The 107,632-nt window shown below is 38.7% G+C and overlaps 3 protein-coding genes across 7 annotated transcripts in view; 2 read left to right on the top strand and 1 right to left on the bottom strand.

Moving 5' to 3' along the window:
- Positions 1 to 7,570, bottom strand: part of LOC143878600 (Phototropic-responsive NPH3 family protein) — a 34,686-nt gene extending 27,116 nt beyond the window's left edge. For both annotated transcript variants that reach the window (XM_077380872.1, XM_077380873.1), the window contains exon 1: positions 7,462 to 7,570. In XM_077380872.1, coding sequence (XP_077236987.1) covers positions 7,462 to 7,538 — 77 coding nt within the window. In that variant the 5' untranslated portion in view covers positions 7,539 to 7,570. The remainder of the gene's footprint in view (positions 1 to 7,461) is intronic.
- A 19,233-nt stretch (positions 7,571 to 26,803) lies between these two features.
- Positions 26,804 to 92,687, top strand: NSI (nuclear shuttle interacting). 2 transcript variants are annotated; one of them, XM_077383166.1, is made up of 8 exons: positions 26,804 to 26,967; positions 28,007 to 28,083; positions 46,494 to 46,554; positions 77,960 to 78,146; positions 89,282 to 89,381; positions 89,542 to 89,639; positions 90,310 to 90,403; positions 92,435 to 92,687. In XM_077383166.1, exons 1-8 carry the CDS (start codon positions 26,927 to 26,929, stop codon positions 92,512 to 92,514), a joined length of 738 nt encoding a protein of 245 aa, XP_077239281.1. In that variant the 5' UTR covers positions 26,804 to 26,926; the 3' UTR covers positions 92,515 to 92,687. The 2 variants fall into 2 exon arrangements, with proteins under 2 accessions (XP_077239281.1, XP_077239280.1); XM_077383165.1 differs by having other exon boundaries at positions 89,539 to 89,639.
- LOC143880296 (uncharacterized) lies at positions 55,440 to 61,897 on the top strand. Of its 3 annotated transcripts, none has more exons than XM_077383164.1 (3): positions 55,440 to 61,203; positions 61,289 to 61,430; positions 61,595 to 61,897. In XM_077383164.1, the coding sequence occupies exons 2-3, from the start codon at positions 61,377 to 61,379 to the stop codon at positions 61,871 to 61,873; spliced, it is 333 nt and encodes a 110-aa protein (XP_077239279.1). In that variant the 5' UTR covers positions 55,440 to 61,203; positions 61,289 to 61,376; the 3' UTR covers positions 61,874 to 61,897. The 3 variants fall into 2 exon arrangements, 1 of the variants encoding a protein (XP_077239279.1); XR_013251622.1 differs by having other exon boundaries at positions 61,289 to 61,493.
- Positions 92,688 to 107,632: the final 14,945 nt, after the last annotated feature.

The following is a 107,632-nucleotide window of genomic DNA, read 5'->3' as shown; positions in this document are numbered from 1 at the left end:
TAGACGGGAACATAATTACTTATCCCTTCTAAAACTACCCCTCAAGTTGGAGTATATATGTCATACAACCCTAGCTTGTTACAAGTATCGCTCAACTTTGACTTTTCTTGTGGTTTGGTAAACATATCAACCAATTGATCTCCAGATTGAGTAAATACAGTGCATATTTCTCCCTTTTGGAGCTTCTCCCGAATGAAATGACAATCCATTTCAATATGCCTAGTCCTCTAATGAAAGACTGGATTTGAAGTGATATGAATAATTATTCTACTATCACAGTACAAGGATGCTGGAAAATACTAATCTCAAATAAAAGGGACCTCAACCAAGTCAACTCCCCACAAGTGTGAGCCATAGCTCGATACTCTGACTCCACACTAGATCTAGCAACCACATCTTGTTTCTTACTCTGCCACAGTACCAAATTTCCTCCAAAAAAGGTATAGTATCATGTAGTTGACCTCTTGTCTGCTAGAGATCCTGCCCAGCCTGCATCAGCGAATCCTTCCAACTTCACACGATTATGTTTTCTAAAGAACAAACCTTTCCCAGGAGCACTCTTCAAATACTTAATTATTTGAAGAACTGCTCCCTAATAGGAGGTACACGAAGAACTCATGAACTGATTAACCACTCCCACGGCAAAGGAGATATCATGACGAGTCACGGTCAAGTAGATAAATTTGCCAACCAATCTTCTATGCATGTCTGGATCTTCCAACAACACTTCTTGATCTGGATAGAGCATCACATTATGGGTCAATGGGTACCTCATCAAGTTTTGTCCCCAAGGGTCACGTCTCTTTTAATATAAGCAGATACTTCCTCTGAGGAGAGGAAAGACCATCATGAGAATATGCTACCTCAACTCCCAGAAAAAACCTGAGACGACCTAGATCCTTGATGTATAACTCTGTTTGAAGAAATTCTTTCAACTTTTGTATACTTGTCTTATCGTTTCTAGTAATAACAATATCGTCCACATAGGCTATCAAGAAAATATATCCAACATCGGAATGAGAACTAAACATTGAGTGATCAACCTCACTAAATCTCCTAAACCATGCTCAGGGACACTGCTTCGGTCCATAAAGAGCCTTACAAAGACGATATAACGATCCCATCTCCCTAGAAAGTTGCTCCGTATAGACTTATTCGGTCAGGAAACCATACAAAAAGGCATTCTCCACATCCAATCCACATCCAACTGATGCACTGTCCCCAGTTGTCCCCAGTTTACAGCTGATGAGATAAGAGCCCGGACAAATGGAATTTTTGCATTAGGAGAAAACTTCTCAGTATAATCCACCCCAAATGCCTGAGTGTAGCCCTTCGCAGCCAAGCGTGCTTTGAAACGCTCAACTATACCATCCGACAAATACTTATCTGAGAAGACCCATCGACAACCAACAGTCTGAGCAGCGGGCAGATGCGGAACCAACTGCCAAGTACCACTGGAATGAAGAGCATCCATCTCAGAATCTATGGCAGCACACCAACCACGGTGAGCTAATGCTTCTGCAATTACCGGACGAGGTAACCTAACGAGCTTCCCTTCTACTACCTGAAAGAGGAGTTTACCGCCGCGTTCCGAGGCGTGAAGTGGGAGAGAAGGGATGTCATAATTGGGGTTTTGAATAATACGACCTTTCTATTTTTTTCTTTTTTTCTTTTTTTAATAAGTAATAAGAATAAGAGGTGTTAAGCATGTTTCAAATCTGTCTTTCAGCTCATCTGGTACGGCAGATTTGGGCACAACAACGGAATCCAATGCAGAAAGAAAGGTCTTATAGGAAGGAGAAACACGATCATAGGAACCAAAGTGAGAAATAGGATGTGGGACAGTGTGTAAACGAGTCCGAGAAGCAATTGGAGAATTAGCAACAATAGAATCAAAATGAATGGCAGATAACTGACTACCCTAAGACAGATATGTCATAATGGGAAGGCAGTTGGATAGGTGGAAGTGAATCTGACGTAGGTGCATCTTGATGAGTACGAAATCCTGCGAGGGCGACGAGTATAAATCTGCAGTTGAGAAGGTGAGACATCCAAAGTGGAGGAAGTGATGGGAAGAGTGGACTGGTTTCACGAACAATATTAGTCTTTGAGTCAAAGAAGTAATAGGCAGTCTCAAATAACATAACATCAGCAGAAACAAAGACCTTGCGTAAGATGGGACTGTAGCACTTATACCTCTTTTGAGTAGTTAGTAACCAGTGAAAACAATTTTTTTTTGCACGAGGATCTAACTTGTTTAGATCAGGGGATGACTTGTGAACAAAACACAACCAAATACTCGTGGGATCAAAAGAAAGGGGCTACCAGAAGGATGAAGCACCGGGAATAGAGTTTGATTATCCAACACAGAAGATGGTAGGCAATTATTAAGGAAGCAAGTAGTAAGTACAACATCACTCCAATAAGTTTTAGGGACCTTCATCTGAAACATGAGAAAACGAGCTATATGAAGAAGGTATCGAAGTTTTCTCTCCGCAACTCCATTTCGCTAGGAGGTTTATGCACAGGGGAACTAGTGAAGCATACCACGAGATTTCAAGAAGGATTGAAATCCATAACAAGTAGAATATTATTCTCACGCATTATCAGTATATAAACATCCAATTGAATAGTGATAATGATTGCAAATCTCATAATAAAAGGCACAAAATGCAGAGAAAACTTCTGAACTATCCTTCATTAAAATTAGCCATGTCATTCTTGAATAATCATCAGCAAAGATAATAAAGTACTTGAAACCAAACAAAGATGGAGTTCGACAACGACCTCATACATCAGAATGGACTAGCTGAAAAGAACGAGACACTCGACTAACTACTATGGAGGGATAGGACACTGAGACCAATTTTTGAAGCTTCTCAACTTAAGTGTGGCCCAAACAGTAACGCCGCCGAAAGGAATCAAAAGAGCTTCGTAGGGCTGCAATTTCCCTCGTCTGATCGAGGTAATAAAGACCATCCACCTCACAACCCGAAACAATCTTTCTCCCTATCTCTAGATCTCGGAAAACGCAATAAGAAGAAAAGAAAGAAACAAAAGAATTCAGATGATTAGTTGACTGACTAATAGAAACTAAACTAAAAGAAAATTTGGGTACACAAAGCACCCAGTAACGAAAGGCCTAAATGAGGGGAAACTAAATCTACTCCTGAGACAAGAGATGTAGTCCCATCAGCCAAGGTAGCATTATGACTCGGTGAAGAATATAACTGAAAGGAAGAAAGTATATCGGATTAATCGGTCATAAGGTTGGATTCTCCTGAATCAATAAGCCATGACCCAGAAGTAGTAACGAACCAAAAGGAAGCGCTATCGTATTGTGCTAAAGTGGCAGTTGGTTGGTTGCCTTTGTCCTTAGACCTCAAAAACTCATCATACTCGGCAGGAGAGACCACTAAAGAATCACCTTACTCATCTTGTCCAAATAACAGTGGTACTAAGCTCTCAGAGACAGCAATTGAAGCATGATTGGCATATCGAGAAGGCCGTAACTCCGGATGCGGATTATAGCAATAGTCGACAGGGTGACCCTTCATACAGTGATGAGTGCAAAAGCGGATTCCACGACCACCAATACCATGGCCTACCCCTAAATCACAGCCAACTCCACGACCACAACGACCTCTACCACGGTTAGATCGACCACCACGATCACTACCCAATTGAGCAGCTAGGGTCGAGTGCTCAACAGAAGGCTCACGCGACCCTCAACTCTCATTGACCTCTATACTCGAGAAAACACCTCATTAAGGGAGGAACTCTGACCCCAAAACATCCAGAAATTAAACATCACGCAAATGATGCTGACGCTTGGCCAAGAGAGTGGCATCAGTAGTGAATGGCAAAATAAATATCAAGTTGCTTGCATAGTCGCATACTGAGAGTAGAATTCAGAAACCAACTTCTCTCCACACTTCAAATACATAAGTTATGAGCACACATCACAGATCCTAGTCGAGTTATTTACTCAGGAATATAAGGTTTCTGCTCACTTCCAAATGTATTTGGACAATCAGAGATGCGGTTTCCAAAGAAGAGTCTTGATCACAGTATCTTCCTGCCTCCACTTCACATACAACTTATCCTCACTATCAGGGGGTCCTTTTCGATATATTCAACCTTTCCTCGGGCAAGGAGAAAGGTTTCAATGGCCATTCACCACAGAGGATAATTCAATCCATCCAATTTAATGGATGTCATCTGAATATTCTGAATCTTTGTAGTTGAAGAACCAGCGAGGCAGCCATAAACTCACTCCTCAAATAATCACAAGTTACCAATCATGACCATGGGCAACTAGCACAAGAAAAGAATTACTATAATCACTTTATAGAATTATTCCAAAGAAAAAGAGATGATGGGGATGCCGAGCCTCCGAATCATATAAACTCCAACAAAACACCATTCGAAAGTGATCAACGAAACAAATCAGCTCTATATCCAGACTTCTAAAGCTAAACGAAGAACATAATATATAGACAAATCAGAGACTCGTAGCATCAAAATTGATGGGGCTTACGGCATCAAGACTGCGAAGACAACGACGACTAGCGACAATAGACCATTATTTAGTGCCCTCCGACAACCCTAGAAAACTAGGGTTACTATTCACGTGAACAGTGCCGTGGTATTGTTCACGCAGTAGTGTTCATGTGGTACCATTCATGCAGTACTGTAGCGGTCCTGTTCACGCAGTGCTATTCACGTGAGCAGTAACATTTTTTAAGTTTCGAAAAAAAAGAAAGAGAAAGTGGGAGAAAAGAAAAAATGATGAGAATGTAAGAACCCTATGACTCTGATACCATGTTAATGATGAAGAACGTGAAAAGTGCAAGGGTCAAAATCAGATATCTCACATAATATGACATATATATATATATATATATATATATATATATATATATATATATATATATATATATATATATATATATGAGGAAATGGTTCGTGAGCAGCTGCTCAGATAAGCTTATCTGAGCAGAGCTCACAAACATAGGGGGGCCACATTGTTTAGATGATCCGCAGCATTCATTTGATAGGCCCTTATATAGATAGGGTGTGCCCAAAAAATCAGCTCCATAGGATCATCCCAACCCTACAATTTGTGGAGTTAAAAATGGAAGTGCATAAACCTTCACAAATTTGTCCATATTTTGCCTCCACAGAAAGACTAAAATACCCTTAGATGGGCATACAATTACTTAACCCTTCTAACATAAAAGAAAATAACAAAAAAATAAAAAGAAGAAAGATAGAGCTGCATTTGTTACAAGTAAAACCCCCTAAAGAAACAAGATGATTTTTCTAGATTAAAAGTCCAACAAAAAACTTTGATACAACAATAAAGGGAAGTGATATTTACACCCCTTTTGATCACCAGGCACACCCAGCGCCAGTGTACGTGGCAATCAAACCCACTATATTTTTCTGACGTCTAGTACATTAGCCCCCCTTTAGTCATTGATACACTGGCGATGGGTGTCCCTAGAAAGCAAAAGGGGTGTAAATATCACTTCCCACAATAAAATAGGAAAATGTAAACATTGAACTTCTTTACTAATTACCTCACTATTAATAAAAGGATATTAAATGATTTTACAACCATGAGGAAATTAAGCTAAAAGAATAAGGCGAAAAATGAAACAAATATGCAAAAGAAAGGCTTTCAAATTCCATTTCTTTTAATCAAAAACTTAGAAAAGATCTACAAGATTTAGGACACCGCGAGGAAATTGAACGAAAAAATGTCCATCCGCCAAAAACCAAAATACAGAAATTACATAACACGTGACAATCGCGAATAAGCATTGCATTTCTGGTACAAGATTCTAGGGGGAAACTAAACAATGCAACTGTCATTAGGAAAAGCAAGATAGAAGAATTTTGTGTGGCCAAAATCTTTTCTTTTAAAAAAAAAAGAAGAAAAAAAAAGAGCAGCACGTTTTCCCCTGCGTAAGATACAGTATCTGGATAAAGATATGAAAAAAAATATATATAAAACTGCAAGTACCGCATTGCTAACTATATGAGAATATGCATTTGTAATGTGTTTGTAAAAATGTCAAGGGTCCTAATATTGCAATAACTTCATAATCAATATGCAAATAAGAAAAAGGAAAACAGGCAGTTTAAAATCGCAGTTATTCCCTCTAAAAACCTAAAAGAGTCTAAAAGATGTGACTAAAATGAGTATGTTTGAAATATAATGCTTTCATATGCAAACCATTGAAGAAAAAAGCTTTCATATGCAAGAAACTGATTTTAAAAACTACAAAATCTTTTCTTTTATCAAAATCTGAAATAGAGTTCAACTGATTTAACTAAAGAGGACTTGCAAAGCAAAACAAAAATAATTTCTTGTGCAAAAGTTATGAAACAATTTTTAAAGAGTTTTATTTCTTCCTAGGGACCCCAGAAAAATCAAAAAGCCTTGACCAAAATCAGGAACTTCAAACTTCACAGTAAAATAACCTCAAAAGTGATGTAGGACGTTTTACTATTTTTTTTATCTTTTAGTTAGTTTATTTTTTGGGTCTCTTTAATTAGTTAGTTTAAGATAGAGTTGGAATGTGGATAGAATTTATCCTAATCCTATATAAATATAGAGTTTAGCTTAGTTTGGGAAAGAGTTGGAAAATCTATAAATAAATATTGATGCCCTGTGTATGTAAAAATCAGATTTTAAAAGAATAAAATTTCAGTTTTCTCTCTTATTTCCTTGTGGATTCAAGGGTTTCTTCGAGGGAGAGACGGTGATCTCTCTTCTTTTTCTTAGGGGAGACGGTGATCCGCCTTTTCCCACGCTTCCCGAGTCAAAAAGCAAGAAATTCAAGGAAAAATTTAACATATCTATTCCCAACAAATTCATAGTAACTATCCAGTATTCAACTAGACATCAAAAAATTCAACACAATACAATTTCTCCACCTCAAGAAAAAATGTAAAAGACCGGGAAAATGCTTTTTTTCAATTCAAAATGCAAAACCCATGAAATCAGAAATGCTAAAACCTCAAGAAACTCCCAATATATGAAAAATAAGTAGGATTCAAACCAAAAAAAAACATAAAAAGAAGAATCAAACAACTAATACGATCACTAAAAGGTACAATATTCAACTAAAAAGTTAACCCATCTATTCCAAACAAATTCATAGTAACTATACAATATTCAACTAGAAAACAAGAAATCCAACATAATACAATTTCTTTTCCCTCAAAAAGACAGAGGAAATGCTTTTTTCACTTAAAAATACAAAACCCATGAAATCAGAAATGTTAGAACCTTAAGAAACTCATAATAAATGAAAAAATGAGTAGGATTCAAACAAGAAAAATACTTAAATAGAGGGATCAAACAGCTAATAAGCAGGTTGTTCAATTATTTAATTATTTGATGGAATTGGAAGAGAATCAAAGAAATGGCATGAAAAGTTTGGCTACCTTTTGCTAGAGGAGGTGCAGTAATTGGGGGTGGCGGAGCGCTTGAAAGAAGAGAAAGGAGGGTTTTCAGACACCATGTTTGATGTTTCTCTTTCACCACTGTCTCGAAATGGGAAGAAAGCTTTCACAACACAACACATGGAGGGAATATGAAGTGGTTCGAATTACACCCATGCCCCTCACAGCCTTGATTATTAACAAATGTGCCCTTCCTCTTTTTCTTTTCTTTATTTTTCTTAGGGGATTGATATTGGCACTATCATGTTTTGATAATTGCACGAACTTGGCTTGTCTTTTCTTTTTTAATTGGCTTGTGAGGTTTTTGGCTTTTTTTATGTGATTTGTGAGGGTTTTTTGCCAAATGAAATAACCTTTGACATGCCATTAAATTCTAAAAGACAGCATAGGTTAGCGCAAATATCAAAAGAGGTCGTGCTGATAACACTTCCCTTTTTGGGAATTGTAATAACATTTGACAGGTGTTTAAATAATAAAAGACAAGATGAGTTTGTGCAGTTATCAAAACAAGTGCCAATATCAGTGGCCTTTTGTACTGTGCATGATGTACGGACAACATGTATGTGAATCTATACTGTTGATCTAGTAGAACATGAAGACTGAAGAGGCAACCAGCATGATCTTGGTCCCATCCTGAGCGTACATCCCCTGCATTAGATAAAGAACTACAAAGAATCAACGGTTGATCTTTTTTTGTCGAAACTCGAAACCCTAAATGAGGTTTGATAAATCAAGGGCTCAGATCACTCGATTAGGATGTACTCAACAGAATTTGGCCCATTATGGAGGTCATTCCCATCAATGTACTTTATTGTGTGCACAAGGAATATAACGGCTTCTTGTTTGTATTTTCCTCCATGAATTTATTCTATTTGGCTGCATGCCTGCATCCAGATTGCCGGAATCAAAATTGCCAGAAACAAGAATGGGAATCGACATCCTATTCTAGTTCTTATTATGATTCCCGTGGAAACGAAATGATAAAAAATAAAAATAAAAAATCAAAGGCTACTATTCGAACCATAGTTAGCAAAACTCCGTTTTAAACGCCGTTTTTTTTTTTAAAAAAAAAACTCATTTTATTGGCGTGCCGTTTAATACTCGTTTAAGACTTTCACAATGCAATAAAAACGGAACACATCTTTTTGGCCAGCTTTCCAATTTTACCCCCATCATATTTTGTAAATGACAAAATTTTAAACTCATTTTCTTGTGTTACCATTTTTCTGAACCGATACTGTTTTAAACTCAAATTTTTGCCGTCCCGTTTTTTTGGCCGAATGACGTTTTGCTAACTATTTTGTCATTTCTTTTTTAGTTGGGTGGCAGAAGCTTTTTGGGAATTGCAATGGTTTATTTCTTAATGTGCTCCTAAGAGTGATATGGACACTGAGAACAAGACCTAATAGGGGACCTGCAATGAGGACATGCTGTGTTAAAAAAAATTACCTTGTGATGATTTCCCTAAAATTAAGGGCTTGCTCACGTCACTTGTTATGTTGTGGCGTAAATCAATTTGCTCGGTCCTCTTTTAGTCCTATTCTCGGTTTCCCTAGCATTACTCTTTGGAAATTTTGATAACATCTGACAATTGTTTAAACAATAAAAAGACAAGGTTAGTGCAATTATACATGATAGTGCCAATACCAGCAGCCTTATCATAGATTGTGATGGCTTACAAGGTAAGAAATGATCTTAACCATCAAATTCAAAAAAGAAGTTCGTATATGGAGGAAATGAATTTTTATTTTTATTTTTGGTTGAGTAAGCAGGGGTTAGGCAGGACCCCAACCCGATTTCATTAAAGAAAAAAGATTACAAGCGTTTACCAATAACTGATTAGCTTTGCTTTTTCTTTTTCTTTTTCTTTTTCTTTTCTTTTTGTAGTTTTTTTTATCTTGGCATTTAGGCAATTATGGTCATTAAAACTCAAATTGGACATCAAGATCTTTAAATTGACGTGAATTATGGACTACAACCCATCCAGAATAGGTCCCACCAAATGAATGATAAGGGTTTCATGATCTTAAAAATTAAAAGTAATTGTTTTATATAGTGTACAGATATACATGTAAAGTACAACAAAAAATTGCAACAAGGCCTGTATTGTTTGATGATCCAAACCGTTCATCACTTGGGGCCCGAATTTAACATGTCGCGCCCCATCATCTCAATAGATGATCATAACCGTTCGATCTTAGAGGTATAGTATTAGAAGTCTCTACATGCACGAGGATTAAGGTCATCCAATGGAGATGATTTTCAATGCACTATTTATGTAAAGGGCACAGCAAATGAACGGTTTCGATCATCCAATAATGTTGGCCTCACTGGGCGTCACTGCGTGCTTTTCACTATAGGTGTGTGTACCTGCATCATGCACCATGCACCCATGTAAAAGCACATGTATTACTGTTCTATAGAGATAATCAGGGGAAAAAAGAAGAAGCCAATGGGCCTATTATCCTTGGATATGCTTGATATTCTATGTTCATGTTTGGAACAGCCACAGTTTGGCAGTTTGTAGGCGCGTGGATTTCATCTTAAACCTAGCTTTTGTAAGCTGAAACATGGATTTTACAAGCTAAAACCTGGATTTTATAATACCATATTGGATTATAAAATCCGGGTTTTAGCTTGTAAAATCCATGCATCCCAATGCTCTCGTTGTGCGTATTATATTAAAGGATAACCAGTCCCAAGGGTTTATTCCAGACAGATTGCGAGGACTCGTTCAGCTCACTAAACCCAGCAGAAAAGTGTCCAAGAAGGATAGCCAATCCTTGGAACAACGCATCCAAGGATTTCTATCTTAATAGGTTATGGGTTCGAATGACCTAAGTGGGCCGTGTATGTAAGATTAGGGTGAGATATCTTATCCTACTCTTGATTGTGTGGGGACAAGCTAAAAGGACTCATTTTTAATTGAGACGTTACTATTGACCACTCAATGTGAACCAAAACAATCCTATATGGCCTCGTGCTGGCCTGCAAGATCAACGGCCCTGATCACACCACTCGACACCACGTATATGGTGGGCCCAAAACTAGGACTGCTCCAGCCGCGACATACCTTAGCAACCTTATGAAAAAGAAAATAAACTAAGAGGGTTGCTAGCAAACCCGTTTGTAGATAAGTAAAATGCTAAAATCAGGGGCAGTTTCGTGATTTTCTTTGAACACAATGGCCTTTACAGTTTCCATAATATAGATTAGTGTCGTTGCGGACTTGCGGGAAATGATGTGACAGTTGTTACACGGAACTCAAGAAAGGAGTAATCATAAAAAGCAGTCAATGAGTTTTATCTGCTTTTAAATATTAAAAGTGAAAGGGATGTTTCTGAAGCAAAGTACGTTTTGATTTTACGGGGAGTGAAGTGGCCTCATCCACATCCGAATTTACAAAATAGCCCAAATGGCTGCTACAAAGAAACCAAAACAGAATGTTGGAATAGAATTCTGTTCAGAGAATGCTCGTGAGTTATTATAAACATGGTTTAAAATTTCGACCCGGTGGGGACCGAAACCGAAAATTTCCGAAATTCAATTTTTCGCCTTTTACCAAATTTCGGTAATTTCGGTCCGAAATTTCGGTTTAAAGACATTATTTATTAAAAAAAAAGTGTTACAAAATTTCGGAATTTCGGTCCAAAATTTTGAAATTTGGGTCCGGAATTTGGAACCAAATTACCAAATTTTGGTTTTTGGTGGGGTCCGAAACCGTTACCGAAACCGAAATTTTAAACCTTGGTTATAAAAGTGTTGTTTGAATCTTTGACTGCCCTGAAGGATGAAAAGAGAATAGTGTTTCTGAGCTCGAGCTCAAATAAGTTATCCGAGCTCAAGCATCAAAAACTCATGTGGGCACATGTTTTTGGGGGATCCAAAGCATTCATTTAAAATGACGTATCATGGATAAGGTATGTACCAAAAATCAGGTCCATAGGATCATCCTAACCCTTCCATTTGTGGAGGGAAAATGGGCAGATTTCATATGGGCCCATATGAAATTTGCCCATTTTTCCCCCATATGAAATCTGCCCATTTTCCCTCCACAAATGGAAGGGTTAGGATGATTATTTGAGCTCGAGCGTCAAAAACTCATGTGGGCACATGTTTTTGGGGATCCAAAGCATTCATTTAAAATGTCGTATCATGGATAGGGTGTGCACAAAAAATCAGGTCCATAGGATCATCCTAACCCTTCCATTTGTGGAGGGAAAAATGGGCAGATTTCACAAGGGCTTCCTATGGAACTGATTTTGCGTAGACACCCTATCCATGATAGGGGCTTCCAAATGAATGCTTTGGATCCCCCAACAATGTGGGCCCACACCTGTTTCTAAGCTCGAGCTCAGATAGGCTTATTTGAGCTCTAGCTCATAAACACTATCATTGAAAAAGTAGAAAAATGTTGCATTTGGTTGCATGTAAATGGTCCAAAGAATACTGAAAGGAAAAAGATATTGCATTTGATTGTATGAAAATAGTCTGAAAAATGTTGGAAAGTAGAAAATCTTGTATTTCGCTGCAAGGATAATACTCAAGAAGATGCTGAAAAAGTATAGAATTGTACTTATGAGAAGATTAAATTAAAGATAAATTATTATAGGGATTTTTGCAAAACAATTCTTCTACTTTGCTTTATTTGCAAAAATAGTCTTCTAGTTTGACAATAATATACAGATAGAGTCATGTTTTGGGTGAAAATTTTACAAATCAGGTCATGCCATCATTTTGTGATCAGAATACCATGGTAGGTTTTATTGAGAGAAAAGTACGGAATGTGGGCATATTGCAACATAGTATGGAACGGGGGGCAACTTTCATCTTATCGACGAACCACGCACTATTCTTCAAAAACGGATGAAAAAAAAGACCCCAATGCCATTCCTGACATAATCAGAGCCAAGATAACCTCCTCGTATTTGGTGCAAGGCAGTATACCTCAATCATTCTATTTGCAGCCCCATTTTCATTCTTTTAGTATATCTTAATGAGAAAATGGGGCTGCATTTAATGCATTTCTCGTTCCCCATTAATGCATGGGACGCTAACGAAATTGCACAAGCAATCCTCGCTTCCTCTCCACGCTTATCTCTATACACATCAAATAAAGGGGATAGCGCTGGCGTTTTCAAATAGATGTTGTCGTTATCACATATAAACATTGTTTCCCTTATGTAAAGCGAGCGTGAAATTTAAAGATTGTTTGGAACGTTGCCGGTATTCGGTTTGTGTATATCCTTCGAGTCAAGCCATCAGGCACGCCGCCGGAATATCAAATACGCTGCCATGATTTCTATGTTCAAACATATCAAGTACGCCGCCGGAGTCTTGAGTACGTTGCATAGAATATCAGGTGCGCTTCTGAAATTTCTGGGTTCAAGCACTTGTTCAAACATATCAAGTACGCCGTCGGAATATAGAGTACGATGCCGGAATCTCGAGTATGTCGCGCAGAATATCAAGTGCACTGCCAGAATTTTTGGGTCTAAACACTTGTTCAAACATCAAGTACGCCGCTGGAGTATAGAGTACACTGCCAAAATCTCTAGTACTCCGTCGGAATATCAAGTACGCTGCCAGAATTTCTAGGTTCAAACATATCGAGTACGCCACCGGAATATCTCGAGTACATTAAAAAATGTCCACTTGTCAAATATCCAACGGTCTCTACTTATGGGTGATAGCTAAGATTTAAATGAACCCGAGGTTTTTTGGGTTCAAACACATGTTCAAACCAAATCCAAGCCAGCAGTAAAGAAAGAGGTCACCATTCCATCAAAATCTGTCCACGTGTCAAGGATCCACCCGTCTCCGCCTATTGTTGCCAGCCAAGATTAAAACGAACCCAAGGTTTTTGGATTCAAATACATGTTCAAACGAACCAAAGAATGACAAGGTTTTTAGCAAAAAAGGTGCATGCAAAGATAATCATGGCAAGTACCGCCTTCCACCAAAAACGAGGAAGCTATCTGGGCTCTGATTATGTCAGGAAGGGCATTGGGGTCTTTTTTCCACCTGGTTTTGAAGAATCGTGCATGTTTCGTCGATAAGATAAAAGGTGTTCGCATTTCGTACTATGCTGCAATAAATGGCCGTATTCTGTACTTTTCTCTTTTATTGACTTATAAAAAAAACAAGGAAAAAATACTGTAGACACCTCATTTTGACCGAATCCTAAATTAGTTGATAGACACCCCATATGTAAAAAAACAAGCGAAAAATACTGTAGACACCCCATATGTGAATAAAAATTCTTCAAATTAGCTAGTGTCCCGAAACTAGTCATAAAGTAGCTTAGGATCCCACGTAGGTCTCTGCAAAGTTTTATGATAATCCGATGAAAATTCTAATAAGACGAGCCTAGTTCGTAGTGTAGTGTAGTGTAGTGCAACAGGGGGTGATTTAAACAAGGAGAGAGTGCCAATACCAATCTCCTGTGTGACAAAAGAGTATCTAAATACCAACCCCTTTCCCTTACTCGGACCACCCCCTTTGCAATGAGAAAATAAGGTCAAATTCCATCAAGTAGGGTTGTCTAGTAGGGAAGAAGGGGGACGAAAATATCATTTTCCTTTATAAAAGGGATTGAATAGAGCTGAAAAGAGGGGGAAGAGTTTCATTCGACTAGGGTTTTCTCCCCCATTAAATTAGAGAGGGTTTGAGAGAGAGAGAGAGAGAGAGAGAGAGAGAGAGAGAGAGAGGAAGAAGTTATTGGCTCTGTTTGGTTAGATGAGATTTTAGTGGAAGTAGTAGTCAACAAGGAGGTGACAAGGGTGGGATAGGTGTAGACTTGTCTGAGAAGATTAGAGGGAATTTTGGTAGTGTGTTTGGTTAGATGTCAAAGCATGTGGGAGAATGGAGGGGTGTCATTAACAAAATAAATAGTGGAAGAGAGAAAGAGAGAAAAAAGTAATGATTACACATGGCATTTCATATTCTACTCTTCTCCCCTCTAAATTTTACCAAAAACAAGGTTTGGCATTGGAAAAGTAGGGGAGGGGACAATCCCGCCATATAGGCGCCACCTAAGCCAAAAGCTAATAATTATGTCTCTTCCATGTCTAGAAGTCCAATGGGATTTTAGCTAAAAAATGACAACCAAACAACATTTGGTATTTCATATTCCTAGAAATGCTCAGCCGTCTTCCCTAACTTTTTGCAACCAAACAGAGCCTTAGGGTTTTCTTCCTCATTCATCTTCTCCGATAGGATCGCCGGAACTCCGGCCGGAATCCTTGCCGGATTTCTGTCTTTAGAGCCTTGATCCATCTTTTAATACATTTTTTCCTTAGATCTTCTTCTTGAAACCCTAACCTTAACTCCTTGATTTTAGATCTACACTATTTTCTTTGTTCGAATCTCATTTTCTTTCCTTCGAGTTCTCATAAACCTCAGATCTGATCAAATTCCTTGCTTGATTTGCTCCGAAGTCATCTACGCAAAGACATCAGAGGAGGTAATTGGAACTCATAGTGCTTCATTTGTCCGTTCCAGCAAAATCAGCTCGTAATTGATTTTCCTTCTTGAATTGGAGGTGAGAATAAGGAGCGGTTACAGGTAATAATTTTCCTTTTCCAGCTTTCTTTGATTTTTTTTATTCATGAGATTTGCATTATTAACTGATTTCTTCAAAGACAGAGAGTGAGCTGAAATCTCTTAAGTTCTGTATAGAATTTCTTGATTTTCCTGAAAGATTCTTCAATTTATGGAGTGATCTTATGTTTTGTTACAATTTCCTGGATATCTCGTTGTTAATGTTTGCATTGATCTTATGCTCTAACTATATTTTTTCCAAGGATTGGCTTATTTTGTTGTTTACTAATATCGAGATTAATCTTATGCTTTGGTTTTAATTTTCTTGATGTGTAGTTAATTGTCTTGTTGGCTTATATAATTCTACCTCAGTTTCACTGGTTATGGAATATGATGGAAAATCAATATAGGAATTCTTGTTTGAGAATTCTATTATTCAGAGGCATAGCAATGAAAGTGTTTTGTTTTGTAATGTTGTGTGCTGTTGATAGACTCTTCTACGGTGTAAATGGAAGAATATTTAAGGAACAAAATATTCTGATTGCAATTATTTGGCTAAAAATGATTTTTTAAACTATAGAACAGCATGGTGTAATTTTATAAATGTAAAATTATTATGGACTTCTTGAGGAATTTGATTTGTTTCCTTTGCATCAAAATTTTAAATATAATGGTAGAAGAGCAATTTTTGAGACAAATAGCACTTTATTTTTTGAAATTTCTCTTGAATTCACTTGATTTGGTTGGATAGGCTTGTATGTCCCTTCTGATGCATATGGAACTAGCTTGAGTGATCGTCTTTTGGGCATAACAGTAAGAAATAATTCATTGACTGAAATTAAGAGTCGTATTAATAAAAGTTTGTTTGCTTTTTTTGGTGTATGAGGGTTTAGTTTGTTGAAAAGAGGAGGTGAAATAAAGAAGAATTCTTTTATGGTGTGTGAATTGAATTCGTAGTTTAATTCTTAGACTTTGAGTGCAAGTATAATATGTTGTTACAGGTGTAGTTTCTCTGGAGATTTGTAATTTTCTCTAAATATGTCAGATGTTCAGTCGAAGATGATTTGGAGTATATTTGTTTTCAAAGGTTATTTTCAATTGGTTTTTACTAATACTTTGTCATACTTGAAATACGATTTTCTTTTATGTTTTGTAATTAACTTGTAGTGATTTCAATGGTTATCTGGTAGTTGGTATTGAAATAGTTGTATTGTTATTGTAAAAAAAAAAAGAGCAAATGTTTTTTTTTAGACTGCATTAAAGCCCTTGCTCATTGCTCACTGTATCTTCATTCCCCAAAAAGATCATAAGGAGGGTTTGGTGTCTAAAATTTTAGAGCATGGGTCAAAGACTCTGTCATTCAAATTGATTTTGATCTATGAATATTTTCAAAGGTCAAAAGAAGCATGGCTGTAATGATGCTATTGTCCTAAGCTTCTATTAACTTATTCCTTTTGCTTGAAATGTTCAGATCTTACTTACAAGTTTATCTGTAATATTTTTATGCGAGCTTAGGATCTTTAGAAGTTATTTGTTGTTTTTATTCCCTTAGTTATCTAATCTTTGATTCAGATATTTCCCCATGATAGCTAGGGTGATGTTTGAAAGTTACCATAGGATGATTGCCTTGTGTTCAGCTTTTGTGGAATAATTTCAAATCTTTTGGTTGTAGTGCATGATGTATGAATCAACTTCCAATCTGACAACATTATCCGGAATTTGGAATCATGGCATTTTTTAGGGCTGACAACTTCACTCCATTATTTAGTTTAGTCAAATTCTGAAATTTGAATGATTCTAATTTAGCTTTAATAGGTTCAGATGAATGTTTTCAAGATTATAACAACATTTTTGTAAATTTCCATTATAAGTCTGTCTTTAGGATAGAATACTGCATGAGGAATCTCACAGATGAACTGTTAAAAATAGGAACAACCATATGAACAATAGTGCTTTTATTCATGATGTGGTTATTCTTGTTGGCAGTAGTTCATTTATTAAAAAAAAGAGTTTCTGACAGTAGATGGTCATAACATTAAAGATTAGACATGTTGAGAAGCATCAAGGCATACTTGTGACTAATATGGGTTTTATAAATGACTCTTGTGTTCCTTTTAATAATTGTACTGTTTAAACAATTGTGCCTGCTTTGGTGTTTTCTCAATTTATTCATATGGAAATTTGAGGATGGTAGCTTTATTGAGCGTTTTTTATCATGATTGCAAGGCATGTATTGTGAGGTAGACAGGTTTTACATCATAATTAGAAAATTGAATGTGTTTGAGCATATGTTGAGAATTGTATTATGTTGTGAGGTTTGAGAAATCTTGGTTAATTAGTATTTTAAGTGATAATATTATATATATATATATATATATATATATATATATTAGTTATTTCTGGTTATAAGATTGCAATAAGAAAAGTTGTCCTCACGGGGTGCTTGAATGGCATGATCTCTTAGTCTTATTCATTTTATGGTGAGGTGATATTGTAGACACCCCATTTTGACCAAACCCAAATATACTTGATTTGATTAAAAACCCTATGAAACCAGTGATCTAGAGTCCCAAATTGTGCTTTAGGGTAGGTTAGGATCCCAAGTAGGCCTCCCTAAAATTTTGTCAAAATCTGTCGTGATTTGCTTAACAAACGAGAGTAGTAGATAGTATAGTGTATCATAGTGTAGGAATAAGAGGAGTGGTTTATCCATGCCAGGGGGTTACCTGGGAGAATTGAGACGTGTGTAATTTACAGCGAGGGGCTGTCCTTGGGCAATGGAAGGGGCCGAAATTTATATGCCTAATTTTTCACTAAAGTTTTTCCTGTGGACCACCTTTTCTATTTGAAACCAAGTCCAAATATTCTGAAGGGGGGTTGTCCAACAAGATTTAGAGGGGCAAAAATTAAGATGAATTCCTATAAATAAGGAGTTTGGGCCTCATTTTCTTTCTAATTTGGGGTTCTCTAAACAAATCCTAGCAGGGAAGTTGAGAGAAAGAGGAGAAAAATCCGATCCAAACCCTAACCCTAAGCCTTCTTTCTCTGATCTTCTCCGGCAGATCTGGCAGGAATCTGGTTAGTCTCCGGTTGTTTTGTGTGGATCTCGTAATCTAGCTCATCTATACTAGTTAGAACCTTTGAGAAAACCTCTTTAAACCCTAACTCAATCATTCTGAAAACTTAGATCTCTTGCTTTATTGTTCGATTCAAATTTTTCCTTTTGAGAAATTAGATTGTTTCGAATCATCCTTGAACATTTAGATCTGATAGATATGAGTTTTTTAGAAAATCTCTTCGATCTTCTCTAGAGATCATAGTTCTCAGCTCCATAGATCTCGCATGTGAGCTTGATGGTTTAGAAAGTGACGGCCTCTGGAAGAATCGAGAAAAGAAATAGAAGAAGCATTATCATCGATTGGATCTGTGTGTTTTGTGCCTGAATTGGAGTTAAAGGAAGAAGGAAGGTTACATCTGCAGATTAATAGGTGTAAGAGATGTGAAGATTGTAAACATTCTTTGACGAGATCCTTCAATCTCTGTTTTGTCAGCAAGTCAGGGGATAAGATTAGTTGATGAATAGCGAGTTGGAATAATGTCTTGATTAATAAGGAAGACCAAATGATTTGTGTTATATCTTTTTTTTTTTTTTAATTTTATTTTGCAAGGGCGATGAAGGCGTTAGCCCAAGCTCATCTCCAAGGGACTTGCCAAGTCCATAGGGTCCCCTCTTTATTTTAGTAGACTTTTTTAGTCTTTTAGAAACCTTCAAACCATCAGTTCCCCTCTCATTGCAAGGGCGATGAAAGAGTTATCTAGAGCCCCTGTAGGAGACAGGCTTTGTCTCATTTAGAGTGTTTATCCCTTTTAGGAAACATACTCTGTCTCATTGAGGTAGTTCTCCTTAGGAGGCAAGCCTCATTTAAAGCCTACCCCTTTGGGAGTCTGCTTTAGTTTAGTAGAGGATTTACCAATAGGAGGCATGTCTTGCCTCACTTATAGAACACCACCCCTTTGGTAGCGTTATTAGCGAGTCTCTGACATATTTGCTCCTAATTTTTTGTAGCGTTATTAGAGAGTCTGTGACCTATTTGTACCCCTTCTTTAGTGTTGTTAGTTATGCATTTTTCCTTTAGAGTTGTTATTACTTCATCTTGGTTAAAGACTATCTTAGTCAAATAAGAGCTTTGCTTGTTTGGGATCTTAGATTATTGCATTGTCTTTGACACTAGCTTACCTAGGGGTGCAACTCGGGTTGGGTCGGGTCAGGTTGAGGCCAATCCAACCCAACCCAAAAACTTCAACCCCCAACCCTAACCCAACCCAACCTGAGTTTCAACCCGGCTTGGCTAACCCAACCCAACCCAAATTGATTTTTCCCTAATCCGAACCCAACCCAGCCCAACCCGATTTCCCAAGTTAGGTTGGGTTTCTGCTGAAATCTTAATGAAAAAAATGCTTCTTTAAATCAGTTACCCCATCAAATGCCTCTTTAAATCTTAATTAAAAAATGCCTCTTTAAATCTTAATGAAAAAAATTGGAGAGATAGAGAGAGAGAGAGAGAACCTTGTAGCTCTTGTGGCGGAAGAACCGAAGAAGAATGAGAGATGGTCTGATGGAGGATTGGGGCTGTTGGCTTCTCTCAAAGAGAAATAGAGAATAAGAATTTCTACTTTATAGGTTAGGGTTTGCCTTTACTTTTTGTTTTTGACTTTTTGATAAGTATATAAAGTATATACTATTATATTTTCAAGGATAGAAAATTAGAAGCTAGAGAAAACAACACGTGAAAAACTAAAAATGTCAAAAAGTAACGTGTTAATCTTATTCTTTGCCGGGTTACGGGTTGGGTCGGGTTGCCTGATGCCCAACCCAACCCAACCCGAATTTTGGTCGGGTTGCCAAACCCCAACCCGGACCCGAAGGCAATCCGAATTTTGTCAACCCAACCCGCCCAAAATTCGGGTTCGGGTTCAACCCAACCCAAGTTGCACCCCTAAGCTTACCCGATTTAGGAATTTCCCCTGTTAGCCCTAGGGTTTGGCCCTAGGATGTTGCTTTGTGTGTTCCCTTTGGGTCTTTGACTAAAAGGGTAAAATCATGTAAAAATCCAAAAATATTGGAAAGCTTTAAAATCTCAAAAAATTAGAAATTTGAAACTTAAAAATATTTGAAAGCTTTAAAAACATCAAAAGCATTGGAATATCTAAAATGTCAAAAAGATTTTAGGAGCGTAGTAGGAGAGTTTGTTTCCGAACTACGTTGGCTTGATCCTCTTTCACGAGGTACGTAGGCAGATTGGGATTCTCGTCCCAAGTTCAGTCAAACTATTCAAAATAAACATTTCAAACTTTGTAAATAAACCGTTTAAACCTTTCAAAAGCACACAAATATTTCAAAGCCTTCTCAATAAACATTATTTTCAAAAAGCTCATCCTCTAGAGTTAGGAGTTTGTCTTCGATAGAGTGTTTTGGTTGTTGTGTGTTTGTGTTAGAGTTAGGAGTTTGTCCACGCCTTCGTTCGGTCAGTTGGCGATCTACATCGCCGACTGATGACTAGAATATGATGCGTTAGTCTGTCCATTGTTTTCCTTTGGACGTACAGCCTAGTTACACATAAGATATAGGAACCACCTGCATTAGTTTAAGGCTAACTTACATTTAGTTAGGGCATATAGGAAGTCATAAAATTCACAATTCACCTTAACCTAAATAACGTTCCAAATTTTTTTTAAATCAGTTCAGTCTTTTAGGATTGAGTCTACTTTAGTAGTCTAGATGTCTTAGGCATCATAGTTTATAATAGGCACGAAGAACTACGTTGCTTTGTTTCTCGTGGAGGCGGGGATACGTAGGCGGCTTTGGATGAATACCAGATCATCCAAAGAATCAGGCGAAGACGTTTAAAGTCCAGGGTTTGTTTTGTTGTGTCATGTGTGGTATCGAGCTGTATTGTATGTTTTATTGTGTTTTCTTACTTTCTTGTACAGACCTTATACCTTTAACTGTAGCATGCATGTGTTTGCCCACCAGAATTTAGACACCTATTAGGCATGGCACTCATAACTTAGCTATGCTTAGGTGACTTTTCTTTTTATTTATTGGGTCATGCATGTTTAGGTATTTTTCTAGGGGATATTTGTCCCCATTACACCTGATTTTCACCAAAAACTCTTCAAAGTTAATAATAAATGGCATAAGAGATCAAGTGCTTGCACTTAGACGGATTAAGATGCTCTTCGGACCTTCCTCATCCGTAATCAGGCACGGACCCATATATATTTCTAGTTATCCATTGCACAGAGGATTTTATTTTTGGGTTCCATGACCTATTCATGAATGGCGACTCTGAGTTATTTCAGGTATGTCTTGGTTTCGAGCTCTGGCTCCGGATTAAGAGGTATCTCATTCATTTTATGTGGCCACTCGTGCTATGCTATGAGGGTGACACCTATTTCGAGAGTTCCTTGGTAGAGCTCTCTTTCACATGTGGAGATCCAAAGGACTGATGGGGGACTCGTTTTTCTCGCTGCACATCCTCCTCCGGATCGGGGTCCATATATATCAGTGCAATTATGGTTCGAAGACAAGCAAATTCAGTATTTTTCGCTTATCTGTCACATTTTGGAAGTTGTAAACTTGCTATTCTTTATATTTTTATGCTTCCGTTATCATTTTTTTAATTTGAGACTGTCTCCATCTCAGCTTTTTATAGGTTTCAATAGTTTTCAAGTACTTGATTTTTTTTTGGTTTATAGTGTCATTGGATACACATGCTCGTGATTGACTCAGTATGCATTATCGCAATTACATACATATTTTTACATGTATTCCCTTTACTTTGTTTCACCCTTTATTGCTTTTTTTCAGACAATATCCTTCTCGCAATTTCTGATCTTATTGATAGAAGATGGTTGATAAGATAACTTATTTTACAGAAGACATGACCAGTTCACAGAAGTGCTAGTGATTTGGCGGATTTCATAAAAAAAATCCATCTCACGGTTGAATTTGTCTTATTCATTTAATTCAACTGAGAGGAAACATTCTTTTGCAAAATTTCCTATTATTATGAATGATTGCGTCATTGATTCAAAGCTGTCTTTTATCATTACTTGGCATGTATAAAATCTTATTAGGATGAATGTGCTTTGATAAGGTTGTAGTCCATTTATTTTTTTAAGATGCATGTAAATAGTACCAGGTGGAATGTGTTCTGATGTGTGCACAATGAATTTAGCTTATTTGTTGAATGGCTCATATATAATAAAAATTAATGGACTGTGTATACCATAGTTGGCTGTTTGTTGAGTGAATATGCCATGATAGGATATGCTAGATGTCAAGTTCTTTTATCATTATTTGGAGTATTATAGAGATTTTTTTAAGGGGATAAAATGTTGATAGTAATTGAAATCTACATGCTTTAACAGTAGGCAAATTCAACCAGGCTATCATACTAGCTTTTTTTTTTCAACTTAGCTTAATGATGGACAAATTTGTGAATGATTCTCATTCTGGTTGATAACATTTAATTTAATTATAGACTTATTTCATTTGCTTCCTTTATATCAATACGACACAAACATTGTAATAGTATGATAAATATTCCATTTTAACTTCAATTCTAATCATCTTATTGATTTGAAACATACACTTTCTACGTCTGGAAATACAATCATAAAAATAAATCCAAAAATAGAAACTGAAATCTTAAGACAGTGGTATTATTACAACACATCTTTCTAAATATTACGTAATTTAAATTTATAATTAATGTTTATTATTGTATCTAACTTTTAATTTCTTTTTCAGGTCAGAAGCTAATCAAATATCGATGGAGAAACACAAGAATGAACCAAAAAAATTAACTTCATCAATATTTCCCTCCACTGAAGTCAACAATGACGCACTTATTAATAATGAGCAAATACTTGATAAACAAGTAATACAATACAACTTATAACATTAACATATTATATTTATAAATAATAAAAATTATTTAATATCTATATCACAACCTATATTGCTTCTTCGGCTGCAGACTCATCTTTACAAAATCCAAGGATGGATTATTGAAACCAACAATAAACAGGACCCTGGTATCAGGCGTGTACAATTTGCAAAAGAAAAGTACAAAATTGTATCGGTGCAGAAAAATGTAGCAACTGCTTTTCAAAAAGGTTGCAAGTAGCTGATAGGTAAACATTGTTCGCAACCTACAAAAAATATATTTATTACACTCACATAATTTTGTTTTATAGGTATTTGTTAAAAATCAAGGTTGTAGATAAGACGGGTACAGTGTGGCTAACAATATTTGATAAACAAGTTGAAACAATATTTGGTTGTGACTTGTAAAGCATCTGAATTGAAAAAAAATAAAGGTATGAAAATTAATATAACTTTTGTAGAATTATTTCGTATAATATCATATATATATTTCCAATTCTTATTTTAATATCACAATTTGGTGTTTCTTTATTAATACAGGAAGAAGACAAAATGGAGTTTATTACTCACGTAGGAAAGTGTTTATGGACTCCATATGTTTTTATCATAAAAATTTCAGATAGACAAATCTATGGTCAGTCCTCATGACAATATACCGCTATTGGTATAGAAGAAATTGATAATGAAGACTGGAGAAAAAAGATGTCATCGGCAGAAATAACGTCCTTACAGAAAAGCTGCTCATATCTCATACAAAATTTGACAATTCCATTTTATTATTTGATTTAATATTTCCGTTATAATGATATGAATATCCTTATGAAACTAATTAATTTTAATGTAATGCTACTGAAAGGAATATTCTCTCACTACTCGGAAGCTACTCAAAAGCTACCTTAAGAACAATCTTAAAGTTTGTTGAAAAACAAATTACATATGTACTTATTTAGTTGGTCTTTTTTTTTCCAATCATATGTTGTAGTTTTCTTCTGTGAATTAGTTTCTATGTATAATAGGTTTTAAACAATATGGATAAATGTATAAATAAATCTTCTGTAAAGAATTATGTTTTATTTTCCCCTCTATGTTCTTATTTTTATTTCTCTATTTCTTCTTCCTCTTTTGCTGTCTATTATACTTCTCTAAAGTTGAAGAATATATCTAGAATGAAAAAACAAAATCCTATTAATATGCAGGTGATGTCATAGATTTTCTTCAAACACATTCAAAGCAAAAAAATATTATAATTCTTTCTTATTTCATTTATTAACTTGTTTACCAATAGAAATTCATCTTAAACGGAGAAAATTTTATAAATTTATAAAAAATATATTTTATTTATATATTTCCAAACCAAATTCCAAATTTAATAAACATACTCTCTTTTGCTGTTGCAGTTGAATTGTCTTAACATCGAATTTACAAAGATCTGTTCATATATAAATGGGGTAAAAATTTTCTTGTTTTCCCTTCTTATTTCTATATGAACTTTATTTCTGATTTCTAACTTCTATATGAGGAATTTGCTGCAGGTACACGGATGAAAATACCACTTTTAAGAAAACTGTGTAGCTTCGGATTTTTTTTGGTTAGGAAGACCGCTTCTTTGTAAAAAATCATATATTATTTACTTTTAGGCTACTGGTTTTCATTTACACAGTCTTTCTCTTCGTTTTCTATTGTCCTTCTGTTTCAGAGGGAAGGAGATGAAGAGATATCGAAAATAATAGGAAAAAATGAAGTGAGGATATTTGTGTTTCGTTTTGGGAGGAGCAAGGGCGAGCTCTCAAGCCCCAACGAACAACTTCTTCTTCTTCTTCCTCTTCTAAGGGTTTTTTTTTTTGAATAACTATAATTATATAATTACGACAGAAGTGTGTCTTCTTATTGTTTAAGCACTTTCCATTATTATTTTGAAGATTAATATCTATTTTTGGTTTTATTCCTTGGAGAGCTTCGAACACAAGGCTTTGAATCCTCATTCCAAATCTGATTGGATGATTTAAGTAATTTGGATGATGTCTTAACGTATTTTATTGCAGTTAATTGGAATCAGCCAAACGTACGTAGAAAATTGAAAATTGAAATGTTGGAAAGCAAATGAAAACCCTTTGCAACTCTCTTCAATATGACTATCATGTCATAATCTAACAAAAATAGTCAATGATCATCTTTGAAACAAAATGAAATAATTTATGGTACTTGCACAAACACTCGAGATATAAGCATTGATCCTTTATGTTGATATAAAAAACAAACAACATACATACATACATATATATATATATATATATAAACAACACATGATTATTTTTTCTATGTAGATGAACCGCACGTGCATTTTTACTAGTTCATTAAAAGGTGATGACTCTATTTGTACATTGTCAAACTAGAAGACTGTTTTTGCAAATAATGCAAATTTGAAGACTTGTTTTACAAAAATCCCATTGCATAAATTTGTCCAAGCAATTATCATCCTAATCACATCTTAATTAACAAACCACGTCAATACAACTACTATCACACAAGATACACCACATCAAACAACACATGAATGTACAGCCGTAGTCTGTGAGTGCGAAATTTCTCATATTTCGGCTCTCCTTCATTAATTGTTGATAATCTTCTTTGTATGGGCCCCACCCCGATGATTGGGTTTGAGTAGAGTTGGTGAGATCCACCAATTAAAACATTAGTGCTCTGTTTGATTACATTTTTTTGAGTAAAATAGCAGGGAATGTATTCTCCTAATTACCTGAGGGGTGTTTGGTAGGGATTTAGCAAAAATTGGAATTTTGACCGCCGGTTATGTCGGGCGCTTGTCGGGTGACGTGGAACCCTAGCAACCTTTGCTCATCTTTGCACCAAGGATGGCCACATGCCTAGAAGTGGCATAAAAGAAGTTTACTAGCAAATTCCTATAAAAAAAGAAGAAGGAAATGTTATCAACACTACTGTTTTTTATGAGGGCACTCTCACTTTATTAAAAGTACGGTATGGCCCACACCATAGGATGATCCAAACCGTCCATTAGATGGGCCATAGCCTAAATAGGTTATGCTCCAAAAATCATTTCCATAGGATGATTTAACCCTCCAATCTGAATGTTAGAGGGTTGATCCTAACCCTCTATAGATCGGAGGGTTAGAATCAACCAATGGAAATAATTTTGGGGCATAACCTATTTAGGATATGGCCCATCTAATGGACGGTTTGGATAATCCTATGGTGCGGGCCATACCGTACTTTTTATAAAGTGAGGAGTGCCCTCATCAAAAAACAGTAGTGCTGATAACATTCTCCAACAAAATCTTAAAAAATACGGTAAAAAAACTCCTGGACATCTCCTACCCCCAACCAAACAACGTCGGGGAGATTTGCACACAATCTCCCTGTTGACTGATTTCCTTTTGATTTCCCTTTTGCTCTGTTTGGATGCTGGTAGATGTTGGGGGGATTTAGAGAAGAAGAAGTCAGTTCTTTTTTTTCCATTGTTTTGTTTTTTTAAAACATAAAACCTAAAGTGGAAAGATATTGCAATAAACGGGTCAACCCTACCCGAATTAGGAAATCGGGTTGGGTTCGGGTTTGGGTTGAGATATTAATTTTTTGGGTTAGGACAGGTAAGCCGTCATTGGGTTGAGAGTCGGGTTCGGGTTCGGGTTCACCGTTTAGAGTTTTGGGTTGGCTCCAACCCAACCCTTGCACCCCTAAATTCCAAACGAGCGATTTTCATGGGCACTAAGATGGAGGGTCTAGATCAGGTTTACACACTCCATCCGAGTGGGTCCATCTCAAGCTTCTAATCTATCTCAGCCGCACGCTTTCTTCGATAGCCCCATTCCATCTGAGCAAGGGTTGTCTCATCTCTTTCATCGCGTATCCCTCTCTCTTAAAAAAAAAATTAAAATCACAGAAGGGGCAAGATCAGGTAAATCTAGGGCAAGAGAGATGATGACCTCCGCTTCAGCGCCTTCTTCTTCTTATTCGATGTAAGCATTATATGACCCGAAATTTCCTTTTATTTTTCATTATTTGAATTGGAAATGGCTATTAAGTTTCAATCTAAATACCGTGGATTCCTTGGTATTTAATCTCGCTATACATTTTTCTAAAATTCAGCTGGGTTTGGTTTTACAACCAAATAGGAAGTTGGGTTCTTTCTCTAGATTGCAGTTTAAACATAATGGAAGGCCCAAATTGCATAAATTCAACCAAACAAATCTGAAGAACCCAGTTGCAGCCTATTGCGAAATGGTATTTGGTACAAAGTTTGGATTCAGGAATTCATTCACTCAACTGGTCTTGATTCAAGAAAGTATCAATTTTAGGTAAAAATATAATAAAAATGCAAGAACTGTAAAAGATCAGGAATGTATCTAGTGCACGGCATTCTTTTTCTTTCAACATTGGTGTCTATAATTTGGTAAACTTAGCACACTTGTATATGATCTGGACCATTTGTCTGGTCTTTCCAAAAGCCACACTGGTTGGAGTACTATCCAGGGCTGGTAACAAACAGTTAGAAAACAGCTGGAGCTATGGTTCATGTTCATTGCATAAAAGTCCTATAATCAGATGTTTATTATTGTCCAACTAATGTAATTTCTCGTTTTATGAACCGTCCATGAACATTTCAGATCATGTACTTGTGCCATGGATTAGAGACAGAAAACCAAAAAAGTGTCCCTAACACTTTCCCTATGAAGTATATCTAACATCATTTCTAAGCAATAGTTCATGATTCTTTTAATAATTTTTGTCAATAATTTTGAAAGAGAAACTACTGAGAAAAAAATTTGCGAATTATTTGAGTTTTGGCATTTCTTTGCGAATTTTGTCACTCGTTGATTAGTGACTCAGAATGAGAAGTGGCTACCAAAAAAAAAAAAGGAAAAAGAAAAAGAAAAAGAAAAGAAAAAAATAACCTATTTGATGAATCACCAATTCGTGAAACTGTCCTATTTCATTGGTATTGAATCACAAGTTTAATTTTTATATAACATTATGAGTACATATTTTCTGGTGCAGATGCCGTATTGCTTGCCATATTCATGTATCAAATAAGTTATTGTTTCCTTCTAATCCGTACTCTGGGTTCGTGCCAGGTTAGTGTGCTTCTCTGCCATTGGATCAATATATTGTGTCAGTCGTTCTTTTATGACTTTCTTCCATACGAATTATAGTCGTCGTACTTAATATTCATGCGACATTGCTTCTTGATGAATGGAAGTTTTCATCCTATGTTGTTACATATCATTTTCAACTTTTAACTAACTTGTATGTTGCACTATTTCACGAGTAAAGATTTCTTGTTCTGATTTCTAAAAGAAAGTAAGTAATTTTCAACAGGCTACACGCACATAGTAGGTCAGGTTAGATAGATATACAACAGGTTATATACTGGATACATTTGTGGAGCGTTTGTGATTAATGGGCCCAATATTTATTAACACAATTGTTTTGTAATTGAGGGCTGAAAGTTTCCATACGCTGTTGAATAAATCTTTTATTATGTTGCTTGGGATTTTTGAATTTCTTGCAATTTCCCCTTTTGATGTGACGAGGGAGAAAACCCCCCAATATGATTCTATTAGATGGCCTTAGAAGTTACATTGAAGGTACAAGGCTCATAAATCATATCCTCACAAGAATGGTTTATTGAATATGGGGTTGCTCTCCGCGAGATCTTGTGAGTATTTTAGACTTTTCCATAAGTTATAGAAGACATTTCACCTTATGCATCTCATTAATAATGGATCATCTCTGTAAATGTGGTGGTCTAGAGGAGTAGTACTAGTCCATAGCAAAACATGCATCTGCTGAAAGTGGCAGAGGTATAGTAATCCGCCATGCCAACTACCTGTAATCTCATCTATGATCTCATCTGCATCAGGTGTAGTGGTTATAGGTAGCACTATCTCAGCATAAACAACATCTTCCAAGACTTCCTCTGCAACTATGGTAAAAGTGATGTATCTGTGATATATGCAAATGTATGCCCATCACCTAAATCTGTGCTTACTATAATCACTGGCTCTGTGATAGCATGCTCTACAATAGGATCATCATCACTGTCGGCCTCAACTAGGGTTATTTTAGTCATCCAGCTCGTCAACATCACTACTGTCAAGCTCGACAACATCACTAGTGTCAAGCTCGACAACATCATTGTCTAGCTCTAAAATGATGGTCTCAATGTCATCCACAACCCCTTCCTCCCTTTCTTGATTGCTACCCTCATCATCGGTCTCTAGGGTGGAGAAGATGCATGTGCCTGTGCCGGAAGTCTGTGTCTGCACTTTAAGGGAATCAAGATCAACCTTCCATTTATGCCGCGTCTCCCTTTATCGGCGATACTGGGCCAAGAACTTTTCTCATTGGTCCTCATGTTCTCTCCTCACAGACTTGCTCCTTACAAATTCGCTGATCCTCTTTTTTTTTTGAAAATTAACAAAAATTTATTAATTGAAAATTGGGACAAGATGTCCCATTACAGGAGCACAGAGATTAAATGTGCTTACAAAGGACCCATTGGGTCAGTACAAATTACATTCGTTTCCATTAATGCTACACCCTCTTTTGGCAGAGTATCCGCCGAATCATTGGTGGTTCTTCTCCGGTGCACAAGCTGGGGTTGAACTCTACGTACCAGATCCCTAATCTCGTCTATGATATGATATACCCTCCATGGGCCACCACTTCGAATTCTCGCCCAAGAGATGACATTGGCAGAGTCGCCTTGCACTGCAGTGGTCCTAAATTATGAACCGCATACCACCTGAGACCGAATAAAAGTCCCCTCGCCTTAGCTTCATTAGCGTCGCAAGTGCCCACTGGCCCAGAGTAGGACATTATTGTTCACCCAGTAGAATCCCGTATTAGTCCCCCAAAACCAGCCGGGCCCGGGTTACCCAGTGAGCTTCCATCAAAATTTAGTTTCAGCCACCCCTCCCCAGGGGCTATCCATTGCGGAATGATTGCATTACGAGGCCTTTTTTCGAGTATCACCGCTCTCCAATTTTTCAAGGCAAGTCCCATTTGATATGGCATATTTCCTTTCGCTTTTGACCATGAAATTAGCAATAATTTTATTTGCAGAACAATGTGCCTCCAATGTTTGATCTTGTCAGAGAAGATTCTGTTATTTCGTTCCACCCAAATGTGCCATATAATAGCAAAAGGTAAGGTTTTCCACATCTGTTCTCCCAGGCATTCATGAAAAACAGACCTCCAGTTTAGAATTACCTCTTTTATTTCCTTCTGGGATACCCATATCATGCCGAATAGTCGAAACCATAGAAGCAAGAAATGCCTAGGGTAGGTGGGAAACGCGTTTCTGAAACGGGTACGAAACGCTTTTTGGAAATGGTGACACGCCTGTGAACAGCCCTATCTAGTTTAAAGATAAATACACTAAAGAGGGCTGTCCTTATCAATATATGTGTTACCATCACATTTATGTGTTTCACTAGCGTTTCCTTCAGGTTTCACGTACGTTTCCCAAACGTTTCCCTTGCGTTTCCCAAACGTTTCCCTTGCGTTTCCCAAGACGTTTCCCAATGCGTTTCACATGCGTTTCTCTATCATTTCCCGTTTCTCGTTTCCCCTTTGGTTTTTTTCACGCGTTTCACGTTTCCGTTTTACGTACCGTTTCCGTTTCCCGAACTGGCAACTATGGTCGAAACATTGCATTCCATATTTGGTGCAAGTAAGAACAATGTTGAAATAGATGGTCAATAGTCTCCTCCGCTTCCTGGCATAACTCACATCTGCTCGCAAGGCTAATACAACGATGTTTCAACCGATCCTGGGTGTTGATACATTCATGCGAGACTGTCCAAGCAAAACCGATGATACGCGGCGGGATCGGTAGGCGCCAAATATGTTGACAACGTGAAGATACACCTTCCTCCTTCCTTAGTTCCTGAAAGAAGGATCGCACCGTGAATCCTCCCTCCGGTTCAGGTTCCCACAAAAATCTTTCCTCTTCATGTTCCGATAGATAACAGTCCTCCAATAAATGAAGGAGCGTTGTGAGGTTATTAATTTCTTCTTCTTTGAGATTTCTCCGCATTTGAATATCCCATACCATGCATCCATCCTCTCCCCTGTGAGCAATATTTTTCGCCACCGTAGCATTCGACTGAAGAGCCAGGCGGAAAAATCTGGGAATCTCTACTTGAGTGGTTGGTTGCCCAGCCACACGTTCAGCCAGAAAAGCATTTTGACCCCCTGCCCAACACGAAATCTTAACATGGGTAAAAACAAATCCAGGACAGAACTTATTGATTTCCAAGCTCCCGATCCCTTGCCACTCGGTGGATTCCGACACATCCAGTCCCCTCCATCACTATCGTATTTACCTCCGATTATGGTTCTCTACATAGCATTATTTTTAGAGCTGAAACGCCACAACCACTTGCCCAAGAGAGACTTATTTCTTAGTCTCAGCTTTCCAATCCCAGGCCCACCATTTTTCTTTAGTTTGCATACCTTATCCCATTTAAGCAATTGTGTTAGTCGTTCTCCTTCTTCCAATCCTTCCCATGGAAAGTCTCTTTGTAGTTTCTCGCTCCTCTTCGCCACCTCTCCAGGAATTTTATATAGTGTCATGAAGTATACGGGCATGTTAGCCAATGCCGCCTCAATAAGAGTAATTTTCCCCCCAAAGGATAGATATTTCTTTTTCCATGAGACCAACTTCCTTTCAATTCTTTCAACTACGGGATCCCACCGTGCCTTTGATGGTATCCCAAATCCAACGGGAGACCAAAATGCGATATTGGGAGTTTTGTTGCTTGGCATCCCATAGCCTCAGCATGCAACATGAGTGTATTTTCATCAATGTTTATTCCCGCAATCACGCTCTTGTACATATTTATCTTAAGGCCCATCGTAATCTCAAACCATTTAAATAGTAATTTTAGATTTGTTACCTGCTCCGCACTGTTTTTTAGGAATACCAGGGTGTCATCGGCAAACTGTAAGTGAGTCACCGAGTCTGAATTTTCTGCAACTTTGAGTCCTTCAATGTATCCCAGTTCCTCCGCTTTTGAGAATAAGCAGCTTAACACTTCAGCAACCAATATAAAGAGATATGGCGAGAACGGATCCCCTTGCCTGAGTCCCCGGGTCGAACCAAAAAAGCCTTAGGGAGTACTGTTTATCAAGATAGAGAAGGAGGCCGTAGATATGCAAGCTTTCATCCACCCCCTCCAATTTTTGCCGAATCCCATTCGCCTCGTGATGTATTCTAGTACCGCCCAATATATGTGGTCTATGCCTTCTCAATGTCCACCTTTACAATTATGTCACTCCCTCCATCCCTTTTAGTAGAGTCCAGGATCTCATTCGCAATGAGAACACCATCCAGAATTTTTCTATTATTCTATTATTTACAAATGCCCCCTGGAATTTAGAGATCACCTCTCCCATTACGCCTTGAGTCTTCCAGCTAGCACTTTGGCCAAGATCTTGTATATCCCATGCACCAGACTAATTGGCCTATAGTCTTTGATTTCAATTGCTCCCTCTTTTTTTGGTATCAAGGTTACAAACGTGGTATTGACAGCTCTGTTGATAATTTCTCTATCATGAAACTCCTGGAAGAAAGCAAAATTTCACCTTTGAAAGTCTCCCAATGTTGGTGATAAAATGCCATTGGGAAACCATCAGGACCTAGAGCTTTATCTTTCTCTAGAGACTTTACGGCTTCTTCAATCTCCTCAATGGAGAACGGTCTCTCCAACCATTTTTCCCGATCCACAGATATTTTTTTAAACCTCATACCATCGAGCTTGGGGCGCCACTCATACTGTGCAGTGTATAGCTGTTGATCGAAGTTCAATATATGGTCTCTGATAGCCACTCTATCCTCAACAAGATTCCCATCCACAGTTAAGCAATTGATTGCGTTAATCCGTCGTCTCATGTTGGCCATTCAGTGAAAATATCTTGTGTTCCTATCCCCTTCTTTGAGCCATATTGCTCGAGATTTTTGCCTTCAACTGATCTCCTCTTTTCTGACCATGTCCTCATACTCCGCAAGCAGCTCCACCCTCAGCTGCCTGTCTTCCTCCCCCAGAATGGTCTCAGCCTCCTTTTGTTCCAACTACCCCAACTTCATTAAAATTTCTTCCTTCCTGAATTCTTTTGAAGCTCTTTCTTGTTTCGTCCATTCTTTGACCTTGTGTTTTATGGTTTTCAATTTTTTGCAGACAATGAAGCCTTTCCATCCCTCAGCCATCTCAGAATTCCACCACTCAGGTATTTTAGAGTTTAATTATTCCTCATCACACATACTCATATCAAATCTGAATGGAAGTGGGCCTCCTTTGTAGTGAGACATCATAATCATCACAGGATTGTGATCTGAAATGGGTCTGGGTAATGCACGCTGGCAAATTAGTTCAGAGATCTCTTCCCATTCTTTTGAGATGAGAATCTGATCCAGTCTACTTAGCACCAATTGGTCTTGATTATTCGTCCGTGTAAATCTCGCCCCCTCAAGAGGAAGATCCACCAACTCACTGAAATTGGACAAATTTCTCATACTTGTGGTACTGGGTCCCCCTCTATTTTTCTCGTGTGGAAACCGTATGGTATTGAAGTCTCCTCCTATAATCCATGACCCCCACCATTGATCTCTAATGCTTTTGAGTTCAGGCCAGAAGAATCTTCTTTCACGAGCTCTTGACGGATCATATATTGCCTTCATCACCCACTGACAATTTGTGGCGCGAGACTTGTATTGTAACGACCTGATTCCGTCAAGTCGCTACGAGTAAAAGAACAACGCAAAAATCATGGATTAAAAAAAAAAAAAAAAGATAACCAACAACCACGACAAAAATCTTATTCCAAATTAAATAAGTCTACCATAACAAGAGGTCCCTTCAATACTCATACTCCAAATGAAAAGTAAAGTTTTAATAACTAAAGTTCAAACTAATGAAAGTCCCGACAAAAAAATAAAAACAGAAAATGACGCAAGACGTCATAGCGCAATAATCCATGAAGCGAACTCGCCGATCACACAATCCCTTATCCCATGGTTTCTTCATTTGCAAACGCTCCGCCATCTAACACCTCAACTCCTGTGGTGGAGAAGACAACGTTAGAGCAGCGTCCTCCAGAGACCGAACGGAGTAAAAGAAATAATATAAAAGGGCACGCAATAATAATTCAGATCCTTAGCAATCATCTAGAAGCAATAATAAATAACTGGAATTAAAACTACACCATCTATAGCAGTATAAACAGAAATGAATGATATGCTATGTGTGCATCAAATATGTAAAATGAGATAGTATATTCCCCAGGTACATCCGGCTTTTTCCCCATTTTCTTTTCTGTCAGTTTTCTTCTGACCTTTTCTTTTTACCGGTGTCCTTGCTGCACGACTACCCACTACCCCTGTCCAAAGGTAGTGGCGTTATGGACTCGGATTTCGGTCTCGCATTTAATGCCGAGCCATTTCGGGGGATACTATCCCTTTGGATGGTTTGCCAACGGAAAGGTTGTACACGCTTCTCGCATTGGCCTTTGGATCTTAGGTCCCAGGATGATACCACCACACCCTTAATTTTCCCTTCTCTCTCCCCCATGTAGGATATGCAATTAGGGATTTTAAGGTACGTCACCTTTACCTTCTTTTAGGGCTGGCAATTTCCCCCGTTAAAACGGGGATCCGCCCCGGCCCGGCCCGAACGGGACGGGGATTCCCCGACTTGGAGCAGGGACGGGGCGGGGATGGAGATGGACCCGCCCCGACCCGTTTTAATATGCAAGCAATTATTAATATCCTCTTATTTTAGTATTTTTTTAGTGTTTTTTAAGTTAACAGTAATTATTTTTTTATGCTAGTGATATTGGCACTACCAGATTTTATAAGTGCACAAACATGGCTTGTCTTTTTCTTTTTTTGGGTGTTAAAAAGCTTTTTTGAAGTGAGAATTGTTGTGTGAGGCGGGGATGGGGATTCCCCGCCATCCCCGAAGCGGGGACGGGGAATGGTCCTTCCGGAAGGGGCGGGGACGGGGAATGCAACATCCGGCCCCGCCCCGCCCCGTTGCCAGCCCTACCTTCTTTTCCTGCATCCTTTCACATAAAGGTTAGAAACATTTTATTTTTTATTTCATTTCAAGTAAACAAGTATAATGAGCTATACAGTTATCACAAAGAAAATAGTATACGTAAGATTACTTTGCATGGAACAAGTTATATTGAAACCATTACAACACAAGGTCTAGCTGTCACCTGCCTTTAACTTACGAACGAAGCGAATAAATCAATCCCTACTAGAAAGAGAGGGGAAGCGGTCCTGAAGTCAAATCAATAAGTGCAATAGAGTCAATTTATTTCGATCTAGATTCTTTTAATCATTTTTTAATATTTTCTTTATCAGGAGAAGCCCTTGACTTTGGGGTCAACAGGGTACCTGTAACGATACAACTGCTGCCCTGTTTTCGGGGACATAAGATACTCTCATTTTCAAACACAACCTGGCCCATTTTTTATCCTAAAATCTTAGACATATATATATATATATATATATATATATATATATATATATATATATATATATATATATATATATATATATATAGGACATAAATCTGGATAGATTTGGTGTTGTGCCCATTTTGGGAGCATGAAACAGTCCAAATATTTATCTTATTGTGTGCCCCACCTTGGAACACAATTTGTCCAGATTTTTGGGCCAATAGTATGTGGTTTTTAGAGTACACAGGCCCAAATTTTGGTACTGTTTTTGTACCTTAATCGAGAACACCAAATCTGTCCAGATTTATGTCCTATATATATATATGTCTAAGATTTTAGGATAAAAAATGGGCCAGGTTGTGTTTGAAAATGAGAGTATCTTATGTCCCCGAAAACAGGGCAGCAGTTGTATCGTTACAGGTACCCTGTTGACCCCAAAGTCAGGGGCTTCTCCTGATAAAGAAAATATAAAAAAATGATTAAAAGAATCTAGATCGAAATAAATTGACTCTATTGCACTTATTGATTTGACTTCAGGACCGCTTCCCCTCTCTTTCTAGTAGGGACTGATTTATTCGCTTCGTTCGTAAGTTAAAGGCAGGTGACAGCTAGACCTTGTGTTGTAATGGTTTCAATATAACTTGTTCATGCAAAGTAATCTTACGTATACTATTTTCTTTGTGATAACTGTATAGCTCATTATACTTGTTTACTTGAAATGAATTAAAAAATAAACTGTTTCTAACCTTTATGTGAAAGGATGCAGGAAAAGAACGTAGGGCTGGCAACGGGGCGGGGCGGGGCCGGGTGTTGCATTCCCCGTCCCCGCTTCGGGGATGGCGGGGAATCCCCGTCCCCGTCCCCGCCCCCCGAGGAATACATAATCCCCATCCCCGCCTCACACAACAAATCTCACTTCAAAAAAGCTTTTTAACACTCAAAAAAAGAAAAAGACAAGCCGTGTTTGTGCACTTATAAAATCTGGTAGTGCCAATATCACTAGCATAAAAAAATAATTACTGTTAACTTAAAAAACACTAAAAAAATACTAAAATAAGAGGATATTAATATTGGCTTGCATATTAAAACGGGTCCATCCTCGCCCCGTCCCCGCTCCAAGTCGGGGAATCCCCGTCCCTTTCGGGCCGTGCTGGGGCGGATCCCCGTTTTAATGGGGGAAATTGCCAGCCCTAAAAGAAGGTAAAGGTGACGTACCTTAAAATCCCTAATTGCATATCCTACATGGGGAGAGAGGAGGGGAAATTAAGGGTGTGGTGGTATCATCCTGGGACCTAAGGTCCAAAGGCTAACGCGAGAAGCGTGTACAACCTTTCCGTTGGCAAACCATCCAAAGGGATAGTATCCCCGAAATGGCTCGGCATTAAATGCGAGACCGAAATCCGAGTCCATAACACCACTACCTTTGGACAGGGGTAGTGGGTAGTCGTGCAGCAAGGACACCGGTAAAAAGAAAAGGTCAGAAGAAAACTGACAGAAAAGAAAATGGGGAAAAAGTCGGATGTACCTGGGGAATATACTGTTTCATTTTACATATTTGATGCACACATAGCATATCATTCATTATTGTCATTCATTCCTGTTTATACTGATATAGATGGCGTAGATTTATTCTCCAGTTATTTATTATTGCTTCTAGATGATTGCTAAAGATCTGAATTATTATTGAATGCCCTTTTATATTGTTCCTTTTACTCCGCTCGGTCTCTGGAGGACCCTGCTCTAACGTTGTTTCCTCCACCACAGGGGTTGAGGCGTCAGATGGCGGAGCATTTGCAAACGAAGAAACCATGGGATAAGGGATCGTGTGATCAGAGAGTTCGCTTCATGGATTATTGCGCTATGACGTCTTGCGTCATTTTCTATTTTCATTTTGTCGGGACTTTCTTTAGTTTGAACTTTAGTGATTAAAACTTTACCTTTCATTTGGAGTATGAGTATTGAAAAGACCTCTTGTTATGGTAGACTTATTTAATTTGGAATAAGATTTTTGTCGTGGTTGTTGATTATTAAAAATAAAATAAAAAAAAAAAAATTCCATAATTTTTGCGTTGTTCTTTTACTCGTAGCTACTTGACGGAATCGGGTCGTTACACGAACACATCCCTAACCAAAAGGGAATAAGAGAACAATTAACAAATAAAGCACACACCACCGTGTGTGGGGAAATACGGAGAGACAGGGCGGGCCAACCGACGCTGCTGGCGCGCTCCCTCTGCTATCCGGGATCCACAAAGGGGCATGTCTTCCTCAATGCAAGGGCTGGGGAAACACTGTTTCCTATTCCATTGCTTAGTGAGCACTTCAATACGTCAAATTAGTGGCCTTTTTCATTGGGGTTCAGGTTCTGGGTATATGACCCACAAGTCATCAAGCACAAAGTCATTCAACCACCTGACTTCTTTCCTTGTGAGATATCCAACAAGTAGTTTTTAGGCCTAATTCATACTAGCTTCAATTGAAAGGCACAATTCAATTCCATTGGAAATGTCATAGCTAAGGCAATTAATGACTGAGAACCACACCCAAATCAAATAATCTACAGCTAGACATCTCATCTAAAGCAGAACTAATAAAGAGGTCAAATGCCATGCATGATTTCACATTTCTATTTCGCATCCATAAGTGGGTGCTACAACCGGAAATTGAGTTTGGTTGGAGGTATAATTGTAATTTTACGCTCCAATAACTCAGCTGAGGGCTTCTTTGTAAGGATCTCCTTTGATTCATCCCAACCAAACGTCATTAGTAATCAACTTCAGACTCAAAAGGAAAAAGAGACTTCTTGGCTTCCATGACAAGTCTTTGCTAAGGATAAAGATTGGCACAGAATCTACCCAGAGATTCATAGTTCTCAAGTAGTTGATGATGAATCCAAACGCTATCTCAGATGTCTAACAGAAAATGGGGTTGCCAAGGTCGCACTAACACCTTCCCCCAAATTTCTTTTCTTTCTTTCTGCATAATAGCCGACAGTATGCCAGAATTTTCCTATGCAGGGTAAAAATTTGTTAAACTTTGGACGTTCCCTTCAATAGCTTTTCACGTTGCCTTGTGGTTCTTGAAGCTCTGAAGTTCCAGCTGGGAAATACTCTCCAGCAAGCCAATGTCCACGGAAACAGAGTTATTTATACCAATCCGGGTTTAGGATGAAGAAATGTAGCTTCTAGGACAGGACAGAATCGTTAACTTTTCAATTATTTGCCTTAAGCCTTTAAGAGCATCTTTCCAAATCTAAACCATATGCATGCAAATCCATTTCAGACGAGCAATTATCGAGCTGTGATAGCTAGGTTTAGAGGTACCAGAATTCCAGATCTGGTTATCCAAACTCGACAAGCCTTTCTGCTGGTCGTTGTAGAGATGACAACTCCTAGCAAGGGTTTTTAACAGAAAATTCAGATTCAAAATTCAGATTCAAAACTTCTCTGAGACAGATATGCTAATCGATTCTCATAATAAAAGAAATTGAAAATTCCAGCATCACGACAAACATTCATGATCTGCAAAAACTAGGGAGTTTTGCAAAAACCTGCTCTGATACTAACTAAATTGACATAGAGTGCTATCGGCGGGAGTGAATTTGTCCCTTGAATCAGATTTCAGAGGCACAAGAATTACTTATCTTGATCTTCCTTCAAGCGTGGGGATGCATGAACTCGGAATCGTCGATGATGGTGCCTTGCATGCAACAAGGAGTGAAAGGTGGGAGAAATGGTAGAAAAGTTAGATTACTAACTTGCTATTCGAATTTCACGAGAAGAAGATGGAGATACTCAACTCAACTCAACAACGCCTTTGTCCCAAACTAGTTGGGGTCGGCTAAATGAATCCTTTAGAAAAATTTCATGAAGATGGTGAAAGGAATCTACCCGGCTCTAATCCTGGCTCTAGTTGGGTTCTTCTACGTGGATCATTTTCTTCCATTCTATCCTATCCAAGGTCATACTCTCTGTTATGTTCCTAGCTATCAAGTCTATCCTCACTGTTTCTACCCAAGTTGTTTTCAGTCTGCCCCTACCTCTTTTTACTCCATCAACTTGGCACGAGTCACCTCTTCTCAGTGGAGCATCCAAAGGCCTATGTTGGATATGTCCAAACCATCTTAAGCGGTGCTCTCTCATCTTCTCCTCAATTGGTGCCACCCTCAAGAATGTCTTCATTTTTAATTCTATCTAACCTTGTGTGGCCGCACATCCATCTAAGCTTTTGCATCTCCTCTACACTCATCTTATGCACATGCTGCTTCTTGGTGGCCCAACATTCTGAGCCGTACAACATATCTGGCCTCACAGCTGTTTTATAAAACTTTCCCTTAAACTTGGTAGGGATTTTACGGTCGCACAGAAAAACAAGAAAAAGATGAAGATACAAGAGAAAAACAAGCTCTCTCAAAAGAGAAAAAATTGTCCAAATTCAAATCACAACAACTAAAGAAAATGAAAGACCATGGGGCTTTATATAGACTAGCCCATTACAGTATGAAATGGCTAAACTATCCCTAGCAAGCAAAATGACTATTAAGGACATATGAAACAACAAAATGACTAAAATAGGCATGCAACTAATGAGAAAAGACAATTATAGTAAGGAGCCATGTAGGGGCTGATGTAAATTAAGAGGATGCTTTTGCATGAGAATCCAAAGGTCCCAAGAGCGAGGAGGGTCGCCTCCTTTGGTGTTCCCCTCTCACATCTGCCGTTAAGGTCCTTTACCTTCTCTGATGCGGTTAAGGGAACTGTTATTTCTTAGTGACCTATGGAGTACCTCCCAAACAAGGTTTTAAATTTCGGTTTTGGTGTCGGTTTCAGTGGAAATTTCGGCCGAATCATGTAAGACAATTTCGGTGGAAATCTATAATTTTCAGTGGAAATTTTGTAAGGGTGAAAAATGAAGTTTCCGTTAGAGGTTGGAATTTCAGCGATATCCTGTAAAAATCTGGTTCTTGGTGTATTTCGTCTTGGCATTGGCGATTTCGGCCAAAATTTAAATCTATGCTCCCAATATTCATTACAAGAGATGAACATGGGAGGTATTTTAGGAGATGAACATGGGGCAGTAAAATGGGCTTTCTCAGGCCCTATTCCGTGGTAGATGCAAATGAAGCGGAAGTTCGACCCATACACCAAGGAGTTAAGTTGCTTGAGAATGAAGATTTGAACAAGGTGGTGATTGAAGGTGACTCACTAAATGTTATCATGTGGCTCAAAGGAACACATCTTATTCCTTGTAGATTTGCCCCATTTTTTTGATGAAATCCAATTCAGGTTTGGGATGGTGTCTATATCCTTTTCACACATTAGATGTTCAACTAATGGCGAGACGGACATATTAGCTAGAGAGGGTGTCCCTAAGGAGATTTTGAAACTCAATGATTCTCTCCCTCCCTGAGTGATCCTCAGTTTTGTATCTTGTTTGCTCCATGTTTTTTATGTTTATTGTGATATTGTAATTTCGGGACTCCTTCGGTCTCGCTCTTCTATTAATAGAATCATCTTTACCATTCAAAAAATATATCCATTACAAGAGAAGATGGGGTCAAACTTGGTCATTCCAAATGAATTCATGTTTTCAATTGTTCAACACCTTAAGAGATGCTTGGCCAATATATACTTGGTATGGTAGCTATAAATGAATTCAAGATGTACTTGGTATGGTGCGTATAAATGAATTCACTTCCAAAGGAATTCATGTTTACATGCAATTCATATAGGGAAATGATATCACCACTACCATATTTTGATGATCGCACTCCTCACATATTAAAAGGTATGGTATGGGCCGCACCATAGGATGATCCAAACCGTCCATTAAATGGGCCACTGCCTAAATAGATTGTGCCCCAAAAATAATTTCCATAGGTTGATCCCAACCATCTGATCTATAGAGGGTTAGGATCAACCCTCTAATATTCAGCCCCTCTATGGATCGGAGGGTTAGGATCAACCTAATGAAATGATTTTTGGCGCACAACCTATTTAGGCCGTGGCCCATCTAATGGACGGTTTGGATCATCCTATGGTGTAGGCCATACCGTACTTCTTAATAAAGTGAGGAATGCGATCATCAAAATACGGTAGTGGCGATATCGTTTCCCTTCATATAAATATAATCATGTTTGCACCACTAATATACTTAATGGTTTTCTATTCAATATGCATTTTGGTGGGAATGGAAACATATACATTTTGGTTGTTTCGTATTGGTTTCGGTAGAAATTTAAAACCATGGTTCGGATGCCAAGAATTAGATTTCGAGTTACGACTAAGGGATATGATAGGAATCAAAAGACAGTAAAAACTTAGCGCATGAGGTCTAAAGATGCCAGAGGATCATATTCCAAGAAAGTCATAATGAAGATGAAGGTGGAGAGTTTTGTTGAGAATGGGTATCTTTGTCAATGTCTAGGGATGTTAAAAGATAAATTGGGTGTTTTTATCAATGAGAGTGCCTATTAATTAGAGCCCTAGGACAGATTGAAGATGTAAGGTGATATCATGCCAGTTAAAGGCATGCGCCCCCTGCCCCCTCCCCCGAAAAACAATATTATTGGGAATAGTATATGCCCATCAGGAGTCCCACCTCCTTGAGGAATCCTAGTTATGGTGCATATGAAATCATAGTTGGTTGTCCTTTAAGAAGTCCTAGTCCTAGTTGCTAGTTAGTTTTCAAGTCTTGGTTGGATTAGCTTCATTTTTGTCATGCTGCCACCTAGGAATAGTTTCCTTTTCTGGAGTAATGTCTTAAGTAGTAGTAGGTAGGTACTGTCAAAGCTTGCAGAACCTGCAACCTACAGAACTTGCAAAGGTGCAAACTGGCCACCTCACCCTGCCCTTACCTTATGCCTGTCCCCACTTAAAAATTTCCCACACTCCATCAGACCTTGTCCCTTAAACCCCACCCATACACCTACCAAACTGTCTTTTAAACCTTCAACCCTACCTGTTAGCTGTTACAATCTGGCCACAGATCTTGAACGGATTTTTCAAATTTACTACAGATTTTTATTCCAGATCTATAACATATTTGTTATAGGCTTCTGTTACGGATCTTTGACTGTCTTGTTAATTTTTTGTTTGTTTCAGATCTGCTATAATTGTTAGAAGCCTGTAAAATTTCCTGCATCATATTTGATATTCCTATTCAGATCTGAGTCAAACCTATTACGGACATGTTATAGAACTGTTACAGACCGAAACCATTACCTGAAACATCTCCTCTATTAACTACCCCACCTCTACAACCTATTGTTCCATCTATCAGCCCAATTGTGCAATAACTTTTAGAAACCTGTAAAATTTCCTTAATCATATTCCTATTCTGATGACCGTCAAACCTATCACGAACATGTTATAGACCTGTTGCAGACCGAAACCGTTACCTGAAACATCTCCTCTATTAACTATTAAGTACCCCACCCTCTACAGCCTATCGTTCCATCTATCAGCCCAACTGTGCAAGAACAATCTACTTTCTTCAACTATTTAACCTTTAACCCTTCAGACCAGTCGTATACTACCTTCCTAAACTCTTTAGAACCTTCTGTCTTTACCTGGAACAGACCCATATACCCTCTTGTTTCAATTGTTAATCATCCCTACTATTCATTTTTATGAACTGTCCAACCCCTTTAAATCTGTACCTAATATTTTATCCTGAAATCCAGATAATATATTAGGGTTTTGGGGATTGGGTTTCAAGTGGTGAGAAATAGGGTTAGGGTGCTCAAAGGGTGGGAATTTGATTTTAAAGTGATCAGAATTAGGGTTTTGAGTTTTCAAATAGAGAAGATTTAGATAGAGTGGTGATAGAAGGGGACTCCCTGAAAGGAAACTGTTGGTTAAGCGGATCACATATATTCCCGTGGAGATTTGCAGAGCTATTCGAGGAGATCAAAGATAGTTTGCAAAGCTCAACTATATCCTTTCGTCTTATAAGGAGATCTACCAATGGGGTGGCGGATCGGCTAGCCAGGGATAGGGTTCGGCTGGGTCCCTTGAGCAGTTTGATTTTTTACCACCTAGAGTTTTCTTCGGTCCTTCTTATCCTGTTTTTTCATGTATCTTGCTTGTTTTCTTGTGTAGGGTTTGTATTTGACCACCTCGGTCTCTCTTTTTGAATGACATTTTGGCCATTAAAAAAATGGTGATGAAAATAGAGACTAGGGTTTCTAATGGGAAACTATGGAAATTAGGGTTTTGAATGGTTTAGAAGATGGGATTTAGGGTTTCAAAAGGGGATTTAGGGTCTTGAGTTGCAGGGAAGGATTTAAGGTTTTAGGCTTTGAATTGCGAAATTAGGATTTTGGGACAGTAATTCGATGGATAAGCAAGATAATTATGTTTAAGGTCTCAAAGACTCCCTTAGTGGAGAAGGTATGATCCTCGGTGAAATGATTTTGATAGCAATGAAGGCTGTTAGAATGAGTAATCACACTAAGGATATAATCGTTGTTGTACATATTTTGACTTTTATATAAATACATAAGTGAGGGGGAGCCCTCTCAACTCACATTTTCTCTTCTCTCATTTCCCTTTGCAACATGGTATTAGAGCCCTAGGGTTTCTGATCCCTAGGGACCACCATTGACCACCTTCCTCTCTCTCTCTCTCTCTCTCTCTCTCTCTCTCTCTCTCCCCACGCCTCCCTCCCTCTCTCTCTTTCTCTCGCAACCCCCCCGCCCTCATCCCGCAAACCCTACCCCACGCCTCCTCCCACGACTCCCCTGCCCCCCCTCTCCCTACCTTCGCCCCCCCCTCCTCCTGCCACCACCTCCTCCCACTAGAAGGGGTCTATTATTCAAAAGACATGGTCATATGAAAATTGAAGGGCTTTTTTATGCTGATTGGGCTAGATCTCCAGCAGATAGAAGTTCGACTACTGGGTATTGTACCTTCGTAGGAGGTAACCTAGTGTCATGGAGAAGTAAGAAGCGGGATGTCATCTCTAAATCGAGTGCTGAAGCCGAATATAGAGCGATGGCACATACGAGTACAGAGCTAATTTGGCTACGATCCCTTTTGTCCGAGATTGTTATCGTCTCATCTTCACCTTCACAGTTGTATTGTGATAACAAAGCCGCAATACATATTGCAACCAACCCAGTTTTCCATGAGCCCACAAAACACATCGAGGTTGATTGTCATTTCATTCGTCAGAGGATCCAGAAGGGTGAAATATGCATTGTATTCACTCGTTTTGCAGATCAATTAGCCGATATGTTCACAAAGTCATTAGGAAAGGCTAGATTGAGTGATATTTGTAACAAGCTAGGAATGTATGATATATACATTCAAGCTTGAGGGGGAGTGTTAGAATGAGTAATTACACTAAGGATATAATCGTCCTTGTAGATATTTTCCCTTTTATATAAATACATAAGTGAGGGGAGCTCTCTCAGCTCTCATCTTCTTTTCTCTCATTTCCCTTTGCAACGAAGGCGATTATGTCTAAGGTCTTAGATCCGATAGCAGACATGAGAACCAAAAGACGGGAGAATAGAATAGAGGATTAAGGTTCCAAGAAGATGAACATACCTCTTGAACCTTCCTCTGATACCATTTTAAAGTTTAGAAGCTAACCATGATCAATTTGTGTAGAAGAAGAACAAGAAGAAAGAGAGGAACAATATGGAGAAGAGGAATTTTGTTGAGGTTGAGGATCAACCACATGACTTCTGGCATTAGTATAGATATGAGGTTTATTACATAAAGGGCCATTAGTGCCATCCAGTGTTCGGAGGAAGAAATAACTAAAAGAGTTACTCCAAAACATAAATGTAAACCAACCTATATACTAATTTAACTCTTAACACATACATCACTGTTCAGAGGAAAAAATAATGGTAGGAGAGCAAGGGAGCGAACCAAAGGGTGGCATGTTCCATTACCTTTCTTATTTGAAAAATCATAAACCTTCTTGATGCATGCAAAGTTCATGAACAACGCCATAGTTCATCAAAGGTGATTCGAGAGAAGAAGATGGGCAACCGCATTGCCATTCAAAAAAAGAAAAAAAGAAAAAAGATGGGCGATCGCAACGTAAGCACGAAGGTAATCAAAACGTCATGCTAACGTCAATAGTAGGCTCTACAACGCTTCGTTCATGGCAAAAATTGGCAGGTTGGTTCTTTATAGTTTATGGAGATTTAAGTGATTTTTTTTTAAAAAAATTAAAATATTTTTGTTAAAGTTTAGTAGGTTTTGGCTCTGCTTTAAGTGACTTTTGTTTTGTAAACGTTCCAACCGGTTTTGGGAGGACTTGTGAAATGAAAACATGAATAGTTTTTTTCAATTCAGTAGAGAGTCTAATTTTAGAAGCCCTATTGTCTTAGAAGTTGCGTTTTTGCATTTTTTGGACCACAACATATAATGCACTATCTATACATAGGAATTATAATGGTGAAATCGATCCTATACCAATCAATGGGTAGGTTTAAACTAGGGTTAAGGTGTATTGGGGTTTCGGGCCTATGCATACATACATTTATATTTATATTTATGAAATAAATATTTATATAATCTATACATAGTTATGAAGTTTTGATGTACAAGGGTTTTAATGGAAAACTACAAAGTTTCCATTTTGGATCTTGGGTTATTCCCTAGTTTTTTTCCATGTTTTGATCAAATTTATTGTCATTTCATCTAACTCTGACACTGTTTGTCTACTTGTTTATTTTTTTTTATTTTCCCTTATTTACCAAATTTTCGACTTGTGATTTCCTAGTAGTTAACTTGCATCAGTTCTGCCACGAGAATTTTGGCCTAGATTAGCCATCATAATCACAACCATCTTCTTTTCTTAGGATATTTCATTTACTTTTCTTCGTTTTACTTTTTTCTCAAATCTTTAATGTTTAGATGTAATTCTTTCCGGATGGTTTGTGTATATGTTCTTTTCTTTTCAGGGTCTTTCCTGTGTTTTTGAAGTGATTGTCTCAAATACATAAAGGTAAACCATGAACCGTGTTATTTGTTATTTTATTTTGCAGCCAGGAAAAGGTCAAGGATTTCTCCATTGAAGTCTAGCTTTTGGGATTCCATCAGATCTGGGTAATTACAAATGTGTATTTATATTTGAAAAAAGCATCTCATATTTTCTTTAACACATCATTTGAGATGTGTTGACTTGTGGATAAGAAAGGAAGGAGAAGAAGAGTGAGGGAGAAGGTGAGGAGTCTCCACTAGGGAGCTCCCATGTAATGTGATGTATATATAGGCCCAAGTCAGGGCAACAAGGTACGAAGACTGCAATACCCCTCACAATACAAGTAATGACTAAACTATCCTTACACACTCTTCAACCCCCCCTCAAGTTGGAGTGTATACACTATGGAACTCCAGCTTGGTACAAAGGAAACTACAACAAACAACTAAGAATACCCATACAAAAAAAAAACAATAATCTCATACACAACCAGCTTGGGACAACACTCCCCCTCAAGCTGGTGTGGTGAATACATGGTGAAAAACATAACAAAAAAGGCAACGACCACAATGAATAGAACGGCATGATCAAAGGCCACCAAAGACAACAACTCTCTCTGAATCAGCATTACGGTGAGGGCGATCACCACAGGGCCTCCTCTAGAGTTAGAGCAACGGTGAACAACGAGATCAACGATTAAACAAAAGCGCTTCCACAGGAAAAACAACAACGATCCTCGAACAAAATAAGTACGCCCGAGACGCACACAACGAACAACACAACGGCGAAGCAGCACGAGCAAAGACATCAGTTGAGTAGCCAAACGCCAATAGAAGAACAACCACCAGAAAGGTGATCAGAACCAACCAACGAGGGGGGACATCACGTCACCTGGAGAGACAACAAACCAACGACGGGGGACACCACATCGCTTGGAGAGAACACCAACCAATGACGACGGATAACATGTCGCCTGGGAAGATAATCAACCAACAACGTTGCTGGAGAAACAACCAACCAACGACAGCGAACACATCACCTGGAGAAACAACCAACCAACGATGGCGGACAACACATCGCCTGGAGAAACAAGGCCGAAAGCAATGCTAACAACAGGGCATATAGCCTTAGACAATGACAAGACTGAAAGCAACGCTAACGTCCATGCATATAGCCATAGACAACAACAAGGTGGATTGCAACACAAACCAAAATGAATGCATAAAACTATGCAAGGCAACTACACACACGTGTAGAAGCACCAACAAACAGGACTCGCAAAGCGAGTCCACCAACAACACCAAGCGTGGAAGGAACTACCCACCAACCCGAAGAACCATCCAACCAACCAACGAACCACCGACAAAAAGGGGTGCACCTACAGCAACCTGCAGCCACCAACGACACAACACTCCATCCATGGAACTACATTAGGCCGAATGCCTTCAACTTGCACCGTAAATAATAACTTCAAGGACCACAGCTCTCTTAGACATTTCATCAAACACTTGACGAGCAGCGTTCATATCGACACAAATGCCATAAAACACAACAAGCACGAAGAAAGAAATGACAAGATTAGGATGGAGTGGAGGAGAAGGGGGTTTCAAAACATAAGGAAATGGAGGATTTAACTCGTAAAGAAGGGGGTTTAGCGAACTAGAAAGAACCCATCAAGGGTCTAAGGTTTAAAAAAGAAAGGAACTTATGGATTTAGAACAAAAAAAGAACAAGAAAGGATGTTATGGATGGAGAAAAGAAGGAAAATAATATGCTAAAGGGGATCTTTTTTTTTTCTTCTTTTTTCGATGGACAGATTTACAAATGGTATTTACAAAAGGAAATGGAAATTTGGGATTTATAATGGGAATGGATTCTTGTTAGAAATGGAAGAGTAGGTTAGGATATTGGGATTAGGGATTTGGGGTTTCGGATGGAGATTTAGGATTTGGAGTTAGGGATTTGGGGTTTTGGAGGGAGAGGATATGGGAATGGAAATGGATTTTTGCTAGATATGGAAGGGTAGGTTAGGGTTTGTAGGTATATGGAATGTTGGATTGAGGAGTGGAGGGAGGGAGTAGTAGGGGATAAGGCAATGGGAGGTTTACGATAGAGAGATGGGGGTGGATTACGGGATTTTGGTTTTTTTTTAGTTTTTTAGTTTTGGATTTACGATATGGGTCTTACAACAAGGCTAGAGCAAGAGAGTGGAGGCAATATCATTACTCGGTACCTGATACCTGCATACCTGTATCGAACAAGATTGATGAAAAAAATTACCGGTCTTACGACAATGGTAGAGCAAGAGAGTGGAGGCAATATCATTACTCGGTACCTGATACATGCACACCTTTATGAAACAAGATTGATGAAAAAAATTACTCGGTACCTGATATCTGCATGCAACATCATTATGATAATCAGGTGCTCCATGCCAAGAGAATACATGTGATTAATTGGTCTTCTGTATTATTTATCTATATTTGTTGCTTTGATCTATTGAAGAAAACTCCTATCTTACTCTCAGCTGGAATTATATTTGGGAAGAAAGAATTTTGGGTTTTTGTTAGTCTTCTACATCTAGTTAGAGCTTTAAAATGTCCATTGTGAAAGAAGAATCATGAAAGTTACTTTTATTTTCATGATGAGTCATGGTTGTGATTATTATTTTTCTTTTGCCATCATTTACCAAAGATAGTTAAAACTTTTTCCTTTTGTTTAGTGGAAATGATATTTCCACCCCTAGTCATTCCACCCCCTTCCACGCCTTCACATTTGTTATTTTTGCCTATTACTGATTTGGGTGCTACATCCAGTAAACACGATTTCTCAATGGAAAGAAGTCATGCAAAGGAAAAGGAAGAAACTACTTTCCTATGTAAGTAGTTAGATCTTCTTCCTCACACACGGTTCACTAGAATCTCTTTCTAAATCTCCTTTTTTTGTCTAGAGCAACCATAAATCTCTATGTTTGACTGCAGAAGAAGCCAACTCTCCCTTTCTTTCATCGTGTGATCATGGAGCCTAACTCCTTTCTATTAGGGGTGTAAATGGATATTTGAAAATTCGATTACCGTCCGCATCCGAATCCGTTTAAAGCGAATATTATCCGAATCCGCTTCAAGCGGATATTATCCGAATCCGTTTAGGAGATATCCGGTTCTTAACGATCCGAATCTGCTAAATGGTACATCCGATCCGTTTAACATCCGAATCCGACAAGTACATCCATTTATTCTGAATATCCGCATCCATATCCATATATCCGAATTCGTATTCGAATTCAGATATCCGGATTCGCATTCAAACTCGGATATCCGGATACGGATGCGGATATTCGGTTTCGCATTCGAATTCATATATTCGGATTCATTTTATTATTTTGAAAATAATTTTTAAAGGGTATTTCATTTTCCAAATACTCTAAAAAACTAAGTAAAGAAGAAAATGGTGGCCACCACTTTATACGAAATTATACGATGAATGGTTGTATGAACCATTATTTTTCAAAAAGTACTGTACGGCCCACTTCATTGGATGATCCAAACCGTTCATTTATGGGGTCACAACATAAATAGGTTGTGCCCCAAAAATCATTTCCATAGGGTATGCCTAGAAAATCTTATCCATCGGATTATCCTAACCCTCCATTATTAAAAGAGCTTGCATTATGGGGTGTATTTGGGCCATCAAGACAAAGCCTTCAAAATGGGCGGTTGAGATCAGTTTCTTAGAGCATAGCTGCATAGGGTTGTGTAAAGCAAGTGAGTTATAAATACAAGTTATAATGGGGCGACGTTGGGCAAAAAAGGTGGGGGCACATATACATGAGAAGAGGGTTTCCTTTGCTTTTACTTTTTAGTACAAGAAGAAAAAGGAGCAAATGAAAGGACTCATCTGAGCCGTCCTAATAAAAAAATGGATGGCTCAGATCACATAAGACTTAGGGTTGCATAAAGGCCCAAGAGGAAATCAAAACCCACATTTGCATCTCGTCTTCGCCGAAAGGAGAGCACTCAGCCACTCAAGGAAGGAAGTAAGGAACACTGGAATAAACCCCAGATTCCTAATCGAAACCCTAGCAATGACACAGCTTTCTGATTCTTAGGGCGTTAGTAAGCGGAGCTTCATCTTCAGAGACAAAAAAAGCTCGATATTATAAGCCTATAGTTTCATCAAAGGAGTTGATTTCTCCATTCAGATTCGAATCTTCTCTTTTTCTTGTTTTTCCTACATCAAAGCGATTTTTTTCTCTCTTGGTTGTTTATTCAGATTTGAGCACTGGAATAAACCCTAATCGAAATCCTAGCAATGACACAGCTTTCTGATTCTTAGGGCGTTTGGATTTGAATTCGGACATTCGGTTATTAAACGGATACGAATAATATCCGCCGGATTCGAATAAACGGATACCCTCGAATACGGATAATATTCGAATTCGAATAATATCCGCCGGATTCGAATTCGGTAGTAGATATTAAGTGTCCGCCGAATTCGAATTCGAATTCGAATTCGGATAGTACAAATTATAATCAAATTCGGATTCGGATATAGCCATATCCGATCCGAATTCGATCCGTTTACACCCCTACTCTCTATGATGTTGGATTCTTCCATCTTCTCCATGATTGACCTCCGAAGCGGTTACCACTAAATTCATGTTAGACCGGGCGACGAATAGAAAATGGAGTTCAAAACCAAGGATGGACTCTATGAAAGGTTGGTCATGTCATTTAGTTTCTCCAATGCTCAAAGTTCCTAGTTTACTTCGATGTCAACGGACGACCTTTTTTACTGCAAATGTAAGGAGCACATCTCCCGCCTTCAACTAGTAGTGAGAATTCTTCAACAAGAAAAACTCTATGTTAACATGAAGAATTGCACTTTCACGTCTTTTAGTATCATTTTTCTTGGCTTTGTGATATCATCTGATGGTGTTAAAGCTAACCCCGAAAAGGTGAAAGCTATCTTAGAGTGGTCTATTCCTACTAACCTCGATGAAGTATGTAGTTTCCATGGGTTTGCCACTTTCTATAGAAGGTTTATCAGACACTTCAATGCGACGAAGATGAAAGAGACCCTGTTCTTCAGACACCTGACTTTTCTAGTCTTTGAAGTCAATTGCGATGCTTTTCAAGTGGGTATTGGTGGAGTTCTTATGCTAGATTGCCATCCCATTATTTATCATAGCAAAAGTCATTGAAGCCCAGAAGTTCTCTACATACAAAAAAGAGCTATGTGTGGTGGTAGTGGTACAAACACTTCACCATTGAAGACACTACCTTATTTCTAAGGTATTTGTCTTATATTCTGATCATCAATCACATCACTACTATTCAAATAAAAAAATCATCAAGCACTTCGCTGCCTTTATTCTCAAATGGAGCTTAGTCTTCATCATGGAAAGTGGGTGGAGTTCCTACAGGAGTATACGTTCATTATCAAACATCAAATGGGCATGGAGAATAAAGCAGAAAATGCTCTAAGTCATATGGTGCATATATTGCACTCTATGTTTGCCCATATGATTAGCTTTGATCACCGGAGGGGCCACAGGACACTATGATCGTGATAAGACCATATCCATGGTTGAAGACAAGTTTTATAGGCCTAGCTTAAAGAAAGATGTAGCTAGAATCATCCAACAATGTTGCCCATGCCAGCTGGCGAAAGGAAGCACAAAACATGCCTATATGATCCATATGTTTCCTATGGGCATTGGCAAGATCTTAGCATGGATTTTGTGCTTGGTTTTTCGAAGATTAATAGAGGGCATGATTCTGTGTTCGTGGTGGTGGATCGATTCTCAAAGATGACGTACTTTATATCACGTAGTAAAACGTCAAATTCAATACATATTGCTGACGTCTTCTTCAAAGAAGTGATGCAGCTTCATGACCTTCCCAAGACCATTATTTCCTATTAAGACAGTTCACAAGCTATTTTTAGAGAGCCTTGTGGAAGCTGCTCAACACAGTTCTTTTCATCCGCAAACTCACGGCCAGATAGTCGTTGTTAACAGAAGCTTGGGAGACTCGTTAAGATGCCTAGTTGGTGATCACATGACTAGGTGGGATCATCCGATCATGTGACTAGGTGGGATCAGACTTTGCCAATAGCTAAATTTGCTTACAATAGTTCGGTCAATAGATCCACAGGAAGGAGTCCTTTTGAATTGGTCACTGGTATTCAGCTAGGAAGCCTGTCGATCTCATTTCTTTATTGCCAGAATCAAGGACCAGCATAAGCCGAAAGGTTTTCCAAACACACGTGCACATTGCATGATGATGTTCATAGGAGAATTACCCTTAGAAATGAATCCTACAAATCAAGGGTTGATTTTCTTTCTTTCTTTTTTTTAATGGAAATCAAGGGTTGATTTACACATTGTCATCTTAAGTGGTTTTCAATAATGTGGCATGGTGATGGTGCATATTTGACATGAGAGGTTTCCTAAAGGAGCATTAAGAAGATAAACTCATGCAGTTCTGGCCCCTATAAGATCGTAAAGAAAATCAATTCTAATGCCTATGTTTTAGATCTTACCGACTATATGGGAATTAGTCCGATCTCCAATGAGGAAGATCTCACTATTTATCAAGGACACCATGTTGATTCGTAAGTCTCTCAACCGACTCTAAGATTGCCTTCTATTCCTACAATTAAGGAGGCCGTTGAAGATTTTGTAGACGTTCAACTTATTTCTACTTGAAAAAAAAAAACTTATTTCTACTTGAGATGATGCTTATCAAAACTTCCGCGTGAAATGGAAAGGTCGTCCCTTATCAGATTGCACCCGGATTACAATGGAGGAGTTTCAACATCTCAACCCCAAAATCTATGAACATTGCCATACTTTTAACTGGCCATGGTTAAGTTCTTTTCAGTCGGGAAACAACATCAATATGAAGTGTTAGAATACATGTATAATGCCAAAGGGCATAGTTGTCTTTGTACTTTCTCTCCTCTAACAAAAATACTGATGTGAGGGAGAGGACTCTCCCATCTCACTGTTCTCCTCTCATTCTCTTTCGTAACATGGTATCAGAGCCCTAGGGTTTTGATCCCCTAGGGACCACCATTGACCACCTCTCTTCTTCTTCCTTGGCCTCACCCTCACCCTCACCTTAACCCTAACCTTTCCCCATCCCCCATCCCTCTCCAACCACTGCGGCCCACCGCAAGCCCCTGCGACAACCTCCATCTCCTGCGGCAACCCCCCACGCCCACCCCACCTCGCGGTAACCCCAACCCCCTCCCCACCCCCCGCGGCCCCCCACCCCCATCCCTCCCGTGACCCTCTCTTCTCTCTCCTCCCCACCCGCGACCCTCTCCTCTCCCATCCCCTCTTGCGACCAGCCCCACATTCCCTCCGCCCACCCTCTCTCTTTTTCTCCTCTCCTGCCTCCACAGTTTCAAAACCCTAAACAAAAAAATAAAAAAAAAGAAACCCTAACTCATGGCCTAAATCCCTTTTCTTTGATTGCAGTTCTTCTCCTACGACTCTTCTTTTTCGCTCCCCTTGAGTTGCACTACGTTTTTTGGACCCATCTAGTTGTCCCTTTTCCCTCTATTCTTCCTCGTTGATTGTTGTGGTTGTGTTCTTTTTATTTCTCTTGCCTTCATGGATCCTCCCGTTATTGAGGATCCCTCGATTGGCACGACCACTGAGGTTCACGAACCACAACCTTCGTCGACTCATACTTCTTCTAGTTATCCATCTCCTGTGGAGGGATCATTCCCAGAGATGACCATTGTCAAGCTAGATGGGACCAATTACTTGTCTTGGAAGGTCGTTGTAGAGACATATCTGCTTGCTCGAGGCAAGGCCAGCCTTATTCGTCTGGATCCCCCTGCTTCGACAGACCCATCCTACGATCGTTTGGAACAGGAGGATGCGCTTATTCGTACGCTTCTGCGACAGAGTATGACTCCTACTATTACTGGCATTATGATGTTTTGCCCACTTCGAAGCAAATCTGGGACCATACCACGCTACTCTATTATGGGGTAGACAACCTTACAGGCATATGTGCCACATATTCCGAGTGGATGTGCTTTCGTCGTGGTGATGTCTTTACCTACGCATACACTTAGTTCATCTCCCTCTACCATGACATCACGGTTCTCACCGGACAACGCGACCGGCTTCGATTCGTTCACTACCTTAATAGTTTTGGCCTTGAGTTTGTTCATCTTCGTCAGCAGATCATTGGTTCTTTCACTATTCCCTCTCTCACAGAGGTCTACTCTCGTGCCCATTAGTGTCTTCTGAGTGACTCTTCCCTTGTGCTCCTCGGTCTGGTTGTGATGGTAATTCATTTGGTCGTGGTAGGGGCCGTGCAAGGTTTTAAATTTCGGTTTCGGTGTCGGTTTCGGCCACCACCGAAACTGAAATGTTTCGGTTTCGGGCCAAAATCATGTAAAAATATGATTATGATATCGTTTAATTTTTTGTAATTTCGACTGAAATGTCTAAAATTTCGGTTTCAATTTCGGCGATTTCGGTTGAAATTTCAACGATTTCGGTGGAATTCGGCATACATTTTTAGAACTTTGGTGGAAATTTTGTAAGAAAGTCCAAAAATGAAATTTCAACCGAAATTTAAAACCATGGGGCTATGGTGGTGGCCGTGTTGGTGGTGGCTGTGGCAGACCATATTGCACTCATTGTCAGAGAGAGGGACATCATGTTGATACATGATATACGCTTCTTCCCGAGGTTCGTCAGGCACGATCGACACACCTTACTACTCTATTCTGATGTTTTGCCTTCTCCTCCACAGATACTATGCCGCTTGCTGATACCTACACTTTATCACGGGCGGATTATGAGGAGTTCCAGCACCTTCGCGTCAGTGCTTGTCCTTCTACTGCAGGTTTTGCACAGCTAGGCAGTTCACCCACTACTCTTCCCTCTAGTTCCGACTCCTGGATTATTGATTCCGGGGCCTCGAACCACATGACTAGTAATTTCTTCTCAACTTCGTTCTTTTAGACCTTTTCATTCTATAACCCTTGTCGATGGGTCCACCACTCCCATTTCTGGAGTTGGTAGTGTGTCTACTCATCCCATTCTTCCCTTATTCTCAGTATTGTGTCCCCAAATCCCCTTTCAGTTTACTTTCAGTTAGTCAGCTTACTAAAAGTATCAACTGCTCTGTCTCATTTTATCCTTCATACTGTTCGTTTCAGGATCTCTCGACTGGGAGGATGATTGGCTCGGGACGTGAGGTGGATAGGCTCTATCGTCTGGACTGTCACCCGCCTGCTGCCCCATTGCAGAGTTCTGTCAGTCCATATCAGTGGCATTGTCGTCTTGTCCACCCTTCACTTCAGCGCCTTCGGCAGATGCCCTTTGTTTCCGGTTCTGTTTCACCTTTTCAGTGTGAGTCTTGTGAACTCGGAAAACACCGTCCCGTGTCTTTTCCATCTCGAGTCGTTAGTAGAGTGTCGAGTCCTTTTGAGTTTGTTCATTCATATGTATGGGGGCCATCTAGGGTCGCATCTTCAACTGGCTCTAAGTATTTTATTGTCTTTATCGATGATTATTCACGAATGTCATGGTTATTTTTACTTAAAGATCGATTTGAAGTCTTTCATTCATTTCGTACTTTTTCGTGCTGAAATCAAAACTCAATATAATTATCCTCTTAAATGCCTGCGCACCGATAATGCTAGGGAGTATCTTTCTCGCTCGAATGATTTTCAGGATTACCTGTCCTCTCAAGGGATTCTTCGTCAGTCATCTTGTGCCTATTCCTCTCAGCAAAATGGTGTTGCTGAGAGGAAACTACGCCCTTTACTTGTTGGGGCCCGTACCCTACTTTTTCAAATTCGGGTTCCTAAGACCTACTGAAGTGATGCCATTCTCACTGCCTCCTTTTTGGCTAATTGTCTCCCTTCCTCGGTTCTTCAGGGCGAGTCCCCATTCAATGTTCTTCATCCTCAGCGTGATCCTTTTCCTATCCTGCCCCCCGTCTTTGGTTGTGTTTGCTTCGTTCACAACCAAAGACCTGGTTTTGATAAGTTGGACCCTCGATCCGAGCGATGCGTCTTCTTGGGATACTCTCGTACTCATAAGGGATATCGTTGTTACAGTCCTCGTCTTAGTTGTTGGTTTGTGTCTGCCGATGTCACATTTTTTGAGACTGAGCCATTCTTTACTCCGTCACCTGTGCCTAGTCCCATTGTTTTCTGATTCAGCGATTCCTCTTCCTGTCCTTCCAGATCCGGTTGTCCTCTCACATTCGTCGCCCTCTATGCCAGTGGTTTCCCTATCACCGCCTGCCACATTCGTACCAGTTGCTACTGATCAACCTGCTCCTACTAAGACATATCAGCAGTGTCGGCAAGTAGATCCCCACCGCCTCCTCTCGAGGACCCGTCTTCACAGCTGGAGATTCAGGTCTTTTCAGGGTACCCTCTCTTTGATTCTCCTATTGCTTCGCGTACCCGCTCTGGTTCCACTGGTCATCATATCTCTAACTTTGTTTCATATGATAATCTCACATTTAGTTTCGAGGATTTGTCTTCTTTCTCTTCTATCTCTTTACCAAAGTAGTGGCCGAGCTCTTGCTCATTTTTTATGGTGTGCTGCCATGGATTTAAAGATGGGTGCCCTTCACACCAATCATAGTTGGGATTTAGTTCCTCTGCCCTCTGGTGCTCTCCTTGTGGGATGTCGATGGGTGTTCTCTATTAAATATTTGCTAGATGGGGCTGTTGAGCGCTTGAAGGCGCGCTTAGTCGCAAAGGGATATACTCAGACCTTTGGTGTGTACTACACTGAGACTTTCTCTCATTTTGCGAAGATTCCCTTTGTTCGTGTGTTACTTTCTCTTGCTGTTAATCAAGGCTGGCCACTTTATCAGCTTGATGTGAAAAATGCATTCCTTCATGGTGAACTTACAAAGGAGGTTTATAGGGAGCAACCTCCAGGGTATGTTGCTCAGGGGGAGATGTCCTCCTCTGTATGTTGATTGCGCAAATCTCTCTACGGACTAAAGCAATTTTCGTGGGTATGGTTTGGGAGATTTAGTGAGGCTGTCATGCGATTTGGTACGAACAATGTGTTGTGGATCATTCATTTTTCAGTTATCAGTCCGTGACCGGTTGTATATTTTTGATAGTATATGCGGACGACATTATCATCACTGGTAGTAATTTAGAGGGTATATAGAAGTTGAAAATGTTCTTGCAGAAAGAGTTCTCCACCAAGGATTTGGGTCGCCTCATGTACTTTCTTGGGATAGAGGTAGCATATTCATCTAGAGGTGTCTCTCTATCACAGAGGAAGTATGTGTTGGATCCATTAGAGGAGACGGGAAATCTTGGAGCGAAACTTGCTTTTGTACCCATGGGACCCGAATGTGAAACTCAGACCAGAAGAGGGTGACTTGTTAGATTATTCTGGCAGATATAGGAGGCAGACTGGTAGGCAAGCTCATATATCTATAGAGAAAGGCAGGCATGGCTTCCGCAAGAGCCTCCCGGTCAAGATAGATGGGAAGGAGACGGACATAACCATCTTTATTTATGTACGTACACCTTTGTTTCAGGGTGACCCGGCCAAACATTTGATATGCTGTAGGAGTGGTTAGTCAGTATATGAGCTCACCTCGCATTTCTCACTGGGTTGCAGTAATCCAGAAACTTAAGTATTTAAAGGGTGCTCCAGGGAGAGGTCTGTTGTTTAAAAGGCATGGGCATAGAGATTAAAGGTTTCTCTAATGCAGGTTGGGCTGGATCTCCAGCAGATAGGAGATCCACTACCGGCTATTGTACCTTTGTAGGAGGTAACCCGGTGTTATGGTGTAGCAAGAAACAAGACGTCATAGCAAAGTCCAGTGCTGAAGCTAAGTACAAGGCCATGGCTCGCACAAGTATAGAACTCATTTGACTGCGCTCTTTTTGTTTGAGATTAGTATAGCCCCTTCCTCTCCCTCTCGGTTGTACTGTGATAATAAGGTTGCAATTCATATTGCTACAAATCCTGTCTTTCATGAACGAACGAAGCACATTGAGGTCGACTGCCATTTTATCCGTCAGAGAATCCAGAAGGGGGAGTGTTAGAATCTTAGTTATAAATTCCGTTCCGGCCGGAACGGACCGGATTTCGGAACGGAATAGGCATATTTTCCGTTCTGGCCGGAATTCCGGTTTCCGGCGGATTTCCTGCCAGAAAGGTCTGGAAAGGCGGAAAAAATTCAAAAAATTTACTAAAATGCCATTAAGGCCGTTGGGGAGTGTATTTTACAGATTTGCCCTCGTTTTATGACCGTTTTATAGTTGTTGGGAGGGCATTTTCGTCTTTTTCCAAAAAAAATAAAAAAAAATAAAAAAGAATCCAAAAAATTACATAAATTCATTTATGGCTGTTGGGGAGTGTATTTTACGCATTTGCCCTCATTTTGTGACCGTTTTATAGTTGTTAGGAGGGCATTTTTCGTCTTTTTGCAAAAAAAATAAAAATAATAAAAATAAAATCTCAAAAATTACAGAAATGCCATTATAGCTGTTGGGGACTTTTTTATACTTCTACCCTCATTTTATGACCGTTTTATAGCTGTTGGGAGGGCATTTTGCGTCATTTTTCACCTCAAAAGCTATAAATAGCTCTCTAACCATTGTTTTTTCACAACTCATTTCCTCTTCAAATCTTCTCCTACAACTACAACTTTTTTATCTCCTACACTACACTACATACAACTACATCTACTTCTCCTACAATAACAAAGATCATCTCAAAGGCTTTTATTATTCCAATTCCAACCAATTCCCACTATAGGCTCAAGAAGATCAAAGGCTTTTTTTTATCTCCTATAACAACATGCTCTACTCTACTAAAGACAAGGGCTTCTCTTCTACAACCTAAGGCTTTTTCAACTTATTCTCTCATCCAAAAGGCGTAAGGAAAGTTAAAGCTTTATTTGATTTAATTTTCTTTCATTCCTTATTCTCTTTCTCTCCATTTCAAGTTAAAAAATGAGTTCTTCTGGAGGAGCCTCATCTATTGGTTCCGCACCTGCTAGATCTGATGACCCGGCATGGGCTTATGGCCTAGTAATTCCGGGTTAAAAAAACTGTGTTAAATGCACCTTTTGTGAAAAACTCATAAAGGGTGGAGGTATAAGCGGGTGTTCCTGGCGATATAACGACTTGTAAAAAAGTCAATGCCGATGTAAAATGGAGAATGGCACAAATGTTAGGTGAAATGAGAAAAGAAAGGGCTAGGAAAAGTGTATCAAGGGCAGAGGTGGGTAGTTTTTATGCCGCACCAGAAGAAGAAAAAGCGGAGGAGGGGGAGGGGGATGAGGACGACGAACCGATGGGACCACCTCAGCCTAGGAATAAGGGGAAAGCAGTTGTTGTAGAATCGAGTGGGGCAAAGAGGAAAAAGAAGTGTCTTGTAGGGGGGTTAAGAGATTTCTTTGCACCACGAACAACCCCTGGATCCCAGCCAAACATTAAGAGTGCTTTTGCAACAAAAGAAACACTTGATCGGGCAAATATGGCAGTTGGCATGCTTTGCTATGATGCCAACCTGCCTTTCAATGTTGCTAATTCACCATATTGGCAGCCAATGTTTGATGCCATAAATGCAGTAGGCTCAGGTTATAAAGTGCATTCTTTTCACGATTTACGGGGGGGGGGGGGATATTGAAGAAAACTGTAGAAGATGTAAACAACTACTTGGGGGAAGTTAAGAAATCATGGAAAACTAGTGGCTGTAGCATTATGGCCGATGGATGGACAGACACCAAACAACGTGCCTTAATTAACTTTTTGGTGTACTGTCCTAAAGGAGTAGTTTTCCTTAAATCTGTTAATGCATCTGGCGCAGTGAAGAATGCTGAGGCTTTGTTTGCAATTTTTGATGAGATTGTTTTGGATGTAGGTCCGGAAAATGTGGTGCAGTTTATACTGATAGTGAGCCAAGTTATAAAGCTGCTGGGAAGAAGTTAGAAATCAAATATGCCACATTCTTCTGGACTCCGTGTGCAGCCCATTGTTTAGACTTGATTTTAGGGCACTTGGGCAAACCAGATGTGTTTCCTCTCATAGGAAGCACAATTGACAGGGCTCGGAAGATTACGAGGTTTATCTACAACCACGCAACTCTATTGAACTTGATGAGACAGAAATTTACGGGTGGGAGGGACTTGTGTCGTCCTGCGTGGACTAAATTTGCTACCAATTTCATTAGTATACAAAGTCTGGTGCTTCATAGGAAAGCCCTACAACAGATGTTCGTGTCTGATGAGTATGCTGCTAGTAGGTACATTCGACATGGATTGAGTGAAGAGATCGTGAGTACAGTGTTGGATAAACAATTTTGGGACAACTGCAAGCATATTCTAAACATCAGCGAGCCATTGGTGAGGGTGCTGCGTTTGGTAGACCGGCAAGACAAACCAGCAATGGGTTACATATATGAGGCCATGGATAGGGCCAAAGAAAACATCAAGGCTAGGCTAAAGAACAAGAAGTCAGATTATGCTCCCATCTGGAGGATTATTGACCAAAGATGGGACAAACAGCTTCACAGTCCCCTCCATGCAGCGGGATACTTTCTTAACCCTGCTCTCCTTTTCAGTCCTACATTCTCCAGGCATCATGAAGTCACCCGAGGTTTGATTGAATGTATTAATTGACTAGTACCTGATGAAGTTACACAGGACACCATCACCAGTCAGATTGAGAACTATCGAGAGTCCACTGCATGTTTGCAATGAAGATGGCAATCCGCAACCGAGGCAGATTGGGACCAGGTATATTGGTTTGTACATTTAATTAAGTATATTTTATTTAAAATTTCCACAGGTAAATGCTTAACTATTATTGTTTACTTTACAGTTGCATGGTGGAACCAGTTTGGAAATGACGTCCCGGACTTACAGAGTTTCGCTGTCAGAATTCTCAGCCAAATCTGTAGTGCTACTGGATGTTAAAGGAACTGGAGCACTTTCGAGCACATCCACTCGGCAAAAAGAAACAGGTTGGAGCACCAGAGGTTGAATGACTTGGTAGTTGTCCATTACAACCTCAAGTTTCGAGAAATGTATGCTACTTAATTGAATTGGAATTAATTTTCTCATATTTCACCACGTGCCTTTAAATTTTAAGTATTACTTTCTAATTTATGTTGGACATTCTTTTCAGGGACTTAAACAGAAGACTTCTACCACTAGCGACCCACTGAGTATAGATCACCTAGATGTTATGATGGATTGGGTTGCGGAAGATGAAGATGTCATTATGACATCAGACGACATTGGATGGGAAAATATTGAAGCGCCTTCGAGAGTTGATGCGGCCGATGACGAGGACGAGGACGCAAACCTTGAGGACACTCTTCCAAGAAGTGGTGGTGACGGCGATGATGAGGGATACCAGTCGGTTGAGTATGATGATCATCAACCAGATTCACCACCATTTTGATTTAGATTTAGAGATGATATGAGATGTGGCTGACATTATGTATTTGGCTTTTGTTCTTCTATGTTCTACTTTTTTATGTCTTAGTTGTATTAAACTTTGGTTTTTAAGTAATAAAGATGTCTTTTAGTTCATTTAAGTGTTTCTTATATTTTTCTAACAATTTCTAATTTTTTTGGATTTTTTTCATATTTTTAACTATTTTTTTCGACCCGAACAGAAAGTTTTGACCGGAACGCCGAACGAAACGGCCGAAACACCGGAACGTTCTGTTCTGGTAGCCAAAACGGAACGGCGACCGGAACGAAATTTATAACTAAGGTTAGAATACATGTGTAATGCCTAAGGGCATAGTTGTCTTTGTACTTTCTGACTTTTAATAGAAGAGAAAAATACAGTTAGACCGCCTATGGTCTTGACACATTCAACTTAACCCCTAATGTTTAAAAAGTTACAAGTAGACCCCGTGTGGTTTCAATTTGTGTAAGGTAGACCCCCTCAGTTGACGGTTCGTCCACAAATTGAAGGGTTGGGATGATCCTATGGAGCTGATTTTTTGGGCACACCCTATCTATGTCAGGGCCCATCAAATGAACGCTTTGGATCATCCAAACAATGTGGCCCCATACCCAAAATCAAACACTTCCAAAAACACCTTGGGCCGACATTGTTTGGATGATCCAAAGCGTTCATTTGATGGGCCCTGACATAGATAGGGTGTGCCTAAAAAATCAGCTCCATCGGATCATCCTAACCCTTCAATCTGTTGACGAACCGTCAACTGAGGGGGTTTACCTTACACAAATTGAAACCACATGGGGTCTACTTGTAACTTTTTAAACATTAGGGGTTAAGTTGAATGTGTCAGAAACCACAGCGGGTCTAAGTGTATTTTTCCCTTGATAAAAATACTCACATGAGGGGGACTTTCCCATCTCACTATTCTCCTCTCATTCTCTTTCGTAACATGAAGCATCCCCTATAAGTGTACAAAAGTAGACATCAAGGACTAAACTCCAACACCCCAATATTGATTTGGCATGAGGGTGGTGCGGGGCCCGCATGGGAGATTCCCTAGATAATGGGAGTATTTGTCATTTTCCCTAGTTGTAAGCGTAGTTAAGTATTTTACATGGGCATTTGTCATTTTTCCTAGTTGTGAGCGTAGTTACGTCTTTTACACTTTTAATTCACATAACTCATTTAGGTGATTCAAGAGGACCTTTAATTCTTTTACACTTTTAATTCACTTAACTCATTTAGGTGATTCAAGACAACCCACCTTTAATGCACTTAACTCACTTAAGTGAGCCAAGAGAGCCAACATATACACTAACAACAAGAGGGAAAAACCATGCTTTTGTGGAACTAAAGTCTATTGCTATGTGGAGCTTGTTTGTTTTGTCAAGAGTCCATGTCTTTAGTAAATAAGAGTCCAAATTTTAGTCTCTTGTCTAAATGACAAGTTATAATTGTTTTTTTATAATGTATTAGATGTAGTAGGATTAGAATCCTAATAGGCCACTACAACTTGGTCGCAGGGTTTGGAAGTTTTATGTAAGGGCTGGCCCTCCTTTAGATACATATGTTGATTGAGATTTTAGATAGCTGCAGCCTTGCATATTTGGAGGGTGATGCTTCAGGCCCAGGTGTGACTCCTAGGAACCCTAGAGTAAATCTATGTCTTCTTCTTCCCCTCTTTTCTTTGGTCTACTTCAGTTCTCGATTTCATAACCCTTAATCTTTGTTCTGTGCTCAATAAAGCAGTCAATCTAGGTCTTCTTCTTCCCGTCCCTTATTTGGTCTACTACAGTTCTCGATTTCCTAACCCTTAATCTTTGTCCTCTGCTCAATTAAACAGTCTACCATCCCCTGCAACCCAGCCGATCACCACCCTTGCTCCCACTTTTTTTCCAACCTATTTCCCTAGTTTGCACACCTGACAACCCCACCTTGATTCCTTTCTTGATCTGTCTACAGATCCAAGAAATGATCATAAATCCTTTTTCCACGGTACTAAATCTTGCCCACTGCTCTATTCTTAAGTCAGCAGCCATAAAACCAGTCCCCATCCCATTGATCACCCCTGTCCTATGAATCCCAAAAAACCCCATAACACCACTCCACTTCCTAAAACTATCATAAATCCAATGACAGTCCTAAAGTGTATACCTACATTCTTAAATCCATTACCAATCAGCCTAAACCCTTTTTTCGACCAATCGACCACTCCAACCTAATTCCTACCCAATCGCCACCATAAACCTGTCTCATCTCATAGTCCTATTAGTCACACTACGATAGTTCCATCTCAAGAGTCCCACTAGTCCCTCGAACAGTCCCAACAGTCCCTCATATCCATCCCCACGGTCTACATAATCAATTCCTAGACCCTAAGAAACCTGTTTCTTATTCCTTTTCACCATAACTTCTCAACTACTTTAAACCCCAACCTTTTATCCATTATCCCCATTTTTGTAATTAAAATCCAGAGTCCTAAGTCAATTTTCCCTAAACAGTCCCGCATTACTTCTAGCTTTTTATTCCATGAGAGAACAAAGCATATAGATGTTAATTATCACTTTGTTAGGGAAAAAGTAGATGCAAAGGTCACTACTGTTTTTTGTCAGAAGATCAGCTTGTTGACATTCTCACGAAGTTCGTTCCTCGAATTATCTTTTAAACATTCTTTTAGATGTATTCATCACTTCTAAGGGCATACTAGTCATTGTACATGTAACACACACACACAACAATTTCGTATGAGAGAATGATAACTCTCCCACACTCATTTGTCCCATCTCTTTTATTCTCCGCTCCTCTTCCTATGTAGAAGATAACTTGGTATCAAAGCACAATGTGTAAGTGATTATCTTCCTCCCTCCTTAAAGGTATAATATCCTAGTTTCTCTTCTTCTTCCTTCTTTTTTTTTCCTTTCTTCACACTAACCCTAGCCGAACCCCCCTTTCTTTGGGATTTTCCATCATCACCATGCCTCATCATTTTTCCCTTGGATTCTTCTACAAAACAATCCTAACCCTAGCCCTCAATCCCCTACTCCCCACCCTCTATTTTTTGGGTTTTCGCTCCTAACCCTAGCGACACCTCCTGCTCACCTCTAACCCTAGCTGCACCTCTCACAAACCTTACGCAATAGAACCACCCCCACTCCATATCCCACGTCCCCCCCCCCCCCCTCCCTCGCCCAACACCCTAATCCTAGCACTTTCCTCCCAAAACCTTAACCCTAGAAGTCCCTCAATGTGATTTTTCCTCATCCTTACCCTGCCCCCTCTCCCCTAGCTATTTTCACTCATTATTGGCTTAAAACCCTGCCCTTAAACTTTATTGATGAGTGCAGAAGGGTGCTTTGGTCATTCCATGTATGTTGGAGGGTATTGTAGTCCTTGAACATTGTAACCCTATTTGGGCTCCTATATATACATCATATTACTCGGGAGCTCCTTAGTGGAGACTCTCCATCCTCTCCATTCCTCTTCTTCCTCTCTAACCTTTTCTCCATTTCTAGCATGGTGTCAAAGCTAAGATCCTAGGGGAAAGAAAAAAAGAAGAGTTTTCCCATCACCTCTCCCATTCACATTTCGCTCTCTTTTCTACTCCCATTCTTACATGGTATCCTAAAGACACGACGAGACGATAAGAGACTCCCTCGTTGTTTTTCTCAAAACCCTTTTTGGGTCCATCCTCCTTAGTGTATACCTAAACCCTAATCCCTACATCCATTACCCTCAACCCTTAACCCTAAATTCGTGAACCCCACCCCCTAAATTCGTGAAACCCTAACCCTAATCCCTAACCCTTCCCTTCTTGTGAGTTCCTAAACCCCACCCTTTCTTGTAAATAGCATTTGTAAATCCATCCATCCAAAACAAAACAAAAACCACAAAAAGATCCGTTCTTTTTCTTTCTTTTCTCCATCCATAGAATCTTTTCTTGTTTTTTTTTTTTGAAAGATGACAAGTTTCATTAATATTTAAAAAGCATTAGGGACCAGTGGTCCCAGCCTGCTGATACAAATATTAGTAGAGCACCGGACATATCCGATGTTTTTCAAAAGGGAAAAAGCATCTTTCCTTCATGGAATGCGCTCATTACAAATATGATACTATTTCAAAATCCTCCCGGTCACCTCTTGCTTTGGCTAGAGTGTCAGCCATCTCATTTGCCGATCGCCTGCGATGTTCAAGACTCTGGTTGGGTACCCGCATTAAGTCCAGTATTTCCGCTACAATCTCTTGCAGTCTCCATGGACCCTTTGATGATTCAGAAGCCCAGGCCACTACATTTGAGGAGTCGCCTTCCACTATAAGAGGATGTTGATCATGTTCAGACGCCCACCTTAGACCAAAAAGTAATGCTGTAACCTTAGCCTCGTTAGCGTCACATATTCCACAAGGTCCCGAATACATTATAACAATTGACCCAGAAGAGTTTCTAATTACTCCTCCTACCCCTGCCCTTCCAGGATTGCCCAAAGAGCTACCATCAAAGTTCAATTTCAACCACCCCGTTGGCGGACTCATCCATTTGGGTTTAGGCTTGGAGCGGATAGTTCTGTCCCATAATACTGACCACCAGTTCCTTATGAGGTCGCCCATCCCATAAGGAGTTTGTTTCTTCGCCCTTGTCCAGGAAATCATTTCAATCTTGATATCCGAAGCTATACGAGCCACGGTTCTACTTATCTCCTGAAAGATGCGTCTATTAAGTTCTTTCCAGATATTCCATACTATGGCGTATGGAGTCGTTGCCCAGAGGTATCTACCCATTTCTCCAAAAGGCCCTGTGCGCCATCTAGATAGGAGGGAGCTGATAGATTGAGGACACACCCAAGAGATTCCAAAGGCTCCAATTGCTCTTATCCATAAATGATAAGCATAAGGGCAGTGCAACATTAGATGACCCAAAGTTTCTTCATTTTGATGACATAGGACACACATACTAGCCATACTGAAATGTCTTTTCTTTAAGCGATCACACGTATTAATCCTCCGGTGTATCAAGGCCCATCCAAAAGCCACTACCCTTGGTGGGGCCAATGATTTCCAAATGCACCTCATCAGAGAAATATGACCATCTTTTAACAGAGTGAAGGACTTGGCAGAAAAGTCCCCATTAAATGCTGGAATCCAGATTCTTTCATCTTCTTTATGTTGCGAAGCAATATGTCGACTCTAAGAGTAGTAGTCTCTGAAATTCTTGAATTTCATCATCCTTAAGGTTTCGATGCAAACGAATATCCCAGAATCCTCTTCCTCCCTGACCCTCTCTCACCAGGTAGTCAGCAACTGTTGCTTCAGGGTTCGAAGCGATTCTGAAGAGTCCCGGGAATTCCAGGCATAATTTAGATTGGCCGCACCAGAGATCCAGCCGAAATTTTACTTTGGTGCCCATTCCCACTTTGTAGCGGATTGATCGGTCGAATTACTCTTTAACAGAGCAGATGGATTTCCATGCACCTGAACCCTTTCCTCCCACGGGCTTTTTGAAGCTCCAGTCCCCCCATTCGGAGACATATTTTAGCCCTGTGACCCGATGCCATAAGGCAGATTTCTCCTTACCATATCTCCACAGCCAATTGCCAATCAACGATTTGTTACGTAGTCTAATCTTGCCAATACCCAGACCCCCATTCGCCTTTCACTATGTGACTTTGTCCCAGCTAATTAGATGCCTTACCTTCTTTAGTGTCCCGTCTTCATCCCATAAGAAATTTCTTTGCAATCTCTCAATTCTCAAGGCCACCTTGACTGGGATTTTGTACAAGGACATGAAGTATACCGGCAAATTAGATAGGGCTGCTTTGATTAGTGTAATTCTCCCCCCAAAAGTGATATATTTCTTCTTCCAAGTAGCTAGCTTCCTTTCAATTCTTTCAATTACTGGATCCCATTGGGACGCCGATGAAATACCAAATCCTAAGGGCAAGCCCAGATAGGAAACAGGAAAAGATTCCGCAGAACACCCATTAGACGCTGCCAATCTTTGCACCTCTAGTTGATCTAGATTGACGCCCAAGAGCATGCTTTTGCTTAAATTAATTTTGAGGCCCGATGTAACCTCAAACCACTTGAGGATTGTCATGACATTAGAGATAGCCTGAGGGGTGTACTGAAGGAAGACTAATGTGTCATCTGCAAATTTGAGATGGACTATCTCTTCAGCTGGTCCCACTCGAAATCCCCCAATCAACCCCATTCTGTTTGCTTTTGTCAACATCAGACTAAGTGCCTCAACTACCATTATGAACAAATACGGTGCCAATGGGTCCCCCTGACGGATCCCCCTTGATGCTTTAAAGAATCCTTCCGCTGAGCCATTAATGATTACTGAGAAGGAGTTGGCAGATATCAACCCCATTCTGTTTGCTTTTCTTGTTTTTTTTTTGTTCTTTCTCCATAAATCTCGTTCTTTTGAGTTTTTTCTAGATTTTCAATCCCTTTCTTTATGATTTAAATCCTTTCTTTCTTTCTTTTTAAGTCTCTTTTGAAATCCTCCTCCCTCTTTACTCCATCCTAATCTTTGTTTTCTCTTTATTCTATGTCTTTTATGTTGATATCAAAGGTGCACACCAAGTATTTGGTAAACAGTAAGAGGTGTGGTGCCTTGAGAGTCTTCTTTTTGTTGTAAGTTGACAGCCTTCGACTTCAACTTGTGGGGGAGTGTTGTTGGCCTCATGTAGTTACATGAATGGAATGTGGTATTATTGTCTACTGTTGTATTGAGTTGTCTTGTTGTAGTCTTGGTTGGTTGGCTAGTTCTTCTTGTTGTTAGCGGTTCTTTTTTTTATGTTGTTAATCATTCTTTGCTGGTTGTGTCTTCTCATTGCTTGGTTGCTTCTTTGCACCGTTAGTTCTTCATGTTATTAGTTGTTTCCTTCCGCTTGATGTTTAGTGGTGTGTTGTTGGTGACTCCAGTTGTTGGTAGTTTGTGGGTTGGTTTGTTCCTTTTCTAGTTGGTTGTTTCCTTCCACTTCCTCTTATAGTTGTTGTTTGTTGATGTTTGGTTGGTGATTTGTTGGTTGTTTAATGTTGTTTAGTTAGTGGCTTGTTCACGCGTGGTTGTTGGTTTGTGCGCCCTCTTGGTTGTTGCTTTCTCTGTTTGGTTGGTTGTTGGTTTCTGATCATCATCGGTTGGTTGGTTGGTTGTTGGTTGCTTCTTTGCATTAATTGTTAGTTCCTTCCACGCTTAGTGTTGTTGGTGGCCTCGCTTGGTGAGTCGTGTTTGTTGATGCTTCTACATGGTGAGTGTAGTTGCTTGGAGTAGTTTTAGCCATTTGCTGTGGTTGAAGTGGTTTGCGTTGCAATCCACTTTGTTGGTGGCTATATGTCCGGTCGTTAGCGTTGCTTTCAGCCTTATTGTTGTTGATGGCTATACGCCCTGTCATTAGCGTTGCTTTCGGCCTTGTTGTTGTCCAGGCGACATGCTTGGCCGTCATTGGTTGGTTGTTTCTCCCAGATGATGTGCTATTTGACCGTCGTTGGTTGGTTCTCATGCGCCCCTTCGTTGAGCGCTAGTTTTTGTGATGGGCTGATTTTCTATCGCCCTGCTTGTTGGTTGGTTGCTAGCTCTTCTCACTTTTTTGGTGCTTGGAGTTCTTCTATTGGTGATGTGTTCCGCTGATGTCTACTCTTGGTGCTTCGCCGTGTTCGTTGTACGCATCTTTGGTGTGCGTATTTTGTTCGTGCTTCGTTGTTATTCCGAGGCACCTCTGTTTGATCGTTATTGGTGTGCAAATTTGATAGCCTTGCTTTGATTCAGGGGGAGCTCGTAGTTTTTGGTGGCCGTTTATCTCACTAGTGTACCAAGCTGGTGTGCGTATTTTATACTCGTTGTGGCCGTTCCCTTTCTTGTTATGTATTTCACTATGTATTCACCACACCAGCTTGAGGGGGAGTGTTGTACCAAGCTGGCTGTGTGATTGCGATTATCTTTTTTGTTGTATGGGTATTATAACTGTTATTGTAGGTTTCTTTGTAACAAGCTGGAGTTCTATAGCATATACACTCCAGCTTGAGGCGGAGTGTAGAAGGGTACTTTGGTTATTCCATGTGTGTTGGAGGGTATTGTAGTCTTTGTACAATGTAACCCTATTTGGGCTCCTATGTATACATATTACATGGGAGCTCCTTAGTGGAGACTCTCCATCCTCTCCATTCCTCTTTTCTTCCTCTCTAGCATGATCCCCATTTCTGGCAAACTAGCGGTGCAACTTGGGTTGGGGCTCAACCCGATTTTGGCTCGGGTTGGGTTGGGTTAGGGTTGGAAAAAGCCAGCCCAATTTAATTTTGGGTTGGGTCAGGTTTTAGGCCTTGCAACCCGACCCGAACCCGACCTCCGTCTAATTTTATCATGATTTTCTTAGGATTATGTTTTTTTTTTCTTGTATTTTTCTGTTTGGCTCTAGATGAACCCGAACCCAACCCGAGGCTCGAGCTGGGTCAGGTTAGGATTGAGGGAATGCTATCGCAGGTTGGGTTAGGGTTGGCCTCAACCCGACCTGAGTTGCACCCGTATGGTAAACTTGATATGTTTTCACATCAGTCCTTAATCCCCTTCTTCCTAATGGTCTAAAGCATTTTTCTTCTCTTTTCACCCCCTTCTTGGTTCCGGGACGTTGGTTGGCAATTATACTTCATGCTATGTTTGTGTGGTGTTCTCGATCCTTTATTTGTCCCGGAACCACATCTTGATGTTGTTGTCGATGTTGTTGGTGCGCTTTATGCGTTTATGGAGCCTTGTTGGTGGTGGTGATTGTGTTCTCGCTTCGGTTGTTGTTGATGGTTCTTGGTTGTTGGTGATACATGCTCTCTCATGCAACAACCATCCTGCAAAATGCCTTCTGCGATGGTCCCTTGCAAATCCCTATTATTATTGCAATTGCTATTATCATTATTGTGGATGTGATACATGCTCTCCCTTGTTTTGATATTGGCATTGCTTTCATGCAACAACCATCCTGCAAAATGCCTTCTGCGATGGTCCCTGGCAAATCCCTATTACTATTGCAATTGCTATTATCATTATTGTGGATGTGATACATGCTCTCCCTTGTTCTGATATTGGCATTGCTTTCATTAAACTACTTTGAGTGCCTGTTGATAGCCTTTTCTATAACAACAAATGCGAAAAGTGTAATAGAGTGGCAATATCAAAACAATAAAGTGTGGTATCATCTCCACTATTGTTGTTGTTGTTATTATTATTATTATTATTATTTCTTTCTTTGTGCTCTTCAATATAATAGAATGGATGAATGGTATAACGGCCCAATTCCGAAAAACCACATAATTTTTTTTTATAAAACATGTTAACTACTTAATCTGTCAATTCACCTACTTTATTTGCAATAATAGTAAAGAGTTCAACTACAATAATCCAGAATTTCAAATGTCTGAAATAAATCGAATTAACTTCATCTTTCAAGACTAAATGTTTACCCCAAGCTAAGAAAATGATTGAAAGAGATTGACGTATCTCGTCATCTCTAACACTTATTCGTCTCCAAGCCCGCCCCACGAACTAAAGATCTTCATTTGCAAACTCTCCTACATTCTCCAATCCTGACAATAAAACCTAAGTGAGAACAACATGATCTTATAACTATTCTCAACAAGTAGTGGAATTCAACATATAGAGACAGGTTCATGAAAATATCTATCAAGGAAAATTTTATGAAGTCAACAATGATGAATAAAATGTGGAGCGTAATGTATCGAATATAATATCGAATAACTTATGCTCAAATTATTGTAAGTGTAAAAGTTACCCTAAGGCACTCCGGCTCCCATTAGCCTGTTCCCTTGACCTATACAGTCGATTCCGTGCGGTCTTATTACGGCAGATCCTACTGCTCAGAGACTCATGGTCTTCAGAGGATTCCTTCATCAACAAGGGGTTGCGCGTGACTCCCATGTTGTCTAGTTGTTAATTGGGGATAGCTTTCTGGCTCCCATCACCCGTAACCATTAAGGATTGTATTCCTTTCTCTACCATGTCTCTTTTTTATTGCATGTACTTTTATAAATGAAGATTTTCGTCTCATTTCCTCAAATCATAAGGTATTTCTTTATTTCGAATCATGATATAGGCATAAAAACAATAACTTCTAGAGTTGTGAACAAAATGAAATAAAACCTAAATTTGGAAACAAATAAGATATTTATCATATTCCGATCACTCTTATTGAAAAATAATACGAGTTGAGTCTAGCTATCACCCGCTTTGAAACCTGAGTGGTGGAGAAATTAAATGATCATTTCGTAGAAGTGAAGGGTGACCAACCTGAAAATGAGGCCACACACGTTCGCTAAGTTTCTTATAAGTTTACCCTTTTATTCTTAGATAGATTAGACCCAATTATTTATTTTAAAACCTTATGTATATGTATAATCGGATACGTTATACACAAAATTTCATTTAACCTCTATGTGCGTACTATTCAAATAGATTTACTCATGAATTTTCTAATCGGAGTCTTTTAATACTGATGAGAAGAGGCATAGTATACATATTTACATATATGTGAATATCTATACCTACATACATATATATATATATATATATATATATATATATATATATATATATATATAAAATAAAATTAGAATGAAGAGTATTGTTAAAATGGAACTTATATATAAAAATCATCTTGATAAAAAAATCTTTTGTACGATACTGTTGGGATGGAAACTTACATATAAAATCTAACTTAGAAAAATCTATTCGTTTGATACTACTCAAATAAATTACCCAAAATCATGCGTAGAAGTGATAGATAAATTTTCTTTATACTTGTAAAGTACATAACACTATAAAATACTTGTATCATTTATTTAATCTAATATGTTATTGGAAACCGATCATCAATCTTCCAGTTGTGACAAGAAAAATATGAATAGGTATACAAAATACATAGTGTAGTTAAATACTCATAGAAACTCATTTGATCTAATACAATTGTTGAAACTATTTTAAAACTAGTAATTTACTAATGTTATTTTACACTCTAAAGTGAGGCCACCGAAGATTAGGAGTGTGCGCACGCTCCCAAATTTTGGATGGAGATCTTTGGGTTCTGTACTTTTCTAACTATCCTTCCCTAATTTGGAAGGAATTTGGCTGAAATAATTGTTGAAATAATTTTGTTCACTTATATCTGATGAAAATTTGGGAAAATAAAAATCATTTAATAAAATCTATTAACAACAATGACAAGATAAAATACAAATCATTCACGAAACCCTGTTCGAAAATCGCAAATTACATAAATTTGTTCACCTCGAAAAGATTGAATTCTAGTATTCTAGTGAAAATATGAATTAAACGGGTCTACAATTCACGAGTCAAAAATCCTATTTTGAAATCGGAAGAACAAGAAAGTGACAAGTACTTGCGAAAGGTGAAAACGCCCCTTTGCACTATCTCATGGGAGCTCCGAGGCACTGGATGCCACCAACGAAGGTCGGAATTACCATTAATGTTTTTGTTTCTTTCTTTCTCAACCATATATTTTATACATAATCTTGTCTTGCTTGTTTGGAAGTATGATCTGACTACGTTGATTAGCTCAATGACTTGAAGTTCGTATTAAAAGAGGGGTGAGACTAGGATTGAATGTGATGGATGCGTTATAGAGATACCGAGAAATCAATAATGGGATTCATAGGAGGATTTGGTGTTCTAGATTTAGGTGTTGTTTAAGAACTCCTTAGCCTTCGGAATCGGTCTATAGCTGTAAATCGAAGATAACTGTGATTACTTAAGACCTTGAGAGGAGCCTGTTAAGTAATCAGGAAGCGGTATTTAGGAATTTCAGCATGAGAAAATGAGAGTTAGTACGGCAGAAATGCTATTTTGGAAGAAAACTTTTAAGAAATCAATGCTTATGTCTTATGACTTACGACCCAATTTATATGGTGATTGCGATAAAAGACTTTACCTAGGATATCACGTACTATGTTTGAAGTGTGAAACTTGAATTTTTTCGATGGACTGTGAATGTGTAAGAGTGATGACAATAATTATGATCTGATCATTGATAAATTGATGTATGCCCGTATATTAGAGACATCCTCACCAAGATTTGCCCAAGATTTTGTTTTGACAGGTTACAATCTAACCCTTCACCTTATCGTGGTTTCTTTTTTGACATTCAAGATGGCACGGATGAAGATCACCACAAGAAAATCTATGACCAAGCAGTACCTTCGAAATATGCAGAAAAAAAGAGGCAGAAAGAAAAAAATAGGAAATTATAGAAATAAGCAATTTCTCATCCCAGGAAGATGAACAAATAGCTATAGGGTAGTCAGAGACTCCTCATCCAGAAAGGAGGTGAAAGGGACTGAAAAGTTTATTAGGAAGCCCGAGAAGAAAAAGACTTAGAGCAAAGGGCGGATAGCAGTTCATCCTATAATGTTTACATAGTTCTAGGAGGAGGACAGACCCCTTTTTTCTTTGGGATAGCGGTCACCAGTGCAAAGAGGAAAACGACGAAGATTGAGATGGTAGAGGATGAGTGTTAACGATAATTTCACAAGTGACTCGGAGGTATGTGTACATTTTTTTCCGAAGTTCCCATCGCTTCTATTCTAAGGGCGGGTAGGCACCGCAGATTGAGGGATGGATCCCGTTTTATAAATGTTATGTTTGTTATATTGGAGCTTAATCTCTAAGTTAATCCTGTTCATAATTAAAGAGGGAGGAATTTCGGGTCTTTTAAGAGGGATAGAATGTAACGACCACCCTAAAATCTCTCCCTTTTATTTATTAAATAATTTTTTTATTATAAAGCGATACACGCATGACTGGAGATGCTAACTTTGGCTTGGGTGAAGATCTAAAAGTTGGGATCTCTACCCAAATAAAACCTTGATTTTTGGCAAACCCTAATAGGTATCCACGTAAAATAAAATTAGTTGTCACTCCACACAAGTTCGCTACTTTAGATAAGGATACTTTCAATTTCTTAAGGGAGAAAAATACTAGAAAAGAGAATATAAAGGAGGGGAAGATATGAGGTAAATACTAAAAATTAGAAGATTAAAGAAATTCCCAAAACTTTTTGGACGTGCACAACTCCCAAGTGGGAAGTGTGCTCACGTCAATTTCCTCTAAATTCCTTTTGGGCCGCCACCTTGTGGGCCCCATATTATGAAGAAAATCTTTAATTTCTAAAATTAAATAGAGAAAGAAAGAAATGGTGTATTATAGGCTAAACTAAATAATAGAAAAAAATTAATTGGGGATAATAATAATAAGGAGATTTAGTAGGAATAAGAAGTTAGCAAGATTTGGGAAACTCTTATAGAAAAAAAAAATATTGGACTTCCCCCTCTCGTCCAAAAAATTGGACGCCCCAATCAAGGAAGAGAGAGAGAGAGAGAGAGAGAGAACCGAGAGTAGAGAGAGAGGGAAGAGCCAAGAGTGGGGGAAGGAAAGAAAGAAAGAAAGACGAGGGAAAGAAAAAGAAGAAAGAGTGTGGGTTCGTGCCTTGTTTCGGGCTCTTTGATCGTCCTTCGGGTTTCCACCTTTCGCAAGTAAGCACTTGTCACTTTCTTGTTCTTCCGATTTCAAGATAGGATTTTCGAGTCGCGAATTGTAGATTCTTTTAATTCGTAGTTTTTACTAGATACTAGAATTCAATCTTTTTGAAGTGACCAAATTTATGTAATTCACAATTTTCGTATAGGGTTTCGTGAATGATTTGCATTTTATCTTGTCAGTGTTATGTATAGATTTTATTAAATGATTTTTATTTTCCCAAATCTTCATCAGATATATGCGAACATGATTATTTCAACAAATTTTTTAGAGCCAAATTCCTCCCAAATTAGGGAAGGATAATTAGAAAAGTATAAAACCCAAAGATCTCCACCCAAAATTTGGGTGCGTACGCACGCTTACAATCTAGGGAGGTACGCACGCATTGGGTGGCCCCACTTTAGTGTGTAAAATACCATTAGTAAATTATTAGCTTTAAAATAGTTGCAACAATTCTATTAGATCAAATAAGTTTTATGAGTATTTAACTGCACTATGTATTTTGTTTATCTATTCATATTTTTTTTGTCAGATCTGGAAGATTAAATGATCTGTTTCCAATAACATATTAGATTAAATATATGATACAAGTATTTTGTAGTGCTATGTACCTTACAAGTGTAAAAAAATTTTATCTATCACTTCTACGCATGATTTTGGGTAATTTTATTGTATTAGTATCAAACGAACAGATTTTTCTAAGTTAGACTTTATATGTATGTTTCCATCCCAACCGTATTGTACAAAAGATTTTTTTTCAAGATGATTTTTATATATTAATTCCATTTTAACAGTACTGTTCATTATAATTTAATTTCATATATATATATATATGTATGTATGTATGTATGTATGTTGGTATAGATACTCATATATGTAAATATGTACATTATGCCTCTTCTCATCAGTATTGAAAGACTCCAATTAGAAAATTCATGTGTAAATCTATTTGAACAGTACGCACATAGAGGTTAAATGAAATTTTGGGCATAATCTATCCGATTATACATATACACAAGGTTTTAAAATAAATAATTGGGTCTAATCCATCTAGAAAAAAGAGGAAAGCTTATGAGAAACTTAGCGATCGTGTGTGCCTCGTTTTCAAGTTGGTCACCCCTCACTTCTGCGTAGAGATCCTTTAATTTCTGCACCACTCAGGTTTGATCAAAGCAGGTGATAGCTAGACTCAACTCGTATTGTTTTTCAATAAGAGTGATCGGAATATGATAAATATCTTATTTGTTTCGAAATGCAAGTTTTATTTCATTTTGTTCACAACTCTAGAAGTTATTGTTTTTATACCTATATCATGTTTAGAAATAAAGAAATACCTTATGATTTGAGGAAATGAGACGAAAATCTTTATTTATGAAAGTACATGTAATAAAAAAAAAAAAGACACAGCAGAGAAAAGAATAAAATCCTTAATGGGTACGGGTGATGGGAGGCTAGAAAGCTATCCCTGATTAACAACTAGACAACATGGGAGTCACGCGCAACCCCATGTTGATGATGGAATCCATAATAAGACCACACGGAATCGACCGTGTAGGCCCAAGGCAGCATGCTAATGGGAGCCGGAGTGGCTTGGGGTAACTTTTACAATTACAATAATTTGAGCATAAGTTATTCGATATTATATTCGTTACACCACGCTCCACATTTTATTCATCATTGTTGATTTCATAAAAATTTTCCTTGTTTTACTTGTCATTGATAGATATTTTCATGAACCTGTCTCTATTTGTTAAATTCCAATACTTGTTGAGAATGTTTATATGATCCTGTTGTTCTCACTTATTTTTTATCCTGGATGGGAGAATGTAGGTGGAGCTTTTGCGAATGAAGATATTTAGTTCATGGGGTGGGCTCGAAGACGATTAAGTGTTGGAGATGACGATATACGTCAATATCTTTCGATCATTTTCATAGCTTAGGGAAAACTTTTAGTCTTGAAAGATGAAGTTAATTCGATTTATTTCGGACTTTTGAAATTCTGGTTTATTGAAGTTGAACTCTTTACTATTATTGGAAAAAAAGTGGGTGAATTGACAGGTTAAGTAGTTAACATGTTTTATAAAAAAAAATTATGTTTTTTTAGAAGGTTCTTGCTCATAGGGACTTAGTCTCGGAGTTGGGTCGTTACAAATGGAAATAGGAAAGTATCATTTTTCAATGGTTTGTTATGTGTACATCTCCTAGAAAATGTACACGTTTTACAACTATTCACATTTCTGAAACTTTGGCAAACCAATAAAAATTACTAAACGTCTTCATAAATCATAATGTGCCTTTCCAATTTTTGTAGGGCCCAAAATTTTGTTAGCATGATGATTTCATTCGCCTCCGACTTACTTTGGATATCGTTCACTTTACTAAATTATGGGCATGTTCATGAACTGTGCTTGCATAAGGAGTTTTTACCTGTTTTATTTTGTTGTTTGCAAATATAAAAGCGCCTTTTTTCAACTGATCACAATTAGTTCACCACTATTACAACTAATTGCTTCCTTCTGCAGTTTTTTGAAGAACAATAGCATGACACAAGTTATTGAACCACCCGTGACACTATTAGAAGGGGAAGAGCCTTTTCCTAAAGAGATCGTACTTGATGAAAAGACTCAATCAGATGGAACAATCGAACAAATAATATTTTCTTCAGGTGGAAATGTGGATGTGTACGATCTCCAAGCTTTGTGTGATAAGGTGAGAATGTTATTATGTTCACAGAGTTTAAAGAAACTGAATATTCTAGCCGAATATTCAAACAGTACATGTTCAAAGTCGGGCTAGTTATTCTGATAAGAACTTTATGCATCTCTGTGCTGAAATTTATTGAGAAGAGGAGATTATAAGCTACTAGACGTCCCTAAAGAGGGGCCAAGTCCTACAACACAAAACTAGGCCATGACTAGCCTAGCTATGTGCTACGACACTGGCTTCCCTGCGACTAGTGAACTATCGAGATCTCTGGCAGTCTCACAGCCAATTCAAAATATTTATGAACAATTTGCCTATTCCCCACATGATTTCGTATCTTTTTTTTTTGTTCCAAAAACAACATTCGGAAGTGAAACCACATATCAGCCCCAAAATTGGCCAATCAAAAAATAAAGGATAATGGGGGCTTTTTGTGGACTGTGCTTGATGACATCAGTGATGTCATGCTGGCATAAACCAGGACCTTGCAATTGGGTTCTTCACTTAATTTGCACAGCAGCTGTGAATTTGGGCTGGAGAATACTCAACTCAACTCAACTCAACTAAGCCTTTGTCCTAAACTAGTTGGGGTCGGCTAATGAACCCTTTAGAAAATTTCCATGAAGTGAAAGGATCTACCCGGCTCAAATTGACTAAGTCTAATGAATTTGGGCTGGAAAATCTTCTAGAAAATTTCTGGAATTTTTGTTGGTCTTCAAGAGTTTCCAAAATTTACTGGCTGCACAAGTTGTGGGCTTGTAGTTTCGTAATTGAAGACTTTTTTGAGGTTGGAATACGAGAGTGCTGGACAGGAACCAAAGTCCAAATGTGACAGAAACAAGAAAGAACAACTTTGAAAGTGATGGGAGGATTTTGAAGATTTGTCTTGGATTCGTAAGTGATGGCTTCTTTTTGGATTGTGTCTGCAGTAGAAGCTGTTTTTAGCTGTGGACTAGATCTATATTTTTACGGTTGTATTTTTATTTTATTTTTGGAAAGTTGAAGTACAGTATAAATAGGGTTTTGAATTAGAATGAAGTTCGGGTTATTTATATGCTTTTAGTTTCGATTTTCTGAAGATTTTCAGTCAAATTTCATATTGATCACTCTCGAGTTTATTTCTGCTCCTCTCTCTCTCTCTCTCTCTCTCTCTAGGCTATTATATGATTGTTCGTCTAGCTCGCATTCATTTGTGAGTCATCCTCGATGATCCACGTCCACATACCCATGACCCATGCTATGGGCATTGTAGACTGATCCTTGGTGCCCCGTTTCATAGTAGATTCTGATTTAATTAGATCATTGAAGGTAAATAGCAGAAATACTGTTACATATTAAGTATTATAGTTTTGCAGGAACTAATAATTTGCACTGTGTACACGTAGAATCATATTATTGTGTTTGGGACTGGCTAAAAGGGAGTTGATCACCCTTCTCTCTACTCATTTTAGGGTTCAAATAAGGGTTCGATGGAACTTCTTTCCTATATTAACTAATCAGAAAAGGGAAAAAGAATTAATAATTGTGCTCTAAAAAGATTCACATCAAAAATTTGTATCCTCGAGAGATTTGAGCAAAGTGACCGAGACCTGGTTATCAAAGGATCAATAACTGGCTCTTTGAAAAAATTCACACCGACAAATTGTGTCCCGGAGATATTTGAGCAAGGTGACTGACAACTCGTATCCAATAATCTATACTAGGGAAATACCAAATTTCGATCTTCAGGCTTTCATCATTTTATAATTTGCTTTTTCTTTCTAATAAAGTTTTGATGAGTTTTTTGTTATTGGTAGGAAAAAACCCCGTATTTCTTTTGCTTAATGCATGGTACTTCATCAGTGATTTTTTGTGATTATGATATAAACAGGTGGAAACTAGTGTGGTAGAAGTTATTTGTGGAGAAATCATGCGACTTTAAATTTTAAATTGAGCTAAAGTGGACATCTCGTGACATGTGTCATTTAATATGATGAGTTTTTTGTTATTGGTAGGAAAAAAATCCCATATTTCTTTTGCTTAATGCATGTTACTACATCAATGATTTTTGTTGATTATGATATAAACAAGTGGAAACTAGTGTGGTAGAAGTTATTTGTGATAAACAGTGAATGACATCTCTGCAACCAAAGAAAGTCCGTCCTTGGAGACTGAGCATGGAGTTTCCATCGGCGTGGCAGGGACGGAGGAGGCGGTGCACGTTAGCCACCAGCTCTATCATGAGCCGCTGAATGTGCAAGATAGCATTGGAACAGGTGGCGGTTATTTTGAATTTCAAAATTTGGGGTCGCCAGAAAGATACAGATGGCGTAGTGTGTGTGGTCTTGACTGTTCTCCCCCTCCTAGAGTGGGCCCCACTTCTTCTAGTATTAATAGCTTTGCAGATATCCTCTCTGCTATATCCCCTTGCAGAAGTCATTCTTTGGTTTTTCCCAATGCCTCCAGCTCTGACGTCTTGATAAACGAGCCCCCTTTATCGTGTGGAGATCAAGCGAGTGGGCCAAAAGCACTTCAATCAAATTTCTCTCCTCCAGCCTTTTCCCTTGGGCCTTCGTGCTGGGCTGACACTGAAGTCGATATGGGCCCCGGCTGTCAGCCCCCCTTCCCATTAAGTTCTGAGGGGCTTTTTAACAAGTCTATCCCTTTCTATTTTGAGTGGAAATTGTTAGGCTGTTCTTCTGGACAACTCTCCATTCTCGAAATCTCAGGAAGTGTTAACCATGGATTCCTCTCTGCGTCCTTATGCAGCTACTCTCACTCTCAGGTAAGCTATCGCGATAAGATACTTGCGTGCGGGATCAGTGCCCGCTTGGTTTTTGAACAGGACCGGGCAAAGGAAAAGGTTTTTGAGGATGCCGAAGGGTTAAATGGTGCAACTTCGGTGAAAGGGGACTGGAAAGAAGTCTTGACTGAACAAGGAGCTGCAGAGGAAATCGGTTCTTTGATTTCTAAGAAAGAATATTGTCTACCTTGGATCCGTGGTCGGAAGATTTTTTTGCTTGACCTCAGTGGGATGAGTTGCTTGGGGAATCGTTTTTTCAGCCTTCAAAGGGAGTCTCCTTTTCGATTCTTAGTTAAGTTTTCTGCTTCAGGAGCCAACTTTGAATTCAACCCAAGATTCCGTTGGAGTTTCGACTCATCTTCTCTGGTGAGAATATCCTCATACTTTGAAGAGAATTGTGGGATGATCCCTGTGATGAATATTCGAAACGATCTGGTTGAGTATATGGTTGACCACACCTTGACCATTAGTAAGAAATTGGGTTTGGTCTATGCGGGCCCTGAGGCTCAGTACCGAGATGCAATTCAGGCAGCAGAACAAAGGGATGAAGGTAGAAATCCTGTCTCTAACGGGTCTACAGTTTTCAGTTCGAGTCGATTGAAAAGGGAATTACTTCGCTTAAAGTCGAACATTAATTATGAATCGGGTTCTAGTGGGAAGAGCTTTCTCTCTCGAAGAAAGGTAGAAAATCAGATGCTCGATTGGGGAAGATGCCTTCTATTTAAGTGATATTATGAAGATTTTATCTTGGAATATTAATGGTTTGGGATCCCAGGAGAAACGATCTCAGGTTAAGGAACTGCTAAAAGTCTGGAAGCCAGAGGTAGTCTGCATTCAGGAAACTAAAGTGATATCCCTTAGTCGTTTAGATTTCAAAAGGCTGGGTTTTAATAAGGAGTGGGATTTTGTTTTTTTAGCTTCTAAAGGGGCATCGGGAGGTTTACTGTTAGCATGGGATAGCATCTCTTGGTCTAATCAGGAGGTGTGGTATGGAGACTATTCCATTTCAGTTTCTCTCCAAAAGAAAGTGGATAAGTCTGATTGGCTCTTCTCTGGAGTCTATGGTCCATTCACATCTACCGAAAAAGGTCTTTTTTGGGAAGAATTGGTAAAGGTTAGAGAATGTTGCTCTCACCCATGGTGCATTGGGGGTGATTTCAATGAAATCCAGGCAGTAGGGGAGAGGTTGGGGTGTACTAGAATCACTAATAACATGAAGGTATTCTCCGATTTTATAGCAGATAATGAGTTAGTTGATCTTCCCTTGAGTGGTGCTTCTTTCTCTTGGGCCAGAGGGCAGTGTAGAAGTAGACTGGACAGATTCTTGATTTCTGGGAAATGGTTAGAACTCGTTCCCGAGGTTTCTCAGAAAGCGCTTCCTCATTTGGTGTCGGATCATTGTCCAATTCTTTTAGATCCTCGACTGGAATCATGGGGTCCATCTCCTTTTAGGTTTGAAATTGCTTGGTTGGAATTTCCCCAGATGGTGGAGAGGTTAGGGGGCTGGTGGTCTTCTTGTAAGATGGCAGGCCCGGCTGACAAAGTTATTGGAAACAAACTGAGAGTTGTTAAGGCAAACTTGAAGGAGTGGGTTAAGGAGAGAAAGCTACGTGATCACGGGCGAAAGCGGTGGTTGGAGAATAGAATGGTGGAATTAAATGCACTGGGGGAGTGTGGTCTTGATTCGGAAAAAGAGAAGGAAGAGCTGGGCAGGGTTAGTATTGAGCATAATCGTCTGCTGCTTCAGGAAGAAATAACTTGGCGTCAAAAATCTAGAGTTAAGTGGATCGTGGAGGGTGACAAAAACACTGCCTATTTCCACGCAATGGCTAGTGTTCATAGGAGAAAGAATAGAATTGAATCTTTGATTGTGGAGAGGGAAAGAGTTTCTAACAAAGAGGTGATTACAGCAGAAATTCTCAGATTCTTCAAGGATCTGTACTCTTCTGATGGTATCCTCCGCCCCATCCCGCAAGAGGTGCAGTTTGACAGCTTATGTTTGGGGGAAGCTGCATCTTTGGAAGTTCCTTTTACTGAAGAAGAAGTAAAGAAATGTTTATTTTCCTTGGCGAAAGATAAAGCTCCTGGCCCGGACGGATTCTGTTTGGCTTTCTTCCAAGTTTGTTGGGATTTTGTTAAATCGGATATGATGAGCTTTTTTCAAGAATTTTTTGACGGGATTGCTCTTGATAAAGGCACTGGGGCAACATTCATTACCCTCATTCCCAAGATAGAAGGGGCTTCAAAGGTGGCGGATTTTCGTCCGATTAGCTTAGTCGGTTGTTTATATAAAGTATTGGCCAAAGTTTTGGCGGATCGTCTCAAATTAGTTCTTCCCTCCATAATATCAGATAGTCAAAGCGCTTTTGTTAATAAGCGTCAAATTTTGGATTGTTCCCTCATTGCAAACGAAGCTATTGACGCATACAGGCGTAGTGGTCAAGGAGGAGTCTTGTGCAAACTTGATATGGAAAAGGCTTATGATCGGGTCGAGTGGGAGTCTCTGGACTATAGTCTTGGAAAAATGGGTTTTGGGTCTCGGTGGAGAGGCTGGATTAGAGCCTGTGTATCCTCAGCTTGGTTTTCTGTCCTCATTAATGGTTCTTCCAAAGGCTTTTTCAAATCATCTAGGGGGTTAAGGCAAGGGGATCCTCTCTCCCCCTTTCTCTTTGTGATTGTTGCGGAGTCTCTTAGCCGGCTTTTGAGGAAAGGTAGTGAGTCAAGTCTTTTCGAAGGCTTTTTAATTGGGTCTAATAAAGTGGAGGTTTCGCTTCTTCAATTTGCAGATGATACGCTGCTATTCTGTGCCCCAGTGATCTCTCAGGTATTGAATCTTAAAGCCATCTTAAGGTGTTATGAGATGGTTTCAGGCCAAAGAACTAACTTCTCGAAGTCTGGGTTATATGTTTTAAATGTTTCTTCTTCCGACGCTTCAGTTTTTGCTAGGATTCTGGGGTGCTCTTTGAAGTCTTTGCCCGCATCTTATCTCGGCCTTCCTTTGGGGGTGGGAAGACCGAATAAACTATTCTGGAACCCCATCATTCACAGAGTTGAAAGGCGTCTCGACTCCTGGAAGCGCAATCTCATTTCTAAAGGTGGGCGCTTAGTTCTTATCAAAGCAGTTCTATCATGCATCCCCATTTATTTTCTTTCCTTGTTCAAATGCCCAGTGAGTGTCGCCCTAAGAATTGAACAGATCCAAAGAAGGTTTTTGTGGGGGGGCTCTCTTTCCTCTGGTGGAATTCCCTTGGTTAAATGGAGCTCTGTATGCCTCCCTTTGAAAAATGGAGGGTTAGGGATTCGGAGAATAAGAGGCTTTAATATGGCTCTATTGGGTAAATGGCTGTGGAGGTTTGGGTCAGAACCGTCTGCTTTATGGGTAAGAGTAGTAGGAAGCAAATATGGGGTGAGGGAAGGAAATTGGTGCTCTGCGGATAACTATAAGTTCAAAGGTGTCACTGTTTGGCGGGACATTTTGAAGGTTGAGGTTCCTTTCTCCAAAGGTATTCGATTTAAAGTCTATGTAGGGGAATAGAATTCGATTCTGGTCAGATCCGTGGTGCTCAGCAGTTCCTCTCAAGGAAATGTTCCCTGATCTGTATCTAGTGTCTACTCAAAAGATAGGATGGGTGGTGGATTGCTTTGAAAGGATGGACTCAGGAGTGGTTTGGCAGCCACAGTTCAGACGAAATTTTTTTGATCGGGAGTTGAATTCTGTTCTTGAACTAATGGCCTTGATAGAAGGGTGTTACATCAAAAGGAGTGGGAGAGATTCCCGTGTTTGGTTTCAGTGTACATCCGGTCTTTTCTCTGTTAAATCTTTCTATCATCAGTTGGTGTATTGCGAAGCGGAGGCTCCTTTTGCGTCGATATGGAAGTCCCATTGCCCGCCGAGGATCTCATTTTTCGCTTGGGCTGTATGTTGTGGTCGAATCCAAACAATAGACTTCCTGCGGAAGAGAGGGATGATTATCGTCAACCATTGTCCTTTATGTTCTTCAGATGGTGAATCGATTGATCATCTTTTCATTCACTGTAAATTTGCCCGAGAAATATGGGGTTATATTCTATCTCGCTTTGGGGTATCTTGGGTTCTCTCAAACACCATCTCTGATTTCATTAAAAGCTGGGATTGGTGCCCCTGGAAAAGAAAGGGTAAGATGCTATGGAAGATGTGTATGGTGGCTTCTTGGTGGTTCATTTGGAAGGAAAGAAACCCCCGAGTTTTTGAAGGTGTGGCAAAATCGTCTTACAGGATTTTTATCAATATCATTTCCGAGGTGATATTTTGGGCTAGAAGCCTTTCTATGTTTCATTTCGTATCTGCGTATGATCTTTGGGAAGGTTGGGAGACTATTTGCAAGGAGGGGACTAGTAAAGTTAAAATATCACAACCCTGGATCCCTCCTCCTGAGGGAATGATAAAGTTAAACTTCGATGGCTCTTCTCTTGGTAATCCTGGTGACGCAGGGATTGGGGGTCTATGTAGAAATTCACAGGGGGATGTTCTCTGGGCTTATTCGGGCCCCATTGGAGTGGCGGATTCAAATGAAGCGGAAGTGAGAGCTGTTCATTGCGGGATTAAGTCTTTGGATATGGCTGTGATAGATAAGGTGATAGTGGAAGGGGACTCTTCTAATGTTATTCTATGGCTTCAGGGTGCAGCCTCTCCTCCGTGGCGCTTTCTATCTCTCTTTGAGGAATTAGATGATTTAGTTTCTCTCCCGTCTATATCCGTTAGGCATGTAAGGAGATCAGCTAATGCAGAGGCTGATTCCCTAGCGCGGAGTGGTGTATTTAGGCCTAGTTTGGAGCGATTTGACTATCTCCCTCCTTGATTTTGTATTTTTTCTTTCTTCTTTTATGTATTTTGCTGTGAACTATCTCGGTTCTTAATATACTCCTTTTCTACCGTCTCAAAAAAAAAAGAAGTTATTTGTGGAGAAATCATGCGACTTTAAATTTTAAATTGAGCTAAAGTGGAGATCCAGCTCCTTGTGTCATTTAATTTGATGAGTTCTTCACCATGTCGGGGCTTTGTTATTGATATTTGAATTAAATTATATCTGAATTTTTTTTGAAAGATAGACAAATTTTATTGAAACTATGGAAAATATATTGGGGACCAGAGGTCCCAACTTGCAATACATAGAATCAATTAAGGTTGGCCAAGAGCATACTCCTAGACCAGATGACAGAAACGAAGAAAATCTATTAATTCATCCACTACAGTAACTTTCCCCCGTCCAGGCACTACCTGCCTACTGGATAACTATTTTATCTCCCTACTATCTAGAATCATAGACTTCACCTCTCCCCCAAACTCCAAAAAACTATCCGGAGGCCCCCATCAGATCGAATCCAACAAAAAGTGCCATATTTGGGGGCCTCTCATGCAAGGCTTTCCTCAAAACAGATTTGTCATCACCATCTAGATAGTCATGTAGTTTGGTGATTTAAGTGACCCAACAAAACCGGAGGAGACTTGAACATGCCATTCTGAGTCAAAAACTCTAGAAGATATACAACCCCGAGAACGGGATCAGGACTTCCTGAGGGTCCCTGATCGCCAACTTCCTCCACTATTCGACAACCCACCGTCTGAAAGTGGAATAGCTTTTGTCTCCATAGAGAACAAGGTCCGGTCCTCGAAATCCTGATGAAGTCCCAGAATGAGACAGAGAGGAAAGGCGCCAACTTGGGGAAGCTGGTCTTCCCGGATCCTCGAGGGAGGCCATTCTTACTTTGTTAAGGAACCTTCAAACTTAGATGGAAAGAGCCTTTTAATAGCAAAACCAAGGGCTGTAGAGCCATGAATCGTTCATTCCTAGGAAGGAGTGCTATGATTCTGACAATACGCCTCCCTAACTATCTATGAAAATACAAAAAACCAACCATCCGGCTATTTTAATTGTCAGTCTTTTTCATCCCCAGGAACCCCAGCTATAATTCTAGATATAGGTGGGGCCAAAACTAGGAGGCCTGGATTTTAAGAGTCTAATCAATCTGCTAAGTTTCTTTTTTGCCCCCGGCGTGGAACCCAAGATGGTGCTTATCTTAGTCATGATGAAATGATCTTGGGACCTTAAACCCCTGACTGGGAAGGTCAAATCTTTGTAAATGCCGCCATGGGCGCGATTAACAACGCTCTTCCTAACATATGAAGCCTGCTTCTGTCTGGTGTAAGGGGTAGGTTTCTTGGGACTTACCAACGATCCCAAAAAGTCTTCCTTTCTCGGTGCAGGTCCCATCAAACTTTGTTCTGGAATAAGCAACGGCTCTTTAGGCCTCCCATCAAGGGATTTTGAATTTGAATTTGAAATCCCGAAAGGGCCCAACGGTCCACCTGGCAATGGCTTTGAGGACGCCGTTGGCCGGTCCGCCGCTAAGGGTGAACCAGAATCCTGAATGGGAGATTCAGAGGATTCCTTTGAGAGTTCAACCCCAATGGGATAGAACTGATCAAGGATTTTCAATCTTATACCAGAATAAGGGAAGAGTCATCGAAGGGCTAGAATCTTAGCTGAAACGAAGCTCATACAATTATGATGGTTGCCCTTCATCATGGTTTCTAAAACCTTGCCAAAGAACAACCCCCCCCCCCCCCCCCTAAAGCCTCCACTGTAGAGATAGCCCAGGCATGCAAAGGGATGCCATAAAAACGAACCCAAAGCGCCTCCTCTCCTTGAATAAAGTCCTTTTTCCAAGGCGAGAGAGAGCGTAGGTGGTTTTCCAAGGCCACAGATCCCTTAGCAATAATCTGTGAAGCCTGCATTTCAGAATCAAACATAAAAAGAACTTCATCCTTTGCCAAAGAGGAGGGCCAAGGTAACGATGGGAGCTCCCAGAACACTCGTGCCCAATTCCACAACTCCTGCAAAGACTCATTGTGGCATTTCTTTTTTCCGATCAAGCAGGATCTGAGGGAACCTGATCGCACATCCACTTCCTGCCCTGAAATAGATAAGGTTGGAGGCGCGTAGTTTTTGTTGCGATAAATTTTACCTGAGTCTGGCCAAAGGTTATCTTCAATATCCTTAGGTTTCGCCCTAGGGGATCGAGGAATCCATTTTAATGATGCTCTAGTCGAATGACACATTCGACCCGCCACTTAAAGTTTAGGTACTGGCAAGGAGAACAAAACCATGCCCCAATCCTTTTATCTTGGACATATTTGGACCTCCCTAGAGATACTCCTTTCCCACCCCCAGGAGGAAGAGTGGAGGGACTCAGTCTAGCATGTGGGCATCTTCTGCATCTAAACCGCCATCCAAAGTTATGATAATGACATTCATGGCATTGCCAATCCTCTACCCTGGCATCTTCTTCCCTCTAGAGTTTTTAGATCTTGAGAGTTTTTTTTTTTTTTTTTTTTAATTATTTCTGAATTAAAAGATACAAAAACACGCCTAATTTATTATAACTTGTAAAACTTCCATTGAACTATTGAAATTACCTTATAGTCCTGTATATAACCATTAAGGTTCTGTTAAATTCCTGGGAATTTAATTAGTTGAAGATGTGGTAACCATCCTAATAAACTTGATTCTTGGATGTGGTGTTCAATGTGGCAACTCAAGATACCTGGTTTGCTGATACATCCAGAGTTCCAGACAGTTAAATCGTAACATAATGATATGATATATAAATATGAAAGTATCTGTAATCAAGGGCAAACATAGAAAACTAACTTACACAAAAAGGAAAATTTGTAAAAAGAATAGAGCAATTTCCTGTCATGTCAGCATATGTCTCTGTTTACGGTTGAGAAGTCTATAAGTGCCATGTCTTTAGTACACAAACTGTTGGGAATGGAAAATGATTGCATTATCAATCAATCGCCTGATAGTCAGGTTTCTTGGGCAATAAATAAGTACTTGAAATTAAATATTTTTCACATGCCATGTCTTTAGATTCATAAGTTTGCCCAGGAAGCATGGAAAATAGCTATTTTTCTTTTGGATTAATCTATCAAAGGTTGCTGGGTTTTAATTTATTGCTTGGGTTCATTTTATCAATTGCAAAGCCTCTCTATAATCAGTAGTTTGCAGGATTTTGATCTGGCCCACCATTTTGAAGTGGTTTTAACTAGGATGAACTATTATTGAAAGCCAGCTAATACATCTGTAAGAAGTTGGGGGTTGGGGCTTCTTCAATTTTTTACACTAAATAATGATTTTGTTTGACAGGTGGTACACCTAAATCTATTTTATCATTTGCTGAAGTGATAAATGAATTTTTCATATCCTATCCTTTATTTATAATTTCAAAATTGGCACATTAGTCCTAATTATTACTACTACACTTTATACTCTTCCAACTACAATCACTAATAAGCATTAGGTCCTGGACTGAATAGGTGGGCTGGCCTAGGAGGCCGCTAACAAAAGTGGCCGCGGCTTTGAAAAATAGCTACATGGTAGCAACCCTGCATGCAATAAGGAAATCTCCAGACGCCGGTACTTTTATCATTTGAGATCTTGTAGCCTTCTGTAATACTTTCTGTTAGATTGAGCTGATATTTCATGCTTGTTTATACTTTAATATAATTTGCAGCTGAGATCTATTTAATTAAATGATGAACATCTTAGTGTACTTGGAGAAGTTATTTGACAGAAGGGAATGATCGAAAGGAGCTTATTGGCATGGCTCGCGCTACTTCAGATCATGCCTTCAATGCCACGATTTGGGATGTCCTTGTTGATCCTTCTTATCAGGTATGATTCCGGAATTGACCAGCTAACTGAGTTCCTGAAAACCTGCTTATTTCAGCTTTCAGGTTAAACTTTGTCATCAGACATCTCCTATAAATGATTTATATAAAAGCTATGTGACTTGGTCATGGATTCCCTGGCATGCCAACCATAGTTAGCAAAATCTGATTTGGCAATAAAATGGGATGACAAAAATTCAAGTTTAATACGGTATTGGTTCAAAAAAACGGAGACACAAGAAAATGAGTTCAAAATTGTCTTTTACAAAATATGGTGAGGGTAAAATTGGAAAGTTGGCCAAAAAACATTTTTAAAACGTTTGCCTAAAAAAACGGAGTTTTGTCGTTGTAAAAGTTTTAAAGGGCATATTAAACAGCACACCAATAAAACACGTTTTTTTCCCAAAAAAACACCGTTTAAAACGGAGTTTTGCTAATTATGATGCCAACACATTTTTACACACAAGTTGAACCCAAAATCCAATTAAATTGCACATTCAAACTTGAATAGTTTGGTTAACATGTATCTGACATTTGTCAAACACTTGGCAAGATGTCCAACATGGCATTTGTTTAGAAAGTGGTGTGTCCTTGTTACATATGTTTAAGGTAATAATATAAAGGAATCCCCAAGTTTAGCACTGTTAACTTAAAGGGTACATGTTGTTTTCCAGGGACGGGGTCTTGGAAAGGCTCTTGTCGAACAGTTGATACGGGCATTGTTGCAAAGGGATATTGGCAATATAACTTTATTTGCTGATAATCAAGGTAAAGATGCGAATCCTGTTTATCATTACCTTACTACTGTATTTAATTCAACATATCTCTGTCATCAGTATTCTTACTCATTAGCTTACTACTATTTACTTGAATCACATGCCCTCTCTATGCATTGCAAGGACGTTGCGTGTTGGGTGTAATTAAGTTTGCGTTTGTTATGTTATTTGTTTGAAATCGGTTATGGACATATGAAATTCATCAGAATGAAGCCGTTTTATATGAAGAGTTCCATCCCATCTATGTTGCATCAGTACGGGTACAAGTGCAAGTATCATAATCCCACATGGATATGTGTCTAATTTGGCGAACATTTAGTAAATAAAGATTCGTGGATTCGCCAAGATATTTTAATCAATTCTAAAATTTTAATTTGTTCCCATAATAATACTATGGTTGTAAGAAGAAAAATATTAAAATTTTAAATAGGTTAAGTAAACAGAAAGTTTTATTTTCATATAAAAACTTATTAGTAGGATTTAAAAAAAAAAAAACTTATTAGTAGGCTGGATAAATCTGAAAGGGAAATGATTTCAGCGCTACCATGTTTTGATAAGATGCGTGAAGCATCTTGTCGGTTCTCAAAAAGCTCTTACATGCCTTTAAATACTAAACGACAAGATGCGTCATGCATCTTTATCAAACCAGGGTAGCACTGAAATCATTTCCCAATCTGAAAACATGCAGTAATTATAAAGTTGTGGTGCTAGTACTCAGAAAAAAACAGAAGAGATCTAAAACTGTCCCCTAGAATCCTGAAGCATTGGAGTCTGACACGGGTACTTCGCCCATTCAGAAGAATCCGTGTAACATGGCTTCCTACGTACAAAATATATGCTAGGTATCAAGTTTGCTTCAAATGCCCCAAGAATCCTGAAGCATTGGAGTCTTACACGTGTCTGATACCGGTACTTAGCCCATTCAGAAGAATCCGTGTAACATGGCTTCCTACGTACAAAGCAAATGCTAGGTATCAAGTTTGCTTCAAATGCCCCTCTTGAGATTTGCATGCTATCAACTTGTACATGATGTCTATATAGAAGCTTTCAATTATTGAAATAAAGATGACATTAGCTTATAAAGATATCCAAAAACAAGATAAATAGAAAAAAGAAACCAAAAAATAAGAATCCCATGTTAACATGGGAGTGCATGTCCAGATCTTAGAAGCAGGAATCTTCCCTCGGGGTGCCGCTCCCACCTCGGAACCTCGATTCGGCGCTCCTTAAGAAGGAGCTTCTAGGGAGCGCGACCCAAAAAAGCAGGAATTACTCCCATGACGCTCTCAGCCTACTTCTATTACTCCATAAGTCCCACCATCACCAACTTCCTTGCATCAAACTCCTCCAACTCTTCAAATTACTTCATTGGAGTAAGCACAAAGGCTTGTGCATCTTCAGAAGGCACAAGGAACGAGGCGCTCCCAAACTTAGATGGTTAGAAATTACTCTTCAAAGATGGTTAGAAATTACTGGTTTTTGATGTACTTAACTTTTGAAAGATACATATGAAAATGATTAGAAGCTATTATTTTTTATGTACTTGAATTTTGAAAGATATCTAAAGAAAATATTACATTAGACGCTCCCAAACTTAGAATCTTCTAGACCCCACGCTTCCCCGCCCCCGCTCCCGCCTCCGCCCCCCCACCCGCACCCACTTCGTGCTTCTAAGGTCCAGATGCTTCAGCAAATTACTGAACATAAAAGTGTTATGCCCTTGTTATATGAATCACTGTCATAGCATGAATTTTGTGGATTAGTAGGAAGCATGTTTCTTTACCTTAAACTCAGGGTGCAATTTGGGTTGGGTCGGGTTGACCTTTTGCTAAAAAATGAATTTGAAACAACCCGAACCAAGGCCTTATTTTTGGTAAAATCTCTCAACCCAAATTCCCAAAAATCAACTGGAGTTGCACCCCTACCTTAAACTATTAGTGACTAAGCATACATTATGCTGATTAAACATGAAATTCAAATACTTAAAGCTTGACATCATATTGTTTGCTTTTGTCATATGCAGTTGTGGATTTCTATAGAAACTTGGGGTTTGAAGCTGACCCAGAAGGCATTAAGGGTATGTTCTGGTACCCAAGGTATTAACCCCTTCTCCTCCTACAACAAGATTCGTCTAATAGGACTTTAATTATAAGGCTCACATTACCATTGTGATGTGCCACAATGGCGGAACCCTTCACGGGTATGTAATTCTATGAAATGTACTCATTATTCTATAATGGTTATAATTCAAAAGCTCTGGAGGTAGTCCGCTGTGATTGTTGAGTTTTTTCTTGTATAGTCACAAATATCTAAGACAGATTTTAAAATATCACTATATTTTGTGATTTTTTAATAAAATGACATAATATCAAAATGTTCCCGAGAATTTGAAAATTTATCGAGATATCTTCATATCTTATTTTTATTGTGAAAATATCCCCATAAATTCACGATTTTATTTGGGGCGATGATTTTTTCACACCCCGCCCCAAGATGATGTGCCCCTTTTTTAACATGATTTGACGTCAAAAAGCGTTAAGTTGGCCCACAATTCAAGTTGAAGGTGTGGCGCATCATCCTGTTGGGGGTGAAAAAATCATCTCCCTATTAGTTGTTGTCCTATTTTTGTCCTTTAATTTTACATTTTTATATATTTTATTTCGGGAAAGTGTCTCTAAGGGATACCTTGCCTAAGGGATCGTTGAAAACGGTACCCATATTGTTTGGGTGATGCAAACCATTAATTTGATGGGCCCTGACATAGATAGGGTGTGCCCAAAAAATCAGCTCCATAGGATCATCTCAACCCTTAGATTTGTGGAGGTTAAAATGGACGGGTATAAACCTCTACAAATCTGTCCATTTTTAACCTCCAAAAATCAAAGAATTAGGATGATCCTATGGAGCTGATCTTTTAGGTACACCCTATCTAATGTCAGGGCCCATCAAATGAATGGTTTGGATCACCCAAACAATATGGGCCCCATGTGTTTTTTGAGGGATCCCTTAGATACCTTATCTAAGGTATCCCTTAGAAACACTTTGGGCACATTTGGCTGCCAGGAATTGTGTTTCATGATCAATTGGGCGTCTTCAAGTGGAGATGAGGGTGAAGTCAGCTGAAATTCCGGTATCAAAATCCTGGAACTAGTAGAGAAGTTGCTAAAATACCGGAAAAGGTTGATCCAGTTTTGAGTAGAGTTTTTGGTTTCCCAATTTTTAGCAACTTCTCCTCATGGGAGACACTAGTTCTGGTATTTTGTTTCCGGATTTTTTAGCCGATTTCATCCTCATCTCCACTTGGAGACTCTCAATTTATCATGAAAAACAATTCCTTGCAGCCAAATGTGCCCTTTCCCGATTTTATTTTCCCTGACAGAAACCCGAAAAGAAGAAAAGAAATTTAAAATATGTCAGAGTTACAACCTTCATGAGAAATTGCTCAGGCAAGTCTTGTGGTAATCCTTGATTTCTAATTGTGATATAGTCAATATAATTAGAGTTTTTGAAATCTCACGGAAGATCTTCTAAAAATGTTGAAAATGCCCTGGACAACACGTTCTTCTGTTTTTTTTTCTTTTGGCCGGGTAAAGTCAATAGAGTGATTAACAACTATGATTTTGTCCATTTTACATGCCTTCCTATTCCTATTATTTTATTATTAATGATGTAGACTGGTTGAAAACCTGCTCTACTTTTCAATTCAATGAGATTGACTGAAAACCCCGATTAAAGAAAAGATGAAAGGATTAAATATCAGTATGAAAAGAAATCTGAAATCTTGAAAGTTTTACTTCAAAATGAAAGATGACACTCCTAGAATGACGGGGAGAAATAAGAATGGGATGGATAACAAGGAAAGACATCATCAGGCGGTAATTTTGTCCTTAGTCACAATTATTTCCGACATTTTTTAAATATCGTGATTTTATCGTGATACTTGGGAAAGGCTACTGAAATTAGCAATACCTTGTTTTGATAAATGCACAATCTCACCTTGTCTTTCTTTTTTGAATTGGCTTCCTAGAGCTTTTTGGGAATTGTAATGAATCTTTTACTGCTGGTTAATTAATAAAAGACAAGGTGAGTTTGTGCAATTATCAAAATATAGTATTGCAAATATCTGTAGCCTTTTATAAAACTATTGGGATATTTTTTATAATTTATCATCAAAAATATCGTGGTAATTTTATTATGTTTATATTTTTCTCAAATTATATATTTTAAATATTCTATTTTTTCCAGTTTTTTTTTTTTTTCCAATACAAACCCAAAAGTAACAAAAATTTAAACTGTCCCGAGATATACACTTCCCAAGAAATTCCTAGCGCAAATATTTGTGACAAATGCTGGTCCCTTTGGAGACAACCTGTTTTATATGTATATTCATTTATTTCTATGCACATTTCACATTTGTACGAATTATATGAGCATTGAGCACATACACACCTACATGGAACATGAGCACAGGTAGATATGCAGGCAATATGCACATTAGTTATTTATTTTTTAGGGAAAAATACACTTAGACCCCCTGTGGTTTCTGACACATTCAACTTAACCCCTAATGTTTAAAAAGTTACAAGTAGACCCCCTGTGGTTTCAATTTGTGTAAGGTAGACTCCCATATATCTTAAATTGACTCCTCATGTGTCTTTCTCTCTCCTCTGGGTTAAAGAGAGAAAGAGGAGAGAGATAGACACATGGGGAGTCAATTTAAGATATTTGGGAGTCGATTTATCACTGCCTTATTATTTTTCTTAATTTTATTTTTAAATTTTTATAAATTCTAATTATTTAATTTTTCATTGTATAATCGCAAAAATAACAAAAACAAATTAAAATATCCTGAGATACATCCTTCCCAAGAAATTCTAGACTATGGTCATGTAAGTAAACATATTCAAAATGCCTTTGAAAACCTGCCTTTAAAGACTTCTCGACCCCAAGACCAGGTCTATCTGCTATGGTTGGGTTGGTATGACTATTGTAGTTTGTTTGAACTTTCTCTACTTACTATTATTTTTTGTATAATATGCCTATAACACCCACCTTTCTTAAGGTCTTACCACTTGCTTTACTTAATGTTTAGATTAAGATTCATATCACCTAACGCTATTTTTTAAAATAACAATCCATTTTAGAGTTGACATTTTCATGAAGTAGTTGCACATGATGCTTGCCATTGTATGACTGACTGTTCGAGTCTTTGTAGGAGCTTCTGATTTTCGGATTCCTCGGCATATTTATAAATAAATAAAGGAGAATTTTGTGCTCTCTCAAATTGGATTGAGGGGCTGAGATTTCTATCAAGAAACACCATATATTTAGGAAAATGATATCAGCACAACCATGTTTTGATATTTTCACTAATGCATCTTGACTTTTAGTATTTAAAGAGCTGTCAAAAGGTTATTAAAGTTCCCAAAAAGCTCTCAAAAGCCAATTAAAAAAGAAAAGACAAGCTGGGCCTGTGCAATTATTAAAATATGGTTGTGCTGATATCATTTTCCTATATTTATTAGCTAAGCATACTAAGTACATTTTATGAAGTGTCAATTAAAACCATATAAATATGAGAATTGCTAGGCAATTTCACAGAAAGGCATTTTGCGGCTGACTTCTTTTTTATGACATAGGGTATCCTCACCCCAATTTCACGGCTGACTTTTGCATGAGAGAACAGCCGCACAGGCTCACCTCTTTTTTACTGACTTTGTCTTATTCATTTAATTCATTTGGGGCGGCTGTTCTCATGCAAAAGTCAGCCGCGAAATGGCTTTATGCAAAATTGCCCAGAAAATCCCTACACATATATAGCAAATCTAGGTAACGTGAAGCAATTTTAGCTGCTCTCGCACTTATTAATTTTTGCACCTTCTAGTATCTCAAATCAAGAATTCTTGTCATGCTATACATGTTTATGTATAATGTGTGGTTTAACATTACAAAATGACCCGATTTCAGAAGGTAGAAGCAACGGGTGGACCCAATGAACCGGGAAGGGCGCACCAGACTCCCTTAAAGCTTAAACATTGTAAGGCTGCAAGGCAGTCAACATCCCTTACAAAGAGAATATTTTGTGTGTTACTATTACTCTGTGTTTAGTGAAGACGATAAGCTACAATTAACAACAGAACTGAATAGAGAAAAATTAGTGTGGCCACTAACGATCAACGAATGGGTTTTAGGGTTCAACAAGAGAGGTGGATGGATATTTTGTTCCATTATATTCATTTGAATGGGATTTTGTTAGTTTTGATATGTTTGATGCTATATTGTTAAAATACCTATGTTTAGAATTTAAGTAAAAAAAAAAAAAAAAACTCGAATGGTATTTTTGTACAAAATATATAGGGAAATGATATATCCGCCCCTTTTGATCACTTGTGACACCAAGCAACAGTGTATCAATGAGTGCAGAGGGGCTGATGTACTTCACGTCAGAAGGATTCAATGGGGCTGATTGCCCGTACACCGCTGCTGGGTGTCCAAGTAATCAAAATGGGCGGATTTATCACTTCCCAATATATATATCGATTTGGGATGCTCTATCAGACTTTTGTGGTACTGTTAGGGGTAAATCCGCTCCTACCTTAGATGATTCATACGTGGTATTGGGCCTAAAAGAAGAAATCAAACTCGCCTTCAAGAACGAAAATACAAAAAGGATTCTCTGTCTCTCCAACTTGGCAATGTCCTCAAAGAGGAAAGGACTTCAAAAGGAAAGTCCCCTATCAGCAGGGCAACTCTCCCTAAGGTCATTGAACTTATATAGAAACCAGTTCCCATGAGGAAACTTGGTGTTTTTCTCCAAAGGAAATAGCCCATAAGGAAAGACTCCTATTACCCGACCCCACACTTAAAGGTACGCATCTTCTTCTAATCGCTTGAAAGAATTACTCTCCAGTTCTCCTATTGCTTGGTTTTCTCCTATTTATCTCAGGGACCCCTAACATGTTTTCTGAGAGCGCAGATCCATCAAAGATTGGAGCTCTACTAATCATCGATCATGGAAACCGGATTTCGGCATTATCAGGTAGTTTATGGGTCTCATCCAATTAATTATGGGTTGTGAATGTCTCATATATATAACGAGACTAAGGGACCCACATCATCTATTTATGTTTCACCCATCTAGAGTTGGATCCAAAGGATCCATCGGACTGTCTGGGTCTGTTGACAGGCCAACTTTTGGTTGTCATTCTCAAAATAAAATCACATTCAAAAAAGAAAACATGGAAATGCTGAGACGGGGGTTGAAATATCATTTCCCTATAGTAGAGGTATGCCCTAGCTCAATTGGTAAAGAATATATTCTTCAACCCTGGGGTTGGAGGATCAATCAAACTTACCTAAGAAAAAAAGCTTAGATTGTCTAATGCAATATTCGTCTACATAAGTGTAACATGGGTTGGGATGAAATTTAAAAATTAGTGTTTCACTGATTATCAGATTTGAGAAAGATGATGAAGCTTTGTTTGCAATATTAATCTACTGTGCCAGTTATTATGTAATATTTTTTTTTGAAGGGCGCCATTGGTGACGTGGAGCCAATGGGTGCACCCTCTCAGCTGATTTTTGCAAGGCAGCTCTGAGTTTAGCATTCCTGAATATAGTAATGGTGGAAACTTATTTTTAATAACCATATAAATGCTACAATAGTCTATACACAAACTAAGATATATAAAACATGTATAAAAAACTACGGCGAGTCTGCTCCTTGTGTTCATATTTATAAAAAAATTGAGCAAGTTTTTAATACTCTAAAAAACATAAAAAAAATTGAACAATTTTCAATTCTATAAAGGGAGATAGATAATATCCATTCCCCCTTTCCTCCAGTTTTTTAACATTATTTACAATTCATTAAAAAACCATCAACAACCAATCAGAAAAGTGTTTATCAAAGTGAGGGGAGTCGTTAAGGGAATATAGAAATCATTTCACATAGGCTATGTTCACTTCTTTTCTCTGGTGCTGTCTTTCCTGGAAAACAGCCTTTTTTTTTTCCTGACAAGACCTTGACAAGACAGAATTTATGTGTTCACTTCTTTTCCAGGGAAAAATATTATCAGATGTGGAATTTCTTATCTAAAAGCTGAAAGTGACGTGAAAATTGACTTTTTCCCTGTTACTCGATATTTGGTTTCCAATTAAATATATCGGAAAGAAGCTTTCCAAGGAAAACAAAACCTTTTTCCTTGACAGTTTCCCTGGATTCCTTTTCCTTCTACCATATCACCTGAAAAGGGAAGGAAAACGGGGAAAAGAAGTGAACAGAGCCATATATAATAATTGAAAAACACCCAAAGACAGAATAAATAAAATAAGGGTTATTATACCGATAAGGGCAAGGAGGGGATGTCTTGGTGTAATGCATTATTATAATAACAAATATTATATACAATCTAATTCAATATAATATATTTTGGTTGGGAATATTGGGGGCGACCATGTGAATAGTCCACAATGCAAAAATTGTAGTGACTCGGATTATCCTAACCATCTTATGTTGCAACTTATCCTTGTTGAATGGGGACTGCCACGAGTTTTTTTTTTTTTTTTTTGGTCTAATTTTTGTGCTATGACTTTTTCTTTGTGGTGGCCCATCAAATCAATAGGTGTGGTCTATTGTTAATTGGTTTTGTTCAACGTCATGTCAGATTGTGATATATTTATTTTTGGTAGGTATCAGATTGCGATTTGGTAGGAACAAAATGGTTTGTAATAAATTTCACAATAATACGCCATAACTATCGAATAAAGAACGGACATAAAAGATAAGGAGTTTAATGCCAGAATTTTAAGATCCAACTGCCAGCTCGCATTTGCACTTTTCACCTTCCACTTTTGTGTCTTTACTTTTCACCTCCAATGTATTTAATTAGGCACTGTCCGTTTTAGATTTTAAAAATCAATTTTTAGTCCAAAACTGATTATTGGACCTAAAATTACGTTTGGGCCTGGTTTGTTTTGGATTTTGAGAATTGATTTTGAGTCAAGACTGATTATTGGACTCAAAATAGATTTTGATTTGTTGGGGTCAATAATTTTGAGTCAATAATCAGTCTCGACTCAAAATCAATTCTCGAAATCTAAAACAAACAAGGCCTAAGCATAATTTTAAGTTCAATAATCAGTTTTGGACTCAGAATTGATTTTATAAATCTAAAACTAACAGGGCCTTAATTTTTAGTCCAATAATTAATTTGGACTCAAAATCTAAAACTAACATAGCCTTGGAGATTTGATAAAGGATTTGAATGATTTTCTTGAATACAACAAAAGATTGTGCAAGAGCAAACTAAACTAGGAAGCTTACACTTAACGAACCGGGTTCATATAAAAGTGATAACAAAACTTTAACAAATGCCATGATTGTTGGGTCTAGAATGGGAAACCTTAAGCCGGCGTGGGAGGTTTGCTTAAAGATGAGGAGGGTGTAATTAAATGGGCATTCTCGGGACCCATTGGGGATAAGGATGCTAATGAGCCAGAGGTTAGCACGCAAGGAATGAGGATAGTAGATGATTTTCTTGGATAGACTGATAGTTGAGGGAGATTCCCTTAACTCCATTAGATGGTTGGATGGGAATAAACATTACCAATGGAGATTTGCAGACTTTATTGATGAGATTCGTGACAGTGTGGATGTTCATCCTATCCGTTTTCTACATGTCCACTGCTCGATCAATGGTGAGGCTGATCGTTTAGGTAGTGATGGGGTGAATTGGACATCTTTGGAGATTTTTGACTTCCTTCCCCCATAGATGATTTCTATTTTCTTGTATTATCTCTTTTGTCTTGAACTCTCCTCTTGACCGTCTTGGTCTAGGGGCCTGATTTTTTTCTCCTAATGAATACTTCCCATCATTAAAAAGTAATGCCCTGATTGCAGGTATTTTTTGGGAAAGGTTTGGAAAAGAATTTTTTTACCCGGATTTCTTTTTTTCAATTGTTTGGTTACATATGAAAAAAGTGACTTGAACCACAGCAGTTCAAGTTTCATTTACGCGAATCTTTAATTTATAATGATATCCCTAAAATTTATCATTTTCCTCTTAATTGTGAAAATAAAAAATCATTTAGGAAAAAATTCCTCAAGGAATTAATATTTTCCCTGCAATCCAAAGAGGGCAATATGAATCTTATGAACCCGGAAACATGGACCATCCTCCCTAAAGTTGTGGCCTCCTGAGACGCAACCAATGCCAATCAGAGTCACTCCACCTTGTAATACGACATCCAAGTATCCAACAGGAATTTGGCCGTAAAAGTAGCTTGTCTGCTGCTGAAAAAGGGATCCAAATTCTAAGATTTCAGACACTAGGGTCGAGTGCACGCTTCTAATGATCAACCTTGGGTCTCACATGGTTCAAATGTGTAGGGAAATGACATCACCACTACGCTATTTTGATAATTGCACTCCTCACTTTATTAAAAAGTACGGTATGGCCCGCACCATAGGATGATCCAAACCGTCCATTAGATGGGCTACAGCCTAAATAGGTTGTGCCCAAAAAATCATTTCCATAGGTTGATCTTAACCCTCCAATCTATAGAGGGACTGAATTTTAGAGGGTTGATCCTAACCCTCTATAGATCGAGGGGTTAGGATCAACCTATGGAAATGTTTTTTTGGGCACAACCTATTTAGGTTGTGGCCCATCTAATGGATGGTTTGGATCATCCTATGGTGTGGGCCATACCGTACCTTTTAATAAAGTGAGGAGTGCGATCATCAAAACACGGTAGTGGTGAAATCATTTCCCAATGTTTAATATTGGGATTTTTTTAATCTAGTGAACCGTCATGAGGGACCCATGTTCTTTTGGCTCCACCCCGAGCCCTTCTATATCAAAACATGAGGTGTAAAATGGTTGAGCCCCATCCATGCTACGCATGGGTGTAAAATGATAGGCCTCACCCTATCAAAACATCCGTTGTAAAATGATGGGTGCCCCATGCTTGGCATGAGGTGTAAAACAAATCAACAATAGAAAAAAATTCCAAAATCTTTCCACAGAAAAAGTTTTCTTATAAAAATCTTTCCACATTGAAGGAAAATGCAAAGAAACATGTTTAGTATATATTATAGGGGATTTGCTAGGGACTTCCGCAGAAAGGCATTTTGCGGCTGGCTGTTGCGAGAGCAGCCACCACAGATGAATTAGATAAATAAGACAAAATTTACTAAAAAGTGAGCCCACGTGGCTGCTCTCTCATGCAACAGCCAGCCGCCAAGTGTCTTTCTGCGAAAGTCCCTACCAAATCCTATATTATAGATATACAACTCAACTCAACTAAGCGTCTGTTCCAAACTAGTTGCGTCGAAATTCTATATTATAGATATAAATATGAAATTTATGTTCTTCAACCTAGAGTTAGAGCTTAAAGTATAAAATACAATTTATACATGTAGGTTTCTTTATAGCTGTCAAATACCTACATCTATAAATTGTATTTTTGCTATAGAGAAATTTACATGTATAATAAGGTATTTAACTGTTAAAAGAAACTTCACATTTGTAAGGTTTTACATAACTTTGAAGCCACCCAAGTTTACACACGCCGTGTTTTGATATTGGCACTAACTCATTTTGTCTTTTATTACTTAAACAGCTGTCAAAGGTTATTATGGATCCCAAAGAGTTCTCAGAAGCCAATTATTTGAATAATCTCTTTTTTGTTATATGAAGTATTAGTACATAGAGAGGGGAGGAGAAATTTTGGGAAATGATATCAGAACAACCATGTTTTAATAATTGCACAGACCCAGTTTGTCTTAGCTTGGCTTTTCATTTTTTAATTGGCTTGTGAGAAGTTTTTAGGAACTGTAATAACGACCGCTCTACTAAAAGACAAGATGCAATAGTGAAAATATCAAAACGTGGTTGCGCTGATATAATTTCCCTAAATTTTTTATACGGTAAATGAACCTAGTGGATTATGCACATGACAACCAAAGCTTTTCCATTTATTTAATTTCATTGCTAAATAAAGAAATAAAAAGATCACAATAGGATTAACTTGCTGTCGGGAAATTGCAATTGTTTTACTTATCTTCTCAATCAAGACCATACACAAAAACAAAGAGAAAAGACCCTCTCTCAATTTCACACCACAAGATAAATCCCCAGGAAGAAGTGCTCTCTCTCCTTTTAATTCACCATCCACACACTTAGTCATGTGGTTTCTTTCTTACCACCGCTCCTTAAGTATTCAATACATTATATAAAGTTAGGACTCTCGCTCACTCTCACTCCTAGTCAATTAGGAAACACCCACTATACCTAATCTACTCCTATCCCAGTCATATTAAGAACATAAGTCAAAGGGTACCTAAACCCATACATAAATGTATGTATGTATATATAAGTATTGACTATAGATAATGAAATTTACATTTACACATCATTTATTAGCTGAATGAAACTCTACATTTACAAGAAAATGTTTTCCTAGTGGCTTATAGAAACAATCTTCATATGTATAAGATGTTAATAGTAAAAAAATCACATTTATCTATTTATTTTATACATAAAGGCATAGCCCTTCTACTTTTTGAGGTGCTTACCAAAATTTGCACGTGCACACCTACAAGTTTTCTCCTTTATATATGGTATGAGATCGACTAGCAAGAAAACAACAATGCCACAATGCACATGTACTTGGTGATCTGGAATGTTGATTTGATGAACCATCATGGGAAGGACGACGGCTCGGTGAATGGACGACGGCTCGGTGAGTCCAGTTCCAGTTCCAGACCATTGATTGAGGCATGCGAAAATCAATGGTCTTGATCAACGGTTTGGATTCCCTCTATGAGAGCTTGTGAATTAGGCCTTCTTTCATGAAAATGATACTTGTCTTAGTTTGGTTGCACGTAGTTGCATTGTAGGGTAGTGGTGAATTGGAATTGACGTGATCAACAGGTGTAATAGCAGTGAAGTAGTCTCTTCCTAAAGTAATGGTGAGTAGTGTTTGGTTGTCAACTGAAGCAATCCGAAGACCGTATTTGCAAAAGTCATGCCATATGGGCAGACAAAGGTACAACACAGGTAGTGGTGGGGGACAAAAGTCATGCCATATGGGCAGACAAAGGTACAAGGCAAAGTAGCCTCCTAGCAGTTTGAAACATGCAACCAAACACTATTACTAGATGACATGGCACCCCAAAGCTGGTTCAGACACTTGAAAACCCCATAAATTGTGCAACCAACCTGATTTTTTTTCCACACAGTATAGGTAAGGCTTTAAATAACTTTTGGTGGCACTCGGGTTTTCCATTATATGTATATTATATATAGTGTAGATAGACAAGTCTAAGATAACAACTGCGGAGATATTTACCCATTAATTAAGACATTTAACAACTCTTATAAAGAAATGTTAGAATTTATTTGCTATTTAATAGTTAAAAATCTTTACATTTATAAGGTTTTAAATAACTTTGGAGGCCCTTGAGTTTTGTCATTACATATAATTTGATGAATGCTAAACTCAGGAGCGCCCTTGAAGGATTTGGCTTCACCTCACCAAACTGCAACTAATGTTCTTTGACTTTTGCCTAGGGAGATGATAAATTCGCACCCCCGATAACATGAATTATATTGTGGCAGACTTTATCGTCAAATAACGTTAAAATGGGTGTGAATTATCCTACAGGGTGCGAATTTACCATCACCCTTTGCATATTATAAATGCACTTTGGTAACGTGAAGCCAATGAGGGCACCCTTGAGTTTAGCATCCTACAGGGGTCCTCCAATTTCTGCAAGAGCGTCCTTGAGTTTAGCATTCCTCATATAATATATTATAATATATAGATAAGTCTAAGATTACTACTTCGATGGCTGTTTCCAAATGCATTTAATGCAACAGTATGTGCCAAACCACTTTGAAAATGATAGATCTTATTTTAGGAAATAACATATAAAACGAGCAATATTTTAGTTAAGTAAAACAACCGTGTAGGGCATGGACCCACTACCACATGTATGAAGATTGGGTCCATGAATATTGTCTCGGCATATTGCCCTTGATCCCACCTTCATCGGATGAATCTGGACCATGGATAAAGAATGATGAAAATGATGTCCTAAAGCTGCCTTTAAGCCATTGTGGTTTTGCATGCCTAAATCTTGTGAATGAGATCTCCATTTTGAATCAGCCCTGGACCTAAAGATCTAGACCTGGGTTGGTTGTCCTGTGATGGCCCATATAATGATCAACAAATCCCATCACCAAGGTCATGTTATGGCAATCATTATTTTTTTTTCATGGAATTTTTGCTTACCAAATTGTTGAGAAAGGGGTAAGGAGAGTGTGAGAGAGAAAGAACTGAGAGGGCATGGGTGGGGAGAAGATGCAAAGGAGAAGAAAAACAAGGCAAAATAAGTCTATTTTGAATAGAGATTTTCTTTCTCATATTTTTCAGCCACTTCCCACCCTATCCTCAATCATTCTCTAAATTCTCTGTGTCCTCTGCCTTCCTTGCCCCTCTCCGACCACTTGGTAAACCAATATTCCGTGGAAAAAACCTTTCATTACTGCCAAGCACGGCCCAAGTGTTTACGCCATGTGTGCATTAGATCACGGTCGTTTTCATCCAGCAAGACGGCTAATCCTATCACTAGTCCGGGTCATGTGTTTTGCCGTTCACCAATTCAAATGTTAATAAAACTCAAACCTACTTACCCTAATTTGATTCCATAATGTCAAAGGAAGTAGGGATCATTGGGCCCACTTTTTATCATGCAAGTCCTAGTCTTCATTACTAATTACGAAGAAGTCAAGATCACACCAAAAAATTGTTTTCAAATTCAACCAAACAATAACGACTGAGAAAGGCGCAACGAAAGTGATAGAATATTCAATTTTGGACTAACTTCTTATACATAGCTCTCATCATTTTAAAATTAACAAAAATGGTCCTAAAACTGGAGCAAAAACTTTAGTACCTCTTAGAAAAACCAAGGCCGTGTTTGGATTGCAAGAAAAATATTTCTCGTGGAAAAATTTCAAATATTCTCGTCGATTTGGGATTTGCTAGAAAATTTCGCAGGTGAATGTTCCGACAAAAGTGAGCTGTGAAATGGCTTCCCCAAAATTCCCTAGCAAATCCCTTATATAGAAGGAAATGATATAGTTATGGTTTAATGAGATGGATATCATTATACACCACATAGGATCATTTTTCTAAACAGATTTTGTCTTATTCATTTAATTCATCTGACTTAGCTGTTCTCCCCTGCGAAAGCGAAAGCGAGCCGCGAAATGGCTTTTCGCAAAAATGCCTAGCAAATCCCATATATAGATGGAAATTATATAGTTATGGCTTATTTAGATGGATATCATTATAAATTCCATTTAAATGAAACTTGAACTGATATCATTATAAATTCTCTTCCGAGCAAGCATCATCCAAAGTAATATGGACTGCATATCCTCAAAAATGTAGGAGGTGATGTGTGTCCATTGATCTTGCTTAACTCCAAGAGTTTTATCCATTGTCATTGATTCCCATCGTGATGGGATCGATGATGATGATGGAAAAAAAAAAGCATTCCTTATAGAAAAGTTTTCTTAGAATTTTTTTATTTCCACAATGTAAACGGAAACAATAAATTTTAGGGATATCATTATAAATAAACGCTACTGATATTTGCATTGCCATATTTTGATAACGAGATAAACTCACCTTGATCATAGGCTACTGATATTTGTATTGCCATATTTTGATTATATAGTTTTTTTTTTCTAATAGTGGATTTAATAGTATGTTGAAATTAGTGAATTAGGAAAAACATTTCATAATACCCGATTGACTAAGCCTAAGGTTAAAACAATAATAATATAAGGAAAACACTTTCAAAATGGAACTAAATGACTACAGATTTGGTCATCTTGTTTTTTTGCGAGACGGTTTTCCGTTTGTATATAAAGGGATTTGCTAGGCAATTTTGTAGAAAAACCGTTTCACGATTGACTTTTGCGGAACAGAACAATTAATTGAATAAGACAAAATCATCTAAGGAGTTTTGTGTGGGTGCTCTATCCTGCAAAATGAGCCTCGAAATGGCTTTCTGCCCAATTGCCTAGCAAGTCCCTAAATGTAAATAATTCTTTTCTCATACTATATTTTATAAGAGGATTGCTAAGCCCAAGAGCGCTCTTGCAAAAATCAAACAAGATATTTTTTTTTAATGGGCAAAAATCAAACAAGATGGTGCGCCTATTGAGTGCATGTCGGCAAATGTCACCAAAGTGCATTTAATATTCTTTGACTTTTTGATTTTCAGGTGCGATATTAAATGCACTTTGTTCGTGCATCCAATGAGGGCACCCTTTCGTATGATTTTTGCAAGCCTCCAAGTTAGACATTCCTAGTTTTATATTTTTTTGAAGGAATGATAAAATGAAGGTCACCTTGCAAAAACCAATTATGAGGGCACCCTCATTGGTCCATGTGAACAAAAGGCATTTAATAGGGCATAGACAAACATGAAAATGACTTTAACAAATATAAAACTAAAGGAACATTATTGAACTTGGTTGAAAAGAACTCATGAGGGCACCATTGTAATTGGACTTTTACAAATCTGTAAGTTTATCATTCCTCTAATTTTGGGAAATGATATCGCCCCTCTGAGGGATAAAATCCCCCCCCTTTAACCTTATTCATTAAATTTTAAAGGCAAAGAAAAACGTTAAAGGGGGTGACTTTATCCTCAAGCAGTGAACCACTCCCACAGAAACCGTTAAAGGGGCGGATTTTATCCGAGGGATATCATTTCCCCTAATTTTTTTGAATACTATTTATGAATTTAAAACCTTACGGGAAGGAACGACTTTGTAAACAAGGGATTTGGTATCATCTACAATTTTTCCACCCATCCCCAATTACACAAAGAAACAACAACGGTGGCATTTTTTTACTAGAATATGAGGAATGATAAAATGAAGGGCGCGCTTGCAAAAATCAGCTCCAAGAGGGCCCCTATTGTTGGATTTTTGCAAAGTGAAGTTCCAAAAAAAGTGGAAAGGCGCCTTAAAAAATTGAAATGCGTGTTGACATTGCAAAAATCAACCAATAGGGTTGCCCTTGGACCTGATTTTTGCAAGGGCACCCTTCATTCTATCATTCCTCCTAAAATATTGCTATTTTTTGTAAAACGACAAATATACCCCTACAAAGATACACATGGCAATATCAA

This window comes from Tasmannia lanceolata, unplaced genomic scaffold, assembly GCF_043159265.1.
Source record: "Tasmannia lanceolata isolate RefF3 unplaced genomic scaffold, GAP_Taslan_0.1 ptg000006l, whole genome shotgun sequence".
Taxonomy (NCBI): domain Eukaryota; kingdom Viridiplantae; phylum Streptophyta; class Magnoliopsida; order Canellales; family Winteraceae; genus Tasmannia; species Tasmannia lanceolata.
The sequence above is the reverse complement of the archived record's forward strand: the minus strand, read 5'-3'. Positions and strand labels throughout refer to the sequence as shown.

Bases quoted from the DNA above. Each gene is read 5' to 3' on its own strand.
- NSI (XM_077383165.1), top strand. From the start codon at position 26,927: ATGATGACCTCCGCTTCAGCGCCTTCTTCTTCTTATTCGAT. The intron at 46,555-77,959 runs GTAATTACAAAT...TTCCTTCTGCAG, and splicing joins TGGGATTCCATCAGATCTGG to TTTTTTGAAGAACAATAGCA. The intron at 78,147-89,281 runs GTGAGAATGTTA...TGGACTGAATAG, and splicing joins TCCAAGCTTTGTGTGATAAG to GTGGGCTGGCCTAGGAGGCC.
- LOC143880296 (XM_077383164.1), top strand. From the start codon at position 61,377: ATGTTAAAGGAACTGGAGCACTTTCGAGCACATCCACTCGGCAAAAAG. The intron at 61,431-61,594 runs GTTGGAGCACCA...CATTCTTTTCAG, and splicing joins CACTCGGCAAAAAGAAACAG to GGACTTAAACAGAAGACTTC.